This window comes from Oncorhynchus gorbuscha, linkage group LG09, assembly GCF_021184085.1.
Source record: "Oncorhynchus gorbuscha isolate QuinsamMale2020 ecotype Even-year linkage group LG09, OgorEven_v1.0, whole genome shotgun sequence".
Lineage (NCBI taxonomy): Eukaryota > Metazoa > Chordata > Actinopteri > Salmoniformes > Salmonidae > Oncorhynchus > Oncorhynchus gorbuscha.
The window spans coordinates 76,872,068-76,996,130 of NC_060181.1; the positions used below are offsets into that span (position 1 = coordinate 76,872,068).

Here is a 124,063-nt window from a genome sequence, read left to right on the forward strand (position 1 = left end):
GTAAACAAGCATACCAGAAAAAGTATATATGCAGTGTGTGAAAATGAGGTAAGATAAGGGAGGTAAGGCAATAAATAGGCCATAGTGGAGAAATAATTACAATTTAGCAATTAAACACTGCATTGATAGATGTGCAGAATATGAATGTGGAAGTAGAGATACTGGGGTGCAAAGGAGCAAAAACAAAATAACAGTATGGGGATGAGGTAGTTGGATGGGCTATTTACAGATGGGCTATGTACAGGTGCAGTGATCTGTGAGCTGCTCTGACAGCTGCTGCTTAAGTTAGTGAGGGAGATATGAGTCTCCAGCTTCAGTTTTGCAATTCATTCCAGTCACTGGCAGCAAAGAACTGGAAGGAAAGGCGGCCAAAGGAGGAATTGACTTTGGGGGTGACCAGTGAAATATACCTGCTGGAGCGCGTGCAACGGGTGGGTGCTGCTATGGTGACCAGTGAGCTGAGATAAGGTGGGGCTTTACCTAGCAAAGACTTATAGATGACCTGGAGCCAGTGGGGTTGGCGAGGAGTATGAAGCGAGGGCCAGCCAACGAGAGCATACAGGTTGCAGTGGTGGGTAGTATATGGGGCTTTGGTGACAAAACGGATGGCACTGTGATAAACTGCATCCAATTAGCTGAGTAGAGTGTTGGAGGCTATTTTGTAAATGACATCGCCAAAGTCAATGATAGTCAGTTTTACAAGGGTATGTTTGACAACATGAGTGAAGGATGATTTGTTGCAAAATACGAAGCCGATTCTAGATTTAATTTTGGATTGGAGATGCTTAATGTAAGTCTGGAAGGAGAGTTTACAGTCTAACCAGACACCTAGGCATATAGAGTAAAAGGAGTAAAAGGAGCAGGTGTCTGGGCACGGTAGAATAGATTCAAGGCATAATGTACAGACAAAGGTATGGTAGGATGTGAAAACAGTGGAGGTAAACCTAGGCATTGAGGGACGATGAGAGATGTATTGTCTCTAGAGAGGTATTGTCTCCTTCACCCCCGATTGTTTAGTTTGGCCAGGCGGCCAGCTCCAGGAAGAGTCTTGGTGGTTCCAAACTTCTTCCATTTAAGAACGATGGAGGCCACTGTGTTCTTGGGGACCTTCAATGCTGCAGAAATGTTTTGGTACCCTTCCTCAGATCTGTGCCTCGACACAATCCTGTCTCGGAGCTCTACGGACAATTCCTTCAACCTCATCGCTTGGTTGTTGCTCTGATATGCACTGTCAACTGTGGGACCTTATATAGACAGGTGTGTGTCTTTCCAAATCATGTCCAATCAATTGAATTTACCACAGATGGACGCCAATCAACTTGTAGAAACCTGAGCTCAATTTCGAGTCAAATCGCAAAGGGTCTGAATACTTATGTAAATAAGGCATTTCTGTTTTTTGCAAACATTTCTAAAAACCTGTTTTTGTTTTGTCATTATAGCGTGTGTAGATTGATGTGGGAAAAAAATGAAATGAATCCATTTCAGAATAAGGCTGTAATGTAACAAAATGTGGAAAAGTAAAGGAGTCTGAATACTTTCCGAATACACTGTGTATATATATATATATAAGTACCAGTCAAAAGTTTGGACACACCTACTCATTCAAGATCAAGATCAACTGTTCAGAGGAGACTGCGTGAATCCTGCCTTCATGGTCGAATTGCTGCAAACAAACCACAACTAAGAAAAGAACACCAATAAGAAAAGAGACTTGCTTGGGCCAAGAAACACGAGCAATAAACATTAGACTGGTGGAAATCTGTCCTTTGGTCTGATGAGTCCAAATGTAAGATTTTTGGTTCCAACCGCCATGTCTTTGTGAGATGCAGAGTAGGTGAACGGATGATCTCCGAATATGTGGTTCCCACCCTGAAGCATGGAGGAGGAGGTGTGATGGTGTGTTTGTGCTTTGCTGGTGGCACTGTCAGTGACTTATTTAGAATTCAAGGCACACTTAAGCAGCATGGCTTTCACAGCATTCTGCAGCGATACGCCATCCCACCTGGTTTGCGCTTAGTGGGACTATCATTTGTTTTTCAACAGAACAATGATCCAACACACCTCCAGGCTGTGTAAGGGCTATTTGATCAAGAAGGAGAGTGATGGAGTGTTGCATCAGATGATCTGGCTTCCACAATCAACCCATGGGATGAGTTGGACCACAGAGTGGAAAAGCAGCCCAAAAGTGCTCAGCATATGTGGGAACTCCTTCAAGACTGTTGGAAAAGCATTCCAGTTGAAACTGGTTGAGTGTGCAAAGCTGCCATCATCGCTACTCTCAAATATAAAACATGTTTATTTTATATACATTTTTTACCCCCTTTTCTCCCCAATTTTGTGGTGTCCAATTGTTAGTAATTACTATCTTTCTCATCTCTACAACTCCGTACGGGCTCGGGAGAGACGAAGGTCGAAAGCCATGTGTCCTCCGAAACACAACCCAACCAAGCCGCACTGCTTCTTAACACAGCGTGCATCCAACCCGGAGGCCAGCCACACCAATGTGTCGGTGGAAGCACCTGGTGACCTTGGTTAGCGCGCACTGCACCCTGCCCGCCACAGGAGTCGCTGGTGCGCGATGAGACAAGGATATCCCTACCGGCCAAGCCCTCCCTAACCCGGACGATGCTAGGCCAATTGTGCATCGCCCCACGGACCTCCCGGTTGCGGCCGGCTGCGACAGAGCCTGGGCTCTGCGACAGAGCCTGGGCTCTGCGACAGAGCGCGAACCCAGAGTCTCTGGTGGCACAGCTAGCGCTGCGATGCAGTGCCCTAGACCACTACGCCACCAGGGAGGCCCATATAAACATACTTGGCACTTCTATGGTTCCTACATGATCATTATTATTCTACAATGTAGATAATGGTAAAAATAAAGAAAAACCCTTGAATGAGTAGGTGTTTCCAAACCTTTGACTGGTACTGCATATATTCCGCGTGTGTATATTTACACTACCGTTCAAAAGTTTGGGGTCACTTGGAAATGTCCTTGTTTTTGAAAGAAAAGCAAATGTTTTGTCCATTAAAATAACATCAAATTGATCAGAAATACAGTGTAGACATTGTTAATGTTGTAAATGACCATTGTAGCTGGAAACGGCTGATTTTGAATGGAATATCTACATAGGCGTACAGAGGCCCATTATCTGCAACCATCACTCCTGTGTTCCAATGGCACGTTGTGTTAGCTAATCCAAGTTGATAATTTAAAAAGGCTAATTGATCATTAGAAAACCCCTTTGCAAATATGTTAGCACAGCTGGAAACTGTTGTTCTGATTAAAGAAGCAATAAAACTAGCCTTTTTTCCTTTGAGTATCTGGAGCATCAGCATTTGTGGGTTCGATTACAGGCTCAAAATGGCCAGAAGCAAATGACTTTCTCCTGAAACTTCTCAGTATTCTTGTTCTGAGAAATGAAGGCGATGCGAGAATTTGCAAGAAACTGAAGATCTCGTACAACGTTGTGTACTACTCCCTTCACAGAACAGCGCAATCTGGTTCTTATCAGAATAGGAAGGGAAGTGGGAGGGCCGGTGCACAACTGTGCAAGAGGACAAGTACATTAGAGTGTCTAGTTTGATTAACAGACGCCTCACAAGTCCTCAACTGGCAGCTTAATTAAATAGTACACGCAAAACACCAAGCTAAACATCAACAGTGAAGAGGCAACGTCGGGATGCTGGCAACTCCGAGATGCACAAAAAGTGTAAAATATTTTTTTCGAAAATGTCCTTTCTGAATTTAAAAGTAATCCTCGAAGTAATCATCTAGTTTATCAAAAGTATCTGTAATCTGATTAAAATATTGGTGTTGGTAAAAACAGTTGTAAAACAGTTTTGTAATCCCTTACATGTAACGGATTACATGTAATCTGTTACTCCCCAACACTGCCTATGAAGTACTTCAGTGTTGCTCCCCACCGATGCCCCCTGCTGGTTCAAGTCAATTCAATCATCTTTACTGTCCCGCAAAAAGCAATTGTTCCTGGGCTTAAATAATGACAGGTAGGGACCTACCGAGTGGCGCAGTGGTCTAATGCATTGCAGTGCTAGCTGTGCTACTAGAGATCCTGGTTTGAGTCCAGGATCTGTTTCTGGAGGCCACGACCGGGAGACCCATGGGGCGGTGCACAATTGGCCTCATTCTAGAACTATGACACAACGTGATTTTTTAAATCTTTTTTTTCTCTATGTTGTCTTGAAAGCACCATAAATCCAGAGAACGGCAGATTTTGATGACAAGATTTGCCCATGAAGTACCGCCACGCCAGCTGTGAGCACAGCACAACAAGGTGAGTCCAAAAATGTATTGTATGCTGCTGCATAAATTATGTAATATGCCAGGGAGATGTGTACTGTAGCTAAGAAAGTAATACTAAGTGTATGTTGTGTAGTAAGCTGTTAATAGCGTAGTAAGCTGTTAATGTGCCTCACCCTAATAATTTGGTCTATTTTCACCTCTTAATTTCACCTACTGTTCTGACTTGGTGGTGCACATGTAGCCTATAACCTGTTTTTGAGAAATGTAATCAGTGAATATTGTAAGAGCTTTCATTGTCTGCTTAAACGCCCCCTTTATTTATCATACGGTTCTGACCTGGTGTACAGGGGGAACACTGTAAGAACGGCCCATGTTCTGAATTCTGTCGCTGTACATTTAAAAAGTTCTGAACAAATAGTTGTAATTAATACGTCCATCCTAGCTCGCTCATTGTCTTAATCGAAATTACGGATTGCCTCTTATCCACGTGTCGTCCCCTTATGCCATAGTTTGTACATCTCAATTGTCAGTAGAAACCACATTTGCAAATCAGCCATATCAGCTATGTTTTTTTAAAGGCAGTAAATTAGGCTGAATGAACTGTTTCGCTGCCAGACAAGGCTCTGCTGATAGCCAGGTGTAGCAGTGGTAGCAGCAGTTTGTGGGCACCGTTTGTCACCGTTACAGTGCAATGAATGTATTGTTTAGTGTTGTGTAGTGGCTTTGCTGACATGCATCCCACATTTTTGTTTTGTTTGCCCCACCAAGATTAACATTCTTAAATTGCCACTGGACAGAACACTGAGCCAATCACAGCACAACTAGAGAACATTGCCAACACCTACGCTCAGTACACTGGGAATCGTCACTTTCAACTGATCTTCCTCAACATTTAATGCCACCTTCGTTATCACTCCTTTCAACGGTGTCCAGCTCTGGAGAGCAAAACAAGTCACATTTCTTGTCCCTAATTACGTGATCTGGAACGCCGCTCCCTCTGGGCTGAAGAAACACAATAAATCATTACTAGTCCACTCCTAGTTACCTTCACCAACCCAACAGTTCCCAACCTCTTCTCCACTCAACGACCACTTATGGATCAGCCAAAATGCAAGGATCCATTCTCTCCACAAATTGTACTCCCACAAGGCCAGAATCATCCTTTACATCCTCGGACCAAGGCCCGACCTCAGTGGTTCTCACTGCAGGAACTTCATCCACTCTCTAGTCAGGTTCCATCACTGAGCTACAGGAACACGTATCCCTCTTTTTGCACTTGATGCCAACCTTCCTCTACACTCAACAGTTATCACTGCACCTGCCACTAATTCCTCCTCACTCTCCATTTCCTCAAGTTCTGTCAAATCCCTTTCCATATTCCCTCAACCATTTCCAGTTTCCTTTTTCCCCCTTGTCCATTATCTTCTCCTTCACCAGATCTTTCAGAAGGCCTGTGTAATCCCAAACTCCATGTTTTTTCATAATATGCTCCGCTTTCTTCCTTATCCTCCATCTTCTCCAAATCACTCCCGTTCTCCAAACATTTCTCCCTGAACAACCTCTCCAACGCCATCCACCATATGGGAACATTCCTTTGAGTGAGCTCCAGATTTTCACCTGGTAAGTATAACTATCGCCAGGGCTGTATTCATTCAGCCAATTCTGTTGCAAAACATTTCTTAAGCAAGCAGAATGAAACAGAGGGACCTACCTGAATGTCCAATAGAAAAACATTTTAGTTGCAACTGGCAGAATGAATACACCCCGGCTGTACAGAATAGACAATAGAAAAGGTCAGTCAGAATACCTTAAATTACATTCAGAATCTGTATGCTTCTGAAACTATTTCATTTAATTCAGGTTGGACGCCACACTGAGAGTCTTGTGAAAGGTCTAACCCTGATGCAAAAAAAAGAGCATATTTTGGCTTTGCTATAGTCTACACAGACCCTAAAACGACAAGGTTACAGGTAACTGATGATTGACATTCAGAGCTGCCCTGTAATATCAATGAACAGCCACAGACAACACTGTAAATATTGTTACTATTGATTTGTTTCAGGTTGAAGGATATAGGCGACGCACTGTCCGGATGGAAGGGTCCAGATGATGCCATGACCTTACAGTCCCAGCGATTTCAGATATAGACTACCTGGACATCACATCACCCCTCCTAACAGAGCAACCCCTTCTCCTGGGGCACGAGACCCTATTGATACTAGAAGCCCTGCCTGGGGGTTCAACATGTCCCCCAATTGCATAGAAGTAGGAGATCAGTGTTATTTTATATACTGACGTTTTTTAATCATCAAATTGTTATGTAGAAATTAACCATACTACCATGTCTTCCTTTGGAATTTTTTGTAGTTTGTATGCATTTTACAATGCTCAATTGTCTGACTTGTTATAATTTATTGCTATATTGTTAAAAAGATCACTCAATCCTGAACTAAGCCACCATGTTCATAATTATGTATTTATTAGTGAGATTACATACAGACCAATTATACTCATAGAAACCTATGAAAATGCTAAATCGACTGAGTATCCATGCATTTTGAACAGAAGGACCTACACAATTAAAAAGACCAAGACAAAACTTATGTACAGTTCTCAAAGATTAAAATAAAATAATGAATCCATTTTGGGCCTATTCTAGCCTGAGTGCCGGGCTGTTTCACTAACATTTCACTCCTTGTACTCTGTCATATGCCAATGTTTAGCATGACAGCAGTGGCAAGGAGTGAATGATAGCTAAACAGACTGGCACCCAGGCCTATTCAGGGGAGTCAATACATAGGACCTCAATCAGTAGTGTTGAGCCCTTTGGGAGGTTTAAGAAGGCAGGGAATGTCATTGTACTTCAGATCAGGTACGTGTCTTTGACAGGACCTTGTACATGGCGCTGGTTCCTACTCCCTGCACATGTTCCAGCCTCTTTAACTCAGTCAGACACAGGAAGTACATGGGGGCCTTGGTGCCCACCCCCCGTGATCCTCTTCAGCTCCTCCATCAGAAACCATGCAGGGCCCGCATCACCACCTGAAGGAGGAGCAACAGCGTCACAATAAGATGAATTTCAGAAGGACAGTAACTTAAGTTCCTGAGAGTGGCATGGAATGCAATGAAAAAAAAAATGTAAACGGCACCCTGAGTGGGCATAGTTGTGTGTCTCCACTTGAGATATGAAAACATAATTTCAGTGAGTTAAGTTTTAATGGTTTACAAAAGCAGTAAGCCGTGACTGACTGTGGCCTCGCTCCTCTTTGGCACCGTTGATCTTCTGAATGGCCTGGTTGAGGCTGGACAGTGGAATCTGTCTCAGATAGCTTGGAAGACTCAGGAACTCCCTCTCGGACACCACAGCCAGACTCTGAGCCCTGGAGGAACAACACAGAGAGAGGAGAGGTATGACTAGTAATTTCAAGTCAAGTAATCTATTGATATTGGGGACAGTTTAGCTTTTGAAGATAAGCTAATAATAACAACCATATTCTACATTCTTTGTTGACACCGTAAGATTTTACCTGTTCTCTTTCCCTGTTGCAGTGTGGAGGGTTGAAGGCTTGAGGTGTGGCTGAAATACTGCTGTGGGGAGCTTCTTGCTCTGGGAAATAAGCTGCAAGATGAAAGACAAACCCATCAGAACCAGTCAGCACAGTAGTTATAATTACAACGCTATCTAAAAGTTTCAAACATTCACACTTAGTAGTACAGACAAAGCATTTTTCTCCACTGTCTGGACAGGGAAAGCACAGTTCCCATATCTACTCCATACTCTGAATCCCACAAGTCTCCAGTCCACTCACCTTAAAGATGTCCTGTGTGACAGAGCTTAGGTCCGGCATCTCAGGGGTGGATGGCTCGGGGTAGTCCCCTCTGACCCGTGGGGTCCTCAGGTTGAATGTCTGGGTGGGACCATCCTGATCCAGGAAGGAGAGAGGGGGCTCTCCTGACCCCATAGTCTGCTCTCCACTGGTTCCACCACCACCCCTCTACAGTCAGGGAGATGAGAGACAGTGAGGCAAAATATATACACTCAAACTTAACTATACCAACATCAGCAACAGGGGGAAAGTAAGCACTCAAGGGCCTTTATAGCAGTTTCAGCTTACATAGGGAAGAGAGCTGCCCAGAAAGGACTCTAGGCTTGGCATTTCTGGTGTAAGTTTTTCCTCTGTACATCCAATGATTGATATCTCTGACACATTATATGACCAGGCTTGACTGGAGCCTCTATTGGAGGTTGGAAGTTCTGAGTGATCTTGGTCTTGGTCTTGATCTGCCTGTGTGTTTCTCTCACCCTGTAACAACATGACAGTTATTCACTATATTTGAGTGCAATTTGTAGTTTATGGTCTATGGTCTCCATAAATAGATAAATGCATAAACAAACAGACACGTTGACCAACTGACAGTAACACACACCTTTCTGGTGCTAAGGAGTCTGTTGATGTATGGTGTCTCAAATGCTGGGACCTCAGGGGTGGCTTGGTGGTTGCCAAGGTGACAGGGGGACTCTGGGTCAATCTCTCCCTGCAGAGGAGGGGACAGAGCGTGTCGCTGAGACTTTGTTATCTTCAGACCTGGGGTGCAAAATACAGGCGGCTCGGGGGACTCCATGGTAGCCAGGCTGTTTGATGGTGGAGTGGAGAGGACATGTGCCGGTCTCTGTGACATTGCTCCCAAGCCCAAGGACACTGCTGAACTGTTAACAAAACAGCACCATTCATAAGACTATGAGCACAGGACATTCTACTTGAGAAGGCTGACTTAGTAATTTTTGTAGGAACTTGGGTGAAACTTTGGAAGCTGTTAAACCAGCCAAGTAGTGGATTTGAAAGTCAATCAGAGACAGGCCGAACAGTATTATACTACACACCTGAGAGGCTTTGTGGGCTTCTTTCGCTGCAGGTCCATGGTGAAGTCATTGTTGAGACACACAGTGTGTTCCGTGAGGCCAAAGTCGACCATGCGGGGGGTCAGGAGGTCGTCATCTTCGTCCATACGCAAGGTGCACTTGGGCGTTTTGGGCATGGGCGGCTGCATGGCTAGGACTAGAGACGGCAGAGGTAGGGTCATCATAGGCATGGGGGCCTCAGCGCTGGAAAACACTGTGCCACCCAACACCCTCTTCAGGTGGATCTCCGACAGGCCGAAGTCAGAGAGCTGAGGGGTGCGCAAGGGGTCAATGAAGGGCGGAGGGGGCATCTTCAGAGGGGTCACTGAGGTGAGGTATCCCTCTCCTTCCTCCTTGTCCTCCTCTCCTCCCTCGGTCTCACCCTCGTCCTCTTTCTCTGAAGCTTCTGCCTCCTGGCCGTTCGACTCTGTGGGAGAGAGACAAGATATCTAGATAAACCAACAGGTCAGGAGAACATTCTGATAGAAATGGGCAATTCCACAGTAACAGATTGATGCTGAAACTCAGATTTTACACATTAAAATGTCAAACAAAAACCAATGATTGCAAAGTAAAAAATCATACAACTACGCATAAGGACTAATTTGTGCTTTCATTCTGTTACCAAACTTTGCATCTGCACTGTTCAAGTAAATTTGTTTATGTCAAATCTTCTGTTGAAATTGTTACAAGTCCTTTTGCATTGAACAGCCTCAATTAGTCAGGCATGGACTACAACGTGTCGAAAGCGTTCCACAGGAATGCTGGCCCAAGTTGACTTGCCCACCCACCCTCTGAATGGCATACACACACAATCTCAAGGCTTAAAAATCCTTCTTTAACCTCTCTTCCCCGTTATCTACACTGATTGAAGTGGATTTAACAGGTGACATCAATAAGGGATCATAGCTTCAACCTGGTTAGTCTATGTCATAGAAACAGTAGGTGTCCTTAATGTTTTGTACACTGAGTGCATATCAAGTAAACCAAACCAAATACTGAATGATTGACATACTACGTGAAGTGTTAAATAGAGATACTTTCCTACCTGACTGTTTCTGTGTGCTCTTAGGCGCTCTGTAGCCATATTTTTCATAGTGTCTCATCAGTCTCTGAATGTCCTCTGTGGTCCTCTGCTTCAGCACCATACACATCTTTATAAAGCTCCTCAAATCATTCTCCCCTGCCTGCTGGCGCACCAGCTGCTCCTTCACCTGGCCCTGGGCATGCAAAACAAGCCAGTTATGTAAATATCTGTATACTAATGAATCACATAGCTATATAAGCTACACAGAGCTGTTCAAACAGCTCAGCAGGTGCTAAATTGACAGTTACCTTGAGTCCCCTGACCTCGGAGTGCAGCTCTTGCAGAACTCCCACTGCACCCTCAGTGCTATGATCTGAAACACAATTTTACAGTATACAAGAATACACTAGTCACTGGTGGTGCATTGACTGACTAGACACGTTAGCTGAAATAAAATTAGCGTTGAAGTCTGTTTCATAACGTTACCTTCATCGTCGTAGTTCTGGTGTGCCTGTTGAAGACTGGCAGTTTCGGTCTCCAAATTCACGGCTAGGTTTCGCAACTTAGTGAAAAAACGTGCCGACGAGTCCATTTGTTTGCAGATATGTTTCTAAAAGTAGTATTATCTTCAACGGCAATATAATCAATTTTCGCTGTCTGTTTACGTTCATACAAGTTGAAACAGGAGTATTTTTCAAATTTGGCGCCACATCCGGAACCTAACGGAAGTAGGTTTATTCAGGACTCTCAAGACCGAAGAAGAGAAAGCATCTCGAGCTAAATGCAATTCTGCCACCTGCCGTCCTTGACGACTTCGATATATACAGTATCTTTTGTTAACGATATGGTCAAGAGATCATTTTAGAATAATTGTAAAAATAATCAATAATCAAAATAATCAATAAGCAAACTTCAAAGCCAAGAGTGTGTAATGCACTTCCAAAGGAACATTTGTAACATCCATGAGTAACATTTTTCTATACCTCTTTAAATTTACTTTAGACTCACTTCCTTTATTTCACCTTTATTTAACCAGGTAGGCTAGTTGAGAACAAGTTCTGATTTACAACTGCGACACAAACAACAAGTGATAGATGTTCAGATGATGATGTGCAAGTAGAAATACTGGTGTGCAAAAGAGCAGAACAGTAAATAAAAACAATATGGGGATGAGTGCAGAGGAAGGTTAGAGCTGGGAGGTGGAGGGACCTTCTGACAGATGAGTAATGGAGCACAGTAATGGAGCACATCAAGTTTACAAGTTATTCTGAATATCAAAGGTATGTACAGTAGATATGGTAAGCTGATATTATGGTTAGTTAGTAGATATTGGCCTACTGTATCAACTACAGTGGAGTATTGGCCTATAATTTGTATGCCTCTTCTTTCCTCAGCACCAGAATCAGTTGGCTGTTTCACAATGAACATATATTTATTAAGTAAATCCATCTAGTTCTAGCCATGGCAATGTTTGGCAAGGTGCTGGAGCTGGTGGGCTACATGCAGACCATGAGGACCCTTGTGGAGGGCATCTGTACCTACCTGGGTGGCAGTGCCTTAGCTGACGAGACAGACCTGGCCATGAAGAATCTGGACTACATAGACCAGGAGCTGGGTGTTGTAGGGCAGGGCCTTCTGACTGGCCAAGAGGTCCATCTCCTGGAGGACGACCTGGCCACGGTCTACTACCAGCTGGGCGTGGCCGTCAGGGCACAGTCGGAGTTCACCAAGCGGGAGACAGAGGTGTCCTCCAGTACGTCCTGGAGCACCGGCTGGCGAGGCAGTTGACAATGCTCCACAGCAGGCTGATGGGGGTGTCGGCACTGACGGACCAGCCAATCCTGCTGGAGGAGCTGGTCCAGAGCCACAAGTCCAACCCCTGGGAGATGAGGGAGTTCTGTGTCCAGGTCAGTGGGGGTCAGGGTGTGGTCAGCCATCAGCACACAATGCCCAACAGGCAACAGTTATCATTATGTTCAACTCTCAATATCTCTAACCATTGAATGTGTAAATCATTTGCACACAGTGTATGGAGTTTAACAAAATTAGACATGAAGTACAAAGAACAAAATTGTTTGCCTGGGAGCCATGCTTTGTCCAACTGTCAGACTAAAATAGTTTGTAAAATAGACATGAAGTTAATGATTTTCTAGCCTGGTCCCAAATATGTTTGTGCTCTTACCAACTCCATTGCTGTCATTGTCAAGCCAAACATTTTTGGCATGATAGCACAAACAGACTGGTACTCAGGCTAATGATTTTAACCCTAAAATAGTTACAGGTTGTGTTGTTATTCAAAATATTTTGCAATAATTGTAATGCAGTTGCATATCCAAAGCTCACCCCTATCTAGTCCAACACTTGGTACATCACACCGCAAAATTAGGTCAGATGTCTGTTTGCATTCCTCTCCTAAGAGAGCATAAAACGTGTGTAGAGAGAAAACCTTATTTCACCTTGGTAAAAATACAACCACATCTGTTATGTTAACCTTGGATAACATATCAGGCACAAACATAGCAGCAAAATGTATGATGCTTGATACTGATTAAATACCTGCTATTTTAGGCACTCTATGATCTTGAAGAATCATCCCAGCCACTGCTGTTGCAGCAGATTTTTCAAATCATAAATAGCTTTGTGCTATGCTTCTCCAAATGCTGATTCTACAAAATGCCGTCTGTTCAGTATAGTAGCGCACCAATCATCCAAGTGGGCCAACACTCTACCTTTTTTTTTAATATACTGAACATGAGTCATATAGTCACAGCATAGAACTTGGGTTTTGTTCTATCAGCCTCTCTTCCCTTTCCTTGCAGGTGAACTTTGTCCTGGGCACAGGTCTGCTGTGCCTCTTCGACCAGGCCCTGCTGATGAAGACCTGGTCTGATCACATTGGCGCCCTCTACGGGAAGATGAAGACTGATAGGGGGCGCTGTTCGGGCTACTTCCTGCAGCAGGCGGAGAAAGATGTGCGTCAGCAGCTGCAGGAGGTCATGCAGAGGCGTTCAGCCCTCGAGGAGGCAGCAGCTGGCATCTTTAAGATCCTGGAGAACAACTACGACTGGCTGCGCTGGGCTGTCATAGTGCACTCTGCCGTGGGGCCTTTGGATGAGGACGAGGGCAGGTCCGGGAGACCACTCTACAGCCCAATCACTTCCTGTTCGTGTTGTCTGAAGCACCCTGCCCTCATGTGGTGGCCTGCTGCCGTGACATGCCCAGCTCGCTGGATAAGAGCCGCATCCACCAGCTGATCATGGACCTGGAGTGAAAAATCCCCAACCCGCCTCCAGAGGTGTACGCCTCTATCGAGGAGGACCCTGGGAAGGTCCGATGGTACATGGCCTCTCGCATTCTGAAGAAGCTGCAGGAGGGTCTGTGCTCCGCGGTGGACATCCCCGTGGTGCCAGACAATATGGAGATGAAGTGCAACTTCCCCCAAGCATCCTACTACCTGTACGGGTACAAAGACAGGCTGGCCTCGGGCACCGTGTGTGTGTTTGGATAAGAGAAAGGGGGTCTGGCTAGGCCTGCGGGCTGAGGCTCAGCTGCTGCAGTGCTACATCTGGACACACATGAATGCACTACTTTTAAAAAACTCCAGATGTTCACAGTCAACTGAAACCATGTTTTCCTCTTTATTTCTGCTGTTTCATACCGGTAGTTTCATAACCAAATTGCCCTTGTATTATGTCATTGACATTTCTTCACAATAAAGGAAATTAGAAAAACAAAAAACAGTTCTAATACTATTTCTTCACAATAAATACATTTTCAAACCCCTTTTTTGTTTTGCATTACATGTCCTGAAATACACAAAATACACTCTTAGTTAAAGCAACAATATCATATACTGTTTTGGATCCACCCAGAGAGGATCTAGGGTATAACTATTAGTAATCCAGACTAAGGGTTGTATGATGCACAGTTTAACAAATAAATAACAATGAAATCTTTATATATATAAAGTATAATACAATTTTAGACCAGTCTACACAATACTAAGTCTGAGCTACACAATACATAAGTGGTCACAAATCCTGGTCATGGAGAGCTTCAGGCTGCACAGGACTAGAACACCTAGTTCTACTAACAGAATAAGATGTGTTAGTGCTGGGCTGGAACATAAGCCTGCACATCCTGTACCTCTCCAGAACCAGGCTTAGTGACCACTACTGTTGATAAATGGCCGCACTGTACTAGAGATGTCGCACATATTCCTTGTCCTGCTGTGAAAACTTTTCCATGTCTCTCCTGATATCAGGGAAGCCCTGTAGAACCATCTGGAAGCGTTCTGAGGACAGGGAGAAGAGCTGGCAGGTGGTCAGAGCTTGAACCGTGGCCAAACGCTTTCCTTTGGTCATGAGGCAGGTCTCTGTAAACCAGTACGGCATAGAACAACACAATATAAATTTATTACACAGCATATCAGCTTAGCCCACTGTTCCTTGTCATATCCTGCATAGTCCCAAGAGATGAAATCAGCAAAACAATGTAGAACAGGAGAATAAGAATAACAAGTGTGGGGGGTTGGGTCTTTTTCTATTATGTAAGAAAACGGATGGGGGATGAGGTTTGACAATCAGAATTTCTAGATTACTCAATCTCTTGTGTGATGAATAGAATGATAGTCTGAACAAATGAATGAAGGAATAAATGAATGATGCTGGATTGAGCTACTCGGATCTGAGCCTGACCTCCAAAGTAGTCTCCATCAGCCAGTTCCTGCGAGAAGGAGTCTGTCTCCACCAGGACCTGGCCGTGCTCGATGAAGAACATGCGGTCTCCGGGTGCATTCTGTTGGAAGATGACATCATCCTCTTGGAAGACTTCATGCTGAAACTGGAGGAGAACGGTGTTCAGGAAGTTGACGTCTCGGTTCTGGAACATGGGTACGTTGTTCAGCAGGCTCAAACACATCACTGTCAGAATCTCCTGTATCACACACACAGAGCTTTTTTTTCAGATCGTTTCATAATCAAATTCCACAAATAGAACATTGACAAACAGAAGTTCCACAAATAGACAGGCAGGTCCCACTACTAAACAAAGGTGTGATAACCAAAGGAAACCATAGGTAAGTAGAATGTAGTTACGTACTTATACTTATAGTGGTACAATTGTGTAACTATTGTATAAGGTCTGTGTAATGTACAGTAGGACCTAAATTGTATAGAATAAAATAGAATAGAATATGATCGACTCAAGTACCTCTCTCAAAGCTGAGGAGACTGAAATTAGAAAGTTCTTTTCGTCAAACCATCTCCCCCCATATCGGGCCCCGTAGTACTTCTGGATTCGAAGTCGAAGGTCGTTAGGAAGCTTCAAGAAGGTCATGTAGTCGTCTAGATGATTCATCTGTGGATTATCAGACGTGGTGGACTTTGAATGACATGCCATTACAATCAAAAGTGACATATCAATAGAGTTCCTTGCTTATGTTATCGAGTTTATCGAGTTTGAAGCAGAGTCGTCGGTGTTAAAGCCAAGGCATTACATTTCCATTATACGTAGTATACCTTATCTTTGTAGGCCTTTGCTGCTTGGTCTACGTTGGTTATGATGGCAGCAGCATTGGCCACCAGTACAGTGTACATTAGAGCCCCAGACAGCATACTGGTCATGACCACCCACAGCTCCACCTCATCTAGGGAGCAAAACACCCAGTACACACATAAATACAGTGTAAAACTTGGCTATTGAACTCCGGGCACTACAGTCTTGGAATAGCACGGGTCTAATATACTGTATGAGCATATATGAAAGACATGCTCTATTGTGTCAACAGAATATCAACAGGTTATCAGCAGTCCTTACTTGTTGGTGACTCGTTGGAGCCATAGGAAATTTGGATCATATGAGAGAGAGCACGAAACACTCCAAAGGAATACTTCTCACCGACTGTGGCATTCTGTAAAATATCACATTGTTTATATAGGGTGAACTAACCCTTTAAATGCAGCCAAAACCTTACATGTCTCAGTAGGTGTGGGGCTTACCATCAGCTTCTCTTGTCTGACCCAGCAGTCAGATGGGAACTCCTCCAGCATCGGGACAAAGTACTGGATACAGCCGTTCCAGTGGCACAGCAGAAACATCATCATAAACAAAGACAGTATGCGGAAGAACAGCTGAACATACTCCAAGTTGGCATTTGAAACCTATGGAGAAAGAAACAAATGCACTCAATTAAAAGATGGAAATAAAAATGAACTAATTGGACTGCAAAGATCATCTAGAAGTAATGTGTACACCAATCAAAAGTTATTCTCCTGTCCTTCTTTGTATTCATTTTTAGCCAAATGGAATTTGTAGTACAAGGTTTGACTTTGTGATATTTTCAGCATTAGGAGATGGTAGCATACCAGAACTTACCTTTTCAACTTCATTGAAGAAGCGGACAAGCCTGGAGACTCTGAGGAGCCTGACAAGGCTGATGATTCGGACAAACATGAGGATCCGCACCATTCTACTGGCTTTGGAACCTGAGGTGGAGGTGTCACTGTGGGATTGTAACTCCTGTCACAATAAAATACAGAAATAAAAAATATTTAAAAATGTATTGATCTTACAATAGACTGGAACTAATGTATAACAGCGTGATGGATTTATCATAATTTATCATTACCGCAATTAATAGTATGTAGCCAATTGGGAATGCTGCAATCACATCTGGTATGAACCAACTCTTTAGGTAAATCACACGGATCTTTTTGATATCCAGTATAGCCACCTACGGAATTGAAAAACAGACAGTAGATTTTCAGTTGATTGTTATTAGTGCTTGGCAGCATTCCTCAGACAAATGAATGAATACTTCAACAATGCAACTGAAGCTAAATGTTTGGGAATTCTGGCCATAATGAAACGAGACAGTGATGCCATCCAGAATGTACGTCAGAAGCTACTAATAGAGAAGTGCATTAATATAAATTTGACAGGGTCGTCAATTGGCCAAACTTTCAGATTAATATTTTACACTAGTTTGGCATGAAATTGAAACAGAATAAGACACAACCTGGTGCTTGATCAGCCTCTTTACATGCGTATTTCCTTCTTATGAAATGAAAAGTGTCCACAGTCATGTTTCATCATGTTTCATCATCTGTGCACAGTGCACTTCAGAACATATTTACTAAGCATCTTGCTCCCCAGTAAAGTGTGCGCCTGTTATTTTCACGTGAGAATATAACACAAAAGCAACCCTAATCTGTATAAATAGTTCTCTCTGAATCGTTATCTTTAAAAAAATTCAATTAGCTCTTGCAAATAACAGCTGCAGGTTTAGCACATGGGCCAGGGTTTCAATTAAACTGTCCCTTCACATGCACTGAAACAATTACAGCAAGGGCAGATTGGGTTTGCATGCTTGTGGAAAGGGATTATACAACTATCGCAGATTGGGTCTGGTCTGAAAATAGAGTAAAGTCAGCGCCTCATTACCTCACTGTCCTCAGAGATGATACCCATGCGAAAATTCAGAGCCACATCCATCAGAAACAGAGTGTCTGAGAAGACATTGAAACCTTCCCAGCCCACTCCACTGTACCCGTCTAAGAAAGCTATCTCCATGGGGATCCCAATCAAATTCAGGAATGTGATGGCAACCATACACATGATGTAGTAACTCCTACAAGACACAATAACAAAGGGTATGTACATGATTAAAGTCATGCACACACGCATTTCTTAGAATCACTGTTAGAAACACCCTTTAGTGTTTTCTTTGGCATATACCTAAGGTCTTTGCTGTTTTTGCTAACTTTGCTGCGTTGTTCTTTGATAGACAAAAATGCCAAGACCTCCCTTAGGTCTAACTTTGTTGTGTTGTTCTAGGACAGACAAAATGCCAAGGCAGCAAAAACAGTAGCTGGAGAAGAATACCTTATGGGGCTGAATGGGTGGATGACCCAGACTCCACTCTGCAGCTGGCGTATACATTCCTTCTCCACAGCTATCTCGCTGCCGTACACAGATAGAGACTGCCTGTTCAACTGAGGCAGAAAGACAGCTTTCCAACCACAGGTGCTGGCTGTGCGTCTGCCGACAGGGGCTTGGGAGTTTTCCATGCCAGAAGCAGCACACGGTTATTCTGTTCAGCTGACTGCGCTGGCCATCCTTCTCTGGGCTGCTGAAGAGTCGAGTCTAACTTTGCTCTAAACTGACCTGTCTTTTTGGTCACAGGGTAATTTTCCATCACAGCTCCTGTGGACGGGGCTTATTGAGGCGGTGTGGTGGGAGGAGAGCGGCTGCCAGACTTTCCTCTCCCCTCTCTCTCTCTCTCTCTCTCTCTCTCTCTCTCTCTCTCTCTCTCTCTCGCTCTATCCCTCATCCTTTCTCTCTCTCTCCCTCCCGGCTCATCAACTATTCAGTATCTCCGCTTCATGCAAGCATGAATCAAGCCCAGTTAAAAGACAAGGCTGGATCACATTAATACTGAATACAATGGGTGGTTTTGAATATCACAATTATTGTCATCTGAACTACACAACTAGCAGGGCACAGGGTGAGGTTTAGTAATGGTAACAGTAGACTATTGAATATTTAAATTAGTAATTTAACCAGGACAATAGTTACATGTTAAAACTATAACAGCAAATGTGTTATAAATTATAGACTAACAACATTCTTGTTTTTTGTTGGTTTTGGTATTTTAACATGTTTTGTGCACACATACTTATCTGGGATGCTATCTCATGGGATCTGTGTATGTCTGTATACTACATTACAATGCTATTTCTTCTGGCTAAGCTCCCAGTAAATGCTTGATGAGGGTCAGATGAGGTCACAGTGTTGTCAGAAATGAAAGCTTACTAGTGTAACCGGTAAAAGGAATGAACTCCTGCCAATCCGATTTAAGTAAAGGTCACACAAGACAAAATTACACTCAATCCAAATAACATGGTCGATATCAATCGACTGGCCTAATGTATTTTTATGCATTCTATTTTTGATGCAACCTGAGTACCACAGGAGGTTGGTGGCACCTTAATAGGGGAGGACTGGCTTGTGGTAATGGCTGGTGCGTAATTGGTGGAATGGTATCAAATACATCAAACACATGGTTTCCATGTGTTTGATGCCATTCCCTTACTCCGTTCCAGACATTATTATGAGCCGTCCTCCCCTCAGCAGCCTCCACTGCTGAGTACATCAAAAATGTATTTCAAGACATGCCACATCCAAAGTTACACTGAATTTTCTCGTGTTGGTTTGCCTTTATGAAAAAGGTATTTTAGTATACAAGAAGAATGTTGGATTTTTTTTTCACATGCAGTCTTGTTTTAATCTTCCATAACAATATGAATGGATATAGCATTTTCTTCTTCAAAATTGTTTTTGTTATATTGTCAAAAAAATTCTAAATGTAAGAAATGAATCCACATTTTACAATATTCAGCATACCGGTATCTGTTCATTTTATTTACAAAAAATGTGTGACATTGTTTGGTTCTACATTGTTTTTTAAACTAAGTGTTAGTGGATGGTGTTGTGCGAGGCCCCTTCACTCAGTTATCTCCTCAGTTTTCCCTCTGCATATCTTTAGGTTTGGATTCACTCTGTTGTTGTGCCTCTGAAAAGAAGAAAGGTATATATTCTTTGAATGAAGAGTGAGTATTACATTTGTTGAGACATAAAGCAGCAGAAGAGGGGCTTTAATCACTCTTTAGGTCCTCTTGGCGCTATTGGGCAGTCATCTCCAGATCTTTCCTGACGTTAGGGAAGGCCTGTAGGACCTGCTGGAAGCTGTCTGCGTGCAGGGATAAGAGCTGGCAGATGGTCATAGCTCGCACTGTTGCCAAACGCTTCCTTTGGTCAGGAGGCAGATCTTTGTGGGACAGAGACAGACAAAGCAGTGAGTCGCTGCAGTCAGACCAGACTAACATTTCAAAGCAGCTGTACCAACTTTAGACCTGGAGAGCTACAGTGTGCAGGCTTTTGTTCCAGCCCTGGTTCAGCTAATCATGGTCTTCCTCTATGAAGAAAATTGAACTCTAGAGACAGACACACATGTCCAGGGATCTTTTTCTCAGCCCACCTCCAAAGTAGTCTCCGTCAATAAGCTCCTTCTGGAAAAAGTCGGTCTTCACCAGGAACTGGTGGTGCTCGATGAAGAACATGCGGTCTCTGGACGTGTTCTGCCTGATGATGATGTCAGCCTCCTGGAAGACCTTGAATTGCAGCTGGGTGAGAATGTTGTTCAGGAAGTTGATGTCTCGGTTCTTCAACATGAGCGTGTTTTCATCAAGGCTGCACACATCACTGTCAGGATCTCCTGGATAACACAAAACAACAAGAAAAGCCAATTAGCTTTACAACGTCACAATGACTTTCCATCCTTATTTAAAGGCTCTGTGCAGTCAAAATTCAGTTTTTCTGTGTTTTGTATTATATTGTACAACAGCTGATGAAACATTTTTTTAACTCAGTGTTATTCCCTGATATCTGCTGGTTGAAAATAAAATCTACACAGGACCTTCTAATCAGCATGTTTGCATGGGCAGGAGTTTTGGCACCAGGTGGTAAATTGGTTAATAGACCAATAACAAAGAGTGTTCCAAAACTATCTGGCGATAGTTTTCCGTTTTCTCTCCCCACTGAGAACACTCCCAGTCAGTCCTAGCAAAATTATTTATTGATAAAACTATTTTTGTCAATTTTATTGGGAAACTATTACAGTAAGATACTTAATTATTACCCAGAAATGATTTTATACTTATATACAGTACCAGACAAAAGTTTGGACACACCTACTCATTCCAGGGTTGTTCTTTATTTTTACTCTTTTTTACATTGTAGAATAATAGTGAAGACATCAAAACTATGAAATAACACATATGGAATCATGTAGTAACCAAAAAAGTGTTCAACAAATCAAAATATATTTTATATTTGAGATTCTTCAAAGTAGCCGCGTTTGCCTTGATGACAGCTTTGCACACTCTTGGCATTCTCTCAACCAGCTTCATGAGGTAGTAAACTGGAATGCATTTCAATTAACAGGTGTGCCTTGTTAAAAGTTAATTTGTGGACAATCAGTTGTGTTGTGATAAGGTAGGGGTGGGTAACAGAAGATACCCCTAGTTGGTAAAAGACCAAGTCCATATTATGGCAAGAACAGTTCAAATAAGCAAAGAGAAACAACAGTCCATCATTACTTTAAGACATGAAGGTCAAGAACTTTGAAAAGTTCACACACGGCTTGTTCGACATTGCAGCCGATAGTGCAGGCAACTGCCAACTGACTGATCTACAAATCACCATGCACCGTAAATAACTACTCATTTCTATTTGTAGATCATATTATTTGTCATACCCGTGGTATGATATGTTTTGTCATGTTTTGTCATACCCGTCTGATATAACACGTCTGTCAGCCAATCAGGACTCAGGGCTCGAACCACCCAGTTTATAATGGGGTCATAATACCTACATAATACCAGTCAAACACGGAAATGGTTTGAATAGATTTTCCAGCTTTCATTTTTCCCAAAGGGGATTTTAGAAACACTTCAAATAAGGGCTGTGTTTTGTGTAGGCTTACCCTGCCGTGACGTTTTGATAATCGTGTAAATCTCTCTAGGACGAGGTGACTTTTATCAATATATTCGGCTGTATTTACCCCCCCCCCCAATAATTATGCTATTTAGCTGCTAATGTGGCTATCATAAAGAACTCCAAATACCAAGTGATCTGGACGAGACTACTGAAGCGACGCAAAGGTTAGAATCTCTAGATTAACAATCTAATGCTAGCTAAATGTAATAATTAATAAATTGGCAAATGTCTTTGACAATTCTGTTAACTGTCTTATGCCAGTTTTAAATTGACACAATACCTATTTAGCAAAGGTCTCAGCAAGACATGACATTGCAGGAGCTTGCAGGGATTTGTAGTCTTGCATGTCTACTTCAATGCCAAGTATCATTTTCAAATATGAAAGTAATTAGAAGCTGAATATATTGATAAAAGTTACCTTGTCTGGGAGAGATTTACATGGTTATCAGATTGTCACGCCATGGTAAGCCTACACAAAACACAGACCTTATTTTAAGTACTTCTAAAATCGCCAATGGGAAAAATGAATGGTGTATAAACGATTGGAACCATTTCCCTGTTTGACCGCTAGGTTTTATGGGTATTAAGACCCCTCCACTGTGCTGCTCTATACAGTTTTGATGCTTTCCAACACAGCCATTGCAGATATAAATGCTATGGACGTGATTCCTTACTCTGCATAGCATATTTATATCTTAATTTAACAAAATGTTGCGTCCTGCTGAACGCGATCCAGGTAAAGCATGTATGTGAAATTGCTAGCTAGTTAGCGGTGGGGCGCGCTAGTGGCGTTTCAATCGGTGACGTCACTTGCGCTGAGCCCTTGAAGTTGTGGTTCCCCTTGCTCTGCAAGGGCCGCGGCTTTTGTGGAGCGATGGGTAACGATGCTTCGAGGGTGACTGTTGACGTGTGCAGAGCTTCGTCCTTGGTTCGCGCCCAGGTCGGGGCGAGGGGACGGACGTGAAATCAATACTGTTACCATAGGCCTAAATTAAATTACATTTCCTCATTGGAAAATTAAGTTTAAACCATTCCACAATATTTGTGCATGAGAAAACGTCAGCACCACATAATGGAATTCCATTTGGGATATTTATACAGGGTAAGTGTAGAATGGCCTACACTTGTCAATTCAATTTGTTGCAGCTCGGAAGTTAAAACTGCATGTCCCAGAAACTTAGCGCAGCCATTTAAAGACATGCCTGGTTCAACCATGTTGTATAAGGAAGGACAGAGTAGGACATACGTGAATCGGAGTCGCTGTGCAAGAGGGCTTACCAGCTAGTTAAGTATGTTACATAAAGTATTATTTCCACTAGTGTGATGTTCGTTAATAAACGCTGTGGGAGAACTGTAAGAGTTTTCAGTATGAGTGATATTTTTCCAACATCTAGCTAACAGTAGTTGTTAGCTGGTCTGTTATAGCTAGCATCCCGGATGTGTGTTTTATAAGCCAGAGCCCATTCTTTCACAGGTTGGATGGTTTGGGGTTTCCTAGCAAAGAGCTAACTAAGTTGGCTATGATTTTGGAATTTTAACTTCAACGTGATATTATAGCTAGCTAGTTAATCTAACACAAACTGGCAGCTACTATAGGAAAGTGTTAGTATTGAGTTAGCTACAATGTTGCCATCAAATTGGCAGCTACTATAATACATTTAGGAATGTTAATAATGCATGTATCAGTCCCCTCGTGCAAAGAGACTCGCTACGTTGTTTCCCCGTTTATTGTCCCCAATTTTCACTTTGTTACAGCCAGAAAAATGTCCACCATATCTGCTGCCAGCGTCGAGCCGGTTGCAATTGAGGGCACGGAGAAGAAACCAATGAAACCCTGTTGTGCGTGCCCAGAGACGAAGAAAGTTAGGGATGCGTGGTATGTTTACAATTTCTTTGAACTTGAATTGCATTCTTGTAAAGTGAACGTATTTCGTGGACTCTTTGTTTTTGGAGTATGCAGTTGCTGATGACCATTTCCTATGTTTCAGCATCATTGAGAAGGGCGAAGAAAGTTGCACAGATCTCATCGAGGCACATAAGGATTGTATGAGGGCGCTTGGATTCAAGATTTAATATAACTTTATATAATGAGTTTATATAATGGTAAGTGTCATGCCCTGGAGCAGATCTCTCATATTAATTTAGCCTCTTGTGTTGTGAAAAGAACATTATGTCCTAGATGCAGCTCATTGCAATAGGAGTGGGTGTGGCACTAGAGGGAGGTATGTATTGAATTTGCTTGTCTGGTTTATCATGGATCCTCCAGTGGTTTTACTTGTATGCTGCAGTTCAGCTTTGCAGTGACTGCAGACCTGTCTTTTGCATGTTTTTCACTGTCCTCTGTAGGGTCATGTTACCCGTTGTCTTTTCTGCTAAAGTTGATCAAACTGCTAATGTGAACAACTGCTGTTTATTGTTTATGGATGGCAGCGAAGAACTTTTGGTGTTGGTGCAGGACTTGTTTCTCTGGGATTGACTTGAAGGAGGTCCTGTGAAGCTCAGTTGTTGGAGCATGGTGCTTGCAACGCCAGGGTTGTGTGTTCGATTCCCACAGGGACCAATATGGAAGGGGGGAAAAAGTGTGAATGTATGCACTCACTACTGTATGATGCTCTTAGCGTCTGCTAAATGACTTAAATGTAAATTATATAAATGATGCTTGCATCAGGATTGAGGACAGGCATGTGTATATTACCCTTGTTTTTCAATATTCTGATCAGTATTCATGTTTATTTCTGTTGAAGTTGACACTAATGTTCTCTTGCAGTGTTGTTGCTGGCTGGCCGTCTTAAAGGGACCTGGGATATTCCTCGTGTTTTTATTTATACCTCAACATGAAAGGAAGATGTGATCGCTGCACAGATGGTCATGATGGAAGATATGTTCCACTGAGTGACATGTTTTTTTAATGCTCTGAATTTCAGAATTTTGAATGTTCTGCTGATTTGAGTGACATAAATATCCTATGCAATTTGACTCGAGTACTTGATTTTATATGGCAGGATGAAAAGCAATTGAATTAATAGTACAGGTAGGAAGTGTTAGGGATGCAATATTATCCTAATTTTATGCTAAACCATAGACATAACTATACATGATTATACATAACTACAAAAAGGCCGGCTATACTTCCTGTCACCCTGCAAAAACGTCCTGGTATGACGGTCCTTTGATGTTCTGCTGACTGGTGACAACTGCTCTGGTATGCACTTTGGCTTATAACTTCTGCTCCAGCCAAAACTTGGCACATCTGAATTCTTAAAAGGAATTGGTGTGCTCAAATGTTTGTGGTAGAAAGTATTGGGGTGCTGGATTCCAAAAGCCATATATTTAAATAAAGGAAAAGTCCACTCTGGAATATTCTTTACCTTTTAATGTATTTTTTAACAGCAGAGGTCAGAGCAAATGGATGCATCTTATGTGGTGTGAAGGCACGTTCTAGTCTGACAACTTTTTGTGTCTCGATATCCCAAGGGGAATGATCAAAGCCACTCACTTCACCCGACCCCTATTCCAGTGACACTTGGACTAGTCCTCTGACTGGGCATGGTTGTCAACTATGGGGGAAGGGGGTTCATTATGTAAACCTGATCTACTCTGTAATTCTACCTATTTCAGAATCTCTAAATATGCACCCAACAGAGTCCCTCTCTAGCCCAGTTAGGTTTAGAGGCAAATAGTGATTCTGGTGAAAACATTGTTTAGGTCTGGCCGACGGGAGAGTTCTTCTTGGTGTGACTTACCTGGAGGCATGACCAGAGCCGCTCTATATGCACCCAGGAGAGTTCGGGGGATAAAATGTTCACTGTACCCTGCAATTACATCTGCTGCTCTGCACATGTGACTAATAAACTCTGTCACTTCTCACTCCTCCCTCTCTCCAGCAGTGTTATGTTAAGTAGCTGGTCTGCTTTCTGTCTGTGGCTGTACTCCTTGGGTTTCAATTCCAAACATGGTTATCTTTCTAGGGGTCTCTCTCCTCTCTCTCTCTCTCTCTCTGCTGCCAACTGTGAGCACTCCAGAGCAAACAAATGGGTGAGGAGAAATAGAAAATCTATAGACAGACAAATCATTGAAGGGACGAGAGGGAGGGAGAGACGCACAATGTGAGAAATCCATTCCAATTGTGTTTACGGTGTAATAACCGAATAAAGACACATCGTGTACTCCAGCTGTATGTAAGGGAAAAGGGAACAATCTTTTTCAACGTTTTGACTGAACTTTTGAGAAATAGACCAACTCCAGTGACAATTGTTCAGTTTCACTGATAAAGCAACCAAAAACTTCAAGATTTAGTGGAGGACAACCTTTTTCTACCAGCTTTGACCTCTGGTGTCTTTTGTCAGCTTTGGAATATAACACATTTTAAAAACTTATTGAACAACTAGATGTTTGGTTTGGAATAACAGCCTCCCTTACCATGTGTGCAGACAACTCCACCCTGTTGGAGGCGGTTCTCTACGGCCATCCACCATGCGATGGCTGGACCAACAACACTGAGGGGGCCTTCTACCACCTGGGCAACACCGTCTTGTTCCTTGGGTACATGGGAGGCAGCGGCGCCTATGGCTGCCTGTTCATATTTGGTTTCCTGACGATTGCCTTCACCTGCCTGGCTCTGTGGGGCTGGATGACCATGTGTGGGGTGGATGTGTTCACCTGGAACTTGCTACTGCTGGTGGCCTGTGTGCTCCAGATCTGCCACCTCGTATACAGGCTGCAACAGGATGGCCTGGCCAGCGAGGAGCTGTTGGCCCTCTACTCAGCCGTCTACCAGCCCCTGGATGTTCCCGTACAGGTGTTCAAAGATATTGTGGGGGCCTGTGAGAACAAAGTGCTAGCACTAGGGGTAGAGGAGACGTATGCGGTGGAGGGCAAGACGCCCATCGACCAGCTCTCCTTTCTGCTGTCTGGGAGGTGAGTGAGGGAAAGGTGTACATTCCAGTGTAAGTCCCAATTCCAGTGTTCATTCTTGGTAGTATGCTACTGTAGATATGGGAAAAGACTGGAGTCTTGTTTTAGTTAAGTTGCTGGAGTAACAGTAAATTGTAGTTGAGTTAAATTACTGATGTCAGATTGTCATGTTGTTTTGAGTGTTCCTAGTTAATGTTCTGAGTGTGGTTAGTGTTCTATTCCCCACATAGTTCTTTATCTCTTGATCTGTCTGTCAAACAACAACAATGACCCAAACTAGGGCTCATGGAAACCTGAGAGAGGGATATTACTTACCAACGATATAATTAAACATGGAACACTTTCAAGAGGTCATGTGTCCTAAGGAGTGACTCCGTTGCTTGTTGGCTAAGATTGAATTTAATGTGTGTATGTTGGGTTTGGGAAGGTGTGGTTATATTATACCCATCCCCAGACATTTGTAAAATACAGAGTATTTGTGTCACTGACTCACTGTAGTGTACTTGCTCCCCTTAGTGGCAGGGCGCCAGAGCTGGGTCAAATACTTTACTTTCAAGTATTTGAGGTGTACCTGATTTAGCTCATTTGGGACTAAACCATTGGTTCCATTGTACCAGGCAAATTAAATGAAGCGCTGTTCAAGTCATTTAAACAATATGATGTATTTCACCCAGGTCTGGTGGCTGCTGCTAAGTTGTTGTGATAGCTTTATATTTGGTGCTCTCTTGAGGTTGTGTACCAACACAGTAAACTAACTCCTATACGACCTCTAAAATTAAATGTTCATACACCGGGATAGCTAACTATTGTTCGCAAATAACATTTGTTGTTATAAGATGACGTCTGTTTATGCCATTTTTATGACTAACAATTCCAGGTTTCACTGACTTCAAATGAATGTCATAAACATGAAGTCATACCTGAAAGAGCACTGAGGGAATGTCTGTGACTTGTAAACCAAGAATAGATGTTTTTCTCTCTTGGTTCACTTCCCTTGAGTTTTGAGGTTAAGGACAGAGATATTCATGTTAACTTGTTTCAAGGTTTTGGATAAGTCTAGTTATGTGCATCTTCTCCCTCTCTCACTTCTCTCATCATCACCTATCAATGCTTTCTCCCTTCTCCTTCTCTCTTACTAATCTTGTCCTTTCCTGCTCTCCTTGGTAGGATCCGTGTGTCTCTGGATGGACAATTCCTCCATTACATCTTCCCCCACAAGTTCCTGGACTCTCCTGAGTGGGAGTCTCTCCGACCCAACGAAGAGGGGAACTTTCAGGTACTGGACAAATGCTCGCTATTCATTCATCTAGTCATTAATTGATTTATGAACATTCAGCCTTTCCCTTCACTCTCACCCCTGACCATCTATCACCCTAAACCTCAGGTGACCCTGACAGCGGAGACGGACTGCCGCTACATCTCATGGCGTCGGTGCCGCCTTTACATGCTTCTGTCCAAGGAGCGCTACATTGCCCGCCTCTTCTCCATCATGCTGGGCAGCGACATCGCCGACAAGCTCTACTCACTCAACGACAAGCTCTTCGCGAAGAGTGGCGTGCGCCTCGACATTCGATTGCCCAGCCTCTACCACGTCCTGGCCCCCTCCTCCCTGGGCAGCGAGGGGGAGGTCTATAGCGGCAGTGGTAGTGGGAGTGCCAGGGACCAGGTAGCCCCAGTGGAACAGCAGCAAGCAGCAGTGGTAGATGTGGACCCGGTTCCAGCCTACCAGAGGTCAGAGCCTCCAACACCCCCAACCCCTCGGCTGCAGATCCGAGAGAAGATCCCCACCCCATCTCGGCCAACCCCCCGCCAACCATCCCAGCGCCAGCCCTCAGACATGGAGATGCCATCTGGTGAGGACTCTACCAGCCTGGTCCTAGAAGACTTTGCGGATATGACCGGGTCCTTAATGGATTATGGGAGTGAGAGGGATTATTTGAGGTAGATGGCAGGTTGCTGGAGCTAACACACTGGGCCACTACTTAAGATACATGTAAGTACACCTGTGTGCAGTGAGAGGGTGGGCTGGGCAGGGGTTGCGTGTGTGTTTTACTTGCTGTGTCCACTCACTAATCCAGCTTTGAACTGGCCATGCCATGTGGTAAAGTACCTCATTTCAACTTTGCAATGATTTTCTGTTTGTTATCTTACATATTCAATATATTTTATACAGAGGCTATGCACTGCTTGCTCTTTCGCCTTCTAAAATTATATGAAAGTTTAGGGAGTGAGTTGGTAAAATCGATACATTTTTTGGTAAAAATTAATGAGCCCGAGAGGAAGAACATTGGATTGATCAAAGAGTTGGCAGAACTGGGACACCTCGCCTCTTGAGTACCCACCCAACCCCAAAGGCCTCTGTCTCTTGTTTCTAAAGTTTACCTTCACTCCATCTCAATGTAGATCTGAAGCCTCAAACTCTCCACCCCCAAAACTTTAGCTGTTCTAATTCTTTACATGTACACTCCCCTGCGTATTTATTTGGACAGTGAAGCAAACTTTTAATTTGGCTCTATACTCCAGCATTTTGGATTTGAGATCAAATGTTTTATGAGGTGACAGTACAGAATGCCACCTTTTATTTGAGGCTATTTTCATACATATCTGTTTTACCGTTTAGAAATGAAAGTACTTTATGTTTCTAGTCCCCCCATTCGAAGGTGTCATACGTATTTGGACAAATCCACTTATAGTGTATTAAATTTGGTCCCATATTCTTAGCACACAATGACTACATCAAGCTCATGACCCTACACACTTGTTGGCTGCATTTGCAATTTGTTTTGGTTGTGTTTTTGGATTATGTTGTGCCCAATAGAAATGAATGGTAAATAATGTTGTAATTTGAGTCACTTTGAGTGTAAATAAGAATAGAATATGTTTCTGAACACCTCTACATTAATGTGGATGCTACCATGATTACGGATAATCATAAATGAATTGTGAGAAAGTTAGTGGCAAATAGTGCATTCAGAAAGTATTCATACCCCTTGATTTGTTCCACATTTTGTTACAGCCTGAATTCAAAATAGGTTAGATTTTTTCCCCCTTACAAATCTATACACAATGCCTCATAATGACAAAGTGAAAACATGTTTTAAGAAATGTTTACAAATATATTGAAAATGAATGAAATATCTTATTTACATATGCATTCACACCCCTGAGTCAATACTTTGTAGAAGCACCTTTGGCGGCGATTACAGCTTTGAGTTGTCTTGAGTGTCTATCAGCTTTCCACATCTTGATTTTGAGATTTTCTCCCATTCTTCCTTGCAGATTTTCTCAAGCTCTTAAAATAGTTGGGGAGTGGCGCTGAACAGCAATCTTAGTCTTTCCATAGATTTTCAATGGGATTTAAGTCTGAGCTTGCTCTATCCTTACCAGTCTCCCAGTCACTACCACTGAAAAGCATCCCCATCGCATGTTGCTGCCACCACCATGCTTCACGGTAGGGATGGTGTTAGACGGGTTTTTAACTGTGCTTGGTTTTCTCTAAACATAGCGCTTTGCATTCAGGCCAAATAGTTCAGTTGTCTCATCAGACCACAGAAACTTTTGCCTTATGCTCTGAGTCTTTCACATGCCTTTTTCTAAGGAGTGGCTTCCGTCTGTCCACTCCTGTAAAGCCCAGGTTGCTGTAGAGACTGTTGTCCTTCTGGCAGATTCTCCCATCTCATCCAAGGAGCAAGATACTTCTTGCCCAGATGCTCAGTTTGGTCGTACGGCCAACTCAAACCAGAGTCTGGATAGCTCCATTTTTATGTTGTTAAATTTCCCAATGAAGGAGACCACTGGGCTCTTGGAACCTTTCAGGACTCTAGAAATTGTTTTATATTCTTCCCCAGATTTATGCCTCATCACAATTCTATCTCGGAGAGGTACAGACATTGTACTTCATGGTATAGTTTCTGTTCTGGCATGCACTATCAACTGTGGGACCTTATATAGACAGGTGTGTTTCTTTCTAAATCTTGTCCAAACAATTGAATTGGCCACAGTTGGACTCCAATCAAGTTATAGCGACATCTAAAAGTTGATCAAAGGAAATTGGATGCACCTGAGCTCAATTTGGAGCGTTATAGTAAAGGGGTGTGCATACTTACGTAAATAAGATATTTCTGTATTTCATTTTCAATACATTTTCTTTAAACATTTCTAAAAACCTCTTTTCACTTTGTTATTATGGGCTATTGTGTGTAGATGGCTGAAAACAATCTATATAATCCCCCAAAATGCTAACTGACCCTGTTATTGGTAACCGTGAGAGGTTAGCATGTTTTGCTTCAATAAAAGTGACAAAATACATTATTACCATTCATTGCTATTGGACACAACATAATCCGAACACAACCAAAACAAACTGCAAATGCATCCAAGTTTGTAGAGACACAAGCTTGATGTAGTCATTGTGTGCTCAGAATATGGACCAAATACCAAACCTTTGACTAAATGTAATACACTATAAGTGAATTTGTCCAAATACTTATGACACCTTCAAATGGGGGGTACAGATTCATAATGTGCTGTAATTTCTAAATGGTAAAACAGATACATATGAAAATACCCTCCAATAAATGGTGACATTCTGTACTGTCTCCTCATACAGTGCATTATGAAACTATTCATACCAATTGACTTTTTCCACATTTTATTACATTACAGGCTTATTATAAAATTGATAAAATAATTGTTTTTCCTCATCAATCTACACACAATACCCCATAATGACAAAGTGAAAACAGATTTTTTTAAATGTCTGCAAATGTATATATAAAAAACAAAAACAGAAATACCTTACTTACATACACTACCATTCACTTAGAAATGTCCTTGTTTTTGAAAGAAAAGCAATTTTTTTGTCCATTTAAAATAACATCAAATTGATCAGAAATACAGTGTAGACATTGTTAATGTTGTAAATGACTATTGTAGCTGGAAATGGCTGATTTTGAATGGAATATCTACATAGGCGTACAGAGGCCCATTATCAGCAACCATCACTCCTGTGTTCCAATGGCACGTTGTGTTAGCTAATCCAAGTTTATCATTTTAAATGACTAATTGATCATTAGAAAGCCCTTTTGCAAATATGTTAACTGTTGTTCTGACTAAAGATTAATTTTTCCTATTTAGCTAACTTGCTGTTGGTAGCTAATTTGTCCTGGGATATAAACATTGAGTTGTTATTTTACCTGAAATGCACAAGGACCTCTACTCTGACAATTCATCCACACATAAAACGGCCAACCGAATCGTTTCTAGTCATCTCTCCTCCTTCCAGGCTTTTTCATAGTTTAATTTAAATGGTGATCGCATCTAAACTTTCACTGTATTACCACGACTACCGGCAAAACAGTTAGTCTTTCAATCACCCACGTGGGTATAACCAATGAGGAGATGGCACGCAGGTACCTGCTTCTATAAACCAATGAGGAGATGGGAGAGGCAGGACTTGCAGCGCGATCTGCGTCAGAAATAGGAATGAGCTCTATTTTAGCCCTTGGCAACGCATACGTTCATCCGCGAGCAGTGTGGGTGCAATAATTGAATAACATGGATTTCTAAATTTATTTTGTGACGCTCGCTCACGCGACGTGTCCGGTCTGGTCAGCACTTGTGGATTTGATTACAGGCTCAATATTAAAGCTATTCTATGCGAGAAATTGCTAATAAACTGAATATCTCGTACAACGCTATGTACTCCTCCCTTCACAGAACAGCGCAAACTGGCCCTAACCAGAATAGAAAGAGGAGTGGGAGGCCAAGGTGCACAACTGAGCAAGTGGACAAGTACATTAGAGTGTCTAGTTTGAGAAACAGACACCTCACAAGTCCTCAACTGGTAGCTTCATTAAATAGTACCCGCAAAACACCAGTCTCAATGTCAACAGTGAAGAGGCGACTCCGGGATGCTGGCCTTCTAGGCAGCAAACTAGACACTCTAATGTACTTGTCCTCTTGCTCAGTTGTGCACCGGGGCCTCCCACTCCTCTTTCCATTCCGGTTAGAGCCAGTTTCCATTCTCCCGGTTGCGTCACAGGTCGGTATCGAACCCGGGTCTGTAGTAACGCCTTAGACCGTTGCGCCACTTGGCAGGCCACCATTGATCATCCTTTATGTTCCTACAACTTGGAGTCCACCTGAGGTAAATTAAATTGATTGGACACGATTTGGAAAGCCACACACCTGTCTATATAATTCCCACAGTTGTCAGAGCAAAACTCAACCCATTAGGTCGAAGGAATTGTCCATGGAGCCCTGAGATAGTATTGTGTCGTGGAACAGAATTGGGGAAGGGTACAAAAACATTTCTGCAGCATTGAAGGTCCCCAAGAACACGGTGGCCTCCATAATTTTTAAATGGAAGAAGTTTGCAACCACAAAGAATCTTCCTAGAGCTGGCCGCCCGGCCAAACTGAGCAATCGGGGGAGAAGGATCTTGGACAGGGATGTGATCAAGAACTCGATGGTAACTCTGACAGAGCTCCTCTGTGGAGATGGGAGAAACTTCCAGAAGGACAACCATCTCTGCAGCACTCCATCAATCGGGCCTTTATGGTAGAGTGGCCAGGCGGAAGCCACTTCTCAGTAAAAGGCACATAACAGCCCACTTGGAGTTTGCCAAAAGGCACCTAAAGGACTCTCAGACCATGAAAAATATGATTCTCTGGTCTGATGAAACCAAGATTGAACTATTTTTGGCCTGAATGCCAAGCGTTACGTCTGGAGGAAACCTGGCATCGTCCCTACAGTGAATCATAGTGGTGGCAGCATCATGCTCTAGGGATGTTTTTCACCGGCAAGGACTGGGAGACTATTCAGGATTGAGGGAAAGATGAACTGAGCAAAGTAGAGAGAGATCCTTAATGAAAACCTTCTCCAGAGCTCTCAGGACCTCAGACTGTGGCGAAGGCTCACCTCTTAATAGGACAACAACACTAAGCACACAACCAAGACAACACAGGAGTGGATTTGGGACGAGTCTCTGAATGTCCTTGAGTGGCCCTGCCAGAGCCCCGAGTTGAACCCGATCGAACATCTCTGGAGAGACCTGAAAATAGCTGTGCAGCGACGCTCCCCATCCAACCTGACAGAGCTTGAGAGGATCTGCAGAGAAGAATGTGAGAAACTCTCCAAATACAGGTGTGCAAAGCTTGTAGCACCATACCCAAGAAGACTCGAGGTGGTAGTTGCTGCCAAAGGTGTTTCAACAAAGTACTGAGTAAAGGGTCTGAATACTTATGTAAATGTATTATTTAAGTTTTTATTATTAATACATTTGCACAAAAAAATAAAACATACTTTTTTTGTCGTCATAATGTGGTATTGTGTGTAGATTGATGAGGGGGAAAAAACAATGTCATTCATTTTAGAATAAGGCTGTAACGTTACAAAATGTGGAGAACATCAAGGGATCTGAATACTTTCCGAATGCACTGTAGAAAACATTTGATCTCAAATCCAAAATGCTAGAATATAGAGCAAAATTTAAGTTTGATCTTCACTGTCCAAATAAATATGTAGGGGAGTGTATATTGCAGCTTCTCCCTCACTCCTCTCCCAGTGTGTGGCCTGCCCTCTTAGTAGCTAACGTCCTGCTGAGGATGGGTGGAGAGTGTGTGTGTTTGGATTGTGTTCGTTTACCTAGGTTAGACTGCCCTTTTCTGCCTGGATTCAGGCCAGAGGAAAGATACTTTTGTGCGACAGTTTATGAAACCGTTTACAAAGCCGTTTACCTCACAGTGACCCTGATAGCTTATGTTGGTTCAGACAGATGGGGTACCATCTGTATGTATGTTGGAGGTTTGTAGTTTGGAACAGGAAGGGGAGACAGCAGGGTGGGGGTGTGATGCTGGCAGTCAGCTGCGTGTTTTTGTCTGACAAGGATTAGAGCCTGCTGGAAACTTTTGGGATATCCTGGCAGCCAGAGATCCAGTGCCATGCACTTAATCCACGTGCCTACCCACTGCCCCCTCCCTAGCTATCCCAAAATCCTCCCTGACCCAATCGCGGGTCAGATCGTGTTTCGGGCGGAGAGGGGGGTTGGATTCCAGGATAGTTGCTGGGTAGAGGGTGGAGGGCTCTGGCTCTGCTGTCATTGTAATAGCTGCTGACCTTCATGTACAGTCTATGGTCAGTTAGCCAGTGGCTACGGCAAGCAGAGGGTTGAGGTTTCGAGAGGGGTGAGGTATGAAAGAGGGGAGAGGGATGTGGATCATGTGAAAGCAGAGACCAGACACGCTTAGAGAACAGCCCATCACTCCACTATCATTAGCTAGGTTTCCATCCAATTGGCGACAGATTTTCATGCGAATATCCTAAAATCTGGATAAAAGATTCTCCCACCAGAGATGTTTCCATCAAACAAATTGATTGTGGATAAAAGGCTGTGCATATTAAATAAAAAAATGCAAGTTAAATGGGTTTCTATTGTATTTTTATCTCTGCTGATGGTTTTGTTCACAAAAACTGTTGTGTTATATAGAAAATATGCCCACTCTGATCTTGACACATGTGCTCTATCCAGCAGCTCGCAGATGAAGTGCGGGCAGGCTACTTACATGATGAGATTATTATGGATAATAGCGAGAACATTTTTTTGTCAAATGACAGCCAAGCATGATCATTATGTCACCAGAATAAGACCCTCGATATTTATTGGAAAGGAACAGCAAGCTCATCACCGTGCACTTTAACCACCCTCCCATTGGGCAAAGAATGGTTGAATCAACATTGTTTCCATGTCATTTAAAAAAAAAAGATTAAATCAACATGGAAAACTGATCTGATTTGCAAAAAGTCATCAACATGAGGACATTTCATATTTTTTTCACCCAATTTTTAACCTTAATCCAATGACATGGTGATATTTTTTGTTGAATTCATGTTGAATTCACGTTAGTTAACAACTCAACCAAATGTAAATCATAACTAGACTTTGAACTGATGTCTGTGCCCAGTTGGTGGTGAAATACATAACTGATTTAATCTGTAGCCATTTCTCGCATAATTAATTTTACTTACACAAAAAGATCCCACCATGTCAAACGAACAAATTCTGTCGACATTTATAAAATTGTATCTGCATTTCCTATTTCCATCAGCCCGGTTGTGACTTTTTTCATGCGTCAAGTAATTCATTTGCAGTAAATGGTTCGATGGAAACCAGGTAAGTGTCACATCACAGGTCAATATATCCCTCATCTCTCACTGTTAACCAGTTCGGGTGTCAGGAATGTGAAGACTATGCCAATGTAATTCGAACCAATGGGAGCTTTTGTTGTGAGATCATCTTGCAACTCGACACTATACTGTATTTGAGCTGTAAGGCGTGTACATAACATTTAGGGGAAGATTAAACACTCTCTATACTTGGACAAAGTGAATATGAACTGCCTGCCATTAGGTATGTTGCCGTAGTAACAGTTCAGCTTGTGTTTCTTGACAGTTCATGATAGACTGACCAGTTGTCAATGACCGGTGTTCTCAGTTGATTCCACAGGAGAGGAAACCACTGGGAGTCTACCATTACGATACCAGAGAGGGAGAGCTCCCTTAGCCCCTACCGGACACCTCTATGCTGTGATGGTTTCAACCAGATTGGAAACAGTGGACACGTTCCAGGAAATCTTTTTACAGTCAGGCTATGCAGATTATCAGATGTCCCAACTCCTGGCAAAGTGTTTAACATCTCAGGAACCACATTAATATCATTTAGCATTCTTCTGAGATGAGCAGTGCGACTGCAAAAAAATATGACTTGGAACACAACCATCACTGCCCTGGGTGGAATCAGACCTCCCCAACACCAAATCCCACTCTCTCACCTTACCTCACTTCCTCTGGTGTTATCTGTGTGTGACAATATAGGAAAGAGTGAAACCCTGGACACTGGAAAGAATTATGTTATAAATCTGAATTTATTAGTGAAGGTCACAGACCTCTTGTTATTATTTCACTCACATGTCTCTCATTCATCTGGATGGAAAGCCTTTTGATGTGGATATTGTGTTTAGATAGGATTATGATTCAACATTAAAGCAATCATGTGTATTTTATTTTTTAACAACCGAGGTTGGGTTGGCTAGCTAGGGGCACGTTAATCGTGTTTGTTTGTGCAGACATAATCTGAGAGAATAAAGTTTGACAGACAGCATGCTAGAAAGGGATGTATCTTCATACTCACATTTTCCAAAACACAATTCCAAATTGAACAGGCATTTGTTTATGTGAATGTGAGATGTCTCACACATTGTATATTTATTTAGTCATTAACATAGAACAAGAGTGTTATGTTTTTGTAAATAAAAATGGGACTACATATACATATATTTTCATGGGGCCAATGTTTCTTGATAAAGCTCTTGGTGAAAATGCATTCCTGTCATTTTTCTGTCCGTCTCCTCTCTCCTTCATCCTCTGTCAGAAATAATATTGTCTCCAAGTTTATCATCACGAGGCACTCAAAATCAGTTATCACAGTTGCGCATTTGTTGCTGAGTATGTTGCTCACCCCTGCTTATCAGAACTCAGGGAGTTAAGCCCTTGAGTACAGACAATATTCACACATTCCAGAGTTACCCTTTTATTGTTTTGCTTCAACAGAAGCTCTGAATAAAGTAACATTCAGCTGCGTCGGAATGATTATGTACATCAATACTAATGCTGTTAGAATATACTAAAGAAATGTAAAGAAGTAGTTTGGAACTGTTCTGGAATCTGTTTGGCTGTAGGTGGTCCATCAGTAACATATGACTAGGGTTATAGGATGGCAAAGTTTGTGTGTAGCTGTTTGCAATGGGAGCTATTAGCTGCATGTGTGTGTTTCTCCGTGAGCTAGTCCCAGTAAAACTCTTCTAATTTCCTTTCCTTCATTCCCAATGATAACTATAAGGATAGGCTTCCTCCTTACTGCTTAGACCTATCAAAGCATTCCACATTATTGATGATAAAGGAAAGGAGATGTGGAAAGGACACAGTTTCAGACTATTGGGAGGTTGCTAGAGAAAAAGAAACATGCTGGTTCATAGGATCTCTGTGTGTTTACTACATCAGTAATTCTCACACAGCTGTACGAAATCATGGTTCCATGGAGATCCTCGCCTTACGTTTATCTTCTTCACACACAATGGCTCCACTTCTCTGAAAGAGAAACACATGAGTTACAGTGTCATATGCATGCACAGGAATGTTGTGTGTGGTGTAGGTAAGTGTGTGAAAGTATGTGTGTTAAATAGATGAAAGGACTTATACCCGACAGAGGGGAATTCTGATATGCAGACAGACACAACGTGGATGTCTCCCTGCCTGTAGAAGTGCGCTCCAGTGTTCTTCAGCTGGATGGAGTCTATCTCACACAGTGGCACTGGGTGGGCTATCACCCTACTGTATATGGTGCCGTCTGTCTGTCTGAAACAAACACACACACACACACCACACACCACACACCACACACACACACACACACACACACACACACACACACACACACACACACACACACACACACACACACACACACACACACACACACACACACACACACACACACACACACACACACACACACACACACACACACACACAGCATGCCTGTTACTGAGAATATAATCCATGTTTACGTATCATACTGTGAACAGCTGTGAATCATGCTGTGTATACATTTTTCTTTGTCTCTAACAGTGAGGCTTAGTGGTTGTACCTACAGCCTGAGTCTCTGCTCTGTTTCAGGATGTCCCCCAGTCCTCAGGATCACCTGCACTTCAGCACTCTTGTCCAGGAGGAACACCTCCAGCTGCACCAGGATGTGATGGGCTGGGGAAGAGGAGGAGGGGACGGGATGTAACTTGATCATCATCACATGAGATATTGCTGTATTTAACCATTCAACTGTGGGGTCAAAGTAGTGGGCATAATGAACATCCAACAATTGTCTGATGGACAGCCAGTCTGTGTTTTTACATAGAGGTAAATGTTGGCTACTCACCACAGAAGGGAGGTGCAGAAGTTGTCAGGAGGAAAAGCTTATTTGGTTGAGGAAGAGGAAAGACTGTTAAACCACTGTTCTCCAATAACCCTGAAACACACAAGGACACATGCACATACAAAAGACAGAGAGAGTAAGATGTAAAATAGCCATTCCTATCACAGTTATGACAGATGAAAGGCCTCCAGAGTACATTTACTGCTTTATCTGTATCAGTCTGTCACTGCATCAGCAGCTCCAATGTGGCCAGACCAGACATGACACTAGCTAGGTCAGACAGTTGCCCTATCTCTCACTGAGTGAAACCTGACTAAAGTAAACATGGAAAGTGTGCTTGGAAGTTTGAATAATACCAAAATATCTCATGTAAACACGTGATCAAAATAGTTTGTGCATAGTCTACTCTAGGCTACATGTAAAAGGTGGCTATTTATAATATTTACATTTGTATGACCAACGTACTCACAGACAGCAGGTTGGTATAATATCTGGGGAAATAGTTCATGTTGATGATGTCCTTACCTATTCGTGGACATCTGCCTGGGCAGCCTAAACAGCGCCCCTTGAGGAAGTCCTCATAGCTGGAACAAGGGATACCAGTCAGTGGGCAGGTCCCGTTCAGTGCACTTATGTAGACGTGGAGCGCCCTCATGTGGTCACAGATCACATAGCTATACACTGGAAAGTAGACAAGAACTGATCACAAACGAAGATTCTCAGGCAGCCAGAAGCTTACCACTAAATAGCCTATAGGCTAGTAAACATAGTGCTTACTGTTTAGTTAGTGAATAATCAAAAAACATCAACAGTTGTTTAAGTTGAAAGACATGTCTGAAGTTTATATTGAAATTCATACACACTTAGGTTAGGCCTCTTTGCCAATGAAGCATTTCGGCGGCAAAATGGTCTTACTTGACGTAGACCTGGAGCGCGAGCAACCTGCTTGGTCCATCCCGCCATTTAGAAAGAAGTCTGCATGGCCGACAGAGATGGAGATGCCGAAATCTGAGAGAAAAGGATGATATTTGATGTCGAATGGCTGATACCAGGACATTGTCATATTGTCATTCCAGTGAACAGTGAGACTTTTGAAATAGAGTAGGCCTAAGAGGAAAAGATGGAATGGTAGCAGAAATCTCTTTGCAATAACAATGATTATTTGTGTGTAGCCTATTCTCTCACAGTCGGAGTCAGTGTGGATGGCCTCCACAAACAGTGCATCTGAGGGGTCAAGACGGTCAAACGTGTCGGCTCTTTTAAACATTGGTCCAGCCGGGTCCAGACCTACAGCAGGAGATACAGAGGTCAGTGGGGGATAGATAAAGTACTGCATCAGCGACAGTGATGACAAACACAAATATACACACACAGAGCACCTGTGAACTACCGCACTAAAGCATTCAGACTACTCCATATCACAGCCCTGAAGGCCTCTACTGAGACAAAAACATCAGCGATAGTGTACAGACAGACAATCATATGTATTATTGTGTCGTTGTGTGACTTCAGAAGGGTAACGTCTCCCTCTTTCACAAATTCAGCTCACTGCCTTTCAATATCAGCTGTTGTTGTTTTCCAGAGCTGTCTCTCTCTCTCTCTCTCTTTGAAAGCCTAATTCAGTCAGATAGGCAGAGATGAGAGGGTCTGTGAGTGACTGGCCTGCTTTGTGGTGACCAGTCTCTGTCTGGCCCTGTTGAGCCCTGTTCTGCAGACAGAAGGTGCCCCGTGGAACTGTTAATGGGTCAGACACAGATGGAGCTCACCTGTAATTCTTCCTATCTTGCCCTTGAACAGGGTCCCCACGAATCCAGACACATGTGCCCCAAGACTAACCCCAATGAAGTGAAATGACTCCAGTTTGCATCCATGGTTCTGTGGGACAGACATCAGACCTCCTTTATTTTCATTACTTTTATCTTAATTTGCTGTCAGTGTAAACATAAACAAATGAGGAGGCCCTGACCTGGAGCTGGTTGATGAGGACAGAGATCTGGATGGCCACCTCCTTGTAGTTCTCCACCACCATGTTGTAGGCGAGTGAGGCCCCATAGACCCAGTCCACCACCACCACGTTGGCATCCTGCACCCACAGCAGAGCCTGGGCCAGCTGCTTCACCCAGGATGGCTTACTGCCCAGAGCCCTGGGAGGGAGGGAGGAAAGGGGAGGTGGAGGTTGGGAGGGAGGGAGAGATAACTTCTACGTTTTATGTGTAGAATATAGATATACCTTGCTAAGTTTTTGACCTCCCTCCCTTATTCCTTACCTGTATCCATGGACAATTATCTTGGTGGGTTGGGAGGAGTTGAAGTAGGTGTTGTTGCTGAGGAAGTCCTGACTGAAGAGGCTGGCACAGTCTGTATTCTTGCGTGTCAAGAGCAGGTACTGCACCTGTAGCTTGCTGCCCTGCTGATGGTACTCCAGCCAGGTCATGTTGTTGAAGTCAGCACATTCTGATCTGGGCTCCTCATCTTCCCCTGCAGGTTCAGAGGAGAAATGTCCATAAAGAACCTGGAGAACAACACCAACAACAACAACAAATGCACCATTTGCACAAAATAAAATCTTCTTTACATCGACAGTGACATATGCTATAATAAATATGCTTAGAGGAAGGTTCTGCAATAGAGATGAGTTGTACTTACCGACTGCAAATGTAATGTAGAAGGCTAGAATACTGAGAATAGTTTGCACTGTTTTCAGTTTCCAGCCCATTGTCTTGAAAGAAGAGTATCAAGAATGGTAACTTGGCTTTACCAGATAGTTTGGTAAAATGTGTTGGTGAACTGTGCCTCAGATCCCTTGCTTTGGAAACTCTATTTTCCCTCTCAGCAGTCCTTGTAGCTATGCAATAACTCACTTTGGTTCTAGAAATGTCATTCAACCCTCTACCGGTCAACAGTGGCCACAAAAGGGTAGGAATCTACTTAAGAGAATGAAGTTGAACACAACGTTATTTCACAATGCCTGGCATTGAAACAGTTAGTTACACAGTAACAGAGTTGGGGGGTTGGGAGAATTTCCTTCCCTGCTTTCTCGCAAAGCTCAGCTGGCACAGTAAACTAGCCTTATGAAAACGCACCCACATACCTCTCCTGCTCCAGTCGTTCGTCAGTGTGTTGTTTAGGACCCAGTGTTTAGTCTATATGGGGGGTTTTGAATCCATGACCTCACTGGTGATCAATACCTGTTTCTTTTAATACTAAACTCTGGCTGTCTGAGGGTGACATTCTCACCGTGTCTCATGGTGAGTTCATTTCAGCAATGGATTCAGACTTACCCTTATACTCATCCATGTGACTATATAGATGGACCTGCAACTCTAATCAGACTGTAGTAGTTCAGCTTTTATTTAAGAAAATAATCCTCCTCTCTGGAGAACAAGGTCAAGGACATGTAGGCCTATTGTGTCTGGGATTGAGAATACAGTGTCAGTCTCCATCTATTTCTGATGAAATCAAATGGGTCAGGCTGAGTGGTCATAAGTGAGAACAGACCGGGAAAGAACATGTTCAGAGATTGGTTTTCACACAACTTTAATATCAACTTTTACAGAGTGCAGTAATGAGGATTAGACACATGGACTGGGGATGGTGAGCTATATGTTATGTGTTATTAGCAGATCGTGGGGCAATTATTTAACCTTTATTCTCTCTCTCTCCTTGGGTAACTGGGAAGCCACCCAATCCATGGTCCGCTTGCGTGCCTCCTCCCAGCTGTACCGTGGAGCGTACCCCATGTCCCTCTGAGCCCTCTGATAAGAAAAGCTGAAGGGTGTGTTCAGCATGGTGAGGAGCTGCCGGTTTATGGGCGGTGTGAAGCGCTTGAAGGGGCAGAGCAGTATCTGCAGCATCTCCATGAGGAAACAGAGGAGGTAGAGGACTGGGATGGGCAGGATAGGCTTCTCCTGGATGCTGAAGCCCAGCGGCGACAACACAGCATGGTTGAAGTCAGAGTAGCTGACAGGCGGCGTGTCATCTGAGATGTAGTAGAAGTTCCCTCCGATGGCGGCTCTCCGCTGGGGGTCTCGCAGGGCACGGGCAGCCTGGAGGTGGGCCAGGGCCGCATTCCCCACGTATACAGGGTTCACCTGGGCCTCCGGGCGGGAGGTCCGGTACAACATATCCCCGTTCCGAATCCCGTCTCCCATATGGCCCAGCAGGAAACGGCAGCCCTCTCCATAGATGTACATGGGTCGGAGGGCGCAGGTGGCCAGCCGGCCCCCATTCTGGAGCACCTCACCCTGGGCTTGCAGGGTGACCTGCTCGGCCTCCTTCTTGGTCTTGCTGTAGGGGAACTTTAGGGAGCATGTGTAGGGTGTGTTCTCATCACCGTTGATGATGGGGTCTCCGTTGGCGTTGGGGCCGGCGACTTCGATGCTGCTGGTGTAGATGAAGGACACCACATTCTCCTGGACGCACGTCTCCAGAAGGAGCTGGGTTCCTGAGAAAGATATCAGATGAATGAGTATATCAGCAGGGTCAATTCCGTTTTCAAGAGCAGTTCAAGTATTTGAAAGTATTGGACATGTTTATTTCACTCAGGTCTGCTGCCAATCTCAACCCAAAGCTTCAGTAAAATCTGATCATACCTTTGACGTTGACCCTGTGAAGCTCACTGTATAACACCTTCCCGGTGACGTCAATGAGGGACGCAGTGTGGAAGACCAGCGATGCTCCCTTGCACGCTCTCCTCAGCAGGTCACTATCACTAATGTCCCCTTCAAATACGCTTACCAGCGTGTCCCCTCTGATCTCTGACAACAAATCAATCAGAGAAGAAAGAAACTAAAGAAAAGTTGTAAAATATCTATATTTACACTATTTACCCTAATAGTGAGAGAGAAAAAAGGAGAGCTGGTATAGTATTTACCTTCCAGACACTGTATGAGTTGTGGTCGGACATGTATGTCCAGCATACGGATCTCTGTGAGCTTGTCTTCCTCCAGCAGCAGCCGTACCAGCCTCTCTCCCAGGAACCCACAGGCTCCTGTCACCACACACACATCACCTTGCAGAGACATGGCCCAGTCCAAAATCTGAAACTACTACCCCTTTCAGAAAACTCCCTTTCCTAAGCACTGGGAATGACCAATGCTCCAGACTTTGTCCCGTCCTAAAACTCCTCTGCTATCCCGAGGGCATGGCAGACACTAACTTAACACCCCTCTCCCCTCTCTGAAAACTCCCTTTTTCTAGCCTGAGGGAATGTGCTAGAAGTGCCGGTAACTGCCACTCTGGGGTGAGAAGTGAGGCAAGGTCTACAGGCAGGCATACGCAAGAGAGGGAGGGAGGACAGGGATGTTTTATTTCCCAGTATCTGCCAAGGACGGCTGCCAATGCTACAGGTCACAGACCAGCCATGGAAAACAGAAGACTTGAATGTCAAGGCGACGTCTGACTAACAATTTGTTTTTGTCCCCTGTTGACAGTGATAAACTGACCAGAGTCAGTTTATCAGATTTAGTGGCTCTGGCTGGTTTATTTTGACAGGCTTGGCCATGGATTCTCTACATGCTCTATAAAACATCTATATATTCACCCTGTGTCATTTATTCCAGATTTTAAACCTAATCCGGAACTGCATTAGGATCAGTTTGGTCATGAGTAGCATATGTTGAAGTAGTTTTATCCTCTCATAAACTGCCAAATGTATGTGATTGCAGGTGGTTTTGTGACATTTTGAACAGCTCAAGATTCTAGAGTAACACACTGGACATACCTCTTTCCCAAATGTATTTAATTTATTAATTTATTTTGCTCCTTTGCACCCCATTATTTTTATTTCTACTTTGCACATTCTTCCATTGCAAAACTACCATTCCAGTGTTTTACTTGCTATATTGTATTTACTTTGCCACCATGGCCCTTTTTGCCTTTACCTCCCTTCTCACCTCATTTGCTCACGTTGTATATAGACTTGTTTATTCTGTATTATTGACTGCATGTTTGTTTTACTCCATGTGTAACTCTGTGTCGTTGTATCTGTTGAACTGCTTTGCTTTATCTTGGCCAGGTCGCAATTGTAAATGAGAACTTGTTCTCAACTTGCCTACCTGGTTAAATAAAGGTGAAATAAATCAAATAAAAAATGTCTGTTATGGGATGGTATAGGTGTCTATTGAGTTTGTTTCCAGTTTCATAAGCTCTCCATCTTCCTGCGATAACAGACGTGTTAGTAGACCTTGGTCTGGTATTAGGGCCTCCCTCTCTGCTGTCTTATCTGGAGGAGGAAGGATAATGTCACTGTGCCAAGGCCACAGCTGAAACATGCAAAGACCTCCATGTTCAACCCACATCCCTTCAACTCAATAAACCCCTCTAGACTAGTTAGTTGGATGACATGTTAGATTGTGTGGTGTTTGGAAAGGATGATTCATAGTATGCATTTTAATTTCTTAAAATACACTAGTCATTCATATACAATACAAAATACTATTTTATCAATCAAACATAATTTAAGCTATCATTTACAGTTTGAAAATGCAATGCCAAAAGTTAAAAACATAAGTGTTCTACATTAAAGAGCATAGCAGAAGTCACTCAGATACAACGATAGTTCCAACAAAATAGACACAAGGAGTGGAAACTAACAGTCAGTCAACTACATGTACAGTCAGTCAACTACATAGCTGAGACCCAGGGATTTGAACCAAAATGATTTCCCAATCATATTGATCTGAAGAGAACCACTTTGTTGTTGTTCCGTTCCACTGTTCTGACCAGAAAAATAAAGTTCTGAACTGGTTTGAACCCCCCCCCTCAAAAAGTACTGGTTTAAATCATTCCTTTCTGTTTTTTATTTATTTTGTTTTTAATATTACCACCGTTTCTCTCCAATTTTCGTGGTATACAATTGTTAGTAGTTAAGATCTTGTCTCATCGCTACAACTCCCGTACGGGCTCGGGAGAGACGAAGGTCGAAAGCCATGCGTCCTCCAAAACGCAACCCAACCAAGCCGCACTTGTCATGTTTGTCATTTATTATCTTGTCTTGTCCCTGTGCTTCCCATGCTATTCGTTTCCCTCTGCTGGTCTTATTTGGTTCTTTCCCTCCTTCTAGCCCTCTCTCTCCCCCTCCCTCTCTCACTCTCTCGCTCTCTCTTCTCTCTATCGTTCCGTTCCTGCTCCCAGCTGTTCCTATTCCCCTAATCATCATTTAGTCTTCCCACACCTGTTCCCGATCCTTTCCCCCTGATTAGAGTCCCTATTTATTCCTTTGTGATCCGTTCCTGTCCCGTCGGTTCCTTGTATTGTATTCACCATGCTGTGATTGCGTTTCGCCCTGTCCTGTCGTGTTTTTGCCGTGATTGTGTATCACCCTGTCCTGTCGTGTTTTGTGCCTTCATCAGACGCTGCGTGTGAGCAGGTGTCTCAGTCGACTACGGCCTGCGCCTACCCGGCGACCTGCAGTCTGTGGCCGCTTCTCCAGTTGTTTTCCCCTCTACAAATCTAGAGGATTTCTGTTATTCCGTTTTGGACTTTAATAAACTCTGTTTCTGTTAAGTCGCGTTTGGGTCCTCTTTCACCTGCATGACAGAAGGAACCGACCAAGGAATGGACCCAGCGACTTCAGACGCTCGTTACACTACCGTCGAGATCCAAGGAGCCATGCTCGGCAGACACGAGCAGGAATTGTCTGCTGCTCGCCATGCCGTGGAGAACCTGGCCGCTCAGGTTTCCGACCTCTCTGGACAGTTCCAGAGTCTACGTCTCGTGCCACCTGTTACTCCCTGGCCTGCCGAGCCTCCAGAACCTAGGGTTAATAACCCACCTTGCTACTCCGGGCAGCCCACTGAGTGCCGCTCCTTTCTCACGCAGTGTGAGATTGTGTTCTCTCTCCAACCCCACACATACTCTAGAGAGAGAGCTCGGGTTGCTTACGTCATTTCACTCCTTACTGGCCGGGCTCGAGAATGGGGCACAGCTATCTGGGAGGCAAGGGCTGATTGCTCTAACAAATTCCAGAACTTTAAAGAGGAGATGATTCGGGTTTTTGACCGTTCAGTTTTTGGTGGGGAGGCTTCTAGGGCCCTGGCTTCCTTATGCCAAGGTGAACGGTCCATAACGGATTATTCCATTGAGTTTCGCACTCTTGCTGCCTCTAGTGAGTGGAACGAGCCGGCGCTGCTCGCTCGTTTTCTGGAGGGACTCCACGCAGTGGTTAAGGATGAGATTCTCTCCCGGGAGGTTCCTTCAGATGTGGACTCTTTGATTGCTCTCGCCATCCGTATAGAACGACGGGTAGATCTTCGTCACCGGGCTCGTGGAAGAGAGCTCGCATCAACGGTGTTTCCCTGCTCCGCATCGCAACCATCTCCCTCCTCTGGCTTTGAGACTGAGCCCATGCAGCTGGGAGGGATTCGCATCTCGAATAAGGAGAGGGAACGGAGGATCACCAACCGCCTGTGCCTCTATTGCGGAGTTGCTGGACATTTTGTTAATTCATGTCCAGTAAGAGGCCAGAGCCCATCAGTAAGCGGAGGGCTACTGGTGAGCGCTACTACTCAGTCCTCTTCATCTAGATCTTGTACTACTATGTCGGTCCATCTACGCTGGACCGGTTCGGGTGCTACATGCAGTGCCTTGATTGACTCTGGGGCTGAGGGTTGTTTCATGGACGAAGCATGGGTTCGGAAACATAACATTCCTTTCAGACCGTTAGACAAGCCTACGCCCATGTTTGCCTTAGATGGTAGTCATCTTCCCAGTATCAAATTTGAGACACTACCTTTAACTCTCACAGTATCTGGTAACCACAGTGAGACTATTTCTTTTTTGATTTTCCGTTCACCGTTTACACCTGTTGTTTTGGGTCATCCCTGGCTAGTATGTCATAATCCTTCTATTAATTGGTCTAGTAATTCTATCCTATCCTGGAACGTTTCTTGTCATGTGAAGTGTTTAATGTCTGCCATCCCTCCCGTTTCTTCTCTCCCTACTTCTCAGGAGGAACCTGGCGATTTGACAGGAGTGCCGGAGGAATATCATGATCTGCGCACGGTCTTCAGTCGGTCCCGAGCCAACTCCCTTCCTCCTCACCGGTCGTATGATTGTAGTATTGATCTCCTTCCAGGGACCACGCCTCCTCGAGGTAGACTATACTCTCTGTCGGCTCCCGAACGTAAGGCTCTCGAGGATTATTTGTCTGTGTCTCTTGACGCCGGTACCATAGTGCCTTCTTCTTCTCCGGCCGGGGCGGGGTTCTTTTTGTTAAGAAGAAGGACGGTACTCTGCGCCCCTGCGTGGATTATCGAGGGCTGAATGACATAACGGTTAAGAATCGTTATCCGCTTCCCCTTATGTCATCAGCCTTCGAGATTCTGCAGGGAGCCAGGTGCTTTACTAAGTTGGACCTTCGTAACGCTTACCATCTCGTGCGCATCAGAGAGGGGGACGAGTGGAAAACGGCGTTTAACACTCCGTTAGGGCATTTTGAGTACCGGGTTCTGCCGTTCGGTCTCGCCAATGCGCCAGCTGTTTTTCAGGCATTAGTTAATGATGTTCTGAGAGACATGCTGAACATTTTTGTTTTTGTCTATCTTGACGATATCCTGATTTTTCTCCGTCACTCGAGATTCATGTTCAGCACGTTCGACGTGTTCTACAGCGCCTTTTAGAGAATTGTCTCTACGTAAAGGCTGAGAAGTGCTCTTTTCATGTCTCCTCCGTTACTTTTCTCGGTTCCGTTATTTCCGCTGAAGGCATTCAGATGGATTCCGCTAAGGTCCAAGCTGTCAGTGATTGGCCCGTTCCAAGGTCACGTGTCGAGTTGCAGCGCTTTTTAGGTTTCGCTAATTTCTATCGGCGTTTCATTCGTAATTTCGGTCAAGTTGCTGCCCCTCTCACAGCTCTTACTTCTGTCAAGACGTGTTTTAAGTGGTCCGGTTCCGCCCAGGGAGCTTTTGATCTTCTAAAAGAACGTTTTACGTCCGCTCCTATCCTCGTTACTCCTGACGTCACTAGACAATTTATTGTCGAGGTTGACGCTTCAGAGGTAGGCGTGGGAGCCATTCTATCCCAGCGCTTCCAGTCTGACGATAAGGTTCATCCTTGCGCTTATTTTTCTCATCGCCTGTCGCCATCTGAGCGCAACTATGATGTGGGTAACCGTGAACTGCTCGCCATCCGCTTAGCCCTAGGCGAATGGCGACAGTGGTTGGAGGGGCGACCGTTCCTTTGTCGTTTGGACAGACCATAAGAACCTTGAGTACATCCGTTCTGCCAAACGACTTAATGCCCGTCAAGCTCGTTGGGCGTTGTTTTTCGCTCGTTTCGAGTTTGTGATTTCTTACCGTCCGGGTAGCAAGAACACCAAGCCTGATGCCTTATCCCGTCTGTTTAGTTCTTCTGTGGCTTCTACTGATCTCGAGGGGATTCTTCCTTATGGGCGTGTTGTCGGGTTGACAGTCTGGGGAATTGAAAGACAGGTTAAGCAAGCACTCACGCACACTGCGTCGCGCGCGCTTGTCCTAGTAACCTCCTTTTCGTTCCTGTTTCCACTCGTCTGGCTGTTCTTCAGTGGGCTCACTCTGCCAAGTTAGCTGGTCATCCCGGTGTTCGAGGCACTCTTGCGTCTATTCGCCAGCGCTTTTGGTGGCCGACTCAGGAGCGTGACACGCGCCGTTTCGTGGCTGCGTGTTCAGACTGCGCGCAGAAGAAGTCTGGTAATTTTTTTCTGCTTCTGCTCCTGGTCTTGCTGGGTCTCAGTCTGTTCCCTGCCATCGCATCTCTCCTGTTCTTGTCCCTGCCCTTGCTGTGTCTCAGTCTGTCCCTAGTTCTCATTTTTTTTTAGAGTAGTACCCTAGTTTCCCTTTTTATCGTTTTTCGTTACGGTCCTGAGGAGAGGAGTTGGGTTCTTTCTCGGGACGCGCTGGACCGTTTGATCTATGATTTCCTCCGTTGCCGCCAGTGTTCCTCCTCGAGAGCGCCAGGAGGCGCCGGTGAGTGGGGGTACTGTCATGTTTGTCATTTATTATCTTGTCTTGTCCCTGTGCTTCCCATGCTATTCGTTTCCCTCTGCTGGTCTTATTTGGTTCTTTCCCTCCTTCTAGCCCTCTCTCTCCCCCTCCCTCTCTCACTCTCTCGCTCTCTCTTCTCTCTATCGTTCCGTTCCTGCTCCCAGCTGTTCCTATTCCCCTAATCATCATTTAGTCTTCCCACACCTGTTCCCGATCCTTTCCCCTGATTAGAGTCCCTATTTATTCCTTTGTGATCCGTTCCTGTCCCGTCGGTTCCTTGTATTGTATTCACCATGCTGTGATTGCGTTTCGCCCTGTCCTGTCGTGTTTTTGCCGTGATTGTGTATCACCCTGTCCTGTCGTGTTTTGTGCCTTCATCAGACGCTGCGTGTGAGCAGGTGTCTCAGTCGACTACGGCCTGCGCCTACCCGAAGCGACCTGCAGTCTGTGGCCGCTTCTCCAGTTGTTTTCCCCTCTACAAATCTAGAGGATTTCTGTTATTCCGTTTTGGACTTTAATAAACTCTGTTTCTGTTAAGTCGCGTTTGGGTCCTCTTTCACCTGCATGACAGCACTGCTTCTTAACACAGCGCGCATCCAACCCGGAAGTCAGCTGCACCAATGTGTCAGAGGAAACACCGTGCACTTGGCGACCTAGCTAGCACGCACTGCGCCCGGCGCGCCACAGGAGTTTCTAGTGCGCGATGAGACAAGAATATCCCTACTGGCCAAACCCTCCCTAGCCCGGACAACGCTAGGCCAATTGTGTATTGCCCCATGGACCTCCAGGTCGTGGCCTGGCTGCGACAGAGCCTGGACTCGAACCCAGAGTCTCTGGTGGCACAGCTAGCACTGCAATGCAGTGCCCCTGTTTCTTTTTTAACCTGTGAAATCAACCGTTTTTAAAAATTTTACATTTAGCTCATTAAATTACTTCACCAATCAGTGTGGATAGAACAGGCAAACTAGTAGTTTACATGCGTGATGGACAGAAATGTAGACTATAACGGAAGATGCAACTGATATTTTACGGGTGGGGAGAGAGGGTTGAGGAGGAGGCTTGAAGATCTGGGCATCTTGTTATGACATGCATTATCTGAATTAGGTCCACAGAATTATACCTATGAGTAGTGGTTTGTATGGAGAAACTGACTGTCCTTTGAGCTAGCTTGCTAACAAGTTTGAGCTAGTTAGATAACAAACTCGTGTGCGCAGAGCGGCACCAGAATAAAATACATCTTTCCTTTTTGTAGTTAATAAATCAAACTTGAAACTTGATAACTGGGTTTATAGTAACCTTAATTAGCATTGAACAAGATAATCCATTCTTCTCTAATTAAAAAATATATATAAAAAAATCTCTCCCTGTCTTCTGAATCATGCTTGTAACGTCAAAGGGGGGAGGGGCAGATAGCCAAAACACTCAAAATCACAGGCAAAGATTTATCTTGCAGGCAGACACTGGAATATGTTTCTTAATGACAGAGTGAGGGCTTTCCATAGATACTTTGTTGCATTGTTTTGTGGGACAAGTAAAATAACGTTATTAACCGGCTGCCATGCATTTAAAAAATAACGGTTCAGTTCTGGAACAGTATGGATCACTTTCATTCCCTGTTCCAATTCTGTTCTTTGAAATGTTTTGTTATTTTCCGGTTTTCTGTTGTGTTTCCTGAACCGGTTCCAACCCCTTGTGGGACCTATTCGAGAAATTCTACTGCACATTTTCCACTTCTCCCACAAAAAAGTCACACTTTCCAGCATCTCAAACACAGAGAAGCTAAATCTATATGTTCTTGATCTCAGCTTTCAGTTCTTTGCAGTGTCCAGCGGGCACTCCTGCATCTTGCCGTTGTCCACGGCACCCTCAGGCAGATGCACGGTCATGGTGCAGGCCCGGATGCCGCCCAGGGGTTCCAGCACATTGAACACCCGGTCCCACTCATCCTTCTCTGGGTCGTAGCGCTGCACGATGTCCACCATGCAGCGGCTGTTCCAGGAGTAGCCCCCAACCACGTAGATATGGCCCTGGAGCACGGCCACCCCTACATCACTCTGGCCCCGTGGCATGGCCGCCACCACCGTCCACTGGTCCACCTGGGGGAAGATATAAAACGCAGGTCTGAGAATTCTCCAAATGCCATTGGTTCCTTGTTTGGTTGTAATTTTCACCCAACCCAGAAAGTTCCTAAAACTTTAAGGGAAAGGGGGATACCTAGTCAGTTGTACAACTGAATGCATTCAACTTCCGCATTTAACCCAACCTCTGAATCAGAGAGGTGCAGGGGGCTGCCTTAATCGACATCCACGTCGTCGGCACCCAGGTAAAAGTGGGTTAACGGCCTTGCTCAGGGGCAGAATGACAGATTTTTACCTTGTCAGCTTGGGGATTCGATCCAGCAACCTTTTGTTTACTGGCCCAATGCTCTAACCACTAGGCTACCTGACCATCAAACTCAGGACTTAAGTAACAGTTAGGATTAGAGTAAGGTTTTGGAAAAGTGGTAAATTTGCTTATCATATTGTTGGGACCAAAATCAGAGCCTTTGCCTTGTTTCACCTCAGGGCTGTAGAATTCACAGTTAAGTACGTCATCATAGTCGCTGCTGCCCCGGAAGTGGTTCCCTCCCATCACATAGAGCCGATCGCCCACTGTGCACATGCAGTGTAGGCCACGCAGTTCCATCATGTCAGCACGGCGACTCCATGCGTCAGTCTCAGGGTCATAACACAACAGCTCCTTCTGGAACGTGTCCCGTGTGATTCCGCCTGTTGGATCAGTGAATTGACACGGGTTTCATTATTAGATACTGTAGATACTATGACAACATGTTTACTAAAATACTATTTTATGTCTACAAACGAGTATACTATGGTTTTAACAAGACAAACATTTTAATTTCAATCCATATACCATGGTCAGAGAGAGTTTGTATTTGGGATTTTATTCGGATCCCCATTAGCTACTGCTAAATCAGCAGTTAAACAAGACATAATGCAGAGCATTAAGAACAGCTTAGGGACAGAACTACATAAATGTAAAATAAGAATACATTCATATAAGTAGGCCTTAACATTCCATGCATCATATGCTCATATGCTCATACATACATGTTAACGGCAATATTGCAGCCATTCATTTTTCTCCTACTTTCTAAGCAGGCCCTGATATTCTAATCTCACAGCACCAGTGTTCTGTAAACAACAGAAAATCTCACAACATTAGGAAGACACACTGTTTCACACGATCGTTGTCCTTGCTGCTTCCGTCTGACGTCAATACTATGCATAATCATGTGAAGTTCCACCGAGGTCGTTGACTCCAGCTCACTTCCCCTGACTTTAACAGATCCATGGAGTTCAAGGGGAAGGCAGTGTAACTTTGGTAGTAAATGTGAAGGATGGACCATGAGAAGGAAAGATTGATGGTGTAGAGAACTGGACTGTGAGCCGGTGGTCAGGTGCTTTCCTACACATACTGTCAACCACCAGCGTAGAGTGGGATAGGAGCATTAATGTGAAAAACAGAAATGTTTGGGTCTGAACAGGAAGGACGTGGTCTGGTGCTGCGAGCTGCAGAGAGCTGTGGCCATTACCCAGGCTCCCAGTTTCCGGTCTGGAGTGTGAAGTCACGAGCTCTGCTGGTCGGCTACTGTGTAGCAATGTAGCAGTGCCGAAAGCCCTAGTCTGCCCTAGAAAGCCTATGTAAATTACGATTGCCAGAACGGCCAAACACAAAAAAATGTAGACAACCGTTTTGGCCTCTAAAATGTGTTTATTATGATCAAGTTCGATCCCCACTGTGAATTATTTTAAAATTCGCTAGAAATCGGGATATTTAATTAAATGGTGATCCATTCTTGACTACAACATTTGTAGTCACACAGGACCACATGCTGAAACAGAACAATCACGGGCCGGCAGGCTACGAGGAGACTCCCGGTTGACTCTCTCAGGCAGGAAGAAAATGACTACATTGACCATGATCCTTTGCTTGCTAGGGCCACTTTCACCATGATCCTTTACAATTTTTTGGTGCCATTCAGCCCACATGAGGTTGGAGGCACCTTATTTGGGGAGGATGGGCTCGTGGTAATGGCTAGAGCAGAATAAATGGAAAGGTATTAACAACATCAAATACCCTGATGAAGACAGCTTGGCTGTCGAAACGTTGGTAATTAAATTTTTGCATCTGAGCTCCTAGAGTGTGCGGCTCTCTTTTATTTTCAAATTAACAACATCAAACACATGGTTTCCATTTGCTCCATTCCAGCCATTATTATGAGCCAACCTCTCCTCAGCAGCCTCCACTGATTGCTCCATTCAGCAATATGGTGGCTTCAAATTCAAATACTTCCGGCTTTATGCGCAATCGGGAGTTTTCCATAGGAATACATGGATGGCGTCAGCGCTATCACTATCTACTGGTTTCAATGTCTATGCCATTAATCCATTACCAGAGGAGGCTGGTGGGAGGAGCTATAGGAGGACATGCTCATTGTAATGGCTGGAAGGGAATACAGGGAACAGTATCAAACATATGGAAACCACATTTGACTACATTCCATTTATTTCATCCCACCAGCTTCTTTTGCACATTACACCCTCCTCTACATGTTCCATAACACATCCAATGGGATCCACCTGCTTTTTGGGCTCAAACTACTAAACCACTGTTTAAATGATTGCAGATTAAAAATGATACATTTTCTACATGCACTTTCAAAACATGTGTTCAGAATAAGCTGTTTTCTGTCTGTCTGTGTGCAAGACTTTTACACAGCTGCTCTTCAGAGAGCTGTGGTTAACCTCGTCGGAAAATAAGTATACTTTGACCCATTTCAACCAAAGGTCTTTGTGTTTCCTGGCCCTCATAGTTGCTAGGAGACCGACATAGAAATCGACCAAGATGAGAATGAGAACATTCCAGAACTACTATGTTTTTGTTAAAGTCTATCAAAGCTGTTAATTGACAAGAGTCGATTAAAACATGTCAACAACACAGCCTTTGTTTGAATTCATTAACTCATAACCTCTCCAGTCTGAGCTGATTTTATCAGGGCAACAATCACAGTCAATTCAGGCCTTCACATTGTAGGTTTTAACAGTTTGGTAAGTTTCTAATCTAACTACCAGTGGTCTGAGAAACTCACCTGAGACATACATCAGGTCACCATGGACTGTCCCAGCATGCCCGTAGTGGGGGTCGACCATGGGAGACACGAATGTCCACTCATTCCTTCTAAGGTTGTAGCACTCCATGGTGTCTAAAGGAGTAAAAAACAAATTCACTCAACATGCACCTTAAAGATCACAATCCCTTGGAACGTATTGATATTTCTGTGTAACAGATTGCAGGAAAAACCTATCCAGTACACTTAGTGACTCACCAATCTCTCCTGAGGCATTCCGGCCCCCAACAGCATACAGCTTCCCTTTCAGGGTGCTCAGGTGGAAGAAGGTTCTCTTATCATTGAGCGAGGCCACCTGCAACCACCGGTCGAAGCGCGGGTCATAGAGGTAGGCGCTGTCCAACGCCGTCTTGCCCTTGGTGTCGTAGGTGCTCTGGCCGCCTACGATGTAGAGAAAGCCCCCGAGCAGGGCAACGCCGTGCTGGTAGCGGGGAACCTCCATAGGCCTCAGCGCCCTCCAATGGCCGATCTCCTCATCATACAGTCTCAGCTCCCTGCTCACCACCAGCTGCTGCTTCATCACCCCGCCCAGCGCCAGCAGGTGTTTGGTGTCCGACCGGATGCGTGTGCGCTCCGTCTGTAAGGAAGGCTGGAGGAAGGGCATCATCTGGTAGTTGCTGGCCTCTAGCAGGAGGTTGACGCAGGCCGTGTCCGAGCGCATCATGGCCGCTCCGCCATCATCGTGCCCCTCATCCTCCTGGGAGATCTCGAGCAGCTCAGTGGGGGTCATGAGGGGGAAGCGGACCTGGCTCATCAGGGAGTAGGCGGTGGAGCGGCGGGTGGGGGGGTCGTGGTCCAGCCAGGTGCGGGCGATGCGGTACAGCTCCATCTCAGAGAAGCCCTTGAGGCTGTCGCTGGCCAGGGCGTTGGCCAGGCTGGGCTGAGAGAGCTGCAGGTAGTGGCCAGACTGTAGCAATGCTGACAGGTTCTGACATACAAACTTCCCAATGTGGGCCTGTACATCCTCCAGGAGCAGGTCCCTGGCGATGCGCTCCACCTCCATACAGTTATCAATGGTGATCTGCCACACAAACAGGTAAACAGACAAGACTGGATGAACTTGTGAAGGGTCTCCTGTTTTTACATCTGCCAAACTTTCCACTGTCTCTTCAATCCACCCATCCACCTGCCTGTTGTTTGTGGGGCGGCAGGTGGTTAGCGCATTGGGCCAGTACCCGAAAGATTGCTGGATCGATACCCAGAGCTGACAAGCTAAAAATCTGTTGTTCTGCCCTTAAACAAGGCAGTTAACCCACTGTTCACCGGTAGGCCGTCAATTGTAAATAAGAATTTGTTCTTAGCTGACTTGCCTAGTTAAATGAAAAATGTTTATTTTTATGTTTTATGTTTCAGTACCAGTAGGTATCCGGATTCACTAACCTCAGTGCTGAGCAGCTTGTTGCAGAATCCGAGGACGGGGAGGACCTGGAGGAAGTTGGCAGCCTCCAGAGTGTCCTGCAGGTTGGTCATGCTCAGACTCAGCCGGGATGTGTAGATGAACTCTATGATGTTCTTCAGACCTGTTTTACTCACCCCATGGAGCTTAATCTCCCTCATATCCTGTTCTCTCATACCCCCTAGAGAGAGGGAGTGAGGAAAAGGGAGAGATATAGAGGGTGGATGCTGTTACAGTTAATGGTGTAAGAGTGAAAGTATATTTTAACACAGTGAGATGTAAAAAGAGGACGTTTTAAGTCAAGGTGTCAGTGTCCTTGTCTTTGTTTCTTACCACATTTCCCCTTTATGGTGATTGGTCTGAGTGGACGTGATGAGTGCAAGTACAGTAAGAGAGAGACTTTATTAGCTCAGCCCTGAACTCATCTGTGAAACAATCTTACATACTTAGGACTTGGGACTTACATACTTTCATTGAGCATTTGCCCTCACAAATCCTCTCCACCACACATTGTAAAACAATCACCAGTAATTCAAAAGGCACTCGCACATCTGAGCTATCTTTTTTTGCAGGTGCATGGTAACAGTTGAATAAAATGAGAAAAAAAGAAGGAACCTGCACAAGGCTCTTGATAGTAATACGGCTCTTTAATACGCTATATGTATCAGCCTCACGGTCTACCTCAGAGCTTTGGTGAGTTTTTTAAATTAGCACCCTTATGTAGACCTAGCCCCACCCACATTCGTTCCACGCGTCGAATGATGTTGAAGTCGAAGGAAAACAAATAAGTGCTACCAAATATAACAATATGCATTTCAGAAATATTCTAATAAAGTGTGAACACAAAACACATCTTTAAAACCACAATGAGGATATCGACCTACCAAGCAAGTTTTCATAAATCATTGGGTACAGTGCAAGAAAAATGTCAGCATAATCTGAAATAGGGGCATAATTCATGTTTAAATTTACAACATAACATACATTGGCATTTCATCATTAAGACCTTTAGGAAATAATGTCTGGAGGGTGAAAATCCAAAAACATTCTCTTTTACTCAGAGTATTATTACTATCTCCTCCCCTGTCTGATATCTAAAATTTCTCTATGCCACAAAATCTAAAAGGTAGAAAGGTCATGTTTTAGGTCATTAAAATGTACTGCGACTGGATAATCCCTGTCGTTTCTCCTGATTGAGCTTTTATGTTCACTGATTCTCTCTTTGAGAGAACAAGAGGTTTTACCTACATGGCACAGCCCACATGGACATTTAATAATGTCGATAACATGGGTGGTGGAGCACGTTTTTCTGTATGTGGGTGGCAGAAATATTCACACTTCATTATATTGTTGCACTGTGCGCAACCTCTGCATTTATAGCTGCCATTCGGAAGAGGGCGTAAAAGAGCCTGTCTGATTTTCTTTTGTGGCTGGCAGTTCAGTTGGCATGGACCAATTTATTGTGTAAATTGTGACCTCTCTTATATACAACAAGTAGTGGATTCTTAAATTCAGCCGGCAAAGCTGGGTCCGATAATAAAACATGCCAGTGTTTCTTACATTTACATTACATTTAAGTCATTTAGCAGACGCTCTTATCCAGAGCGACTTACAAATTGGTGCATTCACCTTATGACATCCAGTGGAACAGTCACTTTACAATAGTGCATCTAAATCTTAAAGGGGGGGGGGTGAGAAGGATTACTTATCCTATCCTAGGTATTCCTTAAAGAGGTGGGGTTTCAGGTGTCTCCCACGTTTCACGAGTTTCACGAGTTCAAAGTACAGTATATGTGGTTATGAACATTACAGAGTGTTCTTTAGCTCTAGATGGTCTTTTTTGTAGCAGTTCATCTCTGTTTTCCCCAATGGCAAATTAAGAGCTTCATCCACACATTGTGGAGAATAACCTCTTCTAACATGCTGACCAAACCAGACACGTCGCGTGCGCAAGCGTAGCAAAATAAATTTAGAAATCCATGTTATTCAATTATTGCACCCACACTGCTCGAGCGTGCCAACGAGCGTCTGCCGCCAAGGGCTAAAATAGAACTCATTCCTATTTCTGACGCAGATCTTGCTGCAAGTCCTGCCTCTCCCATCCCATTGGTTTATAGAAGCAGGTACCTGCGTGCCATCTCCTCATTGGTTATACCCACGTGGGTGGTTGAAAGACAAACTGTTTTGCCAGTAGTCGTGGTAATACAATGAAAGTTTAGATGCGATTAAACGATGAAAAAGCCTGGAAGGAGGAGAGATGACTAGAAACAATTCGGTTGGCCGTTTTATGTGTGGATTAATTGTCGGAGTAGAGGTCCTTGTTCATTTCAGGTAAAATAACAACTCAATGTTTATTTCCCAGGACAAATTAGCTAGCAACAGCAAGCTAGCTAGATAGGACAAATTAACGTTAGCTAGCAAGTGCAAGCTAACTAGCTAGCTAAATTACCATACATGTTTAATGCTTTTCGACCTGTCCCCAAATTAATGTCATTGGTTCAGAATTTATTTTGATATTTTAACCTGCGTCGTGATCGCGTTTGGTGTGGGGGAGGCAAAATACATTTATGCACGATGGCGCACGATAACGCACGCGCGCAGCCGGTTTGGGTTCAGCGGTTAGAAACCTATTGCGCATCTCCGCTGCTTTTTCTAGATAGTCCTCTGTGGAGTGGCATATACGGAGCAGTCTGAAAAACGGGCTTCTTGGAAGTCCTCTTTTTAATGGCTCAGGATGGAAGCTGTCCTTCTGTAATAGTATTTATGTCCGTTTCTTTTCTATACAGATCTGTAAACAGGGTTCCATTTGATTTCTCAATCCACATATCGAGGTAATGAACACGTTTAGTGTCACATTCAATAGTGAATTTGCGATTGGGGTCAATGTTATTGAGTAATACCATAAAGTCTGACAGCTCTTTTCCCGTTCCTCCCCATATGCAAAACAATGTCGTCAATATATCGATACCACTTCAGGACTTTATTCAAAAATAGATTTTAGTTTTCATTATTAACAAAACGTTCTTCAAAAAGACCCACATAAAGGACCGAGGTAAACACAGACTCTGGTTGGATATTCAACGGATAGTCGCCTGTAGTTTTCCTTACGTCCACCAACCGCAGTTAGGGACCGTCAACATAGTGACATATCTCAGTTTTCAAATTTTAATAGCTCTTTAACCATTACTCCTAAAACTTTCGAAACTGGTTCTATCTAACCCGATGGCATAGACACATATGACACACACTTTTGGGTCGATTTACAATTCATACTATTTTAAATAATTTATTATTTTTTTGAATTTCAATAGCTCCTTGGTCATGTGACCTACTGACTTCAAACAAGGTTCAGAATGTCCACTCACTGGGCCTACACATTGCACACCCTTTAGTTCGTCCATTTTCATCTCTCTCAATTCTACATACATTTTTTTAATGTTTTTCAATGTTTCTAATTTCAATAGCTCCTTGGTCATGTGACCTACTGACCTCAAATTACTTTCAGAATGTCCACATACAGGTTGAGATGGGGGCTGCGAGGCATCCAGTATGGTAACACGACCGATCCCGGAGAAGCTGGCGGGAGCCCCGGGGAGAGTTCTCTTTTCTTTGTGAAGGGCAGGGCGCCCTGGAATGGGTTCGCCCGAGAGAGGGGCCCAAGCCCTGGAAAGCGTTGCGGTTTCTGCGGCATCTGGTGAGCTTTCCCTGGCCCTTGAAAATCTGGGGCGAAGGTGCAAATCTCAGGCCGGGCAGCACCCGTATCCGCAGCAGGTCTCCAAGGGTAACAGCCTCTGGCATATTATAACAATGTAGGTAAGGGAAGTTGGCAAAAAAGATCTGTAACTCCAGGATAAGGATTCCACTCAGGCCATGGATGTTGGAGCGGGGTCACCAGGAGCCATGAATGTTGGAGGGTGGGTCACCAGGAGCACAGAGCCTGTTACGGGTTACCAGGTGCACGTGGTTCCTGACAGTGGGCCTATAGACGTTTTAGTAATTCTAGGGAGTAAGCTATATGCTAAGGCCAAGGGAGAGGGGTGTTTGACCGGGTAGGGAGAGTAGGTGTGGAGGCCTGAAGGGAGCGTCTGCTAAATGACTTAAATGTAAATGTAGTTCCAGGGAGAAAGCTATACACTCTCAGGCCCAAGGAGAGGGCAGGCGGGTGTGTAGGCCTCGAGGCCTGGAGTCAGAGGTCACCAGGTCAATGGGGGCCTGCTGGAGGTCAGGAAGGCCCCAGGGAGAAGTCCCTAGTGAATAGGTGTGTGAGTGACACTATCCTTCATGGGGGCAGAGCAGGCAAATTAATGTAAAATGGCGTGAGATGAAAATTGACAACAAAAGGATATGCAATGTGTAGGCCCACTGAGTGTACATTCTGAATCTTGTTTGAAGTCAGTGGGTCACATGACCAAGGAGCTATTGAAATTAGAAAGATAAAAACATTAATGTAAAAACTTGTGAGATGAAAATGGACAAACTCAAGGGTGTGCAATATAGAAGGGTAGTCAGTGGACATTCTGACCCTTGTTTGAAGTCAGTAGGTCACATGACCAAGGAGCTATTGATATTCAAATATAAAAAGTTTGTACTTTGTTTACATTCTCTAATTCAACTAGGAATACAAAATTCTGCTCACATTTCTACATGTTTATTAGCTTTTCAAAGCTAATTAAGGGTCAAATAGTCAAAATAAGACCTGCACAATTTTTTACCTGGGTACATAAAGGTTAGCATAGCTCAGCGCGAATGTGGAGTCCATCTATGTTCCATTTGTTTGGAGATGGTGTTCATCATCAGACCTGAAATAGTAAGACTCTCGACATCTAATGTGACCAAAATACAGTCTTCTGTTAAACCCGTTATTAGTGAAATCTTGTTTATGAAGTCTACAGTCTTTCACATATGATGGCAATGCTTGCACATTCATTTTAATAAAAGAGTCTATGAAGTTCGACAATGGCTCTAGCATTGAGCCTATTCCTGCAACCACTGGTTTGCCTGGATTATTGCCTTGTTGTGTTTTAGGTTTGTGTAATTTTGACAAAATGTACAGGCATGGATGTCTGGCAAATTTGCAGCAAGGATATTCATATTCAGATTTTGAGATAAGGTTATTTAATAGGGCTCCAGATTAGAACATATATCCCTTTGGAACACCTGTGTGGGATCAACACTCCGTTTTCTATAGAAACATTCATTACTGAGTTGTCCCAGAATCTCTTTTTTGTATTTTCACAGTCTAAAACAACAGCACCCCCCTTGTCTGCAGGTTTAATAACCAAAGATGAATCTTTCATTAGTTCATTAAGTGCATGTTCTAGTGAGGTTCTTCTGAATGTTGTTTGTTTTTCTCGTATGTACTGATGTAACCGATGTGAAATGGCTAGCTAGTTAGGGGGGTGCTCGCTAATAGCGTTTCAATTGGTGATGTCACTCGCTCTGAGACCTTGAAATAGTTGTTCCCCTTGCTCTGCAAGGACCTTGGCTTTTGTGGCGCGATGGTTAATGATACTTCAAGGGTGGCTGTTTTCGGTGTGTGCAGAGGGTCCCTGGTTCGGGGCGAGGAGAGGGACGGAAGCTAAACTTTTAGATTGGTGCCGTGACCCGGATCACTGGTTGCTGCCGAAAAGAGGGAGGTCAAAAGGGGGGTGAGTGTAACCGATGTGAAATGGCTAGCTAGTTAGCAGGGTGCGCACTAATAGCATTTCAATCGGTGACGTCACTCGCTCTGAGATCTTGAAGTAGTTGTTCCCCTTGCTCTGCAAGGGCCGAGGCTTTTGTGGTGCAATGGGTAACGTTGCTTCGAGGGTGGCTGTTGTCGGTGTGTGCAGAGGGTCCCTGGTTCGAGCCCAGGTATGGGGCGAGGAGAGGGACGGAGGCTAAACTGTTACACTGACATGGCATCTTGTTCGACTATAATTGAGGAGGTATTACTTGAGGAGTTGTTAACCATAGGACAGAATTTGCTTTTGGGCTTAAAATGGGTACCAGTTCTTTGTTGAGTTTCTAGGCACGAAACAGTGGTTTGAGAAAACACGTGCTTAAGTTGACTTCTTGCAAAAGAATATAAACAGACCTACTTTCGTATCAAATGGTTTGTCTGCACATGTAGGTACAAAAGAGAGGCCCTTAGATAAGACTGGGTTCAAACCAGGGACCCTCTGCACACACCGACAACAACCACCCTCAAAGCATCGTTACCCCTTGTGCCACAAAAGCCGCGGCCCTTGAGATTTGCGAGTCAGACTTTTTTGGTGAGGTTAATTACTGAGTCCTGCTGTAGCTCCGTGTCCACGGCCTGTGTTCCTGGTCCCCTCTTTGACCACTTGCATCTCCTACATCTTTTCCTTCGTGGAGCCTTGTTGTGCTGCTTTCAGATTACTCTGATATTTTTCTTGCGCTGTACCCAATGATTTCTGAAAACTTGCTTGGTAGGTCGATGTCCACATAGTGGTTTTACAGACGTGTTTTATGTACACACTTTATTTTCATATTTATGAAATGCATATTGTTATATTTGGTAGCACTTATTTGTTTTCCTTCAACTCCAACCCCATTCGATGCGTGGAACGGATGTGGGTGGGGCTAGGTTGAGGGTGCTAATTTTTAAAAAATCACAAAATCTCTGGAGGCCAATATGTAAAGCTTATTAAAGAGCAGTGATACTATCAAGAGCAGTGTGTGGGTTCCTTCTTTTTTTCTCATTTTAAAACAATCACCAGTGAAATCATTTGACATATAAAAATATATTGACATATTGCATAAATTGAAAGCCCTCTTTGAATGTAATTTATCACAGACTAACCAGTGAACATGGCTTTGAAGTAGTTGCTGGCAGAGGCCATAATGACTCTGTGCACGGGGAAGGTGTCACTGCTGTCCCCAGGCACCAGGATGACATCACACAGAGTCTCGTCACCACGGAACACCTCAAACCCCTGGAAGGAAGAATAAGATTCAACTTCCATCAATCGTCTCGATCCGCTCCATGTTAAATGATGTTAGCAACCATTCAGATAGATTACTGAAATAATCGTCCCAGGATTCTTTTTCATCTTGGCAACCCTCACAGCTAAATAATACTACGAAAAAACACTTTAGTATACTGTAATATTTTTATACGTAGTATTTACTGCAGTGTTTTTGTGGATATGACTGTAGTATACTGTAGTATTTACTGTTGTGTATTTATTGGGATATGGATATTGGGGAGGGGAATGGGTGGGGTATATGCATATTAAACATGTGCGTATCAGTACAGTGTAGTATAGTATTCTACAGTATACAACACAATTCTACAGTAAGCACTACACAATTGAGGGATACGACAGTGTGTAGGACAATATTCTACAGAATACCACAAAATTATATTTATAAGCACTACATGATCGAGGGATGCTACAGTGTATAGTATAGTATTTTACAGTATACTACAGTTTACTACAGGACACTATAGAATTCTATAGTAAGTACTATAGTATTATATAGTAAAATGTAGTATTTGTTATGTGGGATAACCCTATTACACCTTTAATATCTCTGCCTGGTGTATGAGGGCTGGTTGGGTTATACCTGTAGGACTGTGGTGCCATGCTCATTGCTGCTGAACCACCTGGTTAGAGGCCTTGGAGGGAGGCTTAGCTTCAGGCTTATATCAGTGGGTTTTGGGGGAAGCTCCAAGGGTTTAGGGGCTGGGGCTGTAGCGGTTGGAGGTTTCGCTGCTGGGGGAGTGGGACTGTCAACTGTGGCCGGGGCTGGGGCCGGGGCTAGGGGCGGAGATGTGGCTGAGGGTTGGACAGGTTGGGGTGGAGGTCTGGGTGGCTCTCTAATAGAGCCTCTGCTCCCCAGACGAGACAGTCTCCTGTGAAACCTCCCCTGCACACTCTCCTTCTCCTCTCCACTGCCCCTGGAACACAACGACAGGGGTCTAAGAGCTGCTGTATCATCCTCAGCTACAGTATAAGTTAACTCCACCCTTTATCACAGTAATCTGTCTATGACATTGTTTTTCACAAACTCATATCTTCAGTGCTGAAAAGTGCATATACTGGATTTTTGTCCATTTACATTAAGGTTTACAGTGGCTCGTCTTTTGAATTCACACATTGATTCATATACAAAAATCAGGGGCGCAACTTTGGTTTTAGAAGTGTGGGGGCATAATTATAATACATTTTTTTTATCCTATTGGAGAGACATTCCAAACAGCCTACCCGACCGCTCGGAGGCATCTGCATGGCCCTAAAGCACACAGTTGTCTCATTTTGTATCACATTCCAGTTATAAGACGGGGGGGACAAAAATACAATTTCAGAATGTGGTATGAAAGTTGTCCCTGACAAAATATTTAAACCTAAAATGACACATATTTGGATCAGCCTACCCCATCTCAGTTGGTGTCTTGCTGGATGTCCTGCTGCCCCTCTGTGAAAAGTTCCTTAGAAACAGAGACATGAGTCAAAACTAAAACAGGGCAGGATTAAATTGATGTTTAGTCTGTCAGTACAATATACTTTTCTATTCTCTCTTTCAGAACCTCTTCACTCTGAACAAGTTACAATTTGGGAAATGAAACAGTTGAGTATGTCTTTGTTTCATACATAGGTTGTCTGGTACTCAATGCTGTATAGTATGACTCACTTCATCAGAACAGGCCCAGGGCTAGCGGTGCATGTTTGCAATGTGGGACTTTCTTGATCATATCGTTACCATACTGTCTCTGTGTTAGTGTATACATGTACGCTGTAAATGTGAAGACATTCCCATAACTTCACACATTTATCTTGCAGTATGTTACTATGGTGTAACTTCAATACTTCAACACATTTTCTGATGTTTCTCGTGGATTACAATAGTATATATATATATATTTTTTTACATCTAACAGTAACCTCTGAACTCTGAACTTACACCTCACTACATATTCATAATTTGTTTATATTCTATTTTTGGATCATGGATGTTTCTGTGCAAGACTTTGTGCTCCATATCAAATGTACACACTTTACACCTGCATTAACAAATATGCAAGGAAAGGAAGGAACCTACCTTGAAGTGATTATTTTCCACAGGTTCTCCCTAACCGGTCAGCCTTCTTCCGGCATACACACATAACCAACATACAGCAATCTGTTTAATGCTTTACAGATCACTAAATGTCTTCCTGCAGCAGCTGGATGCAGAGTGGAACCGTTATGTAGAGCGTGGTAAACAGCAGCACAGTCAGTTTCTCACAGCTAACCGAGAGCTCAGCCACTTCCTGTGTCAGTTCTCTTTCTCACTCATTTCGTTTAACCCTCCCCACCCTTATTTTGACATATTAGGTGTTGTAAAGACAGATGCAGAGATGGAAGAGAAAGCGAGACATCCCACATGCAATTTGTTTCTGGTTCATATACAGACAATGAACTAAGCAGAACAGACTCAACTGCTAATGCATTGGTGCCTATGGGAGAGCCACCCCCATAAGCAGACCAAAACAGACTTTTTTCATGGTAAACGACCTGGATGGGACATCTTCATTTAACCAACATCTTTGTCAGATGTATACAATGACTTGTTGCTCATCCTTTCAAACTCCAGAGACTCCTACACTGTACTTCTTTAGTGTCAAATGTGGCACTACAGTGTCTTGAATTAATTTTTTAAAATTATAATCTCATGTTTCAAATAATTAGTATCTAAATAAATTTGAGTTCAATTCTACGGGGAAACAAATAGCAAACAAACACCATAACATTTTTGTATCAAATCAAACTGAATGAAAGATAAGAGGCATAAAGTCATCTAAAATATTATATTTTACAGTAGTTCTCACAGAAATAAGAATAAATAAAAAGGGCATCTCAATTCAAGTCAATGATGGCATGGGTGGACTGGCAGCCATTTTGAGTTGTACCCATGCTAGGAAGTAAAATCAGGAAGGTTCCCTTCAATCTGTGCTGTGATTTGTTGAGTCAATTCAACTAACATAAAAAACACTCCATTGCATGAGCCACATCAGTTAGCATCATTTTAATGAACATTCTACATTACCACGGCCCTCCAGAATCAGTTGATGGAACATTCCAAAATACCATGGAAATTATTGTATCTTAACACCAGGCAGCCATTGTGAGTGTACCCATGAGTTTACCAGTCAATTGCCAGGGTTAGTGCTTCCAAGTCCATTCTATTCATTCTTATTTCTATGAGTTGTCATGTCATTGTCTCCAGGGTTCTAAATCAAATCACACTGTTGTTCTCAGAGGATTAGGAACTGGAATACCAAATGGCCATGTTACATCACTCTATCAACCAATCAACCACACTCCTCTCACTGCTGCATTCACAACCGTATTCCACCTCACCATCCAGAACAGTTATTACAAGCAAACCAGAAGGGATCAATCATTTAACCCTCATATCTGCTTTGACTGAGGGATCTCTGTTAAACATTGACCTAAAGGCAGACCAGTTTCACAATTCACTAAACGTTAGTCACTGTATCAGAGACACAATATCGGGCCTCTCACTCATTATTGGGTTAACACTGGGCCTGCAGCCATTGAGAGTTAGGAATTGGTTAAACAGCATGATCTATATCATGTCAACATATCTCAGCTGAGTGATAACCATATTTTGCTGGTTATATCATATGGAAGCTGCTTGTATTGAAAAGTCCAGTTATTTCCCCACAAGAATTCGGGCAGCCACATTGGATTCAACTATTAAAGTTGAGTTGTATTAGATTGATGTCAGATTCAGTTCATTATGATTCATGTGACAGGTATTGTTTTGTTTTCCCAAATTCCAGTTTAGTTCGAAGTTATACTGATTGAGAAGATAGCTCCGTTTTGTTGCTTCGTCATAGTCGTCTGGCTGGTTCTGGCGCCCCCTGCTGTCAAGTCAGTTTAGAGAACTGGATGAGGTTCCTGTTGATCTCAGCCACGTTTCTGCACCCTGGGGGAGGAAAGAACAAAACATTAGTGTTGCATTGTTATGAGGTTGATGTCATGATAGCTAAGGGTTTTTAATCTCAGACTGGAAAAAATATAATTACAGATGTAGAATCTTAATTTGTTGCTAAGAATTTTCTTGCACAGCAGGAAATGCAAATGTGTAGTTTATTTGAAGTTTAAAAAGTCTAAAGATTGTCATTTCCACTTCGAAAATGTATCAACCCTTACAACAACGTCCATTAATTATAATCCACATAATTCACATTTCCTATTGCTGTAGAATTATTTTCCTGTTGTAGCAAACTGGCTCAAATTAATATCCTTCATTTATATGTAAGACGTTTTGTTCCTCACTCACCAGACAGAGCCATTGACAGACGGAACTCATCGTTGAGGATCTGTAGTACCTCCCTCACCCCATCCTCGCCCTGAGTAAACAAACACAGGCAGCAAGACAGTCGTTACTCTCAGTATCTTAACTTAATAGGTCGATAACACACAACGTTAATAGTTACTTTATAGGCAAGGCCCCACACGGCTGGCCTCCCGATGAACACACACTTGGCTCCCAGAGCTACGGCCTTCAGCACGTCACTACCGGTGCGAATTCCCCCATCCAGATACACCTCGATACGCCCTTGAACCGTATCCACGATCTCAGATAGGGCATCTATCTGTGTGGTAGATAGAGAGAGCAGAGGGAGGTAGAGAAGAAAAGCCTACTTAGCCATGACATAAAGGACAGTCAATTTAAGGACTCCTACTGTACAGTAGGAGTCCTCAAATGAACTGCCCTTTAATATCACCATTTCATTAACTAAATATTGTTTGGCTTGCTGATTGTAGAGTGAAATAGAAGGGACATGAGGACGAGGTGGTGTAATTTGTCCCCGTTCTTACTGTGGCGGGCCCCCCGTCCAGCTGGCGTCCTCCGTGGTTGGACACGATGATGCCCTGGACGCCGTGCTCCACGGCCAGCTCAGCATCCTCCTTGGTCAGGATGCCCTTGATGATGATGGGAAGGCGGGTGAGAGACTGCAGCCAGTATACGTCCTTCCAGCTGATGGAGGGGTCCAGGGTGTTGGAAGGGATACCATACTCTTCAGAACTCGCAGCCTCCTACAGACATAAAATGCAGTACAAACATACAGTACAGTAACATATACACACAGAAGGAAGCCTCAGGGGAAATGCATTCATTGGATTTATTAAATCATTCAAAAGCAGCTGTGTCTACTATGTGCACTATGGGCTAGTTTCCTGGACACAGATTAAGCCTAGTCCTGGACACAGATTAAGCCTAGTCCTGGACACAGATTAAGCCTAGTCCTGGACTACAAAGGACTAAATGTTCAATAGAGATTCTTCATTGAAAGTGCTTCTTAGTCCAAAATTATGTTTAATCTTTGTCCGAGAAATGGTCCCAATATGATTTTACGGTTAAATCATTACTGTTAAAAATGTTTAATCTAGAAAAGAAAGCAAAAAAATCTGTTTATTTTACCATTACCTGGATGACCCCGTCAAAGTTTTTGACCTTGAGGTGCGGCGGGAGCTTGAACTGGTTGCGTATATCATTGCGCCGCTTCCCAGTGTAGGGCACGTCGACGGTGAGGACCAAGGCTTTGTAGCCCAGGGCCTCCACACGGTGAACGATCGACTCAGACAGCTTCCTGTCCCGGTACACATAGAGCTGGAACCAGCGGTAGCCGTTAGGTGCTGCAGCCACGATCTCCTCCACAGAGCAGGTGGAGTAGGTACTGGTGATGTAACAGGTGTTCACTGCCTCCGTACCTGAGGAAAGAGCGAGCTTTTGAGTTTATCACCCCTAGGATACACTGTGACAATAAAGCTATTGCTCTGCAGAGCTCAACCTCTACAGCTGTTAAACCCCTCCTAGTCCTCACCCTGGCAGTGGCCATCTCTCCCTCATGCCAGGCCAGGCAGTGGAAGGCAGTGGGGGCGATGCCCACTGGGAAGCTGATCTCCGTGCCCTGCACCGTGGTCCTGGTGTCACTCACCGACACATCTCGTAGAATCCGTGGTCGCAGACGGATCCTGGGACAGAGACAAATGTATTATTTTGAGTCACATTGTTACCAGATCTTCCTAGCACTCCAGTTTGACGTGTGGTGTTGAGTGGTTGTGACATTGAATTGTATGTCTTGTAGTTTACAGAACAGGGAGAAGCACCTACCGTTTGTAGGCCAGCAGATTGTCGTCCCTGGTGCAGCACTCGTCTGCTCCGGCTGCGTAGTAGTCCCAGGTTGCCTTGGAGAGGTGCTCTTTGGCATACTCCTCAAAATCTGTGAGACATACCATAGCCATCTCAGCACAGCGGATCCCCTCTCTGTGGGATATATGATCACTGTCAGGGACAGCAGATGTAAAGCAATGTCAATTACACTATCAGGTAAGCCTGTCTTAAAAGCAGAACTGGAGAAATAGTTATGGCATTGATTGAGATTTAACACAGTAAAATCACTGTACATTGTTGTGCAATTGAAACATATCGTAGCTGCAAACAGCTTCTGGTGCATATTTCACAAGAATACAGTGTGGAAATTTGTGGTGTCACCAGAACCTGGCTTTCAGAGCTTTCGACCCAAATGATTTTGGCTCAACAGCGAGTCATTTGCGCTGCTGGGATGGTGAATTAAACTAAGCTACACAGCATTACACACTGCTGTAAGGGATTTCCTCTTCCGAAGAGGAGAGGCGAAAAGGGTCGGAGGACCAATATGCGGCGTGGTAAGTGTCCATGGTTCTTTTAATACGAAAATGTACACATGAACAACTGAATACAAAAACGTGGCATGAACGAAACCCAAAACAGTACCGTGTGGTGAAAACACAGACACAGAAACAAACACACAGTGAAACCCAGGCTACCTAAGTATGATTCTCAATCAGAGACAACTAATGACACCTGCCTCTGATTGAGAACCATACTAGGCCGAAACATAGAAATACACAAATCATAGAAAAACAAACATAGACTGCCCACCCCAACTCACGCCCTGACCATACTAAATAATGACAAAACAAAGAAAATAAAGGTCAGAACGTGACAACTGCATTGGAAATACAGCTGGGCTTGGATCTGTACGCACAGAGATGACCTCAAATAACCTAAAGTTAATTAAGGACACAATACAAAACTAGCCAACTTGTCAACTCCCATGTTTATTGTAAATATTCCTAGTGGACTAGTACAATACTAAGCAATTGTCACAACAGAGAAAGAAATCTACACAATCAAAATACCAGAAAACATAACAGTGCAGTCATATTCATCTTTTTCCATTTCTAAAAAATAATTACAGCAGCCTATGAATCTCATTGTCTTCATTTGAGTAGTTGAACTATTATAGACCCCCCCCCCAGAGGAAGTTGACGCCACTACTTCTTCTTCTTCTATGATATCATGGTGGTCCGCAAACAAACGTTTAAGGTGCATGCCGCCACCTACTTTGCTGGAGTGTGCAATCAATCATGGTTTGCTTAATTCTGTACTACTAAGAAAATAACATTAAATGACCAAATAAATCCCTACTAACTTCTACCATTTCAACAGTAACATATGCTACCCCATAACTATTTTGTCATATCCACTATAACCTTCAACCTGGCATTTGTGCTTTCCACAAACCGAGTCGTGTTGATAACCTTACCAATGAAAACTATGTTCACTATCAAAGTGTCAAAGTGACACAGCCCATTCATTCCACCAATCTGTTTGACAGACTCTGCATATGATACATCATGAATGATTATATATCTCTCAGCCTCTCTCTGCACCTGGCATCCACCAAATGCGGCACTATGTCCCCCCCCCCCCCCCCACAATTACAACACTTGGCCTTCATATTGCTTCCACATTCACCGTAATCATGTTCCTCTCCACACGTGGCACATCTCTTCTTTCCTTTACACTGAACTGCTACATGACCCATTCTTTGGCATTTAAACACTGCCATGGGGATGGGAGAAATTCTCTGACATTGAAACTATCTGTACTTTTCCAGGTAAAACCTTTTCAAACCTCAGCAGCACTGGTAAGCTTTCAGTTCGTTGAACCTCTTTTCTACAGATCAACCTTTTGGCCTCTATCACTCTTCCTCCCTTCACATGTTCTTTAATATCATCTCTGGACATAGATATTGGGAGCCCAGTGATGACTCTCCTCAACCTAGAGTAAGCACAAGGGACATGGCTTTTAATCTTCTTCCAAATAAGCTTTTCCATTTGCAGAATCTTCCCTTGCCGAGCCTGGCTACCACAAAATATTAACAATGTACCTTTTCCAATGAACCGGGCTAGTTTGACTTCACCTATCTCTTTCTCTACGGCATTGGATAGGATAGGGTGTACGCCAGTATTTCAATGTAATGTCCTGTCCTAGAGAGGAAATGTATGTTTAGGTTTCATCTCCGAAGAATGACGAAGGCTACTTATACATATTCACAAATTAGGTGTTTGAATTTTCATGTGGATTTGATAAACATCAACAAATAGGGAACTGACAGCTGTCAGTGTAGCTAGCTAGCATACTAACCGAATATAGCTGATTATACATAGAATTGGTTATATCGTTATTTCCCATAGGGCCGCGCACAATTGACCCGGCGCCGTCCGGGTTTGGCTGGGGTAGGCCGTTATTGTAAATAAGAATGACATGCCTAGTTAAATAAAGGTTCAATAAAAACATTAATACAAAATACATGTCTTACTTCCCATTCTCTTTGCTGATGATACCAATTTGATTTTATCACACAAGAATTTTGATTCACTAATTAATGAAACCAACTCAGGCATGACCAAATTTCTGAATGGTTTCAGATAAACAAATGATCTTGAAATGTTTAAAAAGAAATCTAACTTTATTGTATTCACTAGTAAGAACAAGAAATATTGTAAAAAAAGAAAAAGCCAGAATCCCAATTGGTGGGACTGATATGGATCAAGTCACATCCACTAGATTACTCATAGTTCTTACTGATGAACAGTTGTCCTGGAAAGATAATTTTCAGTTGGTCTGCAGCAAAGTGATGAAATCTGTTTGGTGTCATCAGGAAGATTAGTGGTTTGGTTCATCAGTCTTGCTTCCTTACTCTTTACTATAGCTTAATTTACCCATATCTCATTTACTGTTATATTGTCTGGGCCAGTAAATATTTTACATTTACATTTAAGTCATTTAGCAGACGCTCTTATCCAGAGCGATTTCTCCTACATACAATAATTACTCATCATACAAAATACATTTGCAAGACCGTCCACCTCCTCTAATTACCTGGCTCTATCTGCACCTTTGTTTAAGAAACTTGAAATATTGTCTATATACGACATCAATGTACGCCAATTGTGCATTTTCATCTACAAATACTCATGCCTCAAAAACAGTTCACCTAAACCCTTCCATGGATTCTTCCAGGTTAATTTTGAAATCCATCTATATAACTCAAGACGCTGCGATAACCTTCACCTTCCCCTCTGTCGCACCTCACGTAGTCAATTCTCTATCAGATACAGTGGTACCATACTCTGGAATTCTTATCTTCACATTGCCAAAATTCCCTCAATAACGAAGACTGGGGGTCAGCCTGATGAACCAAACTACTCAGTAATCTCCTCCATATAGCCCAACTCTCACACACTCACACACATTTCAAAAAAACATATGCTGTTTATTCTTTTTTTGTGATTGCTGATTGGTTTATTTGTACATTTATGATTGGTGGGTTTTGTTACCTGTTTTATCTTTGTACTTATGTATTGTATATTGTTTTGTGGTTTTTATATAATCCTTTGGGCTTCCAAACCCACCTGCACACTGTTTTTTATTTATTTGTTTTAAACCACTGGTCTATCTTTGTCTTTGCCATCTATTGCTATTTTAAGTTTTGGCATCCTCCATAAATTGCATCCGTGAATCTGTGATTGAAAGAATAAGATGAAACTCTGGTCATATTGATAACTATTGAAAGATATGTGTTTTTCTACATTGTAAAGGACATGGTGCAACCTTTGGTAGGTAGTCTGCAGTAAAGCATGTTATACTTTAGTAGACACTTTTATCCAGAGCAACTTATAATAGTGAGTGCATACATCTTTGTACTGGTCCCTGTGGGAATTGAACCCACACCCCTGGCGTTGCAAGCACCATGCTCTACTAACTGTGCAACACGGAACCAAGCAAGCCCATGCTCATGGTTCTTACAGGGGAAGTTAAATTATAGACTACAATGACTTTGCTCATGATCATGCATGCCGCAAATGACATGTTCAGTAATTACAGTGCTTTCAGAAAGTATTCACACCCCTTGACTTTTTCTACACAACAGCCTGAATTTAAAATAGATTAAATTTAGATTTTTTTGGTCACTGGCTTACACGCAATATCCCACATTGTCAAAGTGGAATTATGTTTTTCAAAAAGTTTACAAATCAATAAAAAATGAAAAGCTGAAATGTATTGAGTCAGTAAGTATTCAAACCTATTGTTATGGGAAATCTAATTAAGTTCAGGAGTAAAAATGTGCTTAACAAGTCACATAATAAGTTGCATGGACTCACTCAGTGTGCAGTAATAGTGTTTAACATGATTTTTGAATGACTACCTCATCTCTGTATCCCACACATACAAGTATATGTAAGGTCCCTCAGTCAAGCAGTGAATTTCAAACACATATTCATCCACAACGACCAGAGGGGTTTTCCAATGCCTCGCAAAGAAGGGCATGTATTGGTAGATGGGTAAAAAAAGCAGACATTGAAAATTCCTTTGAGCATGGTGAAGTTATTCATTACACTTTGGATGGAATATCAATAGATGCAGTCGCTACAAAGATACAGGCGTCCTTCCTAACTCAGTTGCTGGAGAGGAAGAAAACCGATCAGCGATTTTACCATGAGGCCAATGTAGACTTTAAAACAGTTACAGAGTTTAGTGGCTGTGATAGGAGAAAACTGAGGATGGATCAACAACATTTGAGTTACTCTACAATACTAATCTAATTGACAGAGTGAAAAGAAGGAAGCCTGTACATAGTACAAATATTCCCAAACATGCATCCTGTTTGCAACAAGGCACTAAAGTAATGCTACAAAAAATGTGGCAAAGCAATTCATTTTTGTCCTGAATACAAAGTGTTATGTTTGGGGAACACTCCATATTTTCAAGCATAATGGTGGCTTCATCATGTTATGGGTATGCTTGTAATTGTTAAGGACTGGGGAGTTTTTCAGGATAAAAAAGAAACAGAAGGTAGCTAAGCACAGACAAAAATCCTAGAGGAAAACCTGATTCAGTCTGCTTTCCACCAGAGACTGGCAGGTTAATTCACCTTTCAGCAGGACAATACCCTAAAACACTTGGCAAAATCTACATTGCAGTTGCATACCAAGAAGACAGTGAATGTTCCTGAGTGGCCGAGTTACAGTTTTGACTTAAATCTGATTGAAAATCTATGGCAAAACTTGAAAATGGTTGTCTAGCCATGATCAACAACCAATTTAAAGAATTCTGAAAATAATAATGGCCAAATATTGTACAATCCAGGTGTGCAAAGCTCTTAGACTTACCCAGAAAGGCTCACAGCTGTAATCGGTGATTCTAACATATTTTGACTCAGGAGTGTGAATACTTATGGAAATTAGATATTTCTGTATTCTATTTTAAATACATTTGCAAAAATGTCTAACAACATGTTTTCACTTTGTCATTATGGGCTATTGTGTGTTTTTTTTAAATCAATTTTTAATTCAGGTGGTAACACAACCAATAGAATAAATCAAGGGGTATGACTACTTTCTGAAGGCACTATATACTGTAAGTGTCACGCTCTGACCATAGTTCTGTTATTTTATTCTTTGTTTTAGTATGGTCAGGGCGTGAGTTGGGGTGGGCAGTCTGTTTGTTTTTCTATGTTGGTTTTATGTTCGGCCTAGTATGGTTCTCAATCAGAGGCAGGTGTCGTTAGTTGTCTCTGATTGAGAATCATACATAGGTAGCCTGGGTTTTACTTTTGGTTTGTGGGTGTTTGTTTTCCGTGTGAGTGTTTGGTCCACACGGTACTGTTTCGGTTTTGTATATTTCACGTTTATTGTTTTGTATTTCAGTGTTCAGTTCGTTTCATTAAAGATTACATCATGAACACTTACCACGCTGCGCTTTGGTCTGATCCTTACTCCTTCTCAGAGGAAGAGGAGGAAATCCGTTACAGAAACACCCACCACAAGAGGACCAAGCAGCATGGTAACGGGCAGCAGCAGCGGCCGAAAACACAAGACTCCTGGATTTGGGAGGAGATTTTGGACGGCAAGGGACCCTGGGCACAAGCAGGGGAATATCGCCGCCCTAAAGCAGAGCTGGAGGCAGAGAAAGCGGAGAGGCGCCGGTATGAGGAGGCCGCACGGCAGCGTGGCTGGAAGCCCGAGAGGCAGCCCCAAAAATGTCTTGGGGGGAGGCACACAGGGAGTGTGGCGAAGCCAGGTAGGAGACCTGCGCCAACTTCCCGTGCTTACCGGAGAGTGAGAGGGACCGGGCAGGCACCATGTTATGCGGTGGAGCGCATGGTGTCCCCGGTGCGTGTGCATAGCCAGGTGCGGTACATTCCAGCTCCTCGTATCGGCCGGGCTAGAGTGGGCATCGAGCCAGGTGCCATGAAGCCGGCTCTACGCATCTGGTCTCCAGTGCGTCTCCTCGGGCTGGCGTACATGGCACCAGCCTTACGCATGGTGTCCCCGGTTCGCCAGCACAGCCCAGTGCGGGCTATTCCACCTCGCCACACTGGCCTGGCTACGGGGAGCATTCAACCAGGTAAGGTTGGGCAGGCTCGGTGCTCAAGAGCTCCAGTGCGCCTGCATGGTCCGGTCTATCCGGTGCCACCTCTACGCACCAGCCCTCCGGTGGCAGCCCCCCACACCAGGCTGTCTTTCCGTCTTCTCCCTACAGGTGCTCCCGCCTGTCCGGCGCTGCCGGAGTCTCCAGCCTGACCGGTGCTGCCGGAGTTTGCTGCCGGAGTCTCCCGCCTGTACGGCGCCGCCAGCGTCTCCCTTCTGTCCTGAGCCGCCAGAGTCTCCCGTCTGTCCTGAGCCGCCAGCCAGCCAGGAGCCGCCAGCCAGGAGCCACCAGCCAGCCAGGAGCCGCCAGGAGCCGCCAGCCAGCCAGGAGCCGCCAGCCAGCCAGGAGCCGCCAGAGCCATCAGTCAGCCAGGCGATGCCGGAATCGCCCTTCACTCCGGAGCTGCCGGAGTCTCCCGCCTGTCTGGCACTGCCGGAGTCTACCGTCCATTCGGGACTCGTGGCGAGGGTCCCCAGGCCGAGGTCGGCGCCGAGGGTCGCTGCTCAGAAGAGGCCACAGGGGCGGTTGAGGAGGCGGACAAAAAACTATGGTGAAGTGGGGTCCACGTCCCGCGCCAGAGCCGCCACCGCGGACAGACGCCCACCCAGACCCTCCCCTATAGGTTCAGGGGGGGGGGGGGGGGGGGGGGTACTGTCACGTTCTGTTATTTTATTCTTTGTTTTAGTATGGTCAGGGCGTGAGTTGGGGTGGGCAGTCTATGTTTGTTTTTCTATGTTGGTTTTATGTTTGGCCCAGTATGGTTCTCAATCAGAGGCAGGTGTCGATAGTTGTCTCTGATTGAGAATCATACTTAGGTAGCCTGGGTTTCACTTTTGGTTTGTGGGTTTTTGTTTTCCGTGTGAGTGTTTGGGCCACACGGTACTGTTTCGGTTTTGTATATTCCACGTTTATTGTTTTTGTATTTCAGTGTTCAGTTCGTTTCATTAAAGATTATATCATGAACACTTACCACGCTGCGCTTTGGCACGATCCTTACTCCTCCTCTGACGAAGAGGAGGAAATCCGTTACAGTAAGTTCCTGGAATTTTCTTTCAAGGGTGCCATTTCACCCTTTACCCACTTGTCATTTCTAGCTGTTACACCAATCAAAGCAGGGGAGTGAATAGTGAAGCAAAACTTTAGTCAAAACCTTTCATCTTGGGGTGACGGCGGGATCATTACACCCAATTATACCATTTATAAAATGTTCATATATATATATATATTTACACTGAACAAAAATATGAATGCAACATTTAAAGTGTTGGTCCCGTGTTTCATGAGCTGAAATAAAAGATCCACGAAATGTTCCATACACAAGCTTTTTCTCAAAAATGTTGTGCACAAATTTGTTTACATCCCTGTTAGTGAGCATTTCTCCTTTGCCAAGATAATCCATCCACCTGACAGGTGTGGCATATCAAGAAACAGCATGATCATTACCTTGTGCTGGGGACAGTGTAAGGCCACACTGAAATGTTCAGTTTTGTCACACAACACAGATGCCTCAAGTTTTGAGGGTGTGTGCAATTGGCATGCTGACTGCAGGAATGTCCCCCAGAGCTGTTGCCAGATAATTGAATGTTAGTTTCCCTAACATAAGCGGCCTCCATCGTCGTTTGAGAGAATTTGACCGTATGTACAACCGGCCTCACACCCACAGACCACTTGTATGGCATTATGTGGGCGAGTGGTTTGCTGATGTCAACGTTGCGAACAGAGTGCCCCATGGTGGCGGTGGATTTATAGTATGGGCAGGCATAAGCTACAGACAACAAACAAGATTGCATTTTATTGATAGCAATTTGAATGCACAGAGATACCGTGACGAGATCCTGAGGCCCATTGTCATTCCATTCATTCACCGCCATCACCTCATGTTTCAGCATGATAATGCACAGTCCCATGTCGCAAGGATCTGTACACAATTCCTGGAAGCTGAAAATGTCCCAGTTCTTCCATGGCCTGCTTACAAATGTCACCCACTGAGCATGTTTGGGATGTTCTGGATCAGACTATTCTCAATTTAATCTTGTCTTTACTAATATGTAAAATGAGTTTTGATTTAGAATGGCCCCTTATCAAATGGTCAGGTACAGGGGCAGAGGAAGAATCCATGTCATCTGTATGCACTGGAATAGAGAATGAAGGCAGCACGCTTTTCTACCGTTTGGTTTTCAATGATGCCTGGTAGGCTACTTCGGTTTTATAGCAGATCATGTGCTTAATATGAGCAAGCTGACAAATAAATATGAGAACTTATTTAAATCCAAGCATCAACTACTGTGTGAGGAGCATGCTCTGCGCGACAGGTTATATTCCTCCCAAACTGTATACCATGGCCTCTCCAACCCTGTTCCTGCATCTACCCAGTGCTTAATTTGGGAAACCAAGTCAAATCTGTTTTGTTGTGTTGGTAATTTCAACCTGCTGTTGGACTTCTTTCTTCAAATTGGTCATCACAGTGGGGTGAGTTTTAAAAGTGTGATACTGTTTTGAAGACAAGTGATTGATGTGACTTTTGCTAGCATTTGCATTGACATCAGAGTGGTTAGATGGACAATAGAGTGCTGAGTACCAGGCCATCAGGACCTGATGGTAGTTAGCAGGTTGGGTACGTACTACCAATACATGTCCAGATTCCAAGCAGGAGATTACTGTGACTCAATGGTCACATGGAATTTTACTGCGGTCTCATGACTGTGGTGTTGACTCATAACTGTGGTGTTGACTCATGACTGTGGTGTTGACTCATGACTGTGGTGATGACTCATGCCTGTGGTGATGACTCATGACTGTGGTGTTGCGGTAATACTGTGACTAGAACAGCCCTAGTGCAAAAACACAAGTTTGCACCCACTATTTTAATTTGCTCCATGGCTCAGGCGGCCAAGTGGACACAAGTGGCTGTTTAACTCATCTCAGTCATGAAGAGGAAGAACTTTGCAGCTGTTTCTGACTAATAAACAACGCCATGCTGGTGGATGGTAACATTCAAATGAAACTAAATGTAGGCTGAAAATAATTTGGATGTAATAGCATAAGAAAAAACACTGCAATCACATGGATCTGCAGGAAGTAGGCAGGTCAGATTTGTCACATAAAGTGAAAAAATATCATACTTTGTCTAAAGCGATGACTGATTGATTTAAATCGTTGTGCAACAGCATGGGTAAGTTCTGGCCATCCTCTTTCAGTGAGAAAAAGTGGATTTAGACAGGTCTGGACATTTAACAGGCAGTATACATTTTTTTAAAATAAATGTATTCATCTAGTCATTGTCATTTCATGAAATGTCAGTTTGTGAAAAAAAGCAAAAAAACTCACATCAATAGAGGTGCTCATGTGAGCAAAACAGCTGAAATGCAACACACACAGCAACGTGTCAAATGACATTATGAAGGGTCTACTAATATCATTCTGATACAACTAATCACTCTAGTCCTCAGTGACATAGACACATACAAATCCATTCGGAAATGTCTGGTTAACAGAGCAATGCACTCATGAGTTAGATCTATTCCAATTGTGTGATTGTGCGCTTTTGTGTGAGTTAAATAAAACTATCATAGAGATTAACACTGGCAGTGAGTGTGACCCCGCTGTGACCTTTGGAGTTATTGTGCTTACAGAGGCTGGAATTGTGCTGATGGCACAGCAAGCCAAAGAGAAGGGAGGGTAGTTGCACATTACATACTACAGCACAGATGGGGACATACATACTAGGCCTACACATAAAACACACAGAATGTGTGTCACAGCATGGTCAGTAACACACAGCACTACAGTACATGTATAGCAGGGTGGTCAGTGACCTAGACCTAGAGTACATTGCACACAATAACTTGAACGACTACTGTAGTCTACATACCAAATTATCACAGGGTTGTTAGTGACTCCTCAACTGACAGGTTTATCTTTGAGTTTGCCTGACAGAGATTTTTATTGCGCAATTTTATCTGAGTTTACTGTATGTGACTGTATCTGACAGTCGCTAAGTTCACCTGCTGACCTGAGTAGCCACTCACCGATTACAGCTGGTGCTCATTGTCTCTGAATGAACTTCAAAACTCCTGGCAGAGTCATAACCTGGAAGAAAATTAAGATACAAATGATTTGTCCCCAGATTGAAAAGCAAAAAATATATAGTCAACCTCCAATAAAACAACGTCAAAAAACACAAATCATAAAAAGTCAATGATGCTTTTTGTTGTGCGGTGTGTATAACTGTTGACCGTACATCTCCCATGCTGTGATTGACAACAATGTGATCTATGAACACCTGAGGGCAGTGCAATACAGAATAAAGGGATGATAAACAGAGCTGCTCAATCTCTACCTGTATAATATGCCAGGCTATCACACATTCAACACGGGAACATGACAGGTCAAATCCCTACTGTTCAGCCATTCAAATGAACATAGCTGTTGACATAGAGTATTATCTCAAGTGGCCTACTGTAAAATGATTTATGTTGAATTTTGAGGCCTTCATTAAAAACCCTTAGATGAGGTGACATCAAAAAACGTTACATTAGTTGTTTAAACAATGATCATACTATTTCCCATCAATTATGTCTTCTGTTGAATTTGCAAGATAGACTTGCAGGTAAGGTTCAGATCCGATCAGTTCTAAAGTAATGATTCTCCACAAATATCAGTCAAGTTCGATGAACATGATGTTAAGTGAATGTTAACCTGTGTCCTATAGATTGTGAATGATAAATGACCTCCCTCTCTACACCTGTCATTTAGGTGCTTTCAATGGGTGTTCAAAGCACATTGTTATGGTACATTTCTAGAAGAGCAGCTGTGTGTATTATAATAAACGTCTATGGAAGATAGCATACATATAACAGAAAATAAAATGACCTTTTGAAAAAAAAATCCAGGTTTGGTTTACTGTAGATCACATCACATGTAAATAATTATGACTTCAGATGTTTTGATATTTATCAAAGAAAGCAGCTACATATCAGTTTCCAAAGATACAGGAAGTGATGGGTGTTACTGAGCAATGCACATCTTGTACTTTTTGTTTACAGGGTCTTCTTCTCTCTCCCTCTCCCTCTCTCTATTATGTTAATAGATGTAGTCCTACAGTAGATGATGTAAAAAGGCCCTGGGGGAAACCACACAGGAGAAATATGTGAGGTGTCTTACCTTGTCCTTTAACTTGTCCTAGTTTGCTCTCCAAGCCTGTCACCTTTCATATGACACAAGTGTGCAGGGCAGGACAGTGTCAGGGGCAGGGCAACTCTAGCTCCACTCCCCCCACTCATTCACACACACTGGCTCAATACTAACCTCCCCTGTCAGCAGTATGGGGCCCCTGTTCTCTCTTTGTACATGCCTGATAAAGGGGGGCAGATAGGATAGCATAGCAACCCTTCTCTTCAATTGTATTGATGGGTGTATGGATGGATGGGTGGGTGACTGAATGAGTGAGTGAGAGTGAGTGGGTGAGTGAGTGGCTGACAGTCATATTACTTACGAGATAGTGTGCGTGTACATTCATGAGTATCCTGTCCTCCTGGTTACAGTTGAATGACTACTGCTTTTTGGATTCTTGATTCATTATTGTCTTAATCTTTTCATGTGCACAGTACCCTGTTGACTGTAAATCATTACTGTCAAAGTCCTCTGCAAAGGTCCTACAAAGGAGGCTGTATACCCACACTACACATCTTTTCACTACATAGAAAGGAGGATGGAGTAGAGAGAAAGAGAGCGAGAGAGAAACAGAGTGATTGACACAGAGAGAGAGAGTGAGAAAATAAGAGTGAATTCAATAAATGTCACAGCGTCTGAACTTGCCACGAACGTAACAAAATTCCCTGAAATGTTGTTCAAGCATTCTAAAACAGCAGTGGGAGTAGTGGTGCTAAATTAGATTTTGTCTCTATTTCATTACTACCTTGGAATTCGGTTCATTCTTAGTCAATTTTACCGCTGCAGTAACAGAGCCAGCTCTCTTAAAACAGCTCTTTGCTGAGTGTTTTATTTTGATTAAATTTGAAGACTGTGAAGGTGTAGGCCAGGGGCTGGGGGTTGAGACTGGGGTTGGGACTTTAAAAAATATGGCCAAGTCTCACACGTTGGCGTCCCCTCTGAGGGCCATGGGGAGGTGGCACTGTTACCTGCTCTAAGTGAAGTGTAAATTGTGTTATTCCACAGCTGGCTCTGATGCCTATCTCGCTCCCAACTCCTCAGACGCTTTAGGAGAGAAGGGGAGAAAACCTCTTCCACATGTTGTCTCTCCCTCAGGCTTTTGCTCGGCTAGCCCAGAACATGTTTGTTGAATTGTTAAGGTGTTCTCCTGCCCTGGGAAGCATCCTCAACTCTTTCTATACCTCTGTCTAAGTTGCCCTCTTTTTCTCAGTTTGAGAAAAAAATTAATGACTTTGTAGACTTTGTAGGTTTGTAGTCTCAGGTGTTTGGGTCTCATTGTTTCATTCCACCTTGCATCGAGGCCATAAGGCTGGCTGTTGATTACAGTTCTTAGATCAGGGAAAAGCAGTATGTGACCAGGGACTAGGGGTCAAATGTGTGGCAGATTTCCCACCCAACAGATTGCGTTGTGAACTGGACATGCAGTTGACTAAATAGCGAGAGTAAAAATCGGGAACGAAAGACGGTCAGATTTTAGGCCAATAAAAGTTCTTAAACGTTTTACTCCGATAAAAAAGAAAAGAAATTGGAGACCTGTTCTAAGAATGCAGCAATCAAAATAAACACATTATACAGAAATCCACAATGCAGTGACAGCAGGTGTAAGCCCCATCTGTTACACAGGCACAGATATACAGTAGTTGTTTCTCTGCTTCTCTACTGTACAGTGAACAGTAGAGTGAAAAAGCCCTAAAGTGAACACATGAGTTGTTGTAAATGTCATGTACTGGATGAATGATGGATGTCTCCAGTGTTTAATGCCTGGGAGAGACAGGGAGCATAACTCACAGTTTAACTGACAATGAGCCGTCGTGATTCATCTATACTCTGTATTCTCACTCCTCTCATCTACAGTATCTGTATGGGAGACTTTCCAGCCAGCACATTTGGTTCCTTGGAAGCTGTAGGAATGTAGGTTTTTGGTTTCCAATTGGTTCCGGGAACAAAGCCATACGTTTCCCGACTGGTAAAACTGATAGTTTTAACGTTCTGAGAACAGAAGTGAAAATTGAACATTAATCTATTGCTTGCAGGAAGGTTCTGAGAATGTTTTACTATGGTTCCTGAAAGTTTTCCAGGGAGGTTTTGTTAACACTATTTGGAGTAAAAAAAGAAAAAAACCTTTCACTGAATGTTTCAATTGGACTTTTCATAACACTGCTAGCTTATTTTGGGTATACTTTATTGAACTCAAAGGACACATGACAATTCACATGAAATAGGACACATTCAATTAATTTCCTTAGGCATTATTTATGCAAACTAGGGCTGACCCCAATTAGTCGACTGGTCAATTGTTTGGTTGTTAGTGTCACGCCCTGGTCGAAGTATTTTGTGTTTATCTTCATGTATTGGGTCAGGCCTGTTATGCAGGTGAGTGAGGACCCAAAAGCGATATAACAGAAACAGAGTCTTTTAATGTCCAAACAGGGAAAACATAAATCCTCAATCATTACAGGGGAAGTCCAAACAGGGAAAACACAAATCCTCTAGTTTAACAGGAGAGTCCCCCTTCTAGTTGTTGAGGAGAGTTGCAGGGCTAGCGGCAACAGACTGCAGGTCCCTTCGGGTAGGCGCGGGCCGTAGCGGATAGAGACACCTGCTCACACGCAGTATCTGAAGACGAGGCAGAATACAACAGGACGGAACAAAGGCAACGCAAACAAGAATCCGACAAGGACAGAAGCAGAAACAGAGAGAGAAATAGAGACTTAATCAGAGGGCAAAATAGGGGACAGGTGTGAAAGAGTAAACGAGGTCGTTAGGAGAATGAGGAACAGCTGGAAGCAGGAACGGAACGATAGAGAGAGAGAGGGATAAAAGAGAGAAAGAAACCTAATACGACCAGCAGGGGGAAACGAAGAGAAGAGAAAGCACAGGGACAAGACATGACAATACAATACATGACAGTACCCCCCCACTCACCGAGCGCCTCCTGGCGCACTCGAGGAGGAAACCTGGCGGCAACGGAGGAAATCATCGATCAGCGAACGGTCCAGCACGTCCCGAGATGGAACCCAACTCCTCTCCTCAGGACCGTAACGGGAAACGATGAAGAGGGAATCTTAGTGCAATTATTATTATAAAAATGAGACACGGGTAGAGAACTGTAAGAGTTTGAGCAATCAGGACCAAACAGGCCAGGAGAGTAACAACTTGGGACAGACTGAGACACAGCAAGTGCAGGAGCAGGACCAGGAGAGATGCGGTGGCTGGGGACAGACTGAGACACAGCAAGGGCAGGAAAGATGCGGTGGCAGGGGACAGACTGAGACACAGCAAGGGCAGGAGAGATGCGGTGGCTGGGGACAGACTGAGACTGTCATGCTGGTGAATGAGGACCCAAAAGCGACTTGGCGAAAACAGAGTATTTAATCCAGCATAAACTTTACAAAACAAAAAAGCATAATACTACACGTAAAGACGAGAACAGACTGGAGACTTGATCGAGAACTGCAGGTTGCCTCGGGAAGGCACTTGAACCTAGCAGACTCAGACACCTGCTCACCACGCAGCATCTGAGGGAAACACGACACGACAGGGCAAAACATAGACACAGCACGGTGAATTATAAATGAGGATCCGACAGGGCAGGTACGGGAAACAAGGAGAGAAATAGGGACTCTAATCAGGGAAAAGGATCGGGAACAGGTGTGGGAAGACTAAATGATGATTAGGGGAATAGGAACAGCTGGGAGCAGGAACGGAACGATAGAGAGAAGAGAGAGCGAGAGAGTGAGAGAGGGAGGGGGAGAGAGAGGGCTAGAAAGAGGGAAAGAACCTAATAAGACCAGCAGAGGGAAACGAATAGAATGGGAAGCACAGGGACAAGACATGATAATAAATGACAAAACATGACAGAGACACAGCAAGGCCAGGAGCAGGACCAGGAGAGATGCGGTGGCTGGGGACAGACTGAGACACAGCAAGGCCAGGAGCAGGACCAGGAGAGATGCGGTGTCTGGGGACAGACTTAGACACAGCAAGGCCAGGAGCAGAAGCAGGAAGAGAGTTACCGGACTTAGTCTGCGCGCAGTCCGAACAAGCAGCCACGAAACGACGCGTGTCACGCTCCTGAGTGGGCCACCAAAAACGCTGGCGAAAAGAAGCAAGCGTACCCCGAACGCCGAGGTGGCCGGCTAACTTGGCAGAGTGAGCCCACTGAAGAACGGCCAGACGAGTAGGAACGGGAACGAAAAGAAGGTTCCTAGGACAAGCGCGCGGAGACGGAGTGTGAGTGAGTGCTTGCTTTACCTGCCTCTCAATTCCCCAGACAGTCAACCCGACAACACGCCCCTCAGGGAATCTCCCCTCGGGGTCGGTGGAGGCTACTGAAGAACTGAAGAGACGGGATAAAGCATCAGGCTTGGTGTTCCTTGAGCCCGGACGATAAGAAATAACGAACTCGAAATGAGCGAAATACAGCGCCCAACGAGCCTGACGCGCATTAAGTCGTTTGGCAGAACGGATGTACTCAAGGTTCTTATGGTCAGTCCAAACGTCAAAAGGAACGGTCGCCCCCTCCAACCACTGTCGCCATTCGCCTAGGGCTAAGCGGATGGCGAGCAGTTCGCGGTTTGCCACATCATAGTTACGTTCAGACGGCGACAGGTGATGAGAAAAATACGCGCAAGGGTGGACCTTATCGTCAGAATGGGAGCGCTGGGACAGAATGGCTCCCACGCCCACCTCTGACGCGTCTACCTCGACAATGAACTGTTTAGTGACGTCAGGTGTAACAAGGATAGGAGCGGATGTAAAACGCTTCTTGAGGAGATCAAAAGCTCCCTGGGCGGAAACGGACCACTTAAAGCACGTCTTGACAGAAGTAAGGGCTGTGAGAGGAGCTGCCACTTGACCGAAATTACGAATGAAACGCCGATAGAAATTTGCGAAACCGAGAAAGCGCTGCAGTTCGACACGTGACTTAGGGACGGGCCAATCGCTGACAGCATGGACCCTAGCGGGATCCATCTGAATGCCTTCAGCGGAAATAACAGAACCGAGAAAAGTGACGGAGGAGACATGAAAAGCGCACTTCTCAGCCTTCACATAAAGACAATTCTCTAAAAGGCGCTGGAGGACACGTCGAACGTGCTGAACATGAATCTGGAGTGACGGTGAAAAAATCAGGATATCGTCAAGGTAAACGAAAACAAAGATGTTCAGCATGTCACTCAGTACATCATTCACTAATGCCTGAAAGACAGCTGGAGCATTAGCGAGACCGAACGGCAGAACCCAGTATTCAAAATGCCCTAACGGAGTGTTAAACGCCGTTTTCCACTCGTCCCCCTCCCTGATGCGCACGAGATGGTAAGCGTTACGAAGGTCCAACTTAGTAAAGAACCTGGCTCCCTGCAGAATCTCGAAAACTGAAGACATAAGGGGAAGCGGATAACGATTCTTAACCGTTATGTCATTCAGCCCTCGATAATCCACGCAGGGGCGCAGGGTCCCGTCCTCTTCCTTAACAAAAAAGAACCCCGCTTCGGCGGGAGAGGAGGAAGGGACCACGGTACCGGCGTCGAGAGCTACAGACAAATAATCTTTGAGAGCCTTACGTTCGGTAGCCGACAGAGAGTCTAGTCTACCCCGTGGGGGAGTGGTACCCGGAAGGAGATCAATACAACAATCATACGACCGGTGAGGAGGAAGGGAGGTGGCCCTGGACCGACTGAAGACCGTGCGCAGATCATGATATTCCTCCGGCACCCCTGTCAAATCACCAGGCTCCTCCTGGGAAGAGGGGGCAGAAGAAACAGGAGGGATAGCAGACACTAAACACTTAACATGACAAGAGACGTTCCAGGAGAGGATAGAATTACTAGACCAATTCATAGAAGGATTATGACACACTAGCCAGGGATGGCCCAAAACAACAGGTGTAAAAGGTGAACAAAAAATCAAAAAAGAAATGGTTTCACTATGATTACCAGAGACAGTGAGGGTTAAAGGTAGCGTTTCACGCTGAATCTTGGGGAGAGGACTACCATCCAAGGCGAACATAGCCGTGGGCTCCTGATAGAGGAATTCTAAATTCCTTTAATGTTTTAATTGCCAATACCAATTAGCACTCATTTCTAATTCATTTAATGAGTTGTAAGTTCATTAATTATGCATGAAGTAGATTGAGACCCGTCTTAAAAGCCAGGTTAAAGAGCGTTTTAATTCCAGAGAATACTAACCCATACACAGATTTCCACAGGTTATAAACTCAAAATGACATCATCAGTTTCCCACGATAGCCCCGTTGTTTTTTTGTTTAGGTCCGGAGATGCTTTCTACTCCCCTCATAAACCAGACATTACAACCTGTCTAAAAGATACAGATTTCTCTCAACAATGGAATAAAACCCAAACATTCTTATCTTGTCTGAAAAGCTTTTTCTCCCCCTTGACCTTCCCAAGAGGCACAGACAATCAAATTAGTTCTGCTTACATTTTCAGTAACAGCTTAATCAATAACCTTTACTTTTCATATCATAACATAATAGTATTAGAATAAATGGTTTCTAATCATTAACGAATACATAATTGATCATCTAAACTATATTTTCCACTATCAATCCTCCCTTTGATCAAATATTATACATTCAATTCTACATCTAGTTTTATTTAATCATAAAAATATAAGTATAAACGAATTTAACTAACCTTTTTATATAGGTTTATCAGATTATCATATGAATAGACAAATAATCAACAAATCAATTATAAATGTTTATCCAACTCGTCACATTTCATTAATCAATTCTAACCTTAACTCCAACTGTTTTTAAACCTACATCAGAATCATAACTCTTCCTTCTGGATTTTCGTCACGACCTTCATTAAAAACAGTTTAATCATGGAAACAAATTACAATCTAATTCCCCTTCATCTCAACACTAGCCTCATCAAACATAAATTCCCCACAAATGACAGATCCAGATTCGTCCACTTCCTCTGTAGATATGCCACGGGTCGGAACCTGGAATTGGCCCATAACGGCCCCATCTGTAGTGTCATTGATCTCTCTATAGTCCTGGAAACAATAACTTTCATACATACACACAATCAACCACGTACATACAAGACTAGCACAGTCACACAGGTTAAGGTGGCCCATAACACCACATTTTTCCATAAATACTGTCAACCCAATTTAATTCAGAGAAATATCCACCCCAGAGTTTCTGCCAACCCGTGAGCCAGGGTGGTCAAAACAGCTGAGGCTTCGGGCACTGATTCGTCCGGAGCTGTGCCATTCGGGATGAAAGTACAACACATGTTCCCAAAGGTCACACATACCCCTTCCTTTTCAGCCAATAACATATCCAATGCAATTCTATTCTGCCAAGCCATCAGGCTGGTTGCTTCAGTCTGTTCTGCCAAACATTTAACATTTACATTTAAGTCATTTAGCAGACGCTCTTATCCAGAGCGACTTACAAATTGGTGCATTCACCTTATGACATCCAGTGGAACAGTCACTTTACAATAGTGCATCTAAATCTTAAAGGGGGGGTGAGAGGGAATACTTATCCTATCCTAGGCATTCGTTCCTTAAAGAGGTGGGGTTTCAGGTGTCTCCGGAAGGTGGTGATTGACTCCGCTGTCCTGGCGTTGTGAGGGAGTTTGTTCCACCATTGGGGGCCAGAGCAGCGAACAGTTTTGACTGGGCTGAGCGGGAGCTGTACTTCCTCAGTGGTAGGGAGGCGAGCAGGCCAGAGGTGGATGAACGCAGTGCCCTTGTTTGGGTGTAGGGCCTGATCAGAGCCTGGAGGTACTGAGGTGCCGTTCCCCTCACAGCTCCGTAGGCAAGCACCATGGTCTTGTAGCGGATGCGAGCTTCAACTGGAAGCCAGTGGAGAGAACGGAGGAGCGGGGTGACGTGAGAGAACTTGGGAAGGTTGAACACCAGACGGGCTGCGGCGTTCTGGATGAGTTGAAGGGGTTTAATGGCACAGGCAGGGAGCCCAGCCAACAGCGAGTTGCAGTAATCCAGACGGGAGATGACAAGTGCCTGGATTAGGACCTGTGCCGCTTCCTGTGTGAGGCAGGGTCGTACTCTGCGGATGTTGTAGAGCATGAACCTACAGGAACGGGCCACCGCCTTGATGTTGGTTGAGAACGACAGGGTGTTGTCCAGGATCACACCAAGGTTCTTAGCGCTCTGGGAGGAGGACACAATGGAGTTGTCAACCATGATGGCGAGATCATGGAACGGGCAGTCCTTCCCCGGGAGGAAGAGCAGCTCCGTCTTGCCGAGGTTCAGCTTGAGGTGGTGATCCGTCATCCACACTGATATGTCTGCCAGACATGCAGAGATGCGATTCGCCACCTGGTCATCAGAAGGGGGAAAGGAGAAGATTAGTTGTGTGTCGTCTGCATAGCAATGATAGGAGAGACCATGTGAGGTTATGACAGAGCCAAGTGACTTGGTGTATAGCGAGAATAGGAGAGGGCCTAGAACAGAGCCCTGGGGGACACCAGTGGTGAGAGCGCGTGGTGAGGAGACAGATTCTCGCCACGCCACCTGGTAGGAGCGACCTGTCAGGTAGGACGCAATCCAAGCGTGGGCCGCGCCGGAGATGCCCAACTCGGAGAGGGTGGAGAGGAGGATCTGATGGTTCACAGTATCGAAGGCAGCCGATAGATCTAGAAGGATGAGAGCAGAGGAGAGAGAGTTAGCTTTAGCAGTGCGGAGCGCCTCCGTGATACAGAGGAGAGCAGTCTCAGTTGAATGACTAGTCTTGAAACCTGACTGATTTGGATCAAGAAGGTCATTCAGAGATAGCAGGAGAGCTGGCCAAGGACGGCACGTTCAAGAGTTTTGGAGAGAAAAGAAAGAAGGGATACTGGTCTGTAATTGTTGACATCGGAGGGATCGAGTGTAGGTTTTTTCAGAAGGGGTGCAACTCTCGCTCTCTTGAAGACGGAAGGGACGTAGCCAGCGGTCAGGGATGAGTTGATGAGCGAGGTGAGGTAAGGGAGAAGGTCTCCGGAAATGGTCTGGAGAAGAGGGGAGGGGATAGGGTCAAGCGGGCAGGTTGTTGGGCGGCCGGCCGTCACAAGACGCGAGATTTCATCTGGAGAGAGAGGGGAGAAAGAGGTCAGAGCACAGGGTAGGGCAGTGTGAGCAGAACCAGCGGTGTCGTTTGACTTAGCAAACGAGGATCGGATGTCGTCGACCTTCTTTTCAAAATGGTTGACGAAGTTGTCTGCAGAGAGGAAGGAGGGGGGGGAGGATTCAGGAGGGAGGAGAAGGTGGCAAAGAGCTTCCTAGGGTTAGAGGCAGATGCTTGGAATTTAGCGTGGTAGAAAGTGGCTTTAGCAGCAGAGACAGAGGAGGAAAATGTAGAGAGGAGGGAGTGAAAGGATGCCAGGTCCGCAGGGAGGCGAGTTTTCCTCCATTTCCGCTCGGCTGCCCGGAGCCCTGTTCTGTGAGCTCGCAATGAGTCATCGAGCCACGGAGCGGGAGGGGAGGACCGAGCCGGCCTGGAGGATAGGGGACATAGAGAGTCAAAGGATGCAGAGAGGGTGGAGAGGAGGGTTGAGGAGGCAGAATCAGGAGATAGGTTGGAGAAGGTTTGAGCGGAGGGAAGAGATGATAGGATGGAAGAGGAGAGAGTAGCGGGGGAGAGAGAGCGAAGGTTGGGACGGCGCGATACCATCCGAGTAGGGGCAGTGTGGGAGGTGTTGGATGAGAGCGAGAGGGAAAAGGATACAAGGTAGTGGTCGGAGACTTGGAGGGGAGTTGCAATGAGGTTAGTGGAAGAACAGCATCTAGTAAAGATGAGGTCGAGCGTATTGCCTGCCTTGTGAGTAGGGGGGAAGGTGAGAGGGTGAGGTCAAAAGAGGAGAGGAGTGGAAAGAAGGAGGCAGAGAGGAATGAGTCAAAGGTAGACGTGGGGAGGTTAAAGTCGCCCAGAACTGTGAGAGGTGAGCCGTCCTCAGGAAAGGAGCTTATCAAGGCATCAAGCTCATTGATGAACTCTCCGAGGGAACCTGGAGGGCGATAAATGATAAGGATGTTAAGCTTGAAAGGGCTGGTAACTGTGACAGCATGGAATTCAAAGGAGGCGATAGACAGATGGGTAAGGGGAGAAAGAGAGAATGACCACTTGGGAGAGATGAGGATCCCGGTGCCACCACCCCGCTGACCAGAAGCTCTCGGGGTGTGCGAGAACACGTGGGCGGACGAAGAGAGAGCAGTAGGAGTGGCAGTGTTATCTGTGGTGATCCATGTTTCCGTTAGTGCCAAGAAGTCGAGGGACTGGAGGGAGGCATAGGCTGAGATGAACTCTGCCTTGTTGACCGCAGATTGGCAGTTCCAGAGGCTACCGGAGACCTGGAACTCCACGTGGGTCGTGCGCGCTGGGACCACCAGATTAGGGTGGCCGCGGCCACGCGGTGTGGAGCGTTTGTATGGTCCACACCTTTAATCGCATCTCTGGAATAATTGATAAAGCGCTGTTGATTATAATAAATATAATTAATCCAGTCTACATTGCTTGACTCTAAAAAATGCTTGACTCTAATCCTGCTAGTATCTGATTTCTTGCCTTGAACTCATCCGGCACACCTCGTGGCACCCCAATGTTATCAATATATGTCGTCAAAAGACCCAGATGGAGCATCTCTTCTCTCTCGTTTTGCTAACTTCATGTCTTGGTGTTGTATGAGTGTAAAATGCCTTCCTAAATGCACTAAAGCACATAGTCCATTCCAATCAGTCGGCAATACCACACAAACTCATTCCCCCACACATCCACCAGATGTCGACACTGGCCCATTTTATTTTATTTGGCATTCCTGCTTTCATGAACAGCTTTACCATACATGCATTCCCTTACTATACTCCACCTGGTCCCAAATTGAGTGTATGGGTTTACGTAGCCATCCCTTTCAGTGTGAGCTATGACCTGTCCACGATCAATTTGGTGATTTACACAAATACTTCCCATAGAGTCCCATGGTTCTAGACTGCCAAGGGGTGAATGACTCCAATTGATCTACACAAAATTCTACCGAGAGATCCTTGCCCAATTCCACCCTCACATCCTTACTGTTTTGTTTCAGTGACCTTTTGAGAATCTTTGGTAACATCCCATTTCCCTCATCTAGCACATGAGTCAAATTATCCTCTTTGGCACTCTCCGGGGGATCATGGTGAATCAGGAATATGGCCCCCACAATAAAACAGCTCAGGACGGTCAGTGCACAAGTGAAGCGAGAACATATCAACAGCCAGAGCCAGACACATCTTCACTTCTATGAACAAAAACAGGGGTGACAGGACAGGGAGGATTTCATACTTCATTCGAGAGTTGGCCCCCGGAATTCTGTTAATTCCAGTTCTTCTCCCGAACTCTGTTTATTGTCCGACAGTGAAAAAGTGTCTTACCCTTCCGCCGTGCGATATGAATCTGGGTAGCTCTTTCAGCTAGCTGTCACCAGGAGGCCTTGGTATGGGACTGGATTGAGTGACTTCACCTGTAGTTCTCCTGTAGTGCATAAAATCTTGGACATACAGATTTGGTTAATAAAACAGAACTTATTCGTTCTGTTTATTAGCTAAACATTTTTTATTTTATTTTTTTAATCCTATTCTAGAACACCATTTACCTCCTCCCTTTTGTTACCTGGCTCTGCCCAGGTAACAACCTTGCCTTGTTTTAAACAATGACTTAGGTAAGATTTAGTATACCATCCTTATGTCTGACATCATCCTTCAGTAACTGTTTATCTACTCACTATGTTATCTTTGCTCGTCCTGTCTCCCCTCCTGAAACTTCTCTGCTCTCCAACCTTCAAGGTCTCTGCAGTGAGGGCTCATCCTGTCTTTTCCCCTATCTGTTATCTTTCTCATGTCTATGAGAGGCTTTTCTCCAAATTCCCCACAAATTCCCTCAATCAATCTATATTAATCCTAACAATAATCCTAAATCATCACAGATGTCCTACATTCCTGCTAAATGCAACACCATTCAAAAACTCATAATAATCAATCAAGGTCTAATAAATGCCAACCATATTAAAAATCCTTCCTATACTAACAAGCCCTCTCCTTGGGGACCCTCAGTCCTCTATCTGACAATAACATGGATTTAATGTGTTGCAAAGTGTGGAATAAAACTTTGGTCATGGATAACAGAGTAAAGCAGAACAAAGCATTCTTATAACCCATCTGGTCCTCTCAGCTATTCTTATCCAGCACCAGGTGGACACCATGCCACCCTTCACGACAGGGAGAACAAAGATATCCTCTTCTCCAGTCCCAAAACTGTCCCAAGTTGGTTATCATACGGACACCCTCCCCCATTACACAGGTAATGTCTCCCGTCTTTTGACACTCCTGTAACCGAGTGTTAAAACCAAACAAAAATATCTCAATTTCTTCCCTGCCCTGTTGGCTCAAAATATGTTATCTTCACCTATTTATTCTCAATGATAAATATGACTTTCTCTCTGTTACAATACCAAATCCCTAATAGCCCATTCAAAAAACTTCACAGCTAATGTTATAAGACAGAATCCTGAACCACTTTCTCATTTGCGGTTCAAACAGTAATTCTAACCCTCAACCAAAACTGCTTTATTTCTAATGAATTTACCTTAAAACTAGTAACTCAATATGACCCCATTCATTATACAAATGACTCTCCCCCGAGGCTGATCAGACCTTGGGAGCCTGTCATGATAAGGTCAAAAGGTCATACCATATTAGGCATAAAGAACCCTTTATCTTTTGAATAGAAATAGTCACCTGTATAATTCAAAGTTATAATCTAAAGTGAGCCACCACACCCCTAACTATCATTCCCTAATGCTATTTCGAATCAGAAACTCAATAAGTGAACTATAACTAAACCTAATGATAATTCCCCTTTGACTCAAATCATTAATCATAAGTTTTAAACACCGTCTACGGATATGTTTACTTAAATGACCATGCTACCTTTAGATACAATTAACCCGATAACATTATTATCCAATGCATTACTTTTTCTCTCTGCCGCAAATGTCATACATTTCACAGTGTAATTTAATCCCCGATATTTAATAAATATGCATTCGCATCCTCTCATGGCTCCTTTAATTTACTTATCTTGGGTAACTCTCATCCGTTCCGGAACAAAGAGTTCTATCTATAACCGCCAGAACACACTGTTCCAGTTTTATCAACCCCTAAAATTGGCCATAACCATTAAACAAATAACCAAAACATTTTTATATCACTTCTGGAAACCTAGATACAATTTGCTCCGTTATCCCCAGTCCCTGGTGACAAAAGTGTCTCGCTAGTGACGTCATCAACAAGCGTTCAACCTTGACTCATATTGGCAACGATTTTCAACTCATTGTAAATAATGGTTGGCTGTCTGTAACAACAGTATTTCGGGTTCGATAAACCAAACCTAATTTATCACCTCTGTTGAACCCTGAATTAGTCTACAACATCAATCAACATCTCTCAATTCGCTAATTTTATAAAAACATTTCGATGGGCATAATGGGCATGAATTATAGTTGTCTCTTTGTTATCATTTAGAATCCATTTTGCTCTAAGTACCTGTCTCGTCTTTGACTTAGTATTTTTAATTACAACTCTATTCCCAATACATTATTCACTTGTCTAATTACAAACTCAGACCAGCATTAGTGAGTGTACGCCTTTAAAATGCCTTGTCTCTGGGAACAGGGAAATCCCCTTAACCCAAACGTTTACTACAAAAACAAAACCTAATAATTATGATAATCCCCTCACATCGTTTGTTTTAAATCCCTTGAGGTATCATGTAACTTATTTTTCTATCTTCGAATTGTCGTCCCACAATATTTTCTACTGTCATTCACTCAAACCACTGTGATTACTGTGCACTGTCCCTTTAAGATAAGACTTTTCATTTGTTCCCCACAATGAGGTCGGAAATCAGATCATTTTTAGAATACGTTACTTTTCGTTCAATTTCACTGGCGTTACCTTAACCAAAAATCAATAATTAGAAAAACAATCACAACTTCTTACGATTAAACTATTCTCACCTAATTTATAGTCCAAAGCGTTGCACTATATAGCCCCATTTGAGTGTCTAGCAATTCCGTTGCTTGGCTATAGACACAAATATGCCTGCCTTTGTAAAATATATATTCCCTATTCAGATTGAGTTCAGTTTTGAATTCTAATCATCAGAGTAAACCCAACCGAACTTCTCAACTTACTATACCCTAACATTTAACGTACCATGCTATAACGTCCAGATAGCCCGAAATTGTATCGTATCTCTCCGTTATTCCCTACATTTAAATTACAACCTGTTGACGATTTTTTTCGTGGAGTGTTACACTCCCGGGCGAAATGTCCAATTTTGTTACAATTAAAACATCTTGTATTTTTCTTTTGACCCACCTTATTCATTTTTCTCAACTTTATTTCCTTCTCTAACTTCATTATACCTCTCTTAGTTTCCGCGGGATCCACATACTTGGGTGGTAATTTCACCGGTTGCTCCAGCACCCGTATTCTTATAATCACAAATTCGTCAACTGGATTATCTCTGCATTGTTGGTATAATCTAGGAAGATATAGTTTGTTATCCTCGCCCCCACTCAATTGGTTAACTTCTCTATCTGCGGGAGCAGTGGGTAGTGTCTCTCGAACCTTGTTAGATTTAATCTCTTTTTCGGCGCGTCCCATTCTCTTTTTTGCTTCCGAAAGCCAAACTCCGGCCGTGTATAACCCCTGTTTATTCTGCCTTTTCACATTATTACCACATTCCTTATGTATCTGTTTTATAAGGGATTCCAGCTTTTCTACATTTAGACGGCCATCAAAATCGTATTTCTTTTTCCATCTTAGACAGAAATCGATGTTTCTCTTGTCTTTCTGTGCCATGTATCGCTCGTCTCCCGTTAGTTCTGGGGCTTCTTTCGAGGCATTCCTCCCCATTCTTAATCTTATGTATCTAGTAGCAATGTTTTTAAACACTTATCTATGCCTTTCTATATAATTTTAAATTCTATGTGCGTGCAGTTCTATACATTTGTAATTTACCGTTACTTCTAGTTACTATCCTGTCTACCTATGTGTGTGTTCCTTTAAAAATAATCAGTATGTATTTTCCATCCTGTGAACCGCGTCCATAGAAGACTTTTGATCGGACAATAATATTTCACCCAAAGGATATTCCTTTTGGTACTTTCAACGTAAAATGTCTCAAATCTCACTACTCTAGACTAAGTTGACCTCTCCTGTGAACCACGTCTATAGAAGACTTTTGATCGGACAATAACATTTCACCCAAAGGATATTCTTTTTGGGACTTTCAATCGTTAATGTCTCGAATCTCACTAATCTAGACTAATCACTTATCATTTGATATTAATTTCTTTCAGCATTGTACAGGTTCATTTATTCTGTTCGCCTAGAATTACCCTGCCTTCTCACCAAGCCTAATTTATCCTCACCTATTTTAACATACCTATCTGCTACTTTCCGCAGTCAGCTTCCCATATACAGATAGACTATCAGGTAAAAACTTTATTTAGGTATGTTTATTGAATTATTGGCCATCCTATTTGTACGGAACAAGCGTCCTAATTCTCCAATGCGTACTATATCACTCCTTAATAATCCTTCTGGCTTGCAAGACCAGGCTTTATTAAGCTCTAGTTTATTTGGTGGTAGTGCACCTTACCTCAGGGTCAATTTCGGACCCTGCTTCCTTTTTATCGATATCCTGGTTAATACCCCCGGTAGAAACCCATTTTATTTGTTCGGGAATATTCAAGCACCTATTATTGATCAAATTCAACTCCTTTATAACATTTGAATCAATAAATATCCTAAATAATCCCTCCCAAATTCGAGAATAAAGGCTACTTTACCTGCTGCCGACTGGGAAAAGCATTGTTCGTTGTATCTAGTCACCCTTCCTGTCCTCCGTGATAATACGCAGGCCTGTTTTAATTTTAACCTCAATTCAGAGGTCAGGTCTTTAGTAAAACGAGTCAAAAACTCGTCCGTGCACGATTTTCAGCGTATTACCTTCAGATAACAGGTAGAGTTGTTTAGATCCGGCTCGAAGGACCAAATTGATAGAGGAATTCTAAATTCCTTTAATGTTTTAATTGCCAATACCAATTAGCACTCATTTCTAATTCATTTAATGAGTTGTAAGTTCATTAATTATGCATGAAGTAGATTGAGACCAGTCTTAAAAGCCAGGTTAAAGAGCGTTTTAATTCCAGAGAGTACTAACCCATACACAGATTTCCACAGGTTATAAACTCAAAATGACATCATCAGTTTCCCACGATAGCCCCGTTGTTTTTTTGTTTAGGTCCGGAGATGCTTTCTACTCCCCTCATAAACCAGACATTACAACCTGTCTAAAAGATACAGATTTCTCTCAACAATGGAATAAAACCCAAACATTCTTATCTTGTCTGAAAAGCTTTTTCTCCCCCTTGACCTTCCCAAGAGGCACAGACAATCAAATTCGTTCTGCTTACATTTTCAGTAACAGCTTAACCAATAACCTTTACTTTTCATATCATAACATAATAGTATTAGAATAAATGGTTTCTAATCATTAACAAATACATAATTGATCATCTAAACTATATTTTCCACTATCAGCTCCCCTAACTGCCTGAGAGGAATGTCATGTTTCCGAGCCCAGGCTTCGTCCATAAAACAGCCCTCCGCCCCAGAGTCTATTAATGCACTGCAGGAAGCTGCCGAACCGGTCCAGGGTAGATGGACCGACAAGGTAGTACAGGAACTTGACGGAGAGACCAGAGTAGTAGCGCTCGCCAGTAGCCCTCCGCTTACTGATGAGCTCTGGCCTTTTACTGGACATGAAATGACAAAATGACCAGCGGAACCGCAATAGAGACAGAGGCGGTTGGTGATTCTCCGTTCCCTCTCCATAGTCGAGATGCGAATACCCCCCCAGCTGCATGGGCTCAACACCTGAGCCAGTGGGGGGGAGATGGTAGAGATGCGGAGAGGGGGGACACTGTTAACGCGAGCTCTCTTCCATGAGCTCGGTGACGAAGATCTACCCGTCGTTCTATGCGAATAGCGAGTTCAATCAAAGAATCCACGCTGGAAGGAACCTCCCGGGAGAGAATCTCATCCTTTACCTCAGCGTGGAGACCCTCCAGAAAACGAGCGAGCAACGCCGGCTCGTTCCAGTCACTGGAGGCAGCAAGAGTGCGAAACTCTATAGAGTAATCCGTTATGGATCGATTACCTTGACATAGGGAAGACAGGGCCCAGGAAGCTTCTTTCCCAAAAACAGAACGATCAAAAACCCGTATCATCTCCTCCTTAAAGTTCTGATACTGGTTAGTACACTCAGCCCTTGCCTCCCAGATTGCCGTGCCCCACTCACGAGCCCGTCCAGTAAGGAGAGATATGACGTAGGCGATATGAGCAGTACCCCTGGAGTACGTGTTGGGCTGGAGAGAGAACACAATATCACACTGGGTAAGGAACGAGCGACATTCAGTGGGCTCCCCAGAGTAACACGGTGGGTTATTAATTCTGGGCTCCGGAGTCCCGGAAGCCCAGGAGGTAACCGGTGGATCGAGGCGGAGATTGTGAATATCCTCCGAGAGGCTGGAGACTTGGGCGGCCAGGGTCTCAACGGCATGTCGAGCAGCAGACAATTCCTGTTCATGTCTGCCTAGCATCGCTCCCTGGAACTCGACGGCTGAGTAGAGAGAATCCGAAATCGCTGGGTCCATTCTTGGTCGGATACTTCTGTTATGCAGGTGAGTGAGGACCCAAAAGCGATATAACAGAAACAGAGTCTTTTAATGTCCAAACAGGGAAAACATAAATCCTCAATCATTACAGGGGAAGTCCAAACAGGGAAAACACAAATCCTCTAGTTTAACAGGAGAGTCCCCCTTCTAGTTGTTGTGGAGAGTTGCAGGGCTAGCGGCAACAGACTGCAGGTCCCTTCGGGTAGGCGCGGGCCGTAGCGGATAGAGACACCTGCTCACACGCAGTATCTGAAGACGAGGCAGAATACAACAGGACGGAACAAAGGCAACGCAAACAAGAATCCGACAAGGACAGAAGCAGAAACAGAGAGAGAAATAGAGACTTAATCAGAGGGCAAAATAGGGGACAGGTGTGAAAGAGTAAACGAGGTCGTTAGGAGAATGAGGAACAGCTGGAAGCAGGAATGGAACGATAGAGAGAGAGAGGGATAAAGAGAGAGAAAGAAACCTAATACGACCAGCAGGGGGAAACGAAGAGAAGAGAAATCACAGGGACAAGACATGACAATACAATACATGACAAGGCCAGGGTGTGGCATGGGTTTTTGTATGTGGTGTGTATATATTGGGATTGTAGCTAGTGGGGTGATCTATCAAAGTCTATGGCTGTCTGGAGTGGTTCTCAATCAGAGGAGGTGTTTATCGTTGTCTCTGATTGGGAACCATATTTAGGCAGCCATATTCTTTGAGTTTGTCGTGGGTGATTGTCCTTAGTGTCTTTGTTCCTGTCGCTGTGTTAGTTGACAAGTATAGGCTGTTTCGGTTTTCGTTATTTACGTTCTTTGTTTTGTAGTGTTTTTGTTTATTCGTGTTTACGTTGTTCATTAAACATGGATCGCAATCTACACGCTGCATTTTGGTCTGACTCTCCTTCACACCTAGAAAACCGTTACAGAATCACCCACCACACCCGGACCAATCAGCGTGTCAACAGGCAGGAACCACAGGAGAGGCAACAGAGGCAGCAGCAGCAGGAGCAGCAGCAGCTGCAGTGGGAGAGGCTGCACTACCTGGAGAAATGGACATGGGAGGACGAACTGGACGGTAAAGGACCCTGGGCTCAGCCTGGAGAATATCGCCGCCCCAAGGAAGAACTGGAGGCAACGAAAGCTGAGAGGTGCAGGTATGAGGAGGCAGCACGGCGTAGCGGATGGAAGCCCGAGAGTCAGCCCAAAAAATGTATTGGGGGGGCTCACAGGGAGTAGGGCTACGCTAGGTAGGAGACCTATGCTAACTTCCTGTGGTTACCGGGGGGCTAGAGAGACCGGGCAGGCACCGTGTTATGCAGTGGTGCGCACGGTGTCCCCAGTGCGGGTGCATAGACCGGTGCGGTATATTCCAGCTCCGCGTATCGGCCGGGCTAGATTGAGCGTCGAGCCAAATGCCATGAAGCCGGCTCTACGCATCTGGTCCCCAGTGCGTCTCCTTGGGCCGGCTTACATGGCACCAGCCTTGCGCTCGGTGTCCGGTTCGCCTGCATAGCCCAGTGCGGGCTATTCCACCTCGCCGTACTGGCAGGGTGACCGAGAGTATTCAACCAGGTACGGTTGGGCAGGCTCGGTGCTCAAGAGCTCCAGTGCGCCTGCACGGCCCGGTCTATCCAGTACCACCTCCACACCCCAGTCCTCCGGTAGCAGCTCCCCGCACCAGGCTTCCTGTGCGTGTCCTCGGTTCAGTACCACCAGTGCCAGCACCACGCATCAGGCCTACAGTGCGCCTCGCCTCTCCTGCGCTGTTGGAGTCTCCCGCTCTCCAGCGCTGCCAGAGCTTTTCTCCTCTCCTGCCCTGCCAGAGTCTCCCGCCTGTTCAGCGCAGCCAGAGCCTTCCTCCTCTACAGCGCTGCTGGAGTCTCCCGCCTGTTCAGCGCAGACAGAGCTGTCGGTCTGCATGGAGCAGCCAGAGCTGTTGGTCTGCATGGAGCAGCCAGAGCTGTTGGTCTGCATGGAGCAGCCAGAGCTGTCGGTCTGCATGGAGCAGCCAGAGCTGTCGGTCTGCATGGAGCAGCCAGAGCTGTCAGTCTGCATGAAGCAGCCAGAGCTGCCAGTCTGCATGAAGCAGCCAGAGCTGCCAGTCTGCAAGGAGCTGCCAGTCTGCAAGGAGCTGCCAGTCTGCAAGGAGCTGCCAGTCTGCAAGGAGCTGCCAGTCTGCACAGAGCTGCCAGTCTGCACAGAGCTGCCAGTCTGCAAGGAGCTGCCAGTCTGCACGGAGCCACCAGAGCTGTCAGTCTGTAAGAAGCCGCCAGAGCTGTCAGCCTACATGGAGCAGCCAGAGCCGCCAGTCAGCGTGGAGCAGCCAGAGCCGCCAGTCAGCATGGAGCAGCCAGATCTTTCAGTCTGCCAGGATCCGCCAGTCAGCCGGACTCTTCCAGATCTGCCAGTCAACCAGACTCTTCCAGATCTGCCAGTCAACCAGACTCTTCCAGATCTGCCAGTCAACCAGACTCTTCCAGATCTGCCAGTCAACCAGACTCTTCCAGATCCGCCAGTCAGCCGGGATCTGCCAGATCTGCCAGTCGGCCAGGATCTGCCAGTCGGCCAGGATCTGCCAGTCAGCCAGGATCCGCCAGATCCGTCAGTCAGCCAGGATCTGCCAGTCAGCCAGGATCTGCTGAAACTACCAGCCAGCCAGGATCTGGTAGATCTATCTACCTGCCTGAGCTTCTTCTCACTCCTGAGATTCCTCTCACTCCTGAGATTCCTCTCACTCCCGAGCTTTCTCTCACTCTCGAGCTTTCTCTCACTCTCGAGCTTTCTCTCACTCCCGAGCTTTCTCTCACTCCCGAGCTTTCTCTCACTCCCGAGCTTTCTCTCACTCCCGAGCTTTCTCTCACTCCCGAGCTTTCTCACTCCCAGTCCCGAGCTTTCTCTCAGTCCCGAGCTTTCCCTCAGTCCCGATCTGCTCCTCAGTCCAGTGGGGTTCTGGGTGAGGACTACTAGGCCATGGTCGGCGGTGAGGGTGGACTATCCAGGGACGCGAGGGGAGGGGACTAAGACATTGACTGAGTGGGGTCCACGTCCCGCGCCGGAGTCGCCACCATGGACAGATGCCCACCCGGACCCTCCGGGTGGGCATCTGGGGGGGGGGGGGTTCTGGGGGGGGGGGTTCTGTCACGCCCTGGTCGAAGTATTTTGTGTTTATCTTCATGTATTGGGTCAGGCCAGGGTGTGGCATGGGTTTTTGTATGTGGTGTGTGTATATATTGGGATTGTAGCTAGTGGGGTGATCTAGCAAAGTCTATGGCTGTCTGGAGTGGTTCTCAATCAGAGGCAGGTGTTTATCGTTGTCTCTGATTGGGATCCATATTTAGGCAGCCATATTCTTTGAGTTTGTCGTGGGCGATTGACCTTAGTGTCTTTGTTCCTGTCGCTGTGTTAGTTGACACAAGTATAGGCTGTTTCGGTTTTCATTTCGTTATTTACGTTCTTTGTTTTGTGGTGTTTGTGTTTATTCGTGTTTACGTTGTTCATTAAACATGGATCGCAATCTACACGCTGCATTCTCCTTCACACCTAGAAACCCCTTACAGTTAGGCTGTTCAATTGTTTTAGTCGAGCAGTAATACATATACAGTATATATTTGCACCCATCGCAGTGAACTAATCCATTGTGGAGGCCTAGACTAAAAGCCAATTTATGCTTGATCCGAAAATGTGGTCGGAGGCTCCATATGGAGGGTGTGATGCGATTGCAGAGCCTCCAGAGGCATGCAGAAGCCAAATCATGTTCCATACGGCTTCGCCATGCACCTCCAAATTTTGTAACAATCTGGAGGGCGCTGTATAGCTCCGAATTTACATGATTGGTTGACGGAAGAAAACACAAACTCACTTCTTTGACAACAGCTCAGCACTGTTCCACGAAGTGCAAGAAGTATGAATGCCCTGACTTCTGCTGAGGCCGTATCACCGTAAATGCAGACGATGCATCCAGATGCACAGTGCCGTCAGTAGAGGATGCCTGGTCATTCTTTAAAAGTGCCTTCCTCACCATCTTAAATAAGCATTCCCCTTTCAAAAAATGTAGAACCAGGAACAGATATAGCCTTTGGTTCTCTCCAGACCTGACTTTCCCTTGACCAGCACAAAAACATCCTGTGGCGTTCTGCATTAGCATCGAATAGCCCCCATGATATGCAACTTTTCAGGGAAGTTAGGAACCAATATACACAGGCAGTTAGGAAAGCTAAGGCTAGCTTTTTCAAGCAGAAATTTGCTTCCTGTTGCACAAACTCCCAAAAGTTCTGGGACACTGTAAAGTCCATGGGGAATAAGAGCACCTCCTCCTAGCTGCCCACTGCACTGAGGCTAGGAATAACTGTCACCTCTGATAAATCCACTATAATTAAGAATTTCAACAAGCATTTTTCTACGGCTGGCCATGCTTTCCGGCTGGCCATGCCTACCCCGGTCAACAGCCCTGCACTCCCCAGAGCAACTCGCCCAAGCTTCCCCCATTTCTCCTTCACCCAAATCCAGAAAGTTGATGCTCTGAAAGAGCCGGGCTAGACAATCTGGACCCTCTCTTTTAAAAATTATCTGCTGAAATTGTTGCCACCCCTATTACTAGCCTGTTCAACCTCTCTTTCACATCGTCTGAGATTCCCAAAGATTGGAAAGCTGCCGCGGTCATCAACCTCTTCAAAGGGGGACACACTCGAGACCCTAACTGCTACAGACCTACAGTGGGGAGAACAAGTATTTGATACACTGCCGATACAATGTAGAGGTCTGCAATTTTTATCATAGGTACACTTCAACTGTGAGAGACGGAATCTAAAACAAAAATCCAGAAAATCACATTGTATGATTTTTAAGTAATTAATTTGCATTTTATTGCATGACATAAGTATTTGATCACCTACCAACCAGTAAGAAGTCCGGCTCTCACAGACCTGTAAGTTTTTCTTTAAGAAGCCCTCCTGTTCTCCACTCATTACCTGTATTAACTGCACCTGTTTGAACTCGTTACCTGCATAAAAGACACCTGTCCACACACTCAATCAAACAGACTCCAACCTCAAACCTTAAATATATATTTTTTAGATTCTGTCTCTCACAGTTGAAGTGTACCTATGATAAAAATTACAGACCTCTACATGCTTTGTAAGTAGGGAAACCTGCAAAATCGGCAGTGTATCAAATACTTGTTCTCCCCACTGTATATCTATTCTACCCTGCCTTTCTAAGGTCTTCGAAAGCCAAGTTAACAAACAGATTTACCGACCATTTCGAATCACACCGTACCTTCTCCACTATGCAATCTTCCGTGTGTTAAACCAGAGGGCCTGTTGTCCGGACCTCTGGCAGTCTCAATGGGGGTGCCACAGGGTTCAAGTCTCGGGCCAACTCTCTTTTCTGTATACATCAATGATGTGGCTCTTGCTGCTGGTGATTCTCTGATCCACCTCTACGCAGACGACACCATTCTGTATACTTCTGGCCCTTATTTGGAAAACTGTTAACTAACCTCCAGACGAGCTTCAATGCCATACAACTCTCCTTCCGTTGCCTCCAACTGCCCTTAAATGCAAGTAGAGATAAATGCATGCTCTTCAACCGATCACTGCCCGCTCCTGCCCGCCCATCCAGCATCACTACTCTGGACGGTTCTGACTTAGAATATGTGGACATCTACAAATACCTAGGTGTCTGGTTAGACTGTAAACTCTCCTTCCAGACTCACATTAAGCATCTCCAATCCAAACGTAAATCTAGTATTGGTTTCCTATTTCGCAACAAAGCATCCTTCACTCATGCTGCCAAACATACCCTCATAAAACTGACTATCCTACCGATCCTTGATTTTGGCGATGTCATTTACAAAATAGCCTCCAACACTCTACTCAGCAAATTGGATGCAGTCTATCACAGTGCCATCCGTTTTGTCACCAAAGCCCCATATACTACTCACCACTGCGACCTGTATGCTCTCATTGGCTGGCCCTCGCGGTTTGATTTGTCTAATCTTAGCAATTTCTTCTTAGCTAGCTACATAGCCGTCTTTGTATCAAAGATAATTGCGTAATTATCGTATTTCGTCGTCCTAACGTAGTCTTCACTGCTCTGCCCAGCAGCTAGCCAGCTAGCAAACGTCCACCGATTAGCAGCACTGTAGAAACTATTACACTCAACTGAACGACTTGATTAGTGTAGTGTTAGCTAGCTACATAGCTGTCTTTGCTGTCTTCGTATCCAAGATAATTGTGTAGCTTAGAGTGTGTAGTCTTAGAGTGATTATCTTAATTTACCGAGGTTAGCTAGCCAGCTATTTGTCGTCCTTAACGTAGGAGACACTGCTAGCTAGCCAACAGCTAGCCAACGTCTTCCGAATAGAACTCAACAACCCGGTCGCATTCCGCTTCGCTCCACAGGTAGTATCACATTTTCACTTCATTTCATTACAGTACAACGGTTTGATTTGTTTGATCGTAGCTAGCTACATAGCTAGCTACATAGCCGTCTTTATATCAAAGATAATTGTGTAGTCTAGAGCGACTTTCTAGGTTAGCTAGCCAGCTATTGTCGTTCTTTTAACGCAACGTAACGTAAACAACACTGCTAGCTAGCCAGCTAGCCCCCGAATAGCAGCACTGTAGATACTATTACACTCAACGGAACGACTTGATTAGTGTAGTGTCAACAACGCAGCTACTGCCAGCTAGCCTACAAAGTCAACAACGCAGCCACTGCCAGCTAGCCTACTTCAGCAGTACTGTATCATTTTAATCATTTTAGTCAATAAGATTCTTGCTACGTAAGCTTAACTTTCTGAACATTCGAGACGTGTAGTCCACTTGTCATTCCAATCTCCTTTGCATTAGCGTAGCCTCTTCTGTAGCCTGTCAACTATGTGTCTGTCTATCCCTGTTCTCTCCTCTCTGCACAGACCATACAAACGCTCCACACCGCGTGGCCGCGGCCACCCTAATCTGGTGGTCCTAGCGCGCACGACCCACGTGGAGTTCCAGGTCTCCGGTAGCCTCTGGAACTGCCGATCTGCGGCCAACAAGGCAGAGTTCATCTCAGCCTATGCCTCCCTCCAGTCCCTCGACTTCTTGGCACTGACGGAAACATGGATCACCACAGATAACACTGCCACTCCTACTGCTCTCTCTTCGTCCGCCCACGTGTTCTCGCACACCCCGAGAGCTTATGGTCAGCGGGGTGGTGGCACCGGGATCCTCATCTCTCCCAAGTGGTCATTCTCTCTTTCTCCCCTTACCCATCTGTCTATCGCCTCTTTTGAATTCCATGCTGTCACAGTTACCAGCCCTTTCAAGCTTAACATCCTTATCATTTATCGCCCTCCAGGTTCCCTCGGAGAGTTCATCAATGAGCTTGATGCCTTGATAAGCTCCTTTCCTGAGGACGGCTCACCTCTCACAGTTCTGGGCGACTTTAACCTCCCCACGTCTACCTTTGACTCATTCCTCTCTGCCTCCTTCTTTCCACTCCTCTCCTCTTTTGACCTCACCCTCTCACCTTCCCCCCCTACTCACAAGGCAGGCAATACGCACGACCTCATCTTTACTAGATGCTGTTCTTCCACTAACCTCATTGCAACTCCCCTCCAAGTCTCCGACCACTACCTTGTATCCTTTTCCCTCTCGCTCTCATCCAACACTTCCCACACTGCCCCTACTCGGATGGTATCGCACCGTCCCAACCTTCGCTCTCTCTCCCCCGCTACTCTCTCCTCTTCCATCCTATCATCTCTTCCCTCTGCTCAAACCTTCTCCAACCTATCTCCTGATTCTGCCTCCTCAACCCTCCTCTCCTCCATTTCTGCATCCTTTGACTCTCTATGCCCCCTATCCTCCAGGCCGGCTCTGTCCTCCCCTCCCACTCCGTGGCTCGACGACTCATTGCGAGCTCACAGAACAGGGCTCCGGGCAGCCGAGCGGAAATGGAGGAAAACTCGCCTCCCTGCGGACCTGGCATCCTTTCGCTCCCTCCTCTCTACATTTTCCTCTTCTGTCTCTGCTGCTAAAGCCACTTTCTACCACTCTAAATTCCAAGCTTCTGCCTCTAACCCTAGGAAGCTCTTTGCCACCTTCTCCTCCCTCCCGAATCCTCCTCCCCCCCTCCTCCCTCTCTGCAGATGACTTCGTCAACCATTTTGAAAAGAAGGTCGACGACATCCGATCCTCGTTTGCTAAGTCAAACGACACCGCTGGTTCTGCTCACACTGCCCTACCCTGTGCTCTGACCTCTTTCTCCCCTCTCTCTCCAGATGAAATCTCGCGTCTTGTGACGGCCGGCCGCCCAACAACCTGCCCGCTTGACCCTATCCCCTCCTCTCTTCTCCAGACCATTTCCGGAGACCTTCTCCCTTACCTCACCTCGCTCATCAACTCATCCCTGACCGCTGGCTACATCCCTTCCGTCTTCAAGAGAGAGAGTTGCACCCCTTCTGAAAAAAACCTACACTCGATCCCTCCGATGTCAACAACTACAGACCAGTATCCCTTCTTTCTTTTCTCTCCAAAACTCTTGAACGTGCCGTCCTTGGCCAGCTCTCCCGCTATCTCTCTCAGAATAACCTTCTTGATCCAAATCAGTCAGGTTTCAAGACTAGTCATTCAACTGAGACTGCTCTTCTCTGTATCATGGAGGCGCTCCGCACCGCTAAAGCTAACTCTCTCTCCTCTGCTCTCATCCTTCTAGACCTATCGGCTGCCTTCGATACTGTGAACCATCAGATCCTCCTCTCCACCCTCTCCGAGTTGGGCATCTCCGGCGCGGCCCACGCTTGGATTGCGTCCTACCTGACAGGTCGCTCTTACCAGGTGGCATGGCGAGAATCTGTCTCCTCACCACGCGCTCTCACCACTGGTGTCCCCCAGGGCTCTGTTCTAGGCCCTCTCCTATTCTCGCTATACACCAAGTCACTTGGCTCTGTCATAACCTCACATGGTCTCTCCTATCATTGCTATGCAGACGACACACAATTAATCTTCTCCTTTCCCCCTTCTGATGACCAGGTGGCGAATCGCATCTCTGCATGTCTGGCAGACATATCAGTGTGGATGACGGATCACCACCTCAAGCTGAACCTCGGCAAGACGGAGCTGCTCTTCCTCCCGGGAAGGACTGCCCGTTCCATGATCTCGCCATCACGGTTTACAACTCCATTGTGTCCTCCTCCCAGAGCGCTAAGAACCTTGGCGTGATCCTGGACAACACCCTGTCATTCTCAACTAACATCAAGGCGGTGGCCTGTTCCTGTAGGTTCATGCTCTACAACATCCGCAGAGTACGACCCTGCCTCACACAGGAAGCGGCGCAGGTCCTAATCCAGGCACTTGTCATCTCCCGTCTGGATTACTGCAACTCGCTGTTGGCTGGGCTCCCTGCCTGTGCCATTAAACCCCTACAACTCATCCAGAACGCCGCAGCCCGTCTGGTGTTCAACCTTCCCAAGTTCTCTCACGTCACCCCGCTCCTCCGCTCTCTCCACTGGCTTCCAGTTGAAGCTCGCATCCGCTACAAGACCATGGTGCTTGCCTACGGAGCTGTGAGGGGAACGGCACCTCAGTACCTCCAGGCTCTGATCAGGCCCTACACCCAAACAAGGGCACTGCGTTCATCCACCTCTGGCCTGCTCGCCTCCCTACCACTGAGGAAGTACAGTTCCCGCTCAGCCCAGTCTAAACTGTTCGCTGCTCTGGCCCCCCGATGGTGGAACAAACTCCCTCACGACGCCAGGACAGCGGAGTCAATCACCACCTTCCGGAGACACCTGAAACCCCACCTCTTTAAGGAATACCTAGGATAGGATAAGTAATCCTTCTCACCCCCCCCCCTTTAAGATTTAGATGCACTATTGTAAAGTGACTGTTCCACTGGATGTCATAAGGTGAATGTACCAATTTGTAAGTCGCTCTGGATTAGAGCGTCTGCTAAATGACTTAAATGTAAATGTAAATGTCATACTCGTCGCCAAACCCACTGGCTCCAGGTCATCTACAAGTCTCTGCTAGGTAAAGCTCCACCTTATCTCAGCTCACTGGTCACCATAGCAGGACCCACCCATAGCACGCGCTCCAGCAGGTATATCTCACTGTTCACCCCCAAAGCCAGTTTCTCTTTTGGCCGCCTTTCCTTCCAGTTCTCTTCTGCCAATGACTGGAACGAACTGCAAAAATCACTGAAGCTGGAGACTCATATCTCCCTCACTAGCTTTAAGCACCAGCTGTCAGAGCAGCTCACAGATCACTGCACCTGTACATAGCCCATCTGTAAACAGCCCATCCAACTACCTCACCCCCATACTGTATTTATTTATTTTTCTCCTTTGAACCCCAGTATCTCTACTTGCACATTCATCTTCGGCACATCTACCATTCCAGTGTTTAATTGCTAAATTGAATTACTTCGCCACCATGGCCTATTTATTGCCTTACCTCCCTTATCTTACCTCATTTGCACTCACTGTGTATAGATTTTTCTTTTTTCTACTGTATTATTGACTGTATGTTTGTTTATTCCATGTGTAACTCTGTCTTGTTGTATGTGTCGAACTGCTGTGCTTTATCATGGCCAGGTCGCAGTTGAAAAGGAGAACTTGTTCTCAATTAGCTTACCTAGTTAAATAAAGGTGCATTTTTATTCACTCTCCGGAATGCGCTCTCTCCCGCCAACTTGTGGACATTCATTGTTTCATAACATCATTGTGTGAATTGTTTGCATTTGATTGTTAGTGTATATCAATTCCCCTTTACATATATCACCAGTAGTACATTTACTGTTAATTCCTATCATTTCTCATCTACAAAGTTTGATACTTCTCAAAGTAATGTTTTTTTCAACTCAAACAGCAAGCAAACAAAGTCTGTTTTTACATCCGTTGATAATTGCAATAGTTCCTCAATATATTTGAAAAATCTTTCCAACTCTCTCCTTTTTGGTCCTGGTCAGTCCCTGGATGGGAGAACAGATGCTGCTGGAAGTGGTGTTGGAGGGCCAGTAGGTGACACACTTTCCTCTGGTCTAAAAAATATCCCAATTCCCCAGGGCAGTGATTGGGGACACTGCCCTGTGTAGAGTGCTGTCTTTTGGATGGGACCTTAAATGGGTGTCCTGACTCTCTGAGGTCATTAAAGATCCCATGGCACTTATTTTAAGAGTAGGGGTGTTAACCCCGGTGTCCTGGCTAAATTCCCAATCTGGCCATCAAACCATCACGGTCACCTAATAATCCCCAGTTTACAATTGGCTCATTCATCCCCCTCCTCTCCCATGTAACTATTCCCCAGGTCGTTGCTGCAAATGAGAATGTGTTCTCAGTCAACTTACCTGGTAAAATAACAGATTAAAAAAATAGCATGCCATGTTTTGTTACACATACAGAGCACTTAATTTTAGTCTATTCAAACAGACCCCATTTCAAATTAAACAAGCACTCATTAAGATCAGGTGTGGCCAACTACTGGGCGCAGCCAATACACCTGATCACACTTAACAAGATAGAGAATAGTGAGATTTTTGTTGATGCTGAGAAAGGAATGTACAGTACCAGTCAAAAGTTTGGACACACCTACTCATTCAAGGGGTTTTCTTTATTTGTACTATTTTCTACATTGTAGAATAATAGTGAAGTCATCAAAATGATGAAATAACACATATGGAATGAAGTAGTAACACAGAAAGTGTTAAACAAATCAAAATGTATTTTACATTTGAGATCATTCAAAGCTACCCTTTGCCTTGATGACAACTTTGCTGGAATGAGTAGGTGTGTCCAAACTTTTGCCTGGTACTGTATATGTTTTTAAATAACATTCTTAGAACGCTCTCTGAATGTTACTAAAGTTTTCTTGTGGTTTTCATGGAAAGTTTTCTTAACGTTCTTGGGAAAATTTGAGAACATGAATTTAAATAGAACCATGAGGAAACCTGTAGGAAACATGATGCTGAAGTATTGATAATCCCACAGAAGAATTTAGTTTGTTAACGTTCTCTGAACTACCAATGTCAAACCAGTTGGAGAACGTTCTTAGAACATTACTATTACCTAAAATTGAAATTAAATGTAATCGTGTTTGAACTTTTAGGAAAAGTCCTGTTAAAGTAATGAAAGTTCCATAAATGTGCTGAGAATGTTCCAAAGCCAAGCACCTATCCTGAACAATTCCCAGAAAGTTGTGGGAAGGTTGTATGCAAAATAACCATAGGACAACCACGCTCTCATCAAGATATCAGAAACATATGGTTCTCAGAACGTTATGTGCTAGCTGGGTTCATACTGCTCCCTAAACTGTCACAATATTTTCAGGTTGTTTTCAGGGTTCTTTTGATGTTCCAAGAAAGGTTGGTTGGTAGTGTCCAGCAATCTAGGCAGCTCTCATGCGGGACAAGGGGTAACTTTTAAATGTCTTTGGACAAAAGTAGTACAGTGTATTCCATAGGTGTGTGTGTGTTTCTCAGGCCTGTCTGTTAGGCCTGTGTGTGTTAATGCCATCCGTCTGAGACACCAAGGGAGACTTCGCTGTCACGTCAGTTAGTTTTACAGGAGACCCAGAGCCAGTCTCTCTAAAGTCCTGCCAGCATCTATCTACGCTGGACATCAGCCCTACTTCAGCCTCTATATATAAATCAGATAGAACAGATCTCCCTATAGTTCTACTCGATTAAAATCTATTTGTCTGCCTCTCCTTATCCAAAGTGAAAGTATAAAGCTGACAATAAACCTTTTATGTCCTCTTATCTTAGTCCACTTTTTTACTGGGATGAATATTTGTGCGTGCCTCTAGAGACAGACGGGATGAAAGCAGACATGAACGACTTGAAAGACATGATGACGCCTAACTCGTTATAACTTTGGCATTCGTTGTAAATATCCTGGAATGAATCTGTCAGATCATCCAAAATCCAGAAAGTTTCACTCCCAATTTTTTTGATTTAGTATGCCTATGAAATAAGAGTAGGATAACAATACTCCAGCACTCTGTCTCTTTGTCTCTCTCTCTCGCTCTCTCTCTCTGTCTCTCTCTCTGTCTCTCTTTCTGTCTCTCTCTCTCTGTCTCTCTGTCTCTCTGTCTTTGTCTCTCCAACTTTCCAAGATGTTCCATGTCCTCTGGGCTAATTTGGGAGGCTTCAGGGTCAATCAGTTGCTGCTAAAATCTGAATCCACTTTGACATCTCCCCTAATCAACTCTCTGTGTACTCCACTCGCACATTATGCAAACTACTATGCGATACGCTGGACAATTTGACTCAATGGACCTCTGCCAACTCATACACTGTACAAGTGATGTGCTCTGTTTGTCCACATCTGTCTTGGACTTTTTTTGGTCTGGATTATTGATGCAGTCTCAAACCCAGGTCTGACTGCATCAACTACAGTTTATTTGGCCCTGCATGTTGGCTAGTCTGGGATCTTTAGTGCTTAAGCTGGAGCTGCCAATGTTTTCTGAAGTCTGACTACCTCTGAGAGAACGCAGTCATCTGGGATATAACAATCTGACCTTGATTGAGTTTTTAGTCCATTTCTAAGCACAGAGCTCATTGTCATTTCACTCTCTAATAGTCTAGCAATTGAATATCTCTGGCTTTATACTCATGGCGGTGCGAAGGCATCAATCTCAAGCATGGTTCACGTGTTGCGTTGCAATGCGATGTTGTGCTACAGTAATTTATCACAGGACTGAGAGAAAACCCACCTGATGAAAATCAACCAGTCAATTTGTTACAGCTGCACACAGAGACAGAAAGGCCATTTTTCAGAGCCCAATCACTCCCACGTCTCCACAAGTATATTTAGCTCAAAGAGGCAGAGGGAAGTAAATATGTTTTACTGGTTTTCTCTGTTTAACGATATGCAGCAGATGTGGAGGAAAGGCATGGGAACTCCGGCTTTTATGATGGCCCTGTTAGTGAAAAACTAATGACAAGGAACCAACGAGTCCTGTGACCTTTACTGAAGGGTCAGGGGTCAAAGTGGCATTGTTCCAGCGATTTTCAAGATTATATGAGTTTGGGACCTTGGTTATGGCCCCCCTAAATTTAAAAAGAAATGAGTCAACAGCTGTTTTGTTATGAAGACAAATCTGTTATGCCGCTTTGGGTTCAACAGGGGAGTCGATGTTTTGTGTGTATGTATTTGGAACCAAAAGTGGTCCCAAATCCCACCCTCCGGCTTCCACCAAAAGCTGTCAATCTCCTTTAATGCTAAAAAGATGAGCGATCACATGCTACACGCTACACACTCATACGCTACAGGCTTCGGCACAGCCTCTGAAGCCTGCCGATCTCTCCCCTCCAGAAAATAGAACCAGGGTGACAGAAACAAAAGCATATTTGCCAACTAGAAAGTGGTGCCAGATTTGCTTTACACAATTTTTTGTTTTATTAAACAAAGCATGAAATCCCCCAAATCAACAATATCTGATGGCAAATCAAAAACATGAGCGTTAAAGAATGTTGGAGAATGGACTTGTGGAAGGATGCAGTGCTCTGGTATGGTTAACCATACCGAGCCAGAGAACGGGAGTTTCATTTAACCATTGAGTTAGTAACAGGCCTCCCAACACTGTCACACAGCCAGAAAGGAAGGCTCAGCTTCAGCAATAAAACAGGCAGCCAGAAGCACCCTGCACCAGGCTGCTGGGGGTGAAAATGAGATGCCACGTTGCTCTGTAGAGACACATCAATGCTCTTGGAATGAATATGCAGTTGAACTTGTTTTGAGTTTCACACTCTAAACGTGGTATTGATGAGAACATGAACCCACGTGTGCATTAGCGCATTAGTGCAGTGTAAAGAAAATGTGTTATTGGCTTATCCCAGAAAACATTTAAGTTGTGTTTGATTGAATACCAGTCCCCAGTATGGTGTGTAACAGGTGGAGAGAGAAAAATGGCGCTGACAGGTTAACACGCTCAGAAGGGATGTTATATTTTCTCTCTCTCTCTCTCTCTCTCTCTCTCTCTCTCTCTCTCTCTCTCTCTCTCTCTCTCTCTCGTTTCTCTCTCTCTCGTTTCCCTCTCCTCACCTTCTGTGCTGCAGCAGATCTACCTGGTCAGACCTCACTTGGATCTCTTATAGTAGACTACAATCAATGTCCCCCAACCAGCTGCCTACTATGGCAGTCGACACCCCCAACCCCTCCACCTCACCACCCCACGCCTCACTGACAGGTGAGGACAAAGTTCCTGCAGAGAGACAGAGTGTGCATGTGGCATCAGGTTTAACAAGCTGTCACTAGGCCTCAGAAGATGGAGAAATGATGATGATGGTGTGTGTGTGTGTGTGTGTGTCTGTGCGGGCTGCTCCAAAACACAGGACAGCAGAGGAAGACCTGTTTCCAGTTAAAAGCAGAAGCCCCCACAACAAAGGAATCGGCTGGGGGAGTCGTAACGAGAGGAATATCATTTTTCTTGGCCTGTGATCTGCCACTCTAGTGTTTCACTTTCAAAGCGCTGCTCGCTGGCAAAAGTCCTCGGCGCTGAATCTCTGTTGGAAGGAAGGAAAGCTCTCCGTTTTTCCAAGGAGAAAAACAATCCAATCTGCTCCTCCTATTCAGCCTGGCTCCGTGATAAAGACAGGATACAGAATGAAGGAAGCAGCAGGGTTGTTTGAGGCCAATATATCCCCTCTCCGCGGTCTTGGCTCAGCCAGAGAGCATCCTGGGGTAATCCTCAGATGAAGTGTTTAAGGCCACTGGGCTCTTTGTCTGGTTAAGACGTCTTAGAGGATTCCCTTCCTCAGACTCAGAGAGACAGAGGTTGGGTGGTTGGTTGGAGCCCCCCGGGGTTGCAGCCAGAGCTGCACTAAGTCAGGCATGACCTCAGCTTCCGTCTGTCAGAGCCTACATCCTGGTTATGTCATTAGCATTGAAATAGAGTCACTAGGAGTGGCGTGTGTTGATGGATGCCAAGGGAAACCTTCCCCATTCATCTTTTGTCTCTGTTTCATAAATTTGCTTAAATTCACAAGAGGCTGAATGTATTTCACCAGAGAAAGCATCCCAGCGAACGAAACAGCGCCCCTCTGTCTCAGTATGTGTAGCCTGTCTTTCTGATGCTGTCTGGTCGAGAAGAGTATGACATTGTTTTCACCTGTAACATTGAATGGAAGGGAAGCCATCAAACATTTGGCCTCCCTTGATAAAACAAATATAAAATAATAGCCAATCAGCTTTGAGCTAAACTGAGTGAGCTCAGCTGTGAATGGTCCTGGCTCACCAAAAAAAGTGTCAAGTTTTGGATTTGGCTTCACACCAATCACATCACATCAGAAGCCAAACGTCATTGACAGAAAATTAATTGTTGCATCTGGTTGAGTCATTGTCTTCCGGTGACTAGCTAGCTAAAATCGCCTCTGTCCTAAATTATCCATGGATGGAGGTAGGGATTTGGACATGCGGTTTTACTTAATTCTCAGTACTGACCAATGATTATAACGGTGATTCTGATCCAACCATAATTTCATACATTGTGAGCCTGAATGGATGGATGCTCAACATGTAGCTAGTACACTATTGTTAACTTGCTGGCCTGGTGCATCATTGCCCATTACAGGAAATTAGGATAGCAAGCAAGCATTTTAGCCATGTAGCCTAGGACAACAAAACTATACGTTTGTACTGCATGACAGAGTCAAAGACCGTTTAGGAAACATGAAAGAGGAGGATGGCATTGGAGTTTGGCATAGGGGTCCTGTGTGGCTTAGGTGGTAGAGCATGACACTTCCAATGCCAGGGTTGTGGGTTAGATTCTCAAGGGGGACCAGAACAAATTAAAATGTATGTACTCACTATTGTTAGTTGCTCTGGATAAGAGTGTCTGCTAAATTACTAAATGAAAAAATGAGTTTCTCTACAAGTAGGGTGAGTCAACTTGTTTTTGTGCACGCACACACACGCACGCACGCACGCACGCACGCACGCACGCACACATACGCACACATACACACACACAAATCAGTACCATGGACAGCCACACCATATTTAGCTTACATTGATTGGACTAAATCGTTTTTGGTATCTTTTAGTTGTCAAAGTATTAGACTAAGCAGAGGTGATTTGATGATGAAATGGTGCTTTAATAGTGGAGGCAGCGCCTGTTTTCTTCGCGACTTGCGGTAACTCTTCGTGGTTCAAAATCAATAGTTGTTTAGTGGTCAGAAAAACATGAACTTACTTGACCATGCTGTAGGTCATGTAACTGTTTGTTACATGCAATATGTTTTGTGGACTTTTGTGGACCGGACAGATGTTGCTCTAATGAAACAAAGGTGTGGTTGAATTCATTCTGCAACTGTGTCTTCTTATTGTCTCTGCCTTAGACCTATATATCACGGTGTCAAAGCATATGACTAACAGGTTATAGAGTAAACAACGCAAATATCACAACACGTAGATTGTAATATGGCTTTTTCCCCATGGCTTTGCTTCCCCAGTGATTTTATCCACGCATCACTACTGGTCGCCAGATGAGCAACTGACTTAAATTGTTGCTCTTCAACAGAATCCTACTTACTCTAAATTGACTAGCTGGTCCATTTCTATACTGATGAATAATAATAATGATCACAAAGCCTGACTTAGGAAAGGAACTGTGGGTAAGTAAATGTTGAATGTCTTCAATACTCCGAGAAAGATTTGGACTCCTCTTTGAGAGAGAGTGAGGGGGGGATGGAGCTCATGTGTTGACCAGATCTGAGGTTTTGACTATATGCCCGCCGTCGTTTGGAGTGAGGGATATTATTCATTGACTTGGTATTTATGAGCGGAAGGAAAAGCGTCTTTGATAGAGAACCTCTCCACTGCTGCTCTAGAGCAGAGATACTCATGTCCTGAACCTCCTGGCTCTTCCCCTCTTCATCTTTATCTTTATCCCCATTTAACTCTTGGTTAGAGCCTTTGCTGTTCTGGTATTCTGCTAGCCTGATGCTGAGTACGGTAACGTAGAATGGACTGAAGTGAAGCCACTGTGTTTGTCAAAAATGGGTGCTGACAGGAGATTTGGTACAAACAGTCCTCATACCAACAACCCAGCAAACATATCCACATTGGTACGATGTGGGCCCAATGCGGTCTAAAATATTAGTCCCATGTCTAAGCTGCCAACATTGGGCAAATGCGCTTCAGCTGTACGTTGGTCCCCAAGGAATTTTCCCAGTGTGGCCAGCTCATATCTGGTGAAGGCAGCCCTCACTTTGCCTGAAATAAGCCCATCTTTTCCCAGCAAACATTTACATTTAATCATTTAGCATATGCTTTTAGCCAGAGTTAAGTACCTTGCTCAAGGGCACATCGGTAGATTTTTCAACTAGTCAGCTTAGGGATTCGAACCAGTAACCTTTCAGTTAGTGGTCCAATGCACTAGACTACCTGCCGCCCACATTGGCATGATGTGGGCCCAATGCGGGCTAAAATATTGACCACATGTAGGCTGCTCACATTGGGCTGATGCGCTTTTTCTATTTAATAGAAATGTATTTATTTCTCATTTATTCATTACAATTTATTCAATGCATAAATTCCCTAATTTTCAATGGTCGTGACAGTGTCTCGTGAAAGACTCTCATAAGGCCTTGTGTCAATCGAGAACTGTTGACTAAATCAGTTGTTCTCACATCTCTCCTCAGGATCCCCCAGGTGTTCTAGAGCCAGCACACTTGATTCAACTGAATTAATACAACAACAACGCCTAAGGAATTTAACAATATAATATGGCTAACCAGAATAAAAAGCATTGTATGGTTCTTCAGAAGGATCTACAAAGAACCTTTGAGATTGAGGGTTCTTTATATAACCATTCTCCATAAAGGTTATTTAAAGAACCATAAAACAGGGTTCAATATAGCCCCAGAATAGATTGTAACAATAGCAGATCCCTTTTATGGTGCTATATAGAATATTTTATAAAGGCTGTTTTTAGACATTTTTGCCAATTAATTGAAAAATGTAGAAATATAAATGTTACATAAGTATTCACACCCCTGAGTCAATACATGTTAAAATCGCATATTGCAGCGATTACAGCCTTTCTGGTCTTTCTGGGTAACTCTCTAAGAGCTTTCCACACCTGGATTGTATAATATTTGAACATTATATTTTTTCAATTCTTCAAGCTCTGTCAAGGTGGATGTTGATCATAGCTAGACAGACATTTTTAAGTCTTGCCATAGATTTTCATGCCGATTTAAGTCAAAACTGTAACCATGCCACCGAGGAACATTGAATGTCATCTTGGTAAGCAACTCCAGTATATTTGGCTTTAGGTTATTGTCCTGCTGAGATCAATTTGTCTCCCAGTGTCTGTTGGAAAGCAGACTGAACCAGGTTTTCCTTTAGGACTATACCTGTGCTTAGCTCTATTCCTTTTGTGTTTATCCTAAAAAACTCCATAGTCCTTGCCGATGACAAGCATACCCACAACATGATGCAGCCAGCATCATGCTGGTAGTGAGTGATTTGTTGTGTTGGATTTGCCCCAAACATAACGCTTTGTATTCAGGACATAAAGTACATTTCTTTGCCACATTTTTAGGTGTTTTACTTTAGTGCATGTTTTGTAATATTTTTTATTCTGAACAGGCTTCTTTCTTTTCACTCTGTCATTTAGGTTAGTATTGTGGGGTAACTACAATGCTGTTGATCCATCCTTAATTTTCTCCTATCACAGCCATTAACTCTATACCTGTTTTATTGTCACCATTGGTCTCATTGGTTAAATCCCTGAGCGGTTTCCTTCCTCTCCAGCAATTGAGTTAGGAAGGACGCCTGTAGCTTTGTAGTAACTGGGTGTATTGATACATTATCCAAAGTGTAATTAATAACATCACCATGCTCAAAGGGATATTCCGTTTTTTTTACCCATCTACCAATAGGTGCCCTTCTTTGAAGGGTATTGGAAAACCTCCCTGGTCTTTGTGGTTGAATCTGTGTTTGAAATTCACTGCTCGACTGAGGGACCTTACAGATAATTGTATGTGTGGGATACAGAGATGAGGTAGTCATTCAAAAATCATGTTAAAAACCATTATTGCACACAGAGTGAATCCATGAAACTTAGTGTGACTTGTTAAGCACATTTTTACTCCTGAACTTATTTAGGCTTGCCATACCAAATGGGTTGAATACTTATTGAATCAAGACAGTTCAGCTTTTCATTTTTTAATAATTTGTAAAAACTTATAAAAACATAATTCCACTTTGGCATTATGGGGTATTGTATGTAAGCCAGTGACACACAATCTCAAAGTAATCCATTTTAAATTCAGGCTGTAACACAACAAAATGTGGAACAAGTCAAGAGGTGTGAATACTTTCTGAAGGCACAAGGGATCTGCTATGGTTACAAGCCATAACCCTTAATTGGCACTATACAGAAACATGTTGTGTGTGTGTATCTCTACAAAACATGCCGTTAAAGACATACTCCAGTACAGCTTTGATTAATATTATATCAAAATATCAGCCATGTGTTATTGCTGTTGTTATAGTATGAGTCACACATGCACAAAGACAATGGACCCACACAGACATGACAGAGTGTTGTTTCTGTTGTGGAGACTGCTCCATAGGGGGCCCCTGGTTTGTGTGCCAGCGACGGAAACCTCCAGGGGAAGTAGAGAGACCTGGACTTGGTTCACAAACTAACACTTTAACTATGAGAGAGAGAGAGAATCTACCAGACATGTTTCATGTCCTTTGCTTATCCTGAGCCATCTCAGTCTTTGAGCTTCGAACTTCACAAAGGTGTCAGATACACCAGTAAAATGTGACGGCTCCACAGTCTCAGATAAAAATGTGAACACCTCTCATGCTGTGCTGAACTGTTAACTCTGGTAACACACATCTGTAGAGCACATTGAGTATCGGGGTGCTCGGCTTCATGTGGACATCGATCTGCCTCGGGAGTCTGTCAGGCATGTGCGTGTCAGTGTGTGAACTGTATGGGAATGTACTATAGTGTTTGTGTGTGTGTTGTTCAACCATTGAGATGCAGCTGCACTCCTAGGCATATCTTTGTTTGTTAAAAAAAACAACCCAAGACAGGAGACCCAATCGCAACTCATTTAGACAGCGAGGATAACCACAGTGAGAATCCCAGATAGTGGGGCATCCCAGCATAGATGAGGAGAAATCGGAAAGATTGGAGCTGGCACCTCGCACTTGGAGAGAGCTCCAGATTGAAGGGGCCCAGCCCCGGGCAGTCTGTGCCCAGGCTGGGTGAGGGATTGTGGGGGAAAGGGGACCTGGCAGCTCCACTTCCTCTTGGCTCTGTGGAAGAGGCCCAATTAGGCAGAGTCTCCTCTCGGCTTTCCCTGGGTCTGGCCTGGCTGGCTGGTTCCTGGCTGGCTGCTGGCTGACTGGCTGGTTCCTGGATTGTTCCTGGCTGGCTGGGAAGACGCTGCAGCACTAAGAGACAGGAGGAGGATGCAGAGAGAAAAATCAAGACCAGATGAGAACCAAGGATGAGAGGGAGGGAGGCAACAGAAATCATCAGTGCTGATAATCTGTATCTATTCCAAACAGACTCTCCTTAACTGTCTTGGTCTCTGTCTGGATTCTAGATTGATAATTGAAATCAGCTCAGAATCCCAGGCCCGTGTTTAGGACTTACCTTAGATGTTACACTGATAGTGTTGACATGCCCGATCCACTGAGCTGTGTTGTGGACAGGTTCCAAAGACTCTGTGTTTACTCTCCTTCTCCATCTCTGTCTCTGTTCCTCTGGTGTTGATTGCAGAGGTAGAGTGGAAGCTGTGGAGGGGTGGGGGTGTCGATAGGGGTGGGAGTAAAGGCGTGGGGGTGTAGCTACCTCGGTCCAGTTTTTTTGTCTCCCTTTATTTCCCTATTATCTCCTGTCTGTGATCTGGGCCTGTCATCTTCAGTGTGTGCGTGATAGCTGGCAGTTTCCCCCCTCGTTCCTGATCAACACCCTGATTTGTCCTTCCTGGCGCTGACACACACATGGAGACAAGGCTTTGAGGTTGGTGGTCCGCTACAATCAGAAACAAACACAGACCTGGTCAGGGATATCAACAGTCTCACTCACTCAGAGCTGGTCAGGGATATCAACAGTCTCACTCACTCAGAGCTGGTCAGGGATATCAACAGTCTCACTCACTCAGAGCTGGTCAGGGATATCAACAGTCTCACTCACTCAGACCTGGTCAGGGATATCACGTCTCACTCACTCAGAGCTGGTCATGGATATCACCAGTCTCACTCACTCAGAGCTGGTCAGGGATATCAACAGTCTCACTCACTCAAAGCTGGTCAGGGATATCAACAGTCTCACTCACTAAGAGCTGGTCAGGGATATCACCAGTCTCACTCACAGGGATGTGACAGGACCTGACTTACTCTCCCAAGACTAACAGAAGAATGTAAAGATACATCTGAGCATTAGGCCTACTGTACTGTTACACACACATATATAAACTCACATATTTCTCATGAAGAAATACAATACGCACATGTTTTTAAAGCATATTGTACATCTCACACATATGTCTGTAGCTGAGTTCAGTACAGTACATGATTGACAGTACATTATATGATGGACAGTACAGTACGGTACAGTACATGATGAACAGCATAGCTGGTTCTGCTCAGGTAGAGGTCCGAGAATTGAACACAGAGCAGAGGCCCTGAAGGAGGCTACACAGCAGAGGGCAGTACATTACAGCAGGCCTCTGGACACGGCTCAGATGGAAAAAGCATGCAGTGAGTAACTAACAGTAGATAAAGATTCCTCCCGGTCTATTGATTGAGAAGAGGCCAGATCCAGAGCCAGTCTTCACTAGCTACCACCACCACTGTGGGAAGCCCTCGCTACTGCTGACTGAGAGATGATTGAGTTTAACATGAGTTTGCTTGCCTGAGTGTTTTTTAATAAGTGAAAATGACACTGATCAGTTGGCATGAGAAAGGCAAGAGAGTTGTTCAGAGGAACACAGAAAATCTGAAGACCGAACGGTAGAGCATGTACAATAAGAGCAAGAGAGAATGCTAAAGAAGTAGGCTAGATAGAGAGAGAAAGAGATATGGAGGGAGAGAGGGAGAGAGAGAAAGAGGTAGAATGATGTTCTTCTGAGAGCAGGAGAAAGGACTAGAAGGGATGATGAAATAAGGAATGTAGCTAGAATGATCAGAAAAAGTTAGATTGACAGAACTTGCTTGTATGGAGAAGTACATTCATTCTGTAAGTATTTTCTCTCTAGTCCATCTCTGTCTCTCGCTCTCCCTCACTTCAGATTTTTTAAACTATGATAACTAAACTGGCCAGGTCCCTCCCCCTCACTGTGCACATAGCTGGGAACTCTCTCTTTTTCTGGGTCTGGTTTCAATTTCTGGAAAATGAAGAGGTTGTGAAAAGTGAATACTCTTGCCTTGCAAATGCATTATTGTTCAGGATATAGCTGAGATCCAGCTTTAATAGCTCTGTTTGTTTAGGATATACTCTCAATCCACCACAACATAATCTCATTCGCCGACCAGGGTTTAGTTGCACAAATAAATACAGTAATGAATCCCTTCATATAGAGAGAGGAAGGCAGCGACGGCACCCTGGTCCAATCTATTCCAGATGGCACCAATAGATCACGTAATTAATATGTACTGTATTCGGTTTCCACGGCAACCCAGCTCCAATTACACGGCTCCTGACCTGAATCCTCTTCTTCCAGGGCCCTTGATTAGCAGGATTGAAGATCGTTTTCATGGAGGGATGGGACTGCTGATGCGCAGATGTAGTGTCACACTTGATGCACCTTCTCTTGAATACAGTACACCCCTCATTCCCTCAGACATGTATACGCACACACTGCCACACATTTGCACACACATGCACGTGCTCACACACACTTTCCTCCACTATGATATTCAATCCACCTGGGTTGAGAACACATTAAAGCCTGATCACTCTGTATTGCTGCCATTAGTGTAGCGCGCCTCTGCTTCGTTCACCAGTAAACTGTGGACGGCTTTGGGATGACCTTATCGCTCTCTCAGAGCGGTCATGGATGGTTAACTCTGTTCATGACACTTCGTTGTTTTTCTCTGTCTCTCCTGCTCAGGGAAGAGCCTGGTGGATGGGGGCCCTGCTCTCTGAGGGGTTTCTCAGTCTGACCAGTAGGCGGAGACCTTTCACACAGGAAAGATACACTGTCTGCTTGTACATTGCATGTATTGGGAAAGGGAAAGGCAATGGGGGTGGGGTACCTGGTCAGTTGTATAACTGAATGCGGTCAACAGAAATGTGTCGTCCGCATTTAACCCAACCCTTCTGAATCAGAGAGGTGCGGGAGGCTGCCTTCAACGACATCCACGTCATCAGGAATGCCACATATTGTGTAGAGGCTTAACTAGTGAAATATTTACTCTGTTCAGTAGTCACATTTGGTATTTATGTGAAAACAATCATTTGGGGGGGAGCTTTTGGAAAATTTTAACATAACGGTGAAATAAATGGTGCATTACTGTATGTACATATTCTGCTTCATTTGGGAATTGATAAAAGCTGTTATCTTTCAAAATCTAAAGTGGAGGATTGTTTGACATGGGTTGCTATAGTTGCAGTAGTGTTCTGCCAAGGCTTGCTGTCTGCCCCTGGAGTGGAGTCAGGGCTTCAGCCTGCTGGCCTCAGGCATCTCTCCTAGTGAGGAGATTTGCAGATGAAATGTGAAATAACTGAGGAGAAGACAAGCAGACATGGGACGTAGAAGTCTTGTAGGCCTTCAATATGTCTCTGCTTTTATGACCTGACTATCTCTGTCTGACTTCTGTTGCCAGAAAATATACCAGAGAAAGATGTGTCTTTGTCTGTGTATATTGAACTATTCGATGGGTTATATCTTTACCTTGCCCTCTTATAGGCTATTGGAATATTTGCCAGATTGCACATTTACACATTTAAAGTTTAGGGGTTAGGGGTGGTGGAGGTAGGGGTTATAGGTGGATTTGGGATTGAGTGTACAACATCTGGACAACCCCAGTAGTGTCAGCAGAGACCGGCTGACCAATCAGAACCATTAGAGGGCCCTACCTCTCTCGCCAACACCTCATTCTTTAAACTAATTAAACTATAACATGTTATTAGATGTCATACCTCCATGAATCAAATAATTCACTACTCTAAAGACAAGCACATTATTCAGCCGT

General features: G+C 44.3%; 9 protein-coding genes and 1 long non-coding RNA gene across 19 annotated transcripts; 3 read left to right on the forward strand and 7 right to left on the reverse strand.

The window, feature by feature from the left end:
- Positions 1–6,716: 6,716 nt before the first annotated feature.
- ska3 (spindle and kinetochore associated complex subunit 3) lies at positions 6,717–10,921 on the reverse strand. Its single transcript, XM_046361128.1, has 10 exons — positions 10,675–10,921; positions 10,497–10,561; positions 10,210–10,381; positions 9,144–9,588; positions 8,690–8,969; positions 8,377–8,565; positions 8,071–8,256; positions 7,789–7,880; positions 7,511–7,641; positions 6,717–7,303 (listed from the first exon to the last, which is right to left on the reverse strand). Exons 1-10 carry the CDS (start codon positions 10,778–10,780, stop codon positions 7,206–7,208), a joined length of 1,764 nt encoding a protein of 587 aa, XP_046217084.1. The 5' UTR covers positions 10,781–10,921; the 3' UTR covers positions 6,717–7,205.
- A 2,874-nt stretch (positions 10,922–13,795) lies between these two features.
- Positions 13,796–18,442, reverse strand: LOC124042970 (potassium/sodium hyperpolarization-activated cyclic nucleotide-gated channel 1-like). 3 transcript variants are annotated; one of them, XM_046361130.1, is made up of 10 exons: positions 18,073–18,442; positions 17,632–17,818; positions 16,817–16,921; positions 16,564–16,707; positions 16,188–16,349; positions 16,006–16,099; positions 15,708–15,835; positions 15,400–15,546; positions 14,886–15,030; positions 13,796–14,563 (listed from the first exon to the last, which is right to left on the reverse strand). In XM_046361130.1, the coding sequence occupies exons 1-10, from the start codon at positions 18,255–18,257 to the stop codon at positions 14,388–14,390; spliced, it is 1,473 nt and encodes a 490-aa protein (XP_046217086.1). In that variant the 5' UTR covers positions 18,258–18,442; the 3' UTR covers positions 13,796–14,387. The 3 variants fall into 3 exon arrangements, with proteins under 3 accessions (XP_046217086.1, XP_046217085.1, XP_046217087.1); XM_046361129.1 differs by having other exon boundaries at positions 14,886–15,123; positions 18,073–18,440; XM_046361131.1 differs by lacking the exon at positions 17,632–17,818 and having other exon boundaries at positions 14,886–15,123; positions 18,073–18,263.
- A 1,396-nt stretch (positions 18,443–19,838) lies between these two features.
- Positions 19,839–20,420, reverse strand: LOC124044444 (potassium/sodium hyperpolarization-activated cyclic nucleotide-gated channel 2-like). The gene is made up of 2 exons (XM_046364078.1): positions 20,228–20,420; positions 19,839–20,017 (listed from the first exon to the last, which is right to left on the reverse strand). The coding sequence occupies exons 1-2, from the start codon at positions 20,418–20,420 to the stop codon at positions 19,872–19,874; spliced, it is 339 nt and encodes a 112-aa protein (XP_046220034.1). The 3' UTR covers positions 19,839–19,871.
- Positions 20,421–22,899: 2,479 nt separating this feature from the next.
- LOC124044101 (cytochrome c oxidase copper chaperone-like) lies at positions 22,900–24,723 on the forward strand. The gene is made up of 4 exons (XM_046363551.1): positions 22,900–23,036; positions 23,503–23,623; positions 23,736–23,850; positions 24,515–24,723. Exons 2-3 carry the CDS (start codon positions 23,511–23,513, stop codon positions 23,818–23,820), a joined length of 198 nt encoding a protein of 65 aa, XP_046219507.1. The 5' UTR covers positions 22,900–23,036; positions 23,503–23,510; the 3' UTR covers positions 23,821–23,850; positions 24,515–24,723.
- Positions 24,724–25,610: 887 nt separating this feature from the next.
- Positions 25,611–44,495, forward strand: LOC124044099 (popeye domain-containing 2-like). Of its 3 annotated transcripts, none has more exons than XR_006840430.1 (5): positions 25,611–26,664; positions 27,829–27,937; positions 28,046–28,654; positions 38,395–39,954; positions 42,327–44,495. XR_006840430.1 is itself a non-coding variant. In XM_046363549.1 (5 exons), the coding sequence occupies exons 1-4, from the start codon at positions 25,779–25,781 to the stop codon at positions 28,604–28,606; spliced, it is 1,161 nt and encodes a 386-aa protein (XP_046219505.1). In that variant the 5' UTR covers positions 25,611–25,778; the 3' UTR covers positions 28,607–28,654; positions 36,155–37,038. The 3 variants fall into 3 exon arrangements, 2 of the variants coding, with proteins under 2 accessions (XP_046219505.1, XP_046219502.1); XM_046363549.1 differs by lacking the exons at positions 38,395–39,954; positions 42,327–44,495 and adding an exon at positions 36,155–37,038 and having other exon boundaries at positions 25,611–25,782; positions 26,178–26,664; XM_046363546.1 differs by lacking the exons at positions 38,395–39,954; positions 42,327–44,495 and adding an exon at positions 36,155–37,038.
- Positions 37,237–41,716, reverse strand: LOC124044098 (phospholipase A1 member A-like). Of its 2 annotated transcripts, none has more exons than XR_006840429.1 (11): positions 41,294–41,716; positions 40,915–41,125; positions 40,614–40,791; positions 40,414–40,522; positions 39,833–39,934; positions 39,563–39,655; positions 39,173–39,328; positions 38,651–38,740; positions 38,370–38,478; positions 37,918–38,069; positions 37,237–37,806 (listed from the first exon to the last, which is right to left on the reverse strand). XR_006840429.1 is itself a non-coding variant. In XM_046363545.1 (11 exons), the coding sequence occupies exons 1-11, from the start codon at positions 41,361–41,363 to the stop codon at positions 37,716–37,718; spliced, it is 1,365 nt and encodes a 454-aa protein (XP_046219501.1). In that variant the 5' UTR covers positions 41,364–41,713; the 3' UTR covers positions 37,237–37,715. The 2 variants fall into 2 exon arrangements, 1 of the variants encoding a protein (XP_046219501.1); XM_046363545.1 differs by having other exon boundaries at positions 37,918–38,073; positions 41,294–41,713.
- hsd3b1 (hydroxy-delta-5-steroid dehydrogenase, 3 beta- and steroid delta-isomerase 1) lies at positions 42,168–43,907 on the reverse strand. Its single transcript, XM_046363550.1, has 3 exons — positions 43,521–43,907; positions 43,240–43,404; positions 42,168–43,091 (listed from the first exon to the last, which is right to left on the reverse strand). The coding sequence occupies exons 1-3, from the start codon at positions 43,669–43,671 to the stop codon at positions 42,283–42,285; spliced, it is 1,125 nt and encodes a 374-aa protein (XP_046219506.1). The 5' UTR covers positions 43,672–43,907; the 3' UTR covers positions 42,168–42,282.
- Positions 44,496–50,878: 6,383 nt separating the features above from the next.
- si:rp71-68n21.9 (kelch-like protein 9) lies at positions 50,879–66,054 on the reverse strand. Its single transcript, XM_046363552.1, has 9 exons — positions 65,244–66,054; positions 64,579–64,632; positions 63,768–64,101; positions 63,001–63,133; positions 56,180–56,376; positions 54,998–55,820; positions 54,761–54,874; positions 52,168–52,376; positions 50,879–51,704 (listed from the first exon to the last, which is right to left on the reverse strand). Exons 2-9 carry the CDS (start codon positions 64,581–64,583, stop codon positions 51,417–51,419), a joined length of 2,103 nt encoding a protein of 700 aa, XP_046219508.1. The 5' UTR covers positions 64,584–64,632; positions 65,244–66,054; the 3' UTR covers positions 50,879–51,416.
- Positions 58,357–66,202, forward strand: LOC124044105. The gene is made up of 3 exons (XR_006840431.1): positions 58,357–58,526; positions 64,729–64,771; positions 65,343–66,202. It is a non-coding gene; the product is annotated as an uncharacterized LOC124044105 (long non-coding RNA).
- Positions 66,195–81,269, reverse strand: LOC124044103 (hydroxyacid oxidase 2-like). 5 transcript variants are annotated; one of them, XM_046363555.1, is made up of 9 exons: positions 81,147–81,269; positions 80,012–80,072; positions 69,333–69,485; positions 69,043–69,193; positions 68,640–68,930; positions 68,036–68,254; positions 67,651–67,809; positions 67,494–67,563; positions 66,195–67,136 (listed from the first exon to the last, which is right to left on the reverse strand). In XM_046363555.1, the coding sequence occupies exons 2-9, from the start codon at positions 80,029–80,031 to the stop codon at positions 67,078–67,080; spliced, it is 1,122 nt and encodes a 373-aa protein (XP_046219511.1). In that variant the 5' UTR covers positions 80,032–80,072; positions 81,147–81,269; the 3' UTR covers positions 66,195–67,077. The 5 variants fall into 5 exon arrangements, with proteins under 5 accessions (XP_046219511.1, XP_046219510.1, XP_046219509.1 ...); XM_046363554.1 differs by having other exon boundaries at positions 68,646–68,930; positions 69,333–69,503; XM_046363553.1 differs by having other exon boundaries at positions 69,333–69,503.
- Positions 81,270–124,063: the final 42,794 nt, after the last annotated feature.

Bases quoted from the DNA above. Each gene is read 5' to 3' on its own strand.
- LOC124044103 (XM_046363553.1), bottom strand. From the start codon at position 80,031: ATGAGCACCAGCTGTAATCG. The intron at 69,504-80,011 runs GTGAGTGGCTAC...TGTCCCTGACAG, and splicing joins ATGAGCACCAGCTGTAATCG to TGATCATATATCCCACAGAG. The intron at 68,931-69,042 runs GTGAGGACTAGG...GCTCTTTCCTCA, and splicing joins GAGAGATGGCCACTGCCAGG to GGTACGGAGGCAGTGAACAC.
- LOC124044101 (XM_046363551.1), top strand. From the start codon at position 23,511: ATGTCCACCATATCTGCTGCCAGCGTCGAGCCGGTTGCAATTGAGGGC. The intron at 23,624-23,735 runs GTATGTTTACAA...CCTATGTTTCAG, and splicing joins AAGAAAGTTAGGGATGCGTG to CATCATTGAGAAGGGCGAAG.
- si:rp71-68n21.9 (XM_046363552.1), bottom strand. The intron at 56,377-63,000 runs GTTAGTCTGTGA...CCCTCTCTCTAG, and splicing joins CTTCAAAGCCATGTTCACTG to GGGGTATGAGAGAACAGGAT. The intron at 52,377-54,760 runs GTGAGTTTCTCA...CTGATCCAACAG, and splicing joins TGACCTGATGTATGTCTCAG to GCGGAATCACACGGGACACG.
- LOC124044099 (XM_046363546.1), top strand. From the start codon at position 26,168: ATGTGTGCAGACAACTCCACCCTGTTGGAGGCGGTTCTCTACGGCCAT. The intron at 26,665-27,828 runs GTGAGTGAGGGA...TCTCCTTGGTAG, and splicing joins TCCTTTCTGCTGTCTGGGAG to GATCCGTGTGTCTCTGGATG. The intron at 27,938-28,045 runs GTACTGGACAAA...CCTAAACCTCAG, and splicing joins ACGAAGAGGGGAACTTTCAG to GTGACCCTGACAGCGGAGAC.
- ska3 (XM_046361128.1), bottom strand. From the start codon at position 10,780: ATGGACTCGTCGGCACGTTTTTTCACTAAGTTGCGAAACCTAGCCGTG. The intron at 9,589-10,209 runs GTAGGAAAGTAT...TCTCTCCCACAG, and splicing joins GAGCACACAGAAACAGTCAG to AGTCGAACGGCCAGGAGGCA. The intron at 7,304-7,510 runs GTCAGTCACGGC...CTCCTCCTTCAG, and splicing joins CAAAGAGGAGCGAGGCCACA to GTGGTGATGCGGGCCCTGCA.
- LOC124042970 (XM_046361129.1), bottom strand. From the start codon at position 18,257: ATGGAAAACTCCCAAGCCCCTGTCGGCAGACGCACAGCCAGCACCTGT. The intron at 15,836-16,005 runs GTAAGGACTGCT...TTTGCTCCCTAG, and splicing joins CTCCAACGAGTCACCAACAA to ATGAGGTGGAGCTGTGGGTG. The intron at 15,547-15,707 runs GTATACTACGTA...GATAATCCACAG, and splicing joins CAAAGGCCTACAAAGATAAG to ATGAATCATCTAGACGACTA.
- hsd3b1 (XM_046363550.1), bottom strand. From the start codon at position 43,671: ATGTCTCTGCAAGGTGATGTGTGTGTGGTGACAGGAGCCTGTGGGTTC. The intron at 43,405-43,520 runs GTAAATACTATA...ATTTGTTGTCAG, and splicing joins ACTCATACAGTGTCTGGAAG to AGATCAGAGGGGACACGCTG. The intron at 43,092-43,239 runs GTATGATCAGAT...TATCTTTCTCAG, and splicing joins TCACAGGGTCAACGTCAAAG to GAACCCAGCTCCTTCTGGAG.
- LOC124044098 (XM_046363545.1), bottom strand. From the start codon at position 41,363: ATGGGCTGGAAACTGAAAACAGTGCAAACTATTCTCAGTATTCTAGCC. The intron at 39,329-39,562 runs GTAAGACCATTT...TCTACTTTCCAG, and splicing joins GCGCTCCAGGTCTACGTCAA to TGTATAGCTATGTGATCTGT. The intron at 37,807-37,917 runs GTATAAGTCCTT...TTTCTCTTTCAG, and splicing joins TCAGAATTCCCCTCTGTCGG to AGAAGTGGAGCCATTGTGTG.
- LOC124044444 (XM_046364078.1), bottom strand. From the start codon at position 20,420: ATGTTGAAGAACCGAGACATCAACTTCCTGAACAACATTCTCACCCAG. The intron at 20,018-20,227 runs GTGGGCTGAGAA...TGTCCCACAAAG, and splicing joins TGACGGAGACTACTTTGGAG to ATCTGCCTCCTGACCAAAGG.